This window comes from Lolium perenne, chromosome 6 (assembly GCF_019359855.2).
Source record: "Lolium perenne isolate Kyuss_39 chromosome 6, Kyuss_2.0, whole genome shotgun sequence".
Taxonomy (NCBI): domain Eukaryota; kingdom Viridiplantae; phylum Streptophyta; class Magnoliopsida; order Poales; family Poaceae; genus Lolium; species Lolium perenne.
In genome coordinates, this window is record NC_067249.2 from 33820436 (window position 1) to 33964614 (window position 144179).

General features: G+C 45.5%; 1 long non-coding RNA gene across 1 annotated transcript; it reads left to right on the plus strand.

Annotated features, from left to right (window-relative positions):
• The first annotated feature begins 52265 nt into the window (after window positions 1-52265).
• LOC127310811 (uncharacterized) lies at window positions 52266-53196 on the plus strand. Its single transcript, XR_011746295.1, has 2 exons — window positions 52266-52649; window positions 52767-53196. It is a non-coding gene; the product is annotated as an uncharacterized lncRNA (long non-coding RNA).
• Window positions 53197-144179: the final 90983 nt, after the last annotated feature.

Consider the following 144179-nt stretch of genomic DNA (forward strand, 5'->3'; position numbering starts at 1 on the left):
ATCGAAAACACAAAAAATTTAGTTACTTGCATTTACTTTATCTAGTTTGCTTTATTTACTACTATTAAGATGAGCAATCCTGAAGTTGAAGTTCGCACGTTTAAGCAACAAGGGGGAGAATGTTTAAGAGATGCTTGGTATAGAATTAGTAATGCCCATAATAGGTGCACTAAGAAACACTCCACCACTATTTTACTCAGGAATTTTTATGTTGGTATCTCTAGCTGGAATAGGTATGTTCTTGATTGTCTCGCAGGAGGTAACTTCTTAAGTACTCCTGCATTAGAAGCTAGCTGCATTATTGAGAGTCTATTTGGAATACCCCCTGTTGATGAAGTTAAAACTGAAATCTCTCTTGAAGATGTTATGAAAAAATTGGAAACCATAGAGAAAAATTTTCCAAGTGTTGAAACTAAATTGGAAATGTTACTTGATAAAACTGATGAACTTGATAAATCCTTAGGAGGAATTGATGAAAGAATTAGTGTCCTAGGAACTTGTGTTGTCCATGATGATCAAATTAATAGGATTAACGAACTTGAAAAAGCTATGGAAACCTTGGGTTCAACATTTTCCTCTCTTAAATATAAGGAGAAAGCTTATGTGGGTAAGGAGCAAAAGTTTATGTATGTCTCTAAAGTGCCTAAACCAAAGAAATATTACTATGGGCCTAAAATTGATAAAGCCCTTAGTACCACCACGGATGGGGGAGCTTGTGATAACGTTACACCATCTCTTGATAATACTTGATGCACACTTTCTGCGCCTAGCTGAAAGGCGTTAAAGAAAAGCGCTTATGGGAGACAACCCATGTTTTTACCTACAGTATTTTGTTTTTATTTTGTGTCTTGGAAGTTGTTTACTACTGTAGCAACCTCTCCTTATCTTAGTTTTGTGTTTTGTTGTGCCAAGTAAAGCCGTTGATAGAAAAGTAAGTACTAGATTTGGATTACTGCGCAGTTCCAGATTTTTTTGCTGTCACGAATCTGGGTCCACCTCCCTGTAGGTAGCTCAGAAAATTAAGCCAATTTACGTGCATGATCCTCAGATATGTACGCAACTTTCATTAAATTTTAGCATTTTCATTTGAGCAAGTCTGGTGCCATTTTAAAATTCGTCAATACGAACTGTTCTGTTTTGACAGATTCTGCCTTTTATTTCGCATTGCCTCTTTTGCTATGTTGGATGAATTTCTTTGATCCACTAATGTCCAGTAGCATTATGCAATGTCCAGAAGTGTTAAAAATGATTGTGTCACATCTGAATATGTTAATTTATATTATGCACTAACCCTCTAATGAGTTGTTTCGAGTTTGGTGTGGAGGAAGTTTTCAAGGATCAAGAGAGGAGTATGATGCAACATGATCAAGGAGAGTGAAAGCTCTAAGCTTGGGGATGCCCCGGTGGTTCACCCCTGCATATATTAAGAAGACTCAAGCATCTAAGCTTGGGGATGCCCAAGGCATCCCCTTCTTCATCGACAACATTATCAGGTTCCTCCCCTGAAACTATATTTTTATTCCATCACATCTTATGTGTTTTTTCTTGGAGCGTCGGTTTGTTTTTGTTTTTTGTTTTGTTTGAATAAAATGGATCCTAGCATTCACTTTATGGGAGAGAGACACGCTCCGCTGTAGCATATGGACAAGTATGTCCTTAACTTCTACTCATAGTATTCATGGCGAAGTTTCTCCTTCGTTAAATTGTTATATGGTTGGAATTGGAAAATGATACATGTAGTAATTGCTATAAATGTCTTGGGTAATGTGATACTTGGCAATTGTTGTGCTCATGTTTAAGCTCTTGCATCATATGCTTTGCACCCATTAATGAAGAAATACATAGAGCATGCTAAAATTTGGTTTGCATATTTGGTTTCTCTAAGGTCTAGATAATTTCTAGTATTGAGTTTGAACAACAAGGAAGACGGTGTAGAGTCTTATAATGTTTTCAATATGTCTTTTATGTGAGTTTTGCTGCACCGGTTCATCCTTGTGTTTGTTTCAAATAAGCCTTGCTAGCCTAAACCTTGTATCGAGAGGGAATACTTCTCATGCATCCAAAATACTTGAGCCAATCACTATGCCATTTGTGTCCACCATACCTACCTACTACATGGTATTTTCCGCCATTCCAAAGTAAATTGCTTGAGTGCTACCTTTAAAATTCCATCATTCACCTTTGCAATATATAGCTCATGGGACAAATAGCTTAAAAACTATTGTGGTATTGAATATGTAATTATGCACTTTATCTCTTATTAAGTTGCTTGTTGTGCGATAACCATGTTTACCGGGGACGCCATCAACTTTTCATTGTTGAATTTCATGTGAGTTGCTATGCATGTTCGTCTTGTCTGAAGTAAGGGCGATCTACACTGAGTTGAATGGTTTGAGCATGCATATTGTTAGAGAAGAACATTGGGCCGCTAACTAAAGCCATGATCCATGGTGGAAGTTTCAGTTTTGGACAAACATCCTCAAATCTCTAATGAGAAAAGAATTAATTATTGTTGAATGCTTAAAGCATTAAAAGAGGAGTCCATTATCTGTTGTCTATGTTGTCCCGGTATGGATGTCTAAGTTGAGAATAATCAAAAGCGAGAAATCCAAATGCGAGCTTTCTCCTTAGACCTTTGTACAGGCGGCATAGAGGTACCCCTTTGTGATACTTGGTTAAAGCATATGTATTGCGGTGATAATCCAGGTAGTCCAAGCTAATTAGGACAAGGTGCGGGCACTATTAGTACACTATGCATGAGGCTTGCAACTTATAAGATATAATTTACATGATGCATATGCTTTATTACTACCGTTGACAAAATTGTTTCATGTTTTCAAAATCAAAGCTCTAGCACAAATATAGCAATCGATGCTTTTCCTCTATGGAGGACCATTCTTTTACTTTCAATGTTGAGTCAGTTCACCTATTTCTCTCCACCTCAAGAAGCAAACACTTGTGTGAACTGTGCATTGATTCCTACATACTTGCTTATTGCACTTATTATATTACTCTATGTTGACAATATCCATGAGATATACATGTTACAAGTTGAAAGCAACCGCTGAAACTTAATCTTCTTTTGTGTTGCTTCAATGCCTTTACTTTGAATTATTGCTTTATGAGTTAACTCTTATGCAAGACTTAATTGATGCTTGTCTTGAAGTGCTATTCATGAAAAGTCTTTGCTTTATGATTCACTTGTTTACTCATGTCATATACATTGTTTTGATCGCTGCATTCACTACATATGCTTTACAAATAGTATGATCAAGATTATGATGGCATGTCACTCCAGAAATTATCTCGTGTTATCGTTTTACCTGCTCGGGACGAGCAGAACTAAGCTTGGGGATGCTGATACGTCTCCGACGTATCGATAATTTCTTATGTTCCATGCCACATTATTGATGTTATCTACATGTTTTATGCACACTTTATGTCATATTCGTGCATTTTCTGGAACTAACCTATTAACAAGATGCCGAAGTGCCGATTCTTTGTTTCTGCTGTTTTTGGTTTCAGAAATCCTAGTAAGGAAATATTCTCGGAATTGGACGAAATCAACGCCCAGGGGCCTATTTTTCCACGAAGCTTCCAGAAGTCCGAAGACGAAACGAAGTGGGGCCACAGGTGCCCAAACCCTAGGGCGGCGCGGCCCCCCTTGGCCGCGCCGGCTCAGTGTGGGGCCCTGTGCCCCCTCTGACTTGCCCTTCCGCCTACTTAAAGCCTCCGTGACGAAACCCCCCCAAGCAAGGGAGCCACGATACGGAAAACCTTCCGAGAGACGCCGCCAACGCCGATCCCATCTCGGGGGATCCAGGAGATCGCCTCCGGTACCACTGCCGGAGAGGGGAATCATCTCCCGGAGGACTCTACGCCGCCATGGTCGCCTCCGGTGTGATGTGTGAGTAGTCTACCCCTGGACTATGGGTCCATAGCAGTAGCTAGATGGTTGTCTTCTCCCCATTGTGCTATCATTGTCGGATCTTGTGAGCTGCCTAACATGATCAAGATCATCTATCTGTAATTCTATATGTTGCGTTTGTTGGGATCCGATGAATAGAGAATACTTGTTATGTTGATTATCAAAGTTATATCTATGTGTTGTTTATGATCTTGCATGCTCTCCGTTACTAGTAGATGCTCTGGCCAAGTAGATGCTTGTAACTCCAAGAGGGAGTACTTATGCTCGATAGTGGTTTCTTGCCTCGCATTGACACCGGGACAAGTGTGAGAAAGTTCTAAGGTTGTGTTGTGCTGTTGCCACTAGGGATAAAACATTGATGCTATGTCTAAGGATGTAGTTGTTGATTACATTACGCACCATACTTAATGCAATTGTCTGTTGCTTTGCAACTTAATACTGGAGGGGGTTCGGATGATAACCTGAAGGTGGACTTTTTAGGCATAGATGCAGTTGGATGGCGGTCTATGTACTTTGTCGTAATGCCCAATTAAATCTCACTATACTCATCATGATATGTATGTGCATGGTCATGCTCTCTTTATTTGTCAATTGCCCAACTGTAATTTGTTCACCCAACATGCTGTTTATCTTATGGGAGAGACACCTCTAGTGAACTATGGACCCCGGTCCAATTCTCTTTACTGAAATACAATCTACTGCAATACTTGTTCTACTGTTTTCTGCAAACAATCATCTTCCACACAATACGGTTAATCCTTTGTTACAGCAAGCCGGTGAGATTGACAACCTCACTGTTTCGTTGGGGCAAAGTACTTTGGTTGTGTTGTGCAGGTTCCACGTTGGCGCCGGAATCCCTGGTGTTGCGCCGCACTACATCCCGCTGCCATCAACCTTCAACGTGCTTCTTGACTCCTACTGGTTCGATAAACCTTGGTTTCTTACTGAGGGAAACTTGCTGCTGTACGCATCACACCTTCCACTTGGGGTTCCCAACGAGCGTGTGCTTTACGCGTCATCAAGGGGCAAGATGGAGCCTCCCAGGTCCGAGAGGATCCAGTTCTCCATCCGGGAGAACAGCTGGCTAGACGGACTCGCTCGTGCTCTTCAGGAAGCACTTGCCCGTCTGTGCGGGCAGAATGAGACTCAGATCCGTGGGACCCGCTTTGCTCACTTGGCAAGGCATGACTCCATTGGAGGCCCCATGGACCTGTAGTCCCACCCCGAGCTGAAGCATCACGTGGAGCATCTGGACTATATGCTGCACAAGACCCAGAAGGAGCTGGACAACTCTCGCGTCTACGCCAACCAGACTCACGCCCACACAGCGCAGCAGACCGACACCATCAGGATCCTTGCCCATGAGCGCAAGACACTCCGCCGGCAGCGTGCCAAGAAGGACTACACCATCGCTCGCCTCCGCGCGAAGATAATGTCCTTGGAGGCAACTGCCAAGGCACAAGAAGAACAGCTGAAGGACCTGGAAGTAGAAGGAGAAGACATTCAGGGGGGAAATGCCTTCCTGAGTGATGATGATGACTATGAGGAGGATGAGGACCTGGACTTCCACACTAATGTGGAAGGCTATGAGTTTATGGAGACCGAAGAGGATGGCTTCATCCCGATCGATGTGGATGATGAGGAGTAGTTTCACTTGAGCACTTGCGTAGGTGTGAGTTTGTATCCAATCCCTTGTATCGTAGAGTGGTGGAATGGTTCTTAAAACCATTAATGTGTTAGCTTGTAATGTGTGTTGTTTGAATGAATGAAAGTGTTGTTTGTTTTCAACATGACAAGTACTCAAGTTTTAAATTTCTAAACTTACCCAAAAACAAGCCATAGAAAATTCCCTCTTATCTCATGATCTATCTCAATATTCAGATGGCCCCTCCAACCCGCAGCACCAATCAAGATGCAATGATGCAGATGTTGCAGATGATGATTGCAGATACAGAGGCTGAAAGAGCTGAAAGGCAAGCCAATATTGCAGCACTGCAGCAAATAGCTCAGAACAACCAAGGCCACGGAAACCATGATCATCCTGGATCCAAGCTGAAAAACTTTCAGAACACCAACTCTCCCATGTTCAGCAAGACTGAAGGGCCACTAGATGCTGATGACTGGCTCCAGACAATGGAGAATAACTTGGAAGTTGCGGGAGTAGAAGCCGCAGAAAACGTAGTGTTCGCCATCCACTATTTGGCGGGACCTGCAAGAGCTTGGTGGACAAGCACCCGTGCCATGAATGCAGGACAGATAATGACTTGGGCAGATTTCAAGCTCAAGTTCAGCAAGTATCACGTGCCCCCGGGTCTGATAAAGAAGATGAGGGATGAGTTCAGGGAACTCAAACAAGGCAGGATGTCCGTGGTACAATACCGCGACAGATTCCTCACTCTGTCAAGGTACGCCCCGGATGAGACCGACACCACTGAGAAAAGGAAGGAAAGATTCCTGAACGGACTGCATGATGAGATGCAGACTGTGCTGGTCAACATTCCCTTTGCTGACTTAGAAGCCCTGGTGGATTCAGCCATCCAGATGGAGGGAAAACTCCATCAAGCTAATGATAACCGCAAGCGCCGGATGATGCACCAGAGTGGGCCCAGCAATACCCCAAGGTATCGCCCCAACTCAAGTGGAGGGTTTGCCCCAAGAAACAACAAGCCCCCGATGCCAATGTCACGTCCAAGTTTCCAGAATCGGAGTGGAGGACACCCAAGGCCAGGAGGCCACAACAACAACAACAACAACAACAACAACAACAACAACAACAACAACAACAAAAACAACCATGCCAACACCAACAACTTCAACTGTGCCCCGATGAGAGCCCCCGGTAACCACAACAACACCAACACTGCTCCAAGAACTGGGAGCAATGCTGTTCCCATCACCCCCAAGGACAAGTCTACAATAACTTGTTATGAATATGGAATTGTGGGTCACTACTCCAATGAGTGCCCCAAAAGGTTAGCCAATACTGCCCCCAATACCGCTGCACCTGCTCAGCAGCAACGCCGTGTCTCAACCGGCAGGAAGTTTACCCTGAACAATCCGAACAACCGCAGTGGCCGCCTCTTTCACATGAGTGCCGAAGAAGCCCAGGAAGCTCCAGATGTCATGCTGGGTATGTTTTTTGTTAACTCGGTACCTGCAAGAGTGTTGTTTGATTCTGGAGCATCGCATTCGTTTGTTACTGAAGATTTTGCATGCACTAGTAAGATTCAACCCATCAGTTTGAAGCATGTCATGATAGTTCAAATACCTGGTTCAACTACAAAAGCTAGAAAAATTTGCAAAGATGTACCCATCAGAATTCATGAAATAGATTTTTATGCAAATTTGATTGTGCTGGGAGCAAAAGGTTTGGAAGTAGTACTGGGTATGGATTGGATGTCGAAACATCATGGATTGATTGATTGTGCCAAGAAGGCCATCACCATGACTAGTAGCACCGGAGTGTTAATAGAACACGTGTCTGAAAGGCTGCCCAGAAAGTTCACCTGCAACCATAGTTTAGCCAAACCAACCTTGGATCAGATCAGGGTCGTCTGTCGATACCCCGATGTGTTTCCTCATGATCTACCCGGTATGCCCCCAGATCGGGATATCGAGTTTATCATTGAGTTAATACATGGAACAGGACCCATAGCCCAGAGAGCCTATAGTATGAACCCAGCAGAGCTAGTGGAACTGAAGAAACAACTGGATGATATGCTACACAAAGGTCTGATTTGACCAAGTGCGTCGCCTTGGAGATCCCCAGTTTTGTTTGTGGATAAGAAGGACGGTGCCACTCGTTTATGTACGGACTACCGTAAGCTTAACGATGTCACCGTCAAGAACAAGTATCCCTTGCCAAAGATAGAAGACCTGTTTGACCAGCTGACCGGTGCCAAAGTGTTCTCTAAGATGATCTTAGGACTGGTTACCATCAACTGAAGATTCGTGCAACGGATATCCCCAAAACCGCCTTCACCACCAGATATGGATTGTATGAGTACAATGTCATGTCATTTGGATTGACCAATGCCCCAGCTTATTTCATGAATCTCATGAATAAGATCTTTATGAACTTTTTAGATAAGTTTGTCGTTATTTTCATCGACGGCATTCTAATCTACTCCAAGTCAGAAGAAGAACATGAGCAACATTTGGAAGTTGTCCTGGATACCCTTAGGAAGCATCAGTTGTATGCCAAGTTTAGCAAATGTGAGTTTTGGTTAAAGGAAGTAGGATTCCTGGGACATATCTTGTCTGCAGGAGGAATTGCCGTTGACCCCGCAAAGATCAAGACCGTCGCGGAATGGAAAGCCCCAACCACTCAGACTGAAGTCCATGCATTTCTGGGATTAGCGGGATATTACCGCAGATTTGTTGAAGGATTTTCAAGCATAGCAAGACCAATGACTCAATTATTGAAGAAAGACAAGAAGTTTGAGTGGATTGATAAATGTGAAGAGAGTTTCCAGTAGCTCAAGAGCAGATTGACCTCAGCCCCAATATTGATCATGCCGGACATCACCAAGCCATTTCACGTCTACTGTGACGCCTCCAAGATTGGTCTTGGATGTGTGTTGATGCAAGAAGGCAAAGTAATATCATACCTGTCTAGGCAACTGAAGCAACATGAGCAGAATTATCCAACCCATGACTTAGAGCTAGCAGTAGTAGTCTTAGCCTTGAAAGTATGGCGTCATTACCTCATGGGTAATCGATGCGAGATCTATTCGAATCACAAGAGCCTGAAGTATATTTTCACTCAGAAGGAGCTGGATATGAGGAAGACAAGATGGATAGAGTTAATCAAGGATTACGATATGGAAATTCACTACCACCCCGGCAAGGCCAATGTGGTAGTGGATGCCCTGAGTAGACTGCTGTGTCAGTTGAACTCCATGATCGCATAAGAGCAACCTAGTTTGCATCAAGAATTCGAGCAGTTTAGACTGGAGCTAGTTAGTGAAGGATTCCTAGCAAGCATTGAACTCCAGCCTACCTTGATTAGTCAGATAAAGGAAGCCCAGAAAGGAAATGCTAGCATTGATGGAATCAAGAGCCAAATAGCTGCATGAAAGGCACCGGGATTTACCGAAGATGAAGAAGGAGTTCTTTGGTACAATGGACGCCTATGCGTGCCGTCAGATTCAGAGTTGAAACAAGTCATTTTGAAGGAAGCCCATGACACCCTTTACTCCATTCATCCCGGAGGAACCAAGATGTACCAAGACTGGAAGGAACAATTTTGGTGGCATGGAATGAAGAGAGAAATTGGAAGTTACATAGCCAAGTGTGATATCTGTCAGAGAGTCAAGGCAGAACATCAGCGACCCGCAGGATTACTGCAGCCATTACAGATTCCTGAATGGAAGTGGGATTCTGTAGGAATGGACTTCATCACCGGATTGCCCAAATCAAGTAGAGGAAATGATTCTATTTGGGTAGTGGTTGATAGATTAACCAAGGTAGCCCATTTCATCCCCGTCAAGACCACCTATCAAGGCCCTAAGCTAGCTGAGTTATACATCTCAAGAATAGTCAGCCTGCATGGAACCCCAAAGTCAATCGTGTCAGATAGAGGATCCCAATTCACCTCAAGATTCTGGCAGAAAGTACATGAAGGACTAGGAACCCGGCTGAATTTCAGCACAACTTATCACCCGCAGACTGATGGACAGACCGAAAGAGTCAACCAGATACTGGAAGATATGTTGAGAGCCTGTGTGCTTGAATATGGATCTAAATGGGAAGACTGCCTGCCTTACGCAGAATTCTCATACAACAACAGTTATCAAGCCAGCTTGCAAATGGCCCCCTTTGAAGCATTGTACGGAAGGAAGTGTCGTACCCCTCTAAACTGGTCAGAGGTCGGAGATAGTCAAATCTTTGGACCCAATATTCTCCGAGAAGCTGAAGAGAAGGTTCACAAGATTTGTGAATACCTCAAGACTGCCCAATCTCGACAGAAGAGTTATGCTGACAAGAGACGCCGAGAAATGGCTTTCAATATCAGAGACTTTGTGTATCTCAAAGTATCACCCCTTAAAGGAATGTAGAGATTCCAGCTTAGAGGAAAGCTTGCACCCCGATATGTTGGACCCTTCAAAGTTCTGAGTCGCCGAGGAGAAGTATCTTATCAGCTGGAACTGCCGGAGGAAATGGCAACTGTACATGACGTGGTTCACATCTCGTTACTTCGGAAGTGTTTGGAAGTTCCTGAGAAGACGGAGGTTTTCAAGAACATCGATCACAGATCGGTGGATATCAACAAGGACTTGACCTATCGCGAAGTACCTATTCGCATCCTGGAAGAAGCTTTCAGAACCACTCGCACCAGGAGTATCAAGTTCCTGAAGATTCAATGGAGCAACCATACCGAAGAAGAAGCCACTTGGGAGCGCGAAGATTACATGAGGACTGAATTCCCAGATCTCTTTAGTACCTAGTTTTTCTTTAAGATCTCGGGACGAGATCTTTTGTAAGTGGGAAGGGTTTGTAACATCCCAAATTTCAAATCAATAAGAAAAGGTGTTTCCAATATTCAAAATTTTGGAACTAACAAAAACTTTTAATATGTTGCATAGTGTGCATAGTGATCATGCATGTTTGGTTTGAGTTGTGCCATGATTGTTTGCTTGAGTGTTACTAATACCTCTAAAACCCTAACACTTGCCAATTGAGGTCCAAAAGAAATCAAATAAGAGAAAAGGAAAATAAAAGAAAAAGGCATATGCGAGCAAATGGCCATTTTTGCAAATCCTCAACAAAGGCCATAGTGACTTGTGCCAATGCTTGGGAAACAACAATAGACCAATAACAAACGCTTTTGAATCAAAGAAACACAAATCAAAGCAAAGAAAAAAAATCAAATTCAAGTTACATATGATAATGGTCAAATCTGCCACTATTAATATGTTACCCACTTTGAGCCCTTGTATTAAGCAAATATTAAACCAAACCCTTCCAATTCGTTCCACCTCATCCAAGAGCACATCAAGGTGAGCACTTTGTGTGTTAACCAACATGGTTGACTCTGCCTCAATTGCTTAACATAAGAATGACAAGTGGCAACATTGAAACAAAAACTAGATCATACACATTTTGGAATTTCACAAACCAACTCAATTTTGCACACCACCACCACCATTGTGTGCCAAATATTAACTGAATCAACTCCACCAAAAATCGTTGCAAAATTCAAATAAAATGTTCATGCGGTCATTGTGTCGAACACCTGGCAGGCAAGAATCTGGTTTGATCACACACCCTATTACCCAGCAGTTCTTGGCCTAAACCAGAGACAAAACCTGATCATTACTGTGCCTCATTGTCCCCTGGATCAAACCATGCACAAGCCTTTGATGATTAAAGCATGGAGATGGCCAGAGCACCACCATGCCGTGCACCATGCACACCTACATGCCATCTCTCCTCTCTGCCATTTCTTTGCGCCGAAAGCATGTCTTGGAGCATCTCCCAACTCCCCTGATCATCACCATGCCAGCCATTGGCCACGGAGAGGCACGCCCTGGCCAGGAATGCACGCGCCCAGTACGCCCAGGCTTGCCAGAGCGTGCACGCTCACCGCGCCCTGGACGCGCCAGAACGCATGCGTGCCCCGTCGCCTCCGTCCTCCCCTACTTCTCCGCCGCCGCCTAGCTCATCACCACACCTCTACCTAGCGCCTAGACACGCCCAGCTACTCGCGGACGCCCTGTCGCCATCGTCCCCGGCCTTCCAAAGTTCGCCGCCAGTACCGCCGCAGATACGGCATCATCCCGAGCCGTCTCGTCTCGCTTTCTCTGCGCCAGCTAGCACGCAAGCATCGCCATGATGCAGGCAAGCCCATTGATACGCATGAAGCACACGTCCGTTGGGAACCCCAAGAGGAAGGTGTGATGCGTACAACAGCAAGTTTTCCCTCAGTAAGAAACCAAGGTTTATCGAACCAGTAGGAGTCAAGGACCACGTGAAGGTCGTTGGTGACGGAGTGTAGTGCGGCGCAACACCAGGGATTCCAGCGCCAACGTGGCACCTGCACAACACAATCAAAGTACTTTGCCCCAACGTAACAGTGAGGTTGTCAATCTCACCGGCTTGCTGTAAACAAAGGATTAAATGTATAATGTGGAAGATGATGTTTGTTTGCAAAGAACAGTAGAGAACAATGATTGCAGTAGATTGTATTCAGATGTAAAAGAATGGACCGGGGTCCACAGTTCACTAGTGGTGTCTCTCCCATAAGATAAATAGCATGTTGGGTGAACAAATTACAGTTGGGCAATTGACAAATAGAGATGCATACATATCATGATGATTACTATGAGATTTAATCAGGGCATTACGATAAAGTACATAGACCGCTATCCAGCATGCATCTATGCCTAAAAAGTCCACCTTCAGGTTAGCATCCGCACCCCTTCCAGTATTAAGTTGCAAACAACAGACAATTGCATTAAGTATGGTGCGTAATGTAATCAACACAAATATCCTTAGACAAAGCATTGATATTTTATCCCTAGTGGCAACATCACATCCACAACCTTAGAACTTTCTGTCACTGTCCCAGATTCAGTGGAGGCATGAACCCACTATCGAGCATAAATACTCCCTCTTGGAGTTACAAGTATCAACTTGGCCAGAGCCTCTACTAGCAACGGAGAGCATGCAAGAACATAAACAACATATATATGATAGATTGATAATCAACTTGACATAGTATTCAATATTCATCGGATCCCAACAAACACAACATGTAGCATTACAAATAGATGATCTTGATCATGATAGGCAGCTCACAAGATCTAACATGATAGCACAATGAGGAGAATACAACCATCTAGCTACTGCTATGGACCCATAGTCCAAGGATGAACTACTCACGCATCAATCCAGAGGCGGGCATGATGATGTAGAGCCCTCCGGTGATGATTCCCCTCTCCGGCAGGGTGCCGGAGGCGATCTCCTGAATCCCCCGAGATGGGATTGGAGGCGGCGGCGTCTCTGGAAGTATTTCCGTATCGTGGCTCTCGGTAATAGGATTTTCGCGACAGAGAGTTTAAGTAGGCGGAAGGGCTGACGAGGGGCCCACACCATAGTCCGGCGCGGGCCCCTCCCTGGCCGCGCCGCCCTATGGTCCAGCCACCTCGTGGCCCCACTTCGTATGCTCTTCGGTCTTCTGGAAGCTCCGTGGAAAAAATAAGACCCTGGGCGTTGATTTCGTCCAATTCCGAGAATATTTCCTTTGTACGATTTCTGAAACCAAAAACAGCAGAAAACAGCAACTGGCGCTTCGGCATCTTGTTAGTAGGTTAGTGCCGGAAAATGCATAATAATGATGTAAAGTATGTATAAAACATGTGAGTATTGTCATAAAAGTAGCATGGAACATAAGAAATTATGGATACGTTTGAGACGTATCAAGCATCCCCAATCTTAGTTCCTACTCGCCCTCGAGTAGGTAAACGATAACAATGATAATTTTTGAAGTGACATGCTATCATAATCTTGATCAATACTATTGTAAAGCATATGAAGTGAATGAAGTGATTCGAAGCAATGGTAAAGACAATGATTAAACAACTGAATCATATAGCAAAGACTTTTCATGAATAGTACTTTCAAGACAAGCATCGGTGAGACTTGCATAGGAGTTAACTCATAAAGCAATAAATTCTTAGTAGAAAGTTTTGAAGCAACACAAAGGAAGATATAAGTTTCAGCAGTTGCTTTCAACTTCAACATGTGTATCTCATGGATAATTGTCAACACAAAGTAATATGATGAATGCAAATAAGCAAGTATGTAAGAATCAATGCACACAGTTGACACAAGTGTTTGCTTCTAAGATAGAAAGAAGTAGGTAAACTGACTCAACATAAAGTAAAAGAATGGGCCCTTCGCAGAGGGAAGCATGGATTACTATTTTTGTGCTAGAGCTTTGATTTTGAAAACATAGAAACAATTTTGTCAACGGTAGTAATAATTCATATGTGTTATGCATAATACATCTTATAAGTTGCAAGCCTCATGCATAGAATACCAATAGTGCTCGCACCTTGTCCTAATTAGCTTGGATTAACACGGATTATCATTGCATAACATATGTTTCAACCAAGTGTCACAAAGGGGTACCTCTATGCCGCCTGTACAAAGGTCCAAGGAGATAAATCGCATTTGATTTCTCGTTTTTAATAAATCTCAACCATGAACATCCATACCGGGACAACATAGAAAACAGATAATGGACTCCTCTTTTAATGCTTAAGCATTCAACAACAGATAATATTCTCATAAGAGATTGAGGATTTGTGTCCAAACTGAAACTTCCACCATGATTCATGGCTTTAGTTGGCGGCCCAATGTTCTTCTCTAACAATATGCATACTCAAACCATTTGATCATGAAAATCGCCCTTACTTCAGACAAGACGAACATGCATAGCAACTCACATGATATCCAACAAAGGTGTAATAGTTGATGGCGTCCCCAGAAACATGGTTACCGCTCAACAAGCAACTTATAAGAAATATGATACATAGCAACATATTCAATACCACAATAGTTTTTAAGGCTATTTTCCCATGAGCTATGTATTGCAAAGACAAGGAATGAAATTTTAAAGGTAGCACTCAAGTAATTTACTTTGGAATGGCAGAGAAATACCATGTAGTAGGTAGGTATGGTGGACACAAATGGCATAGTTTTTGGCTCAAGGATTTGGATGCACGAGAAGTATTTCCTCTCAGTACAAGGCTTTGGCTAGCAAGGTTGTTTGAAGCAAACACAAGTATGAACCGGTACAGCAAAACTTACATAAGAACATATTGCAAGCATTATAAGACTCTACACTGTCTTCCTTGTTGTTCAAACACTTCACCAGAAAATATCTAGACCTTAGAGAGACCAATCATGCAAACCAAATTTCAACAAACTCTATGGTAGTTCTTCATTAATGGGTGCAAAGTACATGATGCAAGAGCTTAAACATGATCTATTTGAGCACAACAATTGCCAAGTATCAAATTATTCAAGACAATATACCATTTACCACATGAAGCATTTTCTGTTTCCAACCATATAACAATGAACGAAGCAGTTTCAACCTTCGCCATGAACATTAAAAGTACAGCTAAGAACACATGTGTTCATATGCAACAGCGGAGCGTGTCTTTCTCCCATACAAAGAATGCTAGGATCTGATTTTATTCAAACAAAAACAAAAATAAAAGTAAACAGACGCTCCAAGTAAAGCACATAAGATGTGACTGAATAAAAATATAGTTTCACTAGAGGTGACCTGATAAGTTGTCGATGAAGAAGGGGATGCCTTGGTCATCCCCAAGCTTAGATGCTTGAGTCTTCTTGAAATATGCAGGGATGAACCACGGGGGCATCCCCAAGCTTAGACTTTTCACTCTTCTTGATCATATTGTATCATCCTCCTGTCTTGATCCTTGAAAACTTTCTCCACACCAAACTCGAAACAAGCTCATTAGAGGGTTAGTGCATAATCAAAAATTCACATATTCAGAGGTGACATAATCATTCTTAACACTTCTGGACATTGCACAAAGCTACTGAAAGTTAATGGAACAAAGAAATCCATCAAACATAGCAAAACAGGCAATGCGAAATAAAAGGCAGAATCTATCAAAACAGAACAGTCCGTAAAGACGAATTTTTCTGGGGCACTTAACAGGCTCAGATGAAAAAGCTCAAATTGAACGAAAGTTGCGTACATATCTGAGGATTATGCACGTAAATTGGCAGATTTTTCTGAATTACCTACAGACGGGGCTGCTCAATTGCGTGGCAGTAAGAAATCTGTTTCTACGCAGTAATCCAAATCTGGTATCAACCCTACTATCAAAGACTTTACTTGGCACAACAATGCAATAAAATAAAGATAAGGAGAGGTTGCTACAGTAGTAACAACTTCCAAGACTCAAATATAAAACAAAAGTGCAGAAGTAAAATAATGGGTTGTCTCCCATAAGCGCTTTTCTTTAACGCCTTTCAGCTAGGCGCAGAAAGTGTGAATCAAGTAACATCAAGAGATGAAGCATCAACATCATAATTTTCACAATTTGTCACAATAGGTATATTAGATGCTCCATCATCCATAGTGGTACTAAGGGCTTTGTCAATTTTAGGCCTATAATAGTTTTTAGGCTTAGGCACCTTAGAGACATACATGAACTTTTGCTCCTTACCCACATACGCTTTCTCCTTAAACTTAAGAGAAGAAAACGTTGAACCCAAGGTTCCCATAGCTTCTTCAAGTTCTCGAATCCTATGGGTTTGATTATCATGAGTAGCACAAATTTCTAGGATAGCAATTCTCTCATTAATTCCACCTAGAGATTTATCAAGTTTATCAGTGTTATTAAGTAATATTCCCAATTTAGTCTTAATACTTGGAAGATTTTTCTCTATGGTCTCCAACTTTTTCATGACATCTTCAAGAGAGATTTCAATTTTAATTTCATTAACAGGTGGTATTCCAACTAGACTCTCAATAATGCAACTAGCTTCTAAAGCAGGAGTGCCTAAGAAATTACCTCCCGCAAGAGTATCAAGAACATACCTATTCCAGCTAGAGATACCAACATAAAAGTTCCTAAGCAGGATAATAGTGGAGTGTTTCTTAGTGCACCTATGATGAGCATCACTAATTCTATACCAAGCATCCTTAAAACTTTCTCCCCCTTGTTGCTTAAACGAACGAACTTCAACTTCAGGATTACTCATTTTAGCAGTAGTAAATACAGCAAACTAAATAAAGTAAATGCAAGTAACTAATTTTTTGTGTTTTTGATATAGAGAACGCAAACAAGATAATAAATAAAGTAAAGCAACTAATTTTTTTGTATTTTTGATATAAAGAAACAAGCAAAGCAGTAAATAAAATAAAGTAAAGCAAGACAAAAACAAAGTAAAGAGATTGGATGTGAGAGACTCCCCTTGCAGCGTGTCTTGATCTCCCCGACAACGGCGCCAGAAAACAGTCTTGATACGCGTGAAGCACACGTCCGTTGGGAACCCCAAGAGGAAGGTGTCATGCGTACAGCAGCAAGTTTTCCCTCAGTAAGAAACCAAGGTTTATCGAACCAGTAGGAGTCAAGGACCACGTGAAGGTCGTTGGTGACGGAGTGTAGTGCGGCGCAACACCAGGGATTCCGGCGCCAACGTGGAACTTGCACAACACAATCAAAGTACTTTGCCCCAACGTAACAGTGAGGTTGTCAATCTCACCGGCTTGCTGTAAACAAAGGATTAAATGTATAATGTGGAAGATGATGTTTGTTTGCGAAGAACAGTAGAGAACAATGATTGCAGTAGATTGTATTCAGATGTAAAAGAATGGACCGGGGTCCACAGTTCACTAGTGGTGTCTCTCCCATAAGATAAATAGCATGTTGGGTGAACAAATTACAGTTGGGCAATTGACAAATAGAGATGCATACATATCATGATGATTACTATGAGATTTAATTAGGGCATTACGATAAAGTACATAGACCGCTATCCAGCATGCATCTATGCCTAAAAAGTCCACCTTCAGGTTAGCATCCGCACCCCTTCCAGTATTAAGTTGCAAACAACAGACAATTGCATTAAGTATGGTGCGTAATGTAATCAACACAAATATCCTTAGACAAAGCATTGATGTTTTATCCCTAGTGGCAACATCACATCCACAACCTTAGAACTTTCTGTCACTGTCCCAGATTCAATGGAGGCATGAACCCACTATCGAGCATAAATACTCCCTCTTGGAGTTACAAGTATCAACTTGGCCAGAGCCTCTACTAGCAACGGAGAGCATGCAAGAACATAAACAACATATATATGATAGATTGATAATCAACTTGACATAGTATTCAATATTCATCGGATCCCAACAAACAAAACATGTAGCATTACAAATAGATGATCTTGATCATGATAGGCAGCTCACAAGATCTAACATGATAGCACAATGAGGAGAAGACAACCATCTAGCTACTGTTATGGACCCATAGTCCAAGGATGAACTACTCACGCATCAATCCGGAGGCGGGCATGATGATGTAGAGCCCTCCGGTGATGATTCCCCTCTCCGGCAGGGTGCCGAAGGCGATCTCCTGAATCCCCCGAGATGGGATTGGCGGCGGCGGCGTCTCTGGAAGTATTTCCGTATCGTGGCTCTCGGTAATAGGGTTTTCGCGACGGAGAGTTTAAGTAGGCGGAAGGGTAGAGTCGGAGGGCTAACGAGGGGCCCACACCATAGGCCGTCGCGGGCCCCTCCCTGGCCGCGCCGCCCTATGGTCTGGCCACCTCGTGGCCCCACTTCGTATGCTCTTCGGTCTTCTGGAAGCTCCGTGGAAAAATAAGACCCTGGGCGTTGATTTCGTCCAATTCCGAGAATATTTCCTTTGTAGGATTTCTGAAACCAAAAACAGCAGAAAACAGCAACTGGCGCTTCGGCATCTCGTTAGTAGGTTAGTGCCGGAAAATGCATAATAATGATGTAAAGTATGTATAAAACATGTGAGTATTGTCATAAAAGTAGCATGGAACATAAGAAATTATGGATACGTTTGAGACGTATCACCCACGCCGTCCAAGCCTTGCCCTTTCGCGACCCAGAGATGCCGCGGCATGATCGACCGGAGCGCACACCCGCAGCTCACTCGCGCCGCTATGAATAGATGCCTCCCGCTCCTCATTTCTTCACACCATCCAGCTCTCCTCCCATCTCTGCTTCTCCTCGACCACATCCCTCACCACATTGTAGCCGGAGCAGCTCCAATTTGACGCCGGAGCACCACCAGGACCTGCAGCACCTCGCCGTCGATTGGAGCCACCTCGAGCGACGCCACCAGTACCAGGAGGCTCGCCGTCCATGACAACGTTGCTACGCACCTCGCCGACGATCGCCGGAGCACCGGTACGCCCTCCGACCCCCTTGGCTCGCCGCTAGTGACGCGGGATCTCGTTGAAGACGACGATGATCGCCAGCCGCACGATCCACTTCTAATCCTACGCCTCACATCGCTCATACCGTTTCGCCCGCTAAGTGCCGCTGACAGCGGGCCCCACTGTCAGGCAGCCCACTCGCGCGAGACGTGCAGATGGGCTGGCCCAATTCTTTTTCTCCCTTTTGGCCCAGCTTCGTTTCCCGCCTAAGCCCACACGTTTGAATTCGGAATATTTGATTTAATTGAATTTCCTTGCAGATGCTATGTTCAAACTTTAATAGAATCAAATCTACTGAACCAAATTTGATGAATTTTATATATTTGGAAAGCCTATGAAATTATCTAAATAACTACACTGGTCACAACCCTAGATTCGTAGTAGAAATAATGTAGTAAAAATAACAAGGCAGGGCCTTTTCAAACTTCAAACATTTATCAAAAAATTAACCACAAATGATTTTGAGTTGATTCCAACTCTCATAAATCACATTTCAAATACTCTACATGATTATGTAAAAATATAGCCTAGTTGTTTACTATGATCATGGGCTAGAGCAAAATAATGGCTATGTGGCCATTTCTAGCCCATTTAAATTATCTCAATTAATTTATTTAAATAGTATGAGAGTTACTCTCTCATTTAAATCATGGTCTTAAGTAATCCAATATGAGGTAATGACCTTAGTCTATAGCACCTCATATTTAATTACTTAATGATACTAAATTGTTCCATAGTAGTATTTAAATTGCATGAGATGGAGTATCTCATTTAAATCATTTTCCCAAATGATAATTATGAAGTGTTGACCTTGGTCAAAATGTGTTCATAATTTATTATTTGAGGAGATTAAATCTTAACAAGATATAATGAGAGGAAATTACTTCTCAAAGATAATAAATAGAAACTCTAATGAATATTTTAATGAGAGGAAATTATTTTTCTTAAAAAGAAAACAAAGTCAACCACCATGTTAATAAGGATGTGATGCTAGAATAGCTTGTGTGAACCATGTGTGTGCTTAGTCTAGCCCTTAAGAATTGTTTTGTGATTGTATACCTCGTATCCGTTTATAGACGCTAGTACCGAGGAATACCAAGAGGAGGAGGTCTACGAGGAGGAAGAAGAAAACTTTGATCAATACACCACTCAAGGCAGGCTATACTCTTGCAAGCTCCCAAATGCAAAGCTCTACTAGAGCAAGGCACCATTACACTTCTATTTTTGTTTAAGGATCCAAGCCCAATTTTTATTACTTGCAAGCTTTTACTTTATTTATCAAAGCTTACTTTATAGTTAATCTTGGTCTAAGTATAGAGTGTTACAAGAACATCAAAAGTAGCCTAGAGAAATACAAGCTAGATTAGCACCCCTCATGACTAGTTGCTAGTGCTAAACTAAAAATGACTACTCTAGATGGGAACATGTGAAAACCAATAACTTTGAAAACCTTGGAATGATGAGTAATTCTATTGAAATATTTTGAAGGTGAATATGACATGAATGACATGGTGACTTTGACAAACACTGATAATTTGGTTCGGATGCGATACCATTCCAATTTTGGAGTACCCCCACAATACCTGATTATGGGTAAGGCTTAACTAGAAATTTATGCGGTTTAGTATGGGTTCCCTCTAAACAAGCGTCATAGGGGTTAAGCCGAGGCTGTCTCCGTTGAATGTGAAATGACGTGAAATGAGGTGAATGTCCGACCCAAGCCCGGTGCAGTTCCTGGGATAACAGTTGGCTATCACCGGGAGGCCAAGCTCATGGGGAGAGGTGCCTATACTAGAGTTTATAAGTGAAAGATTATGGTTGATGATCTGCATACTGAGTTATGATTATTCAGGGTTATCCCCGACGGATGTAATCAAAAGTTGTGGCACAAGTGTGCAACTTCTGCAGAGTGTAAACCTATTAGAATAGCCGTGTCCACGGTTACGGACGATTGGAAATGCCATACTGTTCCGTTGTCAGATATTTCTAAAAATGGATGGTGAATTGAATGATGAATTTTGACTTGAACCCAACATGGTTGTGGGAATGACACTAATGTTCCCACTTGAGTTAAGTTAGGCAAATGAGGAGTCTTTCATTTAAAATTGCTTATGAAATAAAATTGGCTTTATGCAAATAAACTTAGAGCTTAGCACCCCCTTACTAAAATTGATAAGTACTTACACTAGTATTAGTTTGCGAGTACGTTAAAGTACTCATGGCTGTGTCCCTGGCTATTCAAATGGCCAGACTATGAAGAGGAGCAACAATATCAGGATGACGGACAACAGGATGTCTACGATAACTAGGATCGTCTTCTAACGTCAAGCGTTGCCTGTGGATTAGATGGACTACTACTACTTCGCTTTCGCTATGTGTTGTGTTTGTTGATCATTAGATCAACTATTATTGTAAGTGTGGATCATGTGATCTATTGTTGTAAGAAGACTATGGTTTATAATGAATGATGACTCTATGATATCAACTGTTATGTCTCGCAAAAACAATCTTCCTGGGATTGCGATGTATGGCATAATAGGCATCTAGACTTAAAAATTCGGGTGTTGACAAAAATTGATACTATTATGTCTATGCTTGTTAATGGTAAAGCACATGTTGATCCAAATAATATTCCGTTAGCTTCTTTGGTTTCTCAAGAAGAGCATTGTTGATGTGAATTTCATTAAAAACAACAATTTCAACAACAATGCTTATAGGAATAATTTTGGTAGCAACAATTATATGCCATATCCTTCTAATAATGGTGATGCTTATGGCAACTCTTATGGTAATTCCTACAGCAATAATAAAAGTGCACCCTCTGATCTTGAAGTCATGCTTAAGGATTTTATTAGTAAATAAATTGCTTTCAATAAAATTATTGAGGAAAAGCTTGGCAAAATTGATATTCTTGCTTCTAAAGTTGATAACTTTGCTCATGATGTTGATTTTCTTAAATTAAAAGTGTTGCCTCATGATATTAAAGAAAGTAAAACTTTGAATGCCATTCAAGTTAGAATTGATGAAAATGTTAGGATGTTGACGGAATTGCATGCTAGGTGGGAAAGAGAAGATGAAATGTCTAGAAATAATAATTTAACTAAAGTTTGTACCATCACCACCACCATCAATAATGAAGGTTCAACTTCTAGCCACTCTCCTACTATTAATGGTAAAATAAATGGTGTAGAAAAAGTTTTCACTCCTTCTACAAAATTGCCTAGAACCACTGAAACTGTTCCTGATAAGTGTGCTGAAATTTTTCGGAGTACGGGAGACAAGAGTCCTTTTACTTGATAAAAATGAAATTGATTTTGATGATTGCAATATCTCTTAAGTAATTAAGTTCTTACAAAAGCTTGCTAGAATTCATAATGCTAGTGCTATAAATATGGCTTTTACAAAGCACATTACAAATGCTCTTATGCAAATTAGGGAAGAGAAATTAAAACGTGAAGCCTCTATTCCTAAAAAGTTAGAACATGGCTGGGATCCCATCATTAAGATGAAATTATATGGTTTTAATTGCAATGATTTATGTGATCTTGGTGCAAGTATTTCTGTTATGTCTAGAAAAATCTATGATATGCTTGAACTGCCACCGTTGGAACAATGTTATTTGGATGTGCATCTTGTTGGTATTGCTGCAAAGAAATCTTTGGTGACAGTTGATAATGTTCTTATTATGGTTAACAATAACCTGCTCCCCGTTAATTTTGTTGTTTTGGATATTGAATGCAATGCTTCTTGTCCAATTATTTTGGGAAGACCGTTTCTTAGAACTGTTGGTGCTGCTATTGATACGAGAGATGGGATTATTAAATATAAATTCCCACTCAAGAAAGGTATGGAACACTTCCCTCAGAACATAAAGAAATCACCTTATGACTCCATTATTAGAACAAATTATGATGTTGATTCTTCTTCACTTGATAATACTTGATGCTCGCTCTTTTCCTGCGCCTAGTTGAAAGGCGTTAAAGATAAGCACTTTATGCTTTGATTGATAATATTTTGTCGCTATGCATATGGCCATTATTAATCTCTTAGTTGGTCGCTCCCAGTCTTTTGGTAGCCTTCTCCTGTGCTGAGTATGAACTCTACTCGTGCATCCAACCACCAATAAACAAAATTTGCCAACTGTGTCCACCATATCTACCTAGTAGCATTATTTCTATTCCAAGTAATTCATCATGTTTTTATTTATCTTCCAAATTAAATTATGGCATGAGAAAATTAGTCAGTAAAGCTCTCACGGACTTGATGGCACATTTACTTTCTTGCACTTAATAAATTTGATCATTGTGCGCATCTTATGAAGTTTATATATTTGCAAATTGTGAGTTGGGAGTTAGTATAACTATGTTTTCATGGGGAACACTTTCTACATTGTACTTATATTTAGTTGATGTCATGTTCTTTTGTTTATGGATGCCTAGCGGTGCGAAATAAAATGAAAACTTGTAAGTCCACAGAGTTTGTATATCAGTTAGAGAAACGCCTGGACCGCTAATCTAAGCCATGCAACATTCATGGTGTAAATTTACAGCTAAACCATAGTGAGCATTTTATGAAGCATTTGCAATAAAAAGCTATACTCATATTAAACAAAAAATTGTTGAGATGCTCATTGTCTATTTGTCTTATCATTTTGGCATGGGATTGCGCTTACAAGAGTACCTCCATATCATCGGCAAGAGGTACTCCGTTGGCGGTTTTCAATGAAACATGTATACTTACCATGCCAAGAACTTATTTGGGACCTAAGTTGAGTAGCATGAGGTTTATGTACTCGCATTCAAGGGGCATGAGATTTTTAACTTGTGATTTGCAAGCACATAGCTCATTTTTTATTCACATTAACTTTAACCATTCAAGATGCTTATGATAGGGGCAATGAGAGCTCAAACCTAATAAGTATCATACTTTTTGGAAGGTTTATAAAACTTGTTTATCTTGCTTACTCTGCAAAGAGTCTCTCTTTTACTTTTATGTTGAGTCTTCATCTTCTACTTTATGCACCAACAAATCTCAGGTGCTGGAGAGGGTCGAGGAGATAGGCGGAGGTCGGCATGGGCGGGCCACGACAGAAGAGGAGGGGTCATGGGGCACGCCGACCGATGCGTCACTGTGACACATGTACTGATGGCATTCGCATAAAAAAGCCACATGTTAGGGTAAAATGCATACGTGTACCTGAGCATATGGGTCTGTTGTTCTTTTTTCGATCAGATCAGATAATGCTACACCTACATTGTCCTGTCCGGTATGGCTAATCATTTCTCCGGCGAATGCAAAGGTAAGCATATTTTTATTACTACTTTAGTCATTGTTTACAATGTGCTAGTTATGCCTAGTCGCTTCACTCGTATTCCATCCATCCTTTTACAAAAATGTACCTCAGGACATCTTCTAAATCAAACTTTATTAGCTAAGAGCATCTTCAGCCGTCTCCCCGATGAGGCCCCAGGACGCCTTTTTTCATCCGGATGGACGAAAAAGGCCCAATCGCGCCCCCGGCTTCTCGTTTTCGTCCGGATTAGGCCTTTCATCCGTCCGGAGAGCCCAGGCCATCCCCGGCCCCCCCGGGGAGCGCTCGGGAACTCCGGATGAGAGAAAAGCGTGGGAACCGTCTGGTGGCCCTGACCTGTCGGCGACAATGGCTTGGGTTTCTACGGCAATACCCTCGTCTTCCCGATCTACGGCAATACCCTCGTCTTCCCGATCTACGGCAATACCCTTGTCTTCCCGATCTACGGCAATACCCTCGTCGAACGAAAGCTTTGAACAAACTCAAGTGGTGCAACATAGACAAATTATATATAATTCGAATAAACATAAAAATTACATATAAAAGCTTTAAAACAAAGTTAAACTACTTCTTCTTCCTAAATGGCCCCGCCTCATCGTCGTGGCGGCGACGCTTCCGGTTCGTCACCTCCTCGTCGGAGGAAGTTGAGCCCTCCTCGTCGTCGAAGGTGGGCGTCGGTTGCGCCTTCACCTTCGCCTTCACCCGGGCCGCCGCGTCCTCAGCCTCTTCCTCCTCCTCCTGCTCCTCCTCCTCGGCCTCTTCATCGGCCTGCTCCTCGGCATCATCATCCTCCTCCTCTTCGTCATCCCATTCATCCTCGCTGGCCGGCGGCGGGGAATCGTCGCTGCTGGACAATGCAGCTTGATCCCACCAATGGCACCATCCAAGCGGCTTCCCCTCGCTGTCGGTGTCTGATGGCCAAGAGAGATCGCTCATGGTTGACAGAGGATGGCGAGGAGAGAATAGATGAATGACGTCGGCCGTCGGAAACCGTATATGTAGGTCTCTCGACGAAGAGAGCGGCGGTTGCTCTTTCGTGGAGTTCGTGCTCCATTACGGCGGTTCTCGTGTCGAGGCCACTTCGACCGTTCCCGACGAGGCGTTTGTGCTCGCCAGACCACTTCGCGGACCATTACGGCGGTTCAATGCGTCGAGGGCACTCCGACGGTTGCCCTTCCCGGCGACTGCACCGTCGCTATGCACGCGGTGGGTGCGCGTCAGAAGGCGACCATGGGCTCGCCGCTGGGAAAATGGGCCTCCCCAGGCCAAAAAAATACATCCATCCGGCGCTAAATAGCGCCGGATTTCGGCCTGGGGAGCCCCAACGGCTGGGATGCTCTAAACTTATACTGCAGGATTCATATTTACATTTAGTTTAACAATGTGGAAACAGTCCTAGCTAGTTTAATAATGCGTGCACCACCACTGGCTGTTGGTAGCACCCCCACTAACCATTTGCAGCACCGCCGATGACCATTGGCAGCATTGGCCGTCGGCGCTGGCTCGCAGCAACCCATGTAGCCAGTTGAAGCACCAACCGACACTATTTGCAGCACCTTCTGTAACCGATAGTAGTACACCACCGGACTAGCGCTTGCAAATGGTGCCGCCATCACAGAACCATGTCTGGACCCCACGAAGCCACACTTCTTCCTCCATCGTGGCATCCCGCAAAAGCGCCTTCGTGGTGTCCTCCATGACAGATGCGTCTGTTTCGCTCGAAAAAAAAGGGACGCGTGGCGCACACGGAGGTAGGGGTCCAGGAGCGACCGGAGCCTTCGGAGGATATAGATCCTTTTCCTGAACACGTACACCCAGTACAACATCTTTTGTTTGCGATCTTAAAATCCATTGATGGCCGAGTATTGCAAAATGTTTGTGCTAGACCTCCTCATCGTAGAAGATTTCTATAAAATAAACATTTGCGAAAGTAGACCCCTTGGCACACGGTTAAATAAACCTGTGGCTCTAGAGACACATTGCCCACCTTCCCATAGCGACGGTTCAGTGATCCGTGTGTGACAGATCATTTCAACCGTGCGTGAAAGCCTGTTTTGTACTAGTGATGGACTAACATCAGTGATATTTTTTCAAGAACATGCAAGATTGCATGTCATGTCATTAAGATAGATAGAAAGAAGTGTTTACAGATTAGCGTACTCCCTCCGTCCCAAAATGTAAAGCGTCTAACGATTAGTCAAAAGTCAACGTTTTTAAGTTTGACCAAGCTTATACACAAAAATATAAACATTTGCAGTACTGAACTAACATGAATAGATCCACCATAAAATATATTTTCTTAATATGTTCATTCGATATTGTAGATGTACATATATTTTTCTAAATATTTGATCAAAGTTAGTAAAGTTTAACTTTTGACCAGTCCTTAATTAGACGCCTTACATTTTGAGACGGAGGGAGTACAAGTGGTTTTTATCAACTGGCATACAAACTGCCGTCCAATGTAGTACATACACAAGGCGCATCCGACCATGTAAATTCCTGTGCAGTTATCATGCATGGCATGCTTACCATATCAGAATACCCGAGCCAGAAACATAAAAAGTAAGGACCTGGAATGGAGCAAAAAAAAAAAGTGCCCTAGGGCTAAGGTTCAGAAATATAGATCACTATAGTAAGCACACACCAGTAGTTTCAGTTTGCATGAACACTCAACATTATACATATAGTACATAGCAGTAAGAATTACGGATTCAATTTACACTTGCATACGATAAGAACAGGTTGGACAGTGGAGAGCGGCCGCCGTTGCATTGCACATATTGTCTATCCCCATCTTGAAGTCTTCCGTCTCTTTGGCCTGGCGCTCTTCTTCGTCATCATCGCCATCAGAGACCAGCTAAAAGCATTTCCAATTCATCAAACTCCTCCGTTTCCCGGTCGGAAGCAGGCTCGGGAAAGGGCGGCGTAAACTGTTCGATGTTGTTCTCAGCTTGTTCCCCAGTTTCCCCGAGAAGTTCTGCCACCGTGCAAGTGAACCGGTCCATGTCCTCTGCAGCTTCAGCCGGCAAGGAAAACGGTGCCGGAGGCGCAAACCAGTCAGGGCAATCCTGGTACTCTACCTCAAGTGCCTGGACGGGGGCGGCCATCCGCAATTTCTTGGAGCACGACAGATCATCAGCAGCAACCGGCGCTGGCCTCTTCTGTACTTGCAGGCTCGCGGACACGTTGACGGTATCTAGTTCTGGCATGGGCAGCTGTGCTGCTTCTTGTTCTTGACGAAGCATGTACGCGGCGGATTCTTGGCGGGCGGCGGCGCACCCTGAAGACGAAGACAAGTGAATCTTGCACAGCACCTTCTCCCCGTCGGCGACGACGGCCTGCGGCAGCAAGCACCGGTACTCCTCCATGACCCAGCCGGTGCACGCCTTCTCCTTCTTGAACGAAAGGCTCTTGACCTCGCCGACCTTGACTCCCGCGTGGACGATGCTCTGGGTCTTGTTGCCCGTCCAGGTGCCGCCGCCGGCGACGCGCGCGCTCCGGGTGCTGCTCCCATTCTTGCGCTTGCACGTTGTGAAGAAGAAGCGGTCACCGGTACACACGGCGTGCGGCGCCGGGTCGTACTGATAGGCGAGATCCTTGGGCTCGCAGCAGTAGATGTCGAACTCGTGGATGACTTTCTCGGCGCCATTGAGCGAGGAGCCGGCGATGAGACGCGGCAGGTAGTAGGTGACGGCTTCCTTGGGGGTAGGATCGAAGCGGCTATACTTGTAGACGTCGTCCATCTCCATGGACATGGATCGGCTGCTGCAGTTGTTGCTACACGCCCCGATTTTCTTCAGCCGCTGCAAACTGATCCAAGGACGAGAAGCTAACCCTGGACGCTCTCCGAATCGATGTATCACGAGAGGATCGTAACTGGCCTCGATCGGTTTCTTCCTTCAACTTTTGTGATCACGACCTGGAGATTATACTGCTATATATGGTCTAATCTATCCGACTAGAAGATGGAAACTAATCATATCCGGACACTGACACACATATCGACATAGACCGGGTACGTACATGCATGCTCTACTTCTAGCTGCGTGGACGCGTAGATTGTGAGTCTTGAGATGGTGCTTCCATAATTTTGGTGGCTGGCTAGCTGTTGTGAGACAACGGATTTATGCCTTTCTTGGAGTCGGACTCAAACTACAATCTGTCACTACGGGAGAACTCGTTGTTGCCGTGCGACCGATCGCACGGCAAAGAGCCTATTTTGCACGGCAAAGGATTTGCCGTGCGTCGACGCACGGCAACGTCTGCACGGCATAGTCTCCGACGGCAAAGACGACATTGCCGTGCGCATGACCAACATGCACGGCAAAGGCCTTTTCCGTGCGCGCGTTACGTTGCCGTGCGGCAGCCGCTTTGCCGTGCGAGGCATCGTTGCCGTGCGTGCGCCTCGTTGCCGTGCGGCTGTTCTTTGCCGTGCGGCCGATTCTTTGCCGTGCGGCGGGACGTTGCCGTGCGCCTGACTCTGCCGGGCCTGCTCCCTTTGCCGTGCGGCAACACCCCAGCCCGCACGGCAAAGCCTCCTCCAGGCACACCCAGCAGCGTGCCAGGAGCACAGGCTGGCGACGCGTGGCGCCTTTGCCGTGCGTATACACACGGCAAAGTGACCAAAAGTCCTTTGAAGGCCCCTGGTTTTTTCATTTTTTTTCTGTTTTTCTTTAATCCCTGCATTTCAAAATTGCATTTCACATATATATAACATATACAACATATATATTCACCATAGCATCACCAAACACATCAACAACACCACAAATACATCGAGCACACATAGTTCATGCATAACAAAGTGCAATGTCCATTATTACAATCCATAACAAGTGCGAACATCCATAACAAGTGCGAACAATCCATTACAACGACGACGAGTGCACGAAGACCATGCCATCAACCTTGTCCTCCTCCGCTTCCGCCGGCCTCATCGTCATTGCCTTGTGACATATAATCTATAAGCAGGTTGATGGAATGAACATTTGCATTTGCATATTGAACACTTGAACAAGTACAAGTAGCGGGTTGGGCACAAGTGTAGGAGGACTCACCGCGGTTCATGCTCCGGATGATGTTCATGTTGTTGACGGTGATAGGTGTCCCCGGGGTCTGAGTGGGCGGTGGCGGCATCCACGGCATGGAGTAAGGTGGAGGAGCAGGAAGACTCCCCGGTGGAGAAGTCAGAACCGTCTGGCTCATCAGCCAGCTCATCTGTGCCTGCTGCTGCTGTTGCATCTGCTGCATCATCTGTGTCTGCTGCTGCTGGTACTCCAGAATCTGCTGCTCCATCTGCGCCCTTTGCTCCTGGGCCGCCTGCTCCTTCGCTGCCATCTCCTCCTACGTTGTGTTGCCGCGATGTCATTAACATTTCAATGGAAAGCATGTAAAGGAAATGTAGAGACCCGAGGAAGAACATACCCGTAACCGCTCGACAGCTAGATCCGAAGCCCGTGGCCGGGGCTCTACCTCAGGCTGGCCGCTCTTACGACCACGACGGATCTGGCGGAGAGAGGGAACCTTCGCTGGGTCGACGCACCCGTCACCAAACCATAGGCGGGCATGCTTCAAGCCTTCTCCCGCAAGCACCGCGACCTCAGGGTCAAAGTCCTCGGCCTCTGGGTTGGCGTCCTCGCCGTACTTCTGCTTGAACTTGGAGACATACGACGTGCACTGGGTCTCGGATTGCGGGTTAACCCACACGGACCCCGTCTCAGGATCAGGCGTCTTCCTTTGCTTCATCTTCTTTAGCACGGCAAAGACGTTAGGCTTCGCTCTGTCCGACTTCTGCAAAGAGAACATGTAATAAAGTGAAGTGGCACACCCTTGCAGAGTTAGCAAATATATAACATGAATTCAAAGAATGAAGGAACCATTAATTTGCTCACCTCCTTCTGCAGGTGAAGAGAGATGGGGATGCTGCCTTGGATATGCGATCCACCTCGCATCTCTGCCCGCTTCTTCTTGCCCTCCTCGTGCTTCTTGAGGTACTGGGGGCATGTCCACCACATGACCATCGCACGAAAGCACCTATCGTCGTTGCCGACGTACTGAGGAGGGTTCTACATGCACAAGATAAACCCATTATGGTAAAATAAACTACATGGCGATAAAGAAATCAATAACACATAAATGCAAATACACCTGCAAATCTTGCACGGCTGCATGAGCGTGTCGCGAGCGTCCTCCTTACTCATGTGGACGAAGCGGTCGGCGTGCCAGTCGCGGACGCATTGAATATGTGCCTCGTAGTGCATGCCAGTCACCCTCTTCCTTGCAAGCTGGTGTAGGACATCATCGCACGCATTCTCCTTGCCCTCGGCCCTCTTGAAGTATTTCTGCAACCATGCACATAGGTAAAACAAGGGGCATTAGTGCAATTATTGTGAACCAAGGAGAGTGTATGAATGGTAAGAAGTCAAAAGTCACGTACCCAGAATTTGGCAACAACCATATCCGCCGCGGTGCCGCGGCCAAGAGGATCTTCCGCGAGGCTGTAGTGCGCCCACCTCCAAGCTACGTCGTAGCCACCAGTAGGGAAATTGACTATCCCAGGGAAATACCATCTAAGTAGGCCCCCAAGGATGTTCGAGTACCCACGTGGCGGTCTCTGCGTCGGGTCTTCAAACTGGAACGAGCTGCACCATGAAACGACAACATCAATATGTATGTGATAATAATTTTGATAACGACCGCCGGAGCACCGGAACCCCACCAAACCTTGCATGTGGACCTATTCTATGTTTCAAAGTGTGATGCAAGGTGTAATGGTGCAAAAGTACCTCCCCTAAACCCTAAACCCTAAACTGGGGAGGCTTCGAGCCCTAAACCCCTCTAAATCCCTAAACCACGACGCCGGAGCTGCAGAACCATGCATCATAAACCCTAACCCTAACCCTAAACCCTAAACCTATACCTAACCATAAATACTTACCCTTTAACCTAAACCCTAGCCCTAGCCCCTAAACCCTAGCCCTAACCCTACACCTAACCCTAACCAGTAGATCAGGCACACCGTCGATCGTGTGATAATGGCTCTAGCTGCGGGTATATGTGCCAAAGGGTCCCAATATTTGGTTCTCCATGTGTATATGTACTAAACAAACCTAAAAGAATGAAAAGTTACATTGGTGCACCCTCGCGCGGAGAAATCTAGGGGGGTAGACCCGCCGGGGCACACGTTCCGCTGTTTTGGGGGGAGGAGGGGGATAACGACCGCCGGAGCACCGGAACCCCAACAAACCTTGCATGTGGACCTATTCTATGTTTCAAAGTGTGATGCAAGGTGTAATGGTGCAAAAGTAGCTCCCCTAAACCCTAAACCCTAAACTGGGGAGGCTTCGAGCCCTAAACCCCTCTAAATCCCTAAACCACGACGCCGGAGCTGCAGAACCATGCATCATAAACCCTAACCCTAACCCTAAACCCTAAACCTATACCTAACCATAAATACTTACCCTTTAACCTAAACCCTAGCCCTAGCCCCTAAACCCTAGCCCTAGCCCTAACCCTACACCTAACCCTAACCAGTAGATCAGGCACACCGTCGATCGTGTGATAATGGCTCTAGCTGCGGGTATATGTGCCAAAGGGTCCCAATCTTGGTTCTCCATGTGTATATGTACTAAACAAACCTAAAAGAATGAAAAGTTACATTGGTGCACCCTCGCGGAGAAATCTAGGGGGTAGACCTGTGGGCACACGTTCATTGTTTTGGGGGCGGGGGATAACGACCGCCGGAGCACCGGAACCCCACCAAACCTTGCATGTGGACCTATGATATGTGTCAAAGTGTGATGCAAGGTGTAATGGTGCAAAAGTAGCTCCCCTAAACCCTAAACCCTAAACTGGGGAGGCTTCGAGCCCTAAACCCCTCTAAATCCCTAAACCACGACGCCGGAGCTGCAGAACCATGCATCATAAACCCTAACCCTAACCCTAAACCCTAAACCTATACCTAACCATAAATACTTACCCTTTAACCTAAACCCTAGCCCTAGCCCCTAAACCCTAGCCCTAACCCTACACCTAACCCTAACCAGTAGATCAGGCACACCGTCGATCGTGTGATAATGGCTCTAGCTGCGGGTATATGTGCCAAAGGGTCCCAATCTTTGGTTCTCCATGTGTATATGTACTAAACAAACCTAAAAGAATGAAAAGTTACATTGGTGCACCCTCGCGCGGAGAAATCTAGGGGGTAGACCCGCCGGGGCACACGTTCCGCTGTTTTGGGGGGAGGAGGGGGATAACGACCGCCGGAGCACCGGAACCCCACCAAACCTTGCATGTGGACCTATTCTATGTTTCAAAGTGTGATGCAAGGTGTAATGGTGCGAAAGTAGCTCCCCTAAACCCTAAACCCTAAACTGGGGAGGCTTCAAGCCCTAAACCCCTCTAAATCCCTAAACCACGACGCCGGAGCTGCAGAACCATGCATCATAAACCCTAACCCTAACCCTAAACCCTAAACCTATACCTAACCATAAATACTTACCCTTTAACCTAAACCCTAGCCCTAGCCCCTAAACCCTAGCCCTAACCCTACACCTAACCCTAACCAGTAGATCAGGCACACCGTCGATCGTGTGATAATGGCTCTAGCTGCGGGTATATGTGCCAAAGGGTCCCAATCTTGGTTCTCCATGTGTATATGTACTAAAAAAACCTAAAAGAATGAAAAGTTACATTGGTGCACCCTCGCGCGGAGAAATCTAGGGGGGGTAGACCCGCCGGGGCACACGTTCCGCTGTTTTGGGGGAGGAGGGGGATAACGACCGCCGGAGCACCGGAACCCCACCAAACCTTGCATGTGGACCTATTCTATGTTTCAAAGTGTGATGCAAGGTGTAATTCACCAAATGGTGCATGGCATGGATCCCCGGTCTGACATTCCTCACCTTGAGGCGATAACACTTACCGTATTCTGGACGTGTACGGTGAAGTGTCCCGCCGCGGGTATATCAGGGGCTAGACTGTGCCAAAGGGTGCCACACATGGTTTTCCATATGTCCATGGACTAAACAAACCTAAACCTATGAAAAGGTATATTGGTGGAACCTCGCGCGGAGAAATCTAGGGGGTAGACCATCCGGGCCCACGAACGGCCGTTTTTAGGGGGGAATGACCCCCGGAGCACCGGAATGTCACCAAAACTTGCAAGTGGACCTAAAACCTAACCCTAACAAACCTAAAAGAATGAAAAAGTACATTTTGCACCCTCGCGCGGAGAAATCTACGGGGGTAGACCCGCCGTCCCGCTGTTTTTGGGGGAAGGAGGGGGACGGCCGCCGGAGCACCGGAACCCTGATATATGTGGGGGATGAGCATGGAGACTAATTTTGTATTGCACATAGTGTAATAAATAGTCATCAAAAAGAAAAACTAATTAACAAAATAAATATAAGTAGTAGATGAAATAAAATAGTTAGAAAAACAAATAAAATGTATATTGGCGCACGGCAAAGGGAGCAGCGCACGGCAAAGGACCCTTTGCCGTGCAACTGGTCTGTCTGCACGGCAAAGGGGCGGGACACGGCAGTGCCCAGGCCTTTGCCGTGCATTATTTCTTTGCCGTGCGGCTTGCAGGGACTTTGCCATCCTACTATCTTTGCCGTGCGCTGCTCCCAGACTTTGCCGTGAGATACTGCTTTGCCGTGCTCCAAGTCTTTCTTTGCCGTGCTAGGTTTCTTTGCCGTGCGCTGCTCCTATACTTTGCCGTGCGTTTTGACGTTGCCGTGCGGTCTTCTTGCTGCGCACGGCAAAGAAATCTTTGCCGTGCAGCAGCTCACGGCAAAGATAGGCTGCACGGCAGCGCCTGATTTTCCCGTAGTGTGTAAATCGTTTGCCAGGATTAACACTACACTCAATAAATTTTGTTTTGCGGGTGAAATAAACTTTATTAATCCGGGAGAGTTACAAGGCGATTCACATGCTCTAGAACTTGAAGAACAACATCTATTCAGACATGTGGTGAAAAAGGAAACGCCATTCAAGACATGTATGCATGTGGGAGCGTCTGTATCTGTTGCTCTAATTTTTTCATTCAATATGTACAAGGACGTATGTATGTATTGCAACTATTAACTGCTTGGTCTTTACAAATAATTAATTTATTACAAACGTAACTAAACTTCACTTCATACTGCACAATCTTAAGAGTGCACTGGGTCGGGGTAGAGGTGGCGGTGGAGGCAGCGGCATGATGTGGGTGATTTCACCCAATTCATACCAGGCGGCGAGGCATTCACTGGTAGAAAAACAGGCTTCCGGTGAGCCCCATAAGTCGCGAAGCTGTAGGAACCGCGACTAATGGGACCTTTAGTCGCGGTTCGGGAGGCGAACCGCGACCAAAGGCCTGGGCCCAGGGCGCTCGGTGGCCAGCCGGTGCACGTGGGGGGCTTTAGTCGCGGTTGGCCAGGCCAACCGCGACTAAAGGTGCCCGAGGGCCTTTAGTCGCGGTTGGCCAGGCCAACCGGGACTAAAGCCCCCCCTCTCCCCCCCTATATATACCCATCCAGCAGCCAACACTTAGCCATTTGAAGCCATTCTCTTCACAAACTTCACAAGTGGGTGTTAGGTTTGCTTTTGGTTCCTCTTATGCACATAAGGTGTTTGATGAAATGCCCCAAGAGCATGAAACAAACATGATATGAAGTGTTGGAGCCACACTTGAGCTTTCTCATTTATTTTTTCCTCCTCGATCGCGGTTAGCAACTTGAACCTTTGATGTGTCGTTGATAAAATATGCATGTGTGTGTAGTTCATTGTTTAATTTATATTGTTTGTAGCTAGTTAGTTTAACAAATGCATGATGGTTAATTATATATTTTATATTATAATAATGCAGATGAATCGACAATGGATGTACGGTAACCGACTCTCCGGCGAGTTCAGTACGGGTTTGAAAGATTTCCTCGTAGTGGCTAATGCGAACAAGCAGGGGGTTTTGTTATCTGTCCATGTGTTAACTGTAAGAATTAGAAGGGTTACTCTTCCTCAAGAGATGTTCACATGCACCTGCTTCGGCACGGTTTCATGCCAAGCTATAATTGTTGGACCAAGCATGGAGAAAGAGGGGTTATAATGGAAGAAGATGAAGAAGGGGATGATTTCATCGATGAAAGCTATCTTGCTTATTTCGGTGATACTTTCATGGAGGATGCTGAAGGTGAAGGGGAAGGTGAGGGGGAAGGTGAAGAAGAGGCACGTGATGATCCCGTTGATGATCTTGGTCGGACCATTGCTGATGCACGGAGACGCTGCGAAACTGAAAAAGAGAGGGAGAATTTGGATCGCATGTTAGAGGATCACAGGAAGGCGCTGTACCCCGGATGCGATGATGGTCCAAAAAGCTGGGCTGCACACTGCTGGATTTGCTGAAATGGAAGGCACAGGCAGGTGTAGCTGACTCGGCATTTGAAAACTTGCTGAAAATGTTGAAGAATATGTTTCCAAAGAATAACGAGTTGCCCGCCACTACGTACGAAGCAAAGAAGGTTGTCTGCCCTCTAGGTTTAGAGGTTCTGAAGATACATGCATGCATCAACAACTGCATCCTCTACCGCGGTGAATACGAGAATTTGAATGAATGCCCGGTATGCACTGCATTGCGTTATAAGATCAGAGGCGATGACCCTGGTGACGATGTTGAGGGCCAGAAACCCAGGAAGAGGGTTCCCGCCAAGGTGATGTGGTATGCTCCTATAATACCACGGTTGAAACGTCTGTTCAGGAACAAAGAGCATGCCAAGTTGTTGCGATGGCACAAAGAGGACCGTAAGTCGGACGGGGAGTTGAGACACCCCGCAGATGGAACGCAATGGAGAAAGATCGACAGAGAGTTCAAAGATTTTGCAGCTGACGCAAGGAACATAAGATTTGGTCTAAGTACGGATGGCATGAATCCTTTTGGCGAGCAGAGCTCCAGCCATAGTACCTGGCCCGTGACTCTATGCATCTACAACCTTCCTCCTTGGTTGTGCATGAAGCGGAAGTTCATTATGATGCCAATGCTCATCCAAGGTCCGAAGCAACCCGGCAACGACATCGATGTGTACCTAAGGCCATTAGTAGATGAACTTTTACAGCTGTGGGGCAGTCCTGGTGTCCGTGTGTGGGATGAGCACAAAGAAGAGGAATTTGACCTACGAGCGTTGCTTTTCGTAACCATCCACGATTGGCCTGCTCTTAGTAACCTTTCGGGACTGTCAAATAAGGGATACAATGCATGCACGCACTGCTTACATGAGACTGAAAGTGTACATTTGCCAAATTGTAAGAAGAACGTGTACCTTGGGCATCGTCGATTTCTTCCGAAAGGTCATCCAGTAAGAAAGAAAGGCAAGCATTACAACGGCAAGGCAGATCACCGGCCGAAACTGCGGAACTGGCAGTGCTGAGGTATTTGATATGGTCAAGGATTTGAAAGTCATCTTTGGAAAGGGTCCTGGCGGACAATCAGTTCCGAAGGGAGCTGACGGGCACGTAGCCATGTGGAAGAAGAAATCTATATTCTGGGAGCTAGAATATTGGAAAGTCCTAGAAGTCCGCTCTGCAATCGACGTGATGCACGTTACGAAGAATATTTGCGTGAACATCCTAAGCTTCTTGGGCGTGTATGGGAAGTCAAATGATACAAAGGAAGCACGGCAAGACCAGCAAAGTTTGAAAGACCCTGATGACCGGCATCCGGAACGGTTTCAAGGTCGTGTCAGCTACGCTCTGACCAAAGAAGAGAAGGTCATCTTTTTTGAATGCCTGAGCAGTATGAAGGTCCCGTCAGGATTCTCGTCCAATATAAAGGGAATAATAAACATGGCGGAGAAAAAGTTCCAAAACCTGAAGTCTCACGACTGCCACGTGATTATGACGCAATTGCTTCCGATTGCTTTGAGGGGGCTCCTGCCGGAAAATGTTCGAGTAGCCATTGTGAAGCTATGTGCATTCCTCAATGCAATCTCTCAGAAGGTAATCAATCCAGAAGTTCTACCACGGTTACAGAACGATGTGATCCAATGTCTTGTCAGTTTCGAGTTGGTGTTCCCGCCATCCTTCTTCAATATTATGACGCACCTCCTGGTTCACCTAGTCGATGAGATTTCCATTCTCGGTCCTGTATTTCTACACAATATGTTCCCCTTCGAGAGGTTCATGGGAGTATTAAAGAAATATGTTCGTAACCGTGCTAGGCCAGAAGGAAGCATCGCCAAGGGCTATGGAAATGAGGAGGTAATTGAGTTTTGTGTTGACTTTGTTCCTGACCTTAATCCGATTGGTCTTCCTCAATCGCGGCACGAGGGGAGACTAAGTGGAAAAGGCACGATCGGAAGGAAATCAACGATATGTATGGACGGCCATTCTCGATCGAAGCACACCACACGCTTCGACCAATTCCAGCTTGGTGGCTCCGTACTTTGAGAAACACAAGAATATTTTACGCTCGAACAACCCTGGGAAGCCTGAATCCTGGATTAGGAAGGCCCACATGGAGACTTTCGGCAGTTGGTTGAGAAAACATTTAATGCATGACAATAAGGTTGTAGATCAGCTGTACATGTTGGCCAAGACACCATCTTCGACTATAACGACTTTCCAAGGGTACGAGATAAATGGGAATACATTTTACACGATCGTCCAAGATAAAAAGAGCACCAACCAAAACAGTGGTGTCCGCTTTGATGCAGCAACCGAGAATGGGCAAAAGGTCACATATTATGGTTACATAGAGGAGATATGGGAACTTGACTATGGACCCTCCTTTAGGGTCCCTTTGTTCCGGTGCAAATGGTTCAAGCTAACAGGAGGTGGGGTAAAGGTGGACCAGCAATACGGAATGACAATGGTGGATTTCAACAATCTTGGTTACCTTGACGAACCATTCGTCCTAGCGAAAGATGTCGCTCAGGTTTTCTATGTGAAGGACATGAGTAGCAAACCGAGGAAACGGAAAGATAAGAAAACGATCAGTACATCATGCGATGATCCAAAGCGCCACATTGTTCTTTCAGGGAAAAGAAACATCGTGGGAGTGGAGGACAAGACAGACATGTCAGAAGATTATAATATGTTTGCTGAAATTCCGCCCTTCAAAGTGAACACCGACCCAAGCATTAAGTTAAATGATGAGGATGCTCCATGGATACGGCACAATCGTAAGCAAGCAGGGACACAAGGGAAGAAATGATGTGTAATAATTTATTGTACCAAACTTTGTTGAATGAATCATGTGAATTATATTACCCGTGATGTGTTTGGTGTCCATTTTCGAATGATTCAATTGACTCGAGATAGCACTGATGATACATGAAATTTGGAGTGACTAAGTCATACTCCTGCATACATGAAATTTGGAGTGACTAAGTCATACTCCTGCATACAGGAAATTTGGAGTGACTAAGTCATACTCCTGCATACATGAAATTTGGAGTGATTTAGTCATACTCCTGCCTAGGCGTATAATATGCATACTCGTAGTCTTCATAGCCGCCACCGTTGTACTGGTAGTCGTCGCCTTCTAAGTTGCCGGCGTCGTCGTCGCTGCTGTCGTCGCTGTCGTCGGGCGGCGCTCGTGGCTCGAACTGAGGGTAGCGCAGGCGGGGGATATCGCCAGCCGTGATGTAGTCCATGACGCTCTGCAGAGTCCGGCCGTACCACCATAGCCGACGGCCGGCCTCGTGGAAGTTTCCAGGAGGCAGACCGTCCTCCTCATACACAGCGAGCGCCCTCTCACGCCGATTGATGAAGAAGGCGTCCCAAGTATGCTGGTTATCGGGATGCCAGCGGGATTCATCCGCTGCTCCGGCGTGAGGTCGAGGTAGTAGTGGTTCGTGATGGCCGCCGGCGCGCGGTACACGAGGGACGGGAGGGACCGGCACGCCGCCGGCGCTTAGGCTCCAGCCGGCAGGGACGCGGTAGTCCGGAGGGCAAGGGTAGTTCGAGGCGCAAAGCTCCTCCACCTGCTGGTAGGTTAGAGTGAGTGCGGTGGAAGCCATGAGAGAGTGATGAGAGATTGTAGAGATGTGATAATGCTGGCCAAGCCGGGCTACCTATATGTAGTGACAAATGGCGGGAAAAATGGGAGCGGGAAGACAGGAGGCAGGAAGAAAGAGGCGGGAAGAAAGAGGCGGGAAGAAAGTGGCGGGAAGAAAGTGGCGGGAAGAAAGAAATTTTTTGATATATTATTTTTCTGATTTTTTTGATATATTATTTGTATTTTTAAGAATTTGAATTGAATTAGTTTTATTTTTTTGATTTTTTTGATATATTATTTGTATTTTTAAGATTTAGAAATGAATTAGTTTTATTTTCCTGAATTTTTTCATACATTATTTGTATTTTTAACATTTAGAAATGAATTAGTTTTAATTTTCTGAATTTTTTGATATAATATTTGTATTTTTAAGATTTTGAATTGAATTAGTTTTGTTTTTCTGAATTTATTGATATATTATATGTATTTTTCAGATTTTGAAATGAATTAGTTTTATTTTTCTTTACTTTTTGATATATTATTTGTAATTTGAAAAAGAAAAGTAATTTGAAAAAGAAAAGTAATTTGAAAAAGAAAAGTAATTTGAAAAAATACCTTTAGTCGCGGTTGGCCTCGCCAACCGCGACTAAAGGGTATTTTTCCGCGGGAAACGAAAACCCGGCGAAAATACCCTTTAGTCGCGGTTGGTGTGGCCAACCGCGACTAAAGGGTACCCTTTAGTCGCGGGTCGCCTCCCCAACCGCGACTAAAGGGGGGGGTTATTATAAATACGCGCGCGGCGGCGAGCGGCCAGTTCATCTTCTTCTCCGCGCGAACGACGAACTCGCGATCTGCAGCGAAGCCCTGCCCGCCGTCGCCGTCGCTCCTCACGCCGCCGTCGCCGTCGCTCCTCACGCCGCCGTCGCCGTCGCTCCTCACGCCGCCGTCGCCGCGCCCGAGCCGCCGAACGCGCGCCGCCCCGTTCTTCGACCGCGCCGCCGTCGTCTCGCCGTCCCGACGCCAACAACCGCGCCGCTCGCCGCTCGCCGCCGTTCCCAGCGCAGAGCCGCGTGCTGTGTGCTTGTCGGCGCCACCGCGCGCCCCACTCGCAGCGCCGCCGCTTGCCCGCCGCCGCCGCCCACCGTATCCCGCGCGCTGCGCCCGGGAGAGAGAGAGAGAGGGCGCGGGGAGCGCCAGTACATGGCCGGCGCCCCTGCCTCTCTCGGTTTTTTTTTGTTTTTTTTTGTTTTTTTAACTTAACTAAAAATTTGTATACTAACAAAATTTTGACTTAACGAAATTTAACAAATATGTAATATATAGTATAATGTATATAATTTTAATTTGTACTCCCTCGAAATTTTGACATAACAAAAATTTACTTAACAAAAATGTGTTAGGTTAACAAAAATTTACACATGTAATAGTATAATGTAACTAAAATTTTACTTAACAAAATTTAGACTTAATGTAACTAAAATTTTACTTAACAAAATTTAGACTTAATGATCAAAATTTTACTTAACAAAATTTAGACTTAACTTAAGAAAAATTTTACTTAACAAAATTTAGACTTAATGATCAAAATTTTAACTTAACAAAATTTAGACTTAATGATCAAAATTTTAACTTAAGAAAAATTTTAGTTAACAAAATTTAGACTTAATGATCAAAATTTTAACTTAACAAAATTTTATTTGGGATCGAGAGGGGGCGGCGAGGGTTATTTGTCCTCGGCACCGCCACCGCCCTCTCGGTCACCGCCACACCGGTCTCTCGGTCACGCGGTCACTGCGTCCCCCTTTCGCCACCGCCACCGGTCTCTCGGTCACGCGGTCACTGCGTCCCCCCTTTCGCCACCACCACCGTTCTCTCGGTCACGCGATCAATGCGTCCCCCCTCTCGCCTCCCTCGTCGCCCTCTCTCTTTATATGTAGAAGAGATATGATAATGCTGGCATATACACAATTAATTTGTTTTGACTACATGTTTTCAGGACTGACATATGGCGGACGATAAAGCTGACCCGATTCTGGACAACTATGATCCGGACGCTGAAGACCATATGTTCGGCATCATAAAAGGCGATATTCTATATGTGCCGACCGGACAAGAAGAAGATGATATCTCTTCTTATCTGAACCTTGAGGGTGAAGATGAAGGGCGCCGTCAGCAAGATGATGCCGAAGAAACGTCGATAAACGACGATCTTCAATTGGAAGTAGCAACCACCTCCGGCGCCGAGGTATATATATACATTGAGCCTCTGGTGATACAAACTAACTGATTTGAATAAATATGTGTGTACTAACGCGCGCGACTCTCTTTCTTATTTTAGCCCTCGGCCGGATCGTCGAAAAAATCGAGTACGTCGTCAAAGCGTGGCGCAACCAAGACGATGAAACCAAACGAAACATGCACCATCGAGGTTGTCGATGAAGAAACCGGCAGGCCGCTGGAGCCCAGCAAGAACGCCACCAAGTTTATCAGCCAATGCGGAGCCGTTGTTAGAGACAACGTCTCGATCACCGTACAGGAGTGGAATGAGCCAAAGAAGGCACGTCTTGGTTTCACTTTTGTCGATAAGAGAACAAAAAAAGATTGCTTCAACAAGCTTATGGAACATTTCGTTCTACCTCCGAAATACCGCAAATACGATGAGGCGGGTAACAAGATTCAGGAAAACAAGGAGAGGTGCAAGCTAGTCAAACGGTTCGCTCTTTCTAAGATGTCCAACGCATTCCGGAAATACAAGCAAAATCTAGCCCATGACTTTGTCAAGCAGGGCAAGACTCCGGATTTCAAAGGACAATATGAGAAACTGCAACATGATTGGCCAGAATTTGTGAAGCAAAAGAAATCGGAGCAGTTCCTTGAAATGTCGAAAAAAAATAAGAAGAATGCGGCCAAGAAGGAGTACAATCATATTATGGGGCCAGGAGGGTATCGCTTTTGGCAGCCTAGGTGGGAGAAGATGGAGAACGAGCTGAGGACGCGAGGAATCCATCCAGGTACGGAGGGATGGGACCCAAGGGCCAAAAGCTGGTGGTACGGGCATGGGGGATCGCTGAACCCGGAGACAGGGGAGTGTGTTTATCAGGGCAAAATAATTAAACCCACCCAAAAGCTTATTGAGGCAATGAGGGATGCTCAAGAGGGGAGGATCAAGTTCAACAGAGAGAACGACGCCCTGACAAAAGCCCTCGGGAATCCTGAACACGGAGGACGTGTACGAGGCATGGGGCCCATTTCGTGGAAAGTAGGGTTTCCCCAGAACGATGACCCGTACGGTTACAGAAGCCGTAAGAGAAAGATGGATCGGGATGCAGATGTTGTGGCGAAGTTGGTAACGGAAATGGATGTGATGAAGAAAACCGTGAGTGTACTAGTAGCCGAAAGAGATGCAGCTCGGGCGCAGCATGAAGATCATCCAATGGATCTCGGAAGCCAGCAGCGGAGAAGAAGCAGCGTGGCTTCCACGGAGGCCTCACCGGCTGGTGCACCGACGATCGAAATTACTGCACCGGAGCCTCTGGTGGTCGAAATTACTGCACCGGAGCCTCCTCGCTACCCCGTGGACGATATAAAGGAGATGAAAGCATGTCATCTGTATTATCCTATCGGGAACATGTCCATGAAGGTAGCCATCGGCAGTGCTTTACCACCTGGAGCACTCCACCACAACAACCCCATTCAAGATGGCTATGCTCGTGTCACGGTGGAGGAGATAGTACAAGGGTTTGAGGACCTGGACATTGACATTGCTACACCTGAAGGGGTGAAAAGACTTGGAGATGTCAAGCGCCAGTTCATTCTATGGCAGAAGAAATTTATCAAGTTTCCAGGCGAGGCGCCAACAAGTCCACCCCCCTACGGTGGTGGTGGTGGCGGTGGCGGTGGCGGTGGCGGTGGCGGTGACGGTGGCGGTGGCGGTGGTGGTGGTGGTGCTTCACCTACACCTCCTTCACGTCAGCCGACGCCGCCCCCCAATTCACCTCCGGCGGGTGATCAGACACCGCCCCCCAATCCACCTCCGGCGAAGAAGCAGAAGCAGTCCTGGGTTATTAACCCGGACCCTTATGTACCTAGAACCACAAAGATACCAGAGCCATCACTGAAGCCTCTCCCCACAAGGCCTTGGGAACGTAGTGCCGAGGAAGTCGACGCACACGCGGCTGCTGAATATGAGAAATGGAAGGCGGACTGCAAGAAGAAAAGAGAGCCCGAGCCCAAGCAAGTATTTTCTGACAAGGAAAAGATCTGGGCTAAGTCATTTTTGAACACACCGTCCCAAGCCGCGAAGAATCTGCCTGACGACTATTTACGTGAACTTCGTAGGCAAGCACTCGCGTTCAAGAGGAACCAAGAGTTGGCGGAGAAGAAAGCCTTGGAGGAGGCCGAGAAAAATTTAGAAAGGGGGAAAGAAGTTGCCCAGCTCGGGGAACAAAGTAAACAATCGATCGCCCCGCTCATAGTGCAAGCCGCCGGTCCGGATGCCCCCGATATCATAGCAGCTGCGGCAGCACATGGATTGACTGTAACGAGTGCCAGAGAACAAGCGGCCGACTTAGGTATCACTCTTCGTGCACTGTTAGGCCTTGATGAGGCGCCAATGAAGGACGTAGTATTTACATATGTGAAGAATGGCCCTCTCGTCGAGCCTGCGCAGGAAGAGGATCTACCTCGACAAATGAAAGGTCTGCTAAATTGGTACAAGGGTTACATAAAACATAAAAACACCAAAGACTATATTTATGCGGAAGTTAGATATGAGCATCACTTCAAACATTACTATGTACAAATTCATCTGAGTGAATTGTTCCAGCTTTTCAATCTGCGCGACCTCGACAAATCTATCATCAGTTGCTACGTTACGTAAGTGATTTATTAATTTCTACCCCATCTCGTTCATTGCCTGCACTATATATATATATATATATATATATATATATATATATATATATATATATATATATATATATATATATATATAGGTCTGCTATTCTCGAACCGGTTCGAGAATAACTATTCTCGAACCCTTTCTGAACTTCCCGGTACATGGATCTGAACTTCTTCTTCCGTGAATCTGAACTTCCCGACGGACTTCAATATTGTACAGGGCGAACTTCCGAAACTTGATTCTAGTTTGAAGTGAACTTCAGAAAATATAGCGACCTTCCGTCGCATCTGAACTTCTCTGGAACCACTTGTGAACTTCTCGACGGAATACCAGAATTGCATGTTCGTGCGGACACTATTTTCATGTTGATTTTCATACCGCTTATCGGATTGATGCATGCAATATACCGTTGGATTCGCATGGAAATTTCGCAACTTTTTCATGTTCATTGTTTTCCCAAATTCTGTATTGTTTAAAACTAATTTTAAATATAGAAAACAACGTTTTCGCGGATTTCTCTATTTTCGTGCAGTTTTGGGGTTCTAGTTTTCAAACAGTTTATCGGACCGATTCGTATGATATACCATTGGAAAGCTATTGACAAGGCGCACCTTTTTCATGTACAACATCTTTCCAAATTCTCTGTGGTTTAAGAGCAGATTTGAAAATACGTGATTCCGCTTTTTTAACTTCTCGGTTTTTCGTACTGTTTTTGGGGTCTTATTTTCGAACCACTTGTCGGAATGTTCCAAATGTTATTGCGTTGGAAAGATATTGACTAGGTGCACCTTTTTCGTGTTAAAGGTTCTTCCAAATTCTATAGGTTTTAAGTTTAATTTTTGAAATACGCAAAAGCGAAGATAACGCCGACACGAGAATATTTTTGAAATTGGCTCATCTAGATTGATTAGGTGTGGTATTGTGGTGTGTTGGGGTATTAATAGAGTTATATGATTGCTAATTGTATGTGGCGTTGGTCAATTTACGCAATCAGATGCCATATGAATGATTTCTATGCCTATGATTTCCGCCCATAAAAATAGAGTACGTGAGCTGCTCAAATATGGAAGTGAACTTCTCGATATCAGTTAGTGAACTTCTGGTCGTGGTATAAAAGTTTCATGAATATCCAAAGTACATGAGTTGCTTCAATATGTAAGTGAACTTCTCGATATTTGTTAGTGAACTTCTAGTCGGGGTATAAAAGTTACATGAATATTCAAAGTACATGAATTGCTCCAATATGGAAGTGAACTTCCTCCGAAGCTCCAATAAGCGTGTCAACAGAATACTCACTTTGAATGCTCAAATAAGTGTGTATTGAACTGTTTTTTGTTGTTGTAATGAACTTCCTCCGTTGTCCTAGTGAACTGGTGTACACATATGTAACCTAAATCATGTAATTCCCTGTACATGCATTAACAGAAACATATCATGGATGGCAAAATTGAACTTTCCAATTGCATTACTGAGTTTCCGCAATAAAAGTTAAACTAATAATTATTAGTACTTCTCCACAACTAAACAGAAAAAATTGCGACATGTTCAAGACTAACTTTTTCTGGCAATTGTGCTAAACTCGTAGCACATTTAATGTGAACTTCCAAGTGAAAAAGTACCAATGCACCTGGGAAAGAAAAGTGAACTGTCTGGAGCTAACCAAGTGAACTTGACAACCAAAGGTAAAGTGCACATAATAGCAAAATCAAAGAGTGAAAGTACTGTAAACGAAGTGCAAGTCACAGGAATACATTTCCAATCATAAAACACTCAATCTGTAAATGAAAATCACACACACACATAGCAGCCACAAGTTCATAGTTACACAGGTCATTGAGCAAGTTCGCAAACCAGCTGCTGCATCTGTTTTCACAACCCAGCCAGACGCGGTTCGCGAGTAAATTTATACTCAATACGCTAGCAAGTGACCTTGAAACAGCAGCCCAGCTTGTCACCATCATTTACATTTGTACGCAATAGCCAGATTAGGCGTAACATACTCGTATAATCTTCAACAATCTTCATTATATTATCTGAGGCTGATATACCATCTGTTCGTTTGGGTTCCTCAAATTCACATGAGATTTTACCTGAAACAACAAGATGCCTGTCAGTCACTTTCTGATAACTCTATGCTAATAATTACATCTAGCTCCACTAGCATCAGCATGCGCGTGTAGGTTCAAATAGGAAACATAGCATATATATGAGTTGAGAGATTTAAAGTTTAGACCATTTAGTGCACTTCTCAAAAACATGGATTACGCCTTCTCTGAGAAATATCCAAACTTCTCCACGAACAAACTAGTATTTGATGATAACATATATACTTTGGTATAACCGAACTGCTCACAGTTAACATGTGAACCGCCCAGTGCTATGAAAGACACAAGCAAGTACGGTCAAAATAAAATCAAAAGAGTGAACTCCATATGAGAATAGAGCGAACACACATACACACAGCTAACCTAAGAAGAGTGAACTTTTCAGGAACAAATAAGTGAACTTCTCCATAGCAAAGAACAAATAAACCACATATGAATTAATTTTATTTGTATAAATAGAGATGCTATTTTTTCTAGATTGGCTGACAGTGAACTTATGGCAAAGCTTTCACCACAGAAATAAAACTTCTACAAAATGATATGTAAACTTTTCTTCGTAAGCAAAATGAACCTCTACATTTTATTTCTTTCTTGCTTGTGGTTTTAACTAAAAAGGTAGACAGAATAAACTTCCTGATAATAAAGACGAACTTCCTTTTTCTGAATAATGTGAACTATACTAGTCCATACTTAGGTTGAACAAGCGAACTTGCATTTTTAATAAAAGCGAACTTCAGTCTATGAAACAATAAATTTTCAAACAAAAATTAGTAAACTTCATATGTGAACTAGGTGAAATTGTTTTTATGTGCAGCTAATGCATCAATGGAAACTGCACGACGGCTAATACATCAGCAGCATCCAACAGCATATCATGAGCAATGATGAACTGTACCACAACATATTTGCTACTGTACTGTTTAACTGAACGTTTTTCCCCTCACGCAGTGAACTTACCCTAAAAAGAGATGTGAACTTCATAGCCAGTCAGTTGCAAAAACATCTCAGCCTAACGAGGAACTTGGTGTGCACTGATGTTCACCAACCCGATGCGGAGGTAGGTGCGCCGAGGGATGTTCACCAACGCCCATGCGAACTGCAGTGCTCCACAATTATATCCGAACTTCTAGTTTTCTACATCTGTACCATCAACAAAGAGTAACTTTTCAGCATATCAATGGAGAACTTCCACGTGGTACAACCATAAAAGTCAGTAACGAATAATGTAAAGAGAAAGTGGAAATATGCAAGTCAGAGACGAGATTTTCAAGTTATAAATGAGATGACAATAGTAAAGATTCTGATTCAGTAGTGTTTCTTACATGTACGAACAAAGGGCATCATAAGGATAGTAGTGGACACCAGTATATTCTCAAAAATAAAAGAAAACAGTACATAATGCTCTCATACAACAAAACAACACAGAGAGTGGAAAGGTGCAATCGATAAAGCTTGAACTAATGTTACATCGCTGAATATCATAGGAGAACACATAATTTATATCAATGATTTCAGTATATGATGTCTTAACACAATGCAAAAAAAAGCCATGTTGAACATATGGTAGAAAATGCCAAGCAACCAAGTGAGGAGCAAACCACTCTATTAGAAAGTGACAGAAAGGTCACAATAACTGCTGACAAACTACACTTCCTGACAGGATAAAACTAAATTTTCACATAGAGAATAGGTGAACTTCCTCACGAGGGCGATGTGAACTTGCTGACAAAATAATTGACGAGGCGAATTCACGGGAAAGAAGAGGCGAGCTTCACAATATAGTTGATGTGAACTTCTACCATGTGCACCTGTAAAAAGACAGAACAATAAATTGTGAACTACAGTTTGTCCGCTTATGTTATCTCTGTAAATTTTACATATATAAATAGTGAACTTTCAAGTGCATACAGATTGAACTTCATAGTAAAACAAATACAAAATCCATGTGCGGCCAGAACTTCCTTTTAAAGAATGAACTCCTAGTGAATACCAAACAAAATCCTATCAGCGGTTTAGAGCAGCGCCTATTTTTTAACTTCCCTGCAGATTGGTATTGCTTTATTAATTTCTGAACTACAGTTTTCTGTTTTTTACATGGTAAACTCTAATGCACTCTTGGATTAGTATTCGATCACTTTTGGAGAAGCAAACTGTTTTCATATTAAAAACATTTACTGAGCACAAACTATTTTTATAAGTTCTGGAAAATGCTAAAAATGCTTTTGCCATCAGGAGCCCCAAAGGTCCTGCCATACAGATGATACAATTTATTATCTAGGGCGCACTGTAGTGACCTCAAAAAGAAATGGTATAGCATAAAGCTAGATACAGTGTTACACTCGCAGAACAACATAGGTATCAACATTGATTCACAAGATACATTTGAGTTTCAGCACATTATAAAAAGCAAGTGAACTTCACCTCATAGACGAACTGAACTTTTATCAATTAAAGTAGTGAACCTCAGAACCACACTGTTTATTAATTAACTAGAATTCCATGTACTTGACTGAACTCTGTGGTAGGAAGGAAGTGAACTTCAGACTAGAATTTTTTTAACTTCCAATTGTGTGTTATTACATCATCATGAACACAGGATTGAAAATTTTGATGGTCTTTGCCTAAGAAGCGGTGACAGAAAAGACAACTTGGCTGAGAAAGATAACAACGCATTCCTATACGCAATCCACTCTTTTCCGTCATCTACTGCCAACAACACCAGGAGGAACTGCAAACGACCACCACGACGAGCGTATTTGAGCAAACTAGTCGATTTTAACAAGTGTATTTCTCAGGTCTAACGAGTGAACTATCATCGGTGATAAATTTTACAGGAATTGTAGTTTTTTACAAGAATGTTTTTTCGTGAGAGAACAAACAACATATAGCTATGTAGTGAACTTTCTTTCTTTCTTCAGAGCGCAGCTATATTTACTTTTACAGTGTTTTTTGCACATAATTTTCCAGTGGTACTTCACAGGCAGAAATAAGAAAACTTGCCAGGCTTACGAAGTGAACTGTGGGAAGAAATAGCTTTAAACTTTTCAACATAACAAATAGAACTCCCAAATCGCTGCAAGTACTACTCCAAAATTCAAAGGTGGCTGAACTTCCTGGCGCACACCGCAATTTTATCTCTTATCTATCGGCAGTATAGAACCCAAGATACAAAACAATATAAGTAGAAGTTCATGTCAAATCACATGCCCCTCTACTCCCTATATCTAACTAAAATCCAAGCTCTTAACACATTTTTCCTTCGGTTGTGAACTGAGAAAGAAAGCTACCAACTAAAAGTGCTTCCGGTATCAACGCACTAATTGGGAAATTAAACCCCCACTCTAGTAAACTTAAAAAAAAAGTAAACTTCACGTTCTTGTGGAATTGAACTTCTTCCCATCAAACAAAAGTAAATTTTAAAACCATAGTGCCGTATTCAGAAAACAACAACTTCCAGCACATGCAAAGTGAGCTTCCAGAAAAAGTTAATGAACTTCTGACAAAATTGGATTTCACGTACTTTAAACAAATAGAAAGCCTTCATATATATGATGGACTGATCTTAGTGACAGCACATACCTTAGCATTTTTTGCGCCAGGATGGTAAGCTCTCTGTAGTCTTTTGAGGGATTCAACATGATGGACTGATTCGCCTGTGAACTAAAGAATTTCAGAGGCATGATGCACACCATAGACTGATCTTCGGAAGAGCACAAGACTGAACTTCACAGTTTGCTTTTTGTGTGATTGATAGCTAGCGATTAACAAGACACCTGAAATATGGAAATATTACTATGTTGAGGAGTTCACTTTTCTGCACGAAGTAGAGTACGTGAACTTCAAAAGGAAATTTTGAACCCTCACTGGCTACTATGGTAATAAAAGCATCACACCCGTTGCTATTCTAAAACAGATATACACACACGTTGCAAAAATACCAGGAGATTGACGTCAGTGGACGCCCGCAGCGGCAATTTTGAATTCCAACTTGCCGTAGCGCTTCTGAATTCCAGCGACGGTGTGATGGCGCCTGGCAAATTCTTTACCGTAGTAGTTTAGCTCTGAACTAGGTGCAGTTCTGAAATGAAACATCATAAGTTCAGAACTAGCAAGGGTTTAGCACAACTACATGATCGGTTCTTTTGTGCCACAAAAGATAGAGAAAAAAAATACACAGGCATATAAGTTCACATAGTAGAAGTGAGCTCACTTTTTAGACACAAAGAAGTGAGCTCCTATGATAAAACATGTGAACTTTGCCAGCGTTGTAGTGAATTTAGTGACTTCAAAATGTGAACTCCGTTGACAGTGAAGAGAAAGAGAAAGAGCAGTCGGTAGTTCACTAATCCGACAGATATATGAACTTTCAGCATAACACACATAGCCCATAGCAGATAGCACTGCATCAGCTCAGAGGAATTACACTGCAAGCAGCAGTTTACAAACCATCCATCAGCAGAATAGTCCTTTCCTACCATTCCAAAGCATCAGCGTCTATTTTTATTTGTATTACTGAACACATATACAAGAAGAACCGACACCTCTTTATCCATGCAATGCAAGGGAAAAATCAAACACCAGATCCCTGCAAGATCATGAATTGAACCTTTTTATCTACAAAAAGTGAACCCCGCTGCTGTACCAAATGAAATTCTCATAAATATAAAAGCTAACTCCACATTCTTCTTTTTTTTAACTGGTTCTTAACGTGTTCTCTTAAGTGAAGCTATCCGAGAAACTAAATGAACTCGCGAAAAATATGAAGTGAACTGCCTCTTTTGAATAATGTTAACTTCTCTTTGTATTCACAAAACTTATCTACTGCATTTTTATTTTGCTTTCATGAATAGAAAAATGATTCTCACAGCCATATCAACAAGCACATAGGGAGCACCAAACTTCTATCAGAAAACAATATCATTTTGCATTTTTTTTTGGTCAAAACTACTCTGCATCACAGGGAAAAGTTTAACACGCAAATAGATCACGGGAGAGAGAGAGAGCTGCGAGTGCTGTTTTTTTTCATGCCTTGCTTGCTAGGAGCTACTTTGCTAAGAGCACTAACTGATGTTCAGAAACGGCGAGCAACAAGTTCAGAACAGAAGTTAAGTGGAAAGCACAAGTAGAAGATGTCAAACCTGGCGGTTAGCAACATTCCGGTCCTGGCCTAATTGGACTGCTCCATGATGTCAAAAAATAATCGACTTAACTGCCCGTAGATGAGAAGTGAGCAGCCGTTCTTACCTGTCTGTCGAGGCTGAAAACTGCACAGCAGTTGAAAACTGAACAGCGCTAGGTGAACTCCCAGGCGGCTCACATTCGAGCTGCAGGGAAGGGGAGGACCGCGCGCCAGGTGCAGTGGATTGGAGCAGTGGCGCGCGAAGCTGCAGGGGATGGGGTGTGCTGCTCAGGTGCTGCAGGGGAGGGGATTTGGCGATGCGCGAACTACAGGGGATAGGATGGGTTGCTCAAGAGCAGCAGGGGAGGGGATTTGACGGTGCACGAGGTGCAGGGGAGGAGATCGGCGGAGTGCGAGCTGGGAGGAGGGGCGCCGCCGGCTGGTAGGTCGCGAGAGGTGGCGCTGGCGGGGAGCACCCGGCGCCGGCTATACGTGGGATTCGGGCACGGGGTTGGTGGAAGATAGGGGATTCGGTGCCGGCCGCCGGGAAGAAGGTGCTGCACCGATGTGGTGCTACCACCAGTGAAGAAGGTGAGGCGGGGATTCAGTGCCGGCCGCCGGGAAGAAGGTGGGGCAGGAGTTGGGACTGGCCGCTGGGAAGAAGGCGGGGCGGGAGTTTGGGCCGGCCGCCGGGAAGAAGGTGGGGCGGGAGTTGGGGACGGGCGGCGCGGTTGGGAAGAAACTGGGAAGTTCACAGGCCGACGTCGGTGGGTTTTCTCACGCCGAGTTGGTTCGGGAGTTTATCGGTGGTTCGACTCGGCGTGGACCAGGGGGTTCGAGAATAAGTATTCTAGAACCCTCTTAAGGGGGGTTCGAGAATAGTTGGGCTCTATATATATATATATATATATATATATATTGTCCTAACTATCTTGTTGTGTACGCTATTATGCAGAATGAAGAAGCGGGAAATGCGAATAAGGAACATCCATGATGTTGGGTTCATTGACCCACAAATCGTTAATTCATATGTGTTAGAACACCACCCCGCCGACGTGGAGGATGACCTGTGGCGGTTTATTAGAAAACAGAAACTCAAAAGTGATATTCTATTTCCTTACCATTTTGGGTGAGTGTTTCTGTCTTGAGCACATTCTCTTTTGTTTACTCCATGCATGGTATGTGGCTAATCGATGAGTTATGCATGACTGTGCATGTATCGTGTCCGCAGGTTCCACTGGATTCTTATGGTAATTCAAGTTCAGACCTCCTCAGTTCTCGTCCACGACTCTCTGAATATGGATCCGGCGCTTTGGGCCGACATGAGAAAAATGATGCAAAAGTAATTATTTTCATTCATTTGCGCTCTATATCGATCGGCCTATTTCGTTCATCATTTCCTAATATCAAGTAACTAATTAATAACTCTCTTGTTCATTTAATTTTCTTTGCCTCGTAGGGTTTGGAGACGGTTCGTAGATACCAAGGTCGGTGAATTCAAAAAAGAGCTACATTTTAAAATGGCAGTGCGGACGACTGGGGATATTCAGCCACCGGGGACCAATCTATGTGGATACTATGTTTGTGAGAGGATCCGGAGATACTGCAATGAGCGGGACCAGAAGTGTGAGAACAACATCCTGAGGAATAACCTCCGGAAGACGCTTAGTCCAGAAGCTCGCTTCCGACCACTTCAAGAGGAACTAGCTGGATGGTTGGCGAGGGAAGTCATCGATCCTAGAGGAGAACACCATTACGATGACGTAGAACTTTATATGCACTAAATTATGGATGGAAACTTGTTCAAAATTGTATATGGTCATCCGATATTGAATATATATTGTATATGGTCATCCGATATTGAATATATATTGTATATTCCTCTTGAATTCTTTTTGGTTCTAATTTCAAATTTGTTTGAAATTGTACATTCATATGCATGTATGTAGTACCGTAGAATATGTGAAACTCCTTCAAAATCAAAACCCAAAAGAAATAAAACAATACAAATTAAAAAGAAACCAGATTTAGGGGGAGGGGGGGCTAAACCCTAAACCCTGCGGAGGCCTTTAGTCGCGGTTGGCCAGAAGAACCGCGACTAAAGGTCCTCCGCCCTGGCGCTCGCCTGCGGCCCACGTGGACGGGCCTTTAGTCGCGGTTCATAAGGAACCGCGACTAAAGGGGGGGGGCCTTTAGTCGCGCTACTTTGGTTGCGGTTGCGCAACCGCGACTAATGGCAGTTGCGAACCGCGACCAAAACCCCTTTTTCCACCAGTGATTGTGGGGAGGTGGTGGGGTTGCGCAGCGACTAGAGAATATATAGGGCGGCGGCACAAGAGAGGGTACGCCATATAATCAAACGTCAACGTCCTTGCTGGTATCTTATGCCCCGTTGATCTTCTTTTCTTCATCACCTCTAAAACGGATGATGAAGCTCTTGCTCTCTTCCTCCATGCTTGAATCCTCTAGACTCAGATGCTTTCGGAGAACCTTGCTCTTTTTCTTTAGGAATGCTGACGCGGTCTAGGTTGCATCGCCGCGCAGATTTTTGCATATAGGCTCTCGTGTTCACGCAGGTAGTGAAAGATCTGTGAAACGTAGAGAGTTCCAGATCCTCTAGCAGCCCCAGTCGTCGCCTGGGCTTGCTGCCCACCAACCCGGCGACCAAGAGCCATCTTCCTCATGTTCTGTAGCTTATTCTTCCTCTTCCAGCGCATGCCCGCTGGACCGGCATGGTCGCCTTTGTCACATGTTCATCAATAACAGCAACAACATCGTTTACTTTCAGATTATTCACTGCAACAGCCAACAGAACAGAACAGGTACTAGTTTCGGCATGGTCTGCAACTCTTGCTCTTCTTGGTACACTCAGCCTTGATCTCCTACCCGCTGGTCACATACCACCATTGCACCCGCAGTCTCTGACTCCGGGGTCAGCTTCTAGCCTAAGAGCATCTCCAACGGAGCAATCCAAATGGACGCTGAGCGACCGTTTGCGTCCGCGCGGACCGAAAATGCGTCAAGATCCTGCTCCAGCGGGGCGACGTAAAGTGACCGGGCCGTCCACGGCGACGCAAACGCGGCAGGTTTGTGTCTCCGCGGACGATGCACGGTCACGCCGAGCGTCCTCCTTTTCTTACCTGGTCCCGCACGTCAAGGAGAGCAAAATCGACCGCGCAGATTTGCTTCCGCATCCCCTTCTTTGCTACCCTAGTGCGACGCCAGCACCCCAACCCGCCCCGCCGCATCGCCGCAGTACACGCCGTGTGCTCGGTCCTCGTATCTCAGTCGGGGTAGGTTCTGGCGCGCACATGTCGCCTGTTTGGGGGCCAAACTCTGCTGGTTGCGCCGCCCAGCCTCGCCGCCCAAGACCTGTTCGGTCAATTGCACCAGTACGTTTCTTACTCGTGTTTTAGGCGCTATTGTGTGCGGCCATTGATCCGCAGTTGGTACCCACGCAGATACACATGTGAAAAATGCTAGACAAGTTCAGGGCGGAGGTTGTTGACTCCTCTTCCGACAAAGAGTCCGATCAGTCGACGTAGACCATGGCTACTGTTGCGGCCTCCATCCTCCACGAGTGCAATGCCAGCCAGATCCTGGTGCACCGGGGCTCTGTGAAGGGCCGCTTAAAAAACCTGCCGCGGAACAGAGTGGAAGGGAACCTCCGGCTCCACGCGGACTACTTCGACCGCACCAATCCGGTGTTCCCAGAATAATTGTTCCGGCGCCGGTACAGGATATGAAGGGACCTATTCATAGTCATTCTACAGGGCGTCAAAGACTACGACCCCTACTTCCAATGCAGGCCCGATGCAACAGGTGCGCTAGGCTTCACCTCGTACCAAAATGTTCCGTGGCTATTCGCATGCTATCATATGGAATGAGTTGATGATATATTTGATTAGTATCTTCGAATGGGTGAGAGCACCTGCCTTGAGTCCTGTACTGGTTTTGACGAGCCATGATTGCCGCGTTCGGATAACATTACTGTAGGAAGCCAAAAGTTGAGGATACAAGGCGGTTGTTGTCTATCAACGAGTCTAGAGGGTTCCCAGGCATGATTGGCAGCATAGATTGCATGCACTAGGAGTGGAAGAACTGTTCATTTGGATGGCAGGGTCAGTTCATCGGCCATGCGGAGGGACGCACTATCATTTTTGAAGCAGTGATATCTTAAGATTTATGGATTTGGCATTCATTCTTTGGCATGGCCGGTTCCAACAATGACATCAGTGTGTTGCACCGATCACCAGTTTCCAATAGGCTTATGCAAGGCAAAGCTCCCCGGGTGAGGTACGAGATCAATGGAAATGAATATGACAAGCCATATTATCTTGCTGATGGCATCTACCCACATCCGTCTGGATTTTTCATCATATCGTTCATATGGCAAATATTCTAGCAAATCGCAGCTTGTGCGATATCAGGGCAACACAGGATGGATCCCGGGGTCTTAGCTTCATGCTGAAAAGCACGACATCCAGACATATTATCGCGACCGACGCGGTCCGAGAATTTTTATCGGATGCCTTGTTTGGCTCTTGCAGTAGCCGAAGTTGTCGAGTTATATTCATCGGGTGCGGAATCTTCCCTCCCGATGGGAGTAAAGGACGAGATTATGTTCTAAGTGTTTACCACTGAACATGACCTCGAAACTTTTACATTATTTTGCTTCTATTTTTGTTTGCCACTACATATTGTAGAGTTATTGTTCTATCGGATGCACGATTAGCGTTTTCGATGGGAGTAACCCCCAGACACATCTGGGCCTAGATCTGGGATAAGTGAAAATGATGTTGAATGATCACAATGTAGATGTGCATGCTTCTAAACAAGGCCGCCTTGGTCCATTCATCCATACTATTTTACTATCACCTAAAATGGCCAAATGCTCATGATTTGAACAATATGCATATGGTGTGGCCAATTTTTGTTCAACTGAGAATTAGCTAAAGTAATGTCATCCCCACAATTTTATACGATATAAACATTTTTTTATCGTGTTAATATATTTTGTACAATGATTGAATTATTTACAATCAAAGTTCTGTTGGCAATAAGATAGCGGAAAAAGAAATATCGACTAACTAATGAAACGTAGTGTGTGGCCCTAAAGATCAATTGGGACTTGGGATTGGTGACTTTGAGATCAAGAACAGGGCCCTCCTATGTAAATGGCTCTAATATGTTCTTACCAAAGATGGAGTGTGGCAAACCTTTCTAAAAGAAAAATTCATAGGCAGGCTCACGTGCATTATCTTGGATTTATTGTAAAACGGGGGACTCGTATTTTTGGGTTGGCCTAATGACAAAAAATAAGTACTTCTTCACATATGATTTGTTCACAATTAAGGATGGCTTAGAAATATGGTTTTGGGAGTAATGTCATCACCATAAGTTTATACTATATAAAAAATATCATAATAATATTTTGTATACTCTCGGGGCTACCACTTTTTCGTTTATAACTTTAAAAATCTCATTTACAACCGGATTTGCGACTAAAAAATCTTTGTTGCAATTTGATGTGCATCTGAAAATTTCCATTTGCAGCCTGAGTTGTGATAGAAATATCTCATTTGCATATCCACTTATAATCCATAGGACGCACGGATCGTGATGTAAATCTGTCGTTTAAACTTAAGTAAGCACTATATTAAAGCACTATATTAAATATGAAACAGCTAAGAAATAGCAATTCCGTTTAGGAGTTCCCCGAAAATCCATTCTAAGATGATCTGAACTTTCTTCAGCGTAATGGCCCAATATCACGTATTATCATCAATCATACTACTGACTAATGTATGCACAAATGGCATATCGAACAACTAAAATTCGTGCAGAATTATCTTGCATGCTTAACTAGGGATCAGAACAGTCAAACCCAAAATAGAAAATAAGATTGTATACATATCTGGAACAGAGCAAAACAAAAAGAAAAATAGTACTCTAGGGCACAAGGTTCAGAAACATATATAGATCAGTAAGCACAACAACAGTAGCTATAGTTTGCATGAACACTCAGCATCATGGTATACATATTGTACATAGTGGTAAGAACTACAACATCGGATTCAATTTACATGATGGGCAAACGAGAAAAACTGGTTCTAGAGTGGAGATCGGCCGCTGCGGGATTTGCACATATTGTCGATCCCCATCATGAATTCTTCCACCGCTTTGGCATCGCGCTCTTCTTCGTCATCGTCGCCGAGGTCAGCCAAAAGCATTTGCAAGTGTTCCCCGTACTCCTCCGTTTCCCAGTCGGAAGCAGGCTCGGGAAAGTGTGGCGCAAACTGTTTGATGTTGTTCTGTTCCTTAGTTTCCCCGAGAAGTTCTTCCTTGTCATCACCATCAGCCAAAAGCATTTCCAATTCCTCAAACTCCTCCGTTTCCAAGTCGGCAGCAGGCTCGGGAAAAGGTGGCACAAACTGTTGGATGTTGTTCTCAGCTTGTTCTTTATTCTCTTCCTTAGGTTCCCCGAGAAGTTCTTCCACAGTGCAAGTGAACCGGTCCATGTCCCCTTCAGCTTCAATCGGATCAGGCGCGCACCAATCAGGGCAATCTTGGTACTCTTCCTCAAGTTCCTGGACGTGGTCGGCCATCCGCAACTTCTTAGAGCACGACACATCGTCGGCAGCAACCGGCGCTGGCCTCTTCTGGACTTGCAGGCTCGCGGACACGTTGACGGTATCTGGTTCTAGCATGGGCAGCTCTGCTGCTTCTTGTTCTTGACGAAGCATGTACGCGGCGGATTCTTGGCGGGCGGCGGCGCACCCTGAAGACGAAGACAAGTGAATCTTGCACAGCACCTTCTCCCCGTCGTCGACGACGGCCTGTGGCAGCACGCACCGGTACTCCTCCATGACCCAGCCGGTGCACGCCTTGTCCTTCTTGAACGAAAGGCTCTTGACCTCGCCGACCTTGACTCCCGCGAGCAAGACGCTCTGGGTCTTGTTGCCCGTCCAGGTGCCGGCGCCGGCGACGCGCGCGCTCCGGTTGCTGCTCCCGTTCTTGCGCTTGCACGTCGTGAAGAAGAAGCGGTCGCCCGTAAGCACGGCGTGCGGCGCCGGGTCGTACTGATAGGCGAGATCCTTGGGCTCGCAGCTGTAGATGTCGAACTCGTGGATGACTTTCTCGGCGCCGTTGAGCGAGGAGCCGGCGATGAGGCGCGGCAGGTAGTAGGTGACGGCCTCCTTGGGGGTAGGATCGAAGCGGCTATACTTGAACACGTCGTCCATCTCCATGGACATGGATCGGCTGCTGCAGCTGTTGCCGCACCGCCCCGATGTTCTTCAGCCGCTGCAAACTGATCCAAGGACGAGAAGCTAACCCTGGACGCTCTCCGAATCGATGTATCACGAGAGGATCGTAACTGGCCTCGATCGGTTTCTTCCTTCAACTTTTGTGATCACGACCTGGAGATTATACTGCTATATATGGTCTAATCTATCCGACTAGAAGATGGAAACTAATCATATCCGGACACTGACACACATATCGACATAGACCGGGTACGTACATGCATGCTCTACTTCTAGCTGCGTGGACGCGTAGATTGTGAGTCTTGAGATGGTGTTTCCATAATTTTGGTGGTTGGCTAGCTGTTGTGAGACAACGGATTTATGCCTTTCTTGGAGTCGGACTCAAACTACAATCTGTAAATCGTTTGCCAGGATTAACACTACACTCAATAAATTTTGTTTTGCCGGTGAAATAAACTTTATTAATCCGGGAGAGTTACAAGGCGATTCACATGCTCTAGAACTTGAAGAACAACATCTATTCAGACATGTGGTGAAAAAGGAAACGCCATTCAAGACATGTATGCATGTGGGAGCGTATCTGTTGCTCTAATTTTTTCATTCAATATGTACAAGGACGTATGTATGTATTGCAACTATTAACTGCTTGGTCTTTACAAAAAATTAATTTATTACAAACGTAACTAAACTTCACTTCATACTGCACAATCTTAAGAGTGCACTGGGTCGGGGTAGAGGTGGCGGTGGAGGCAGCGGCATGATGTGGGTGATTTCACCCAATTCATACCAGGCGGCGAGGCATTGTGGGGAGGTGGTGGGGTTGCACAGTGACGAGAGAATATATAGGGCGGCGGCACAAGAGATATGGTACGCCATATAATCAAACGTCAACGTCCTTGCTGGTATCTTATGCCCTGTTGATCTTCTTTTCTTCATCACCTCTAAAACGGATGATGAAGCTCTTGTTCTCTTCCTCCATGCTTGAATCCTCTAGACTCAGATGCATTCCGAGAACCTTGCTCTTTTTCTTTAGGAATGCTGACGCGGTCTAGGTTGCATCGCCGCGCAGCTTTTTGCATATAGGCTCTCGTCTTCACGCAGGTAGTGAAGGATCTGTGAAACGTAGAGAGTTCCAGATCCTCTAGCAGCCCCAGTCGTCGCCTGCGCTTGCTGCCTACCAACCCGGCGACCAAGAGCCATCTTCCTCATGTTCTGTAGCTTATTCTTCCTCTTCCAGCGCATGCCCGCTGCGACCGGTATGGTCGCCTGATGCGTGCAGTTAACGCACGTCCGTTGGGAACCTCAAGAGGAAGGTGTGATGCGTACAGTAGCAAGTTTTTTCTCAGTAAGAAACCAAGGTTATCGAACCAGTAGGAGTCAAGGAACACGTGAAGGTTGTTGGTGAAGGAGTGTAGTGCGGCGCAACACCAGGGATTCCGGCGCCAACGTGGAACCTGCACAACACAATCAAAGTACTTTGCCCAAACGTAACAGTGAGGTTGTCAATCTCACCGGCTTGCTGAAAACAAAGGATTAACCGTATAGTGTGGAAGATGATGTTTGTTTGCGAAGAACAGCAAAGAAAAAGTATTGCAGTAGATTGTATTTCAGAAGTAAAGAATGGACCGGGGTCCAAAGTTCACTAGTGGTGTCTCTCCCATAAGATAAATAGCATATTGGGTGAACGAATTACAGTTGGGCAATTGACAAATAAAGAAGGCATAACAATGCACATACATATATCATGATGAGTACTATGAGATTTAATTAGGGCATTACGACAAAGTACATAGACCGCTATCCAGCATGCATCTATGCCTAAAAAGTCCACCTTCAGGTTATCATCCGAACCCCTTCCAGTATTAAGTTGCAAACAACAGACAATTGCATTAAGTATGGTGCGTAATGTAATCAACACAAATATCCTTAGACAAAGCATTGATGTTTTATCCCTAGTGGCAACAACACATCCACAACCTTAGAACTTTCTGTCACTGTCCCAGATTCAATGGAGGCATGAACCCACTATCGAGCATAAATACTCCCTCTTGGAGTTACAAGTATCAACTTGGCCAGAGCCTCTACTAGCAACGGAGAGCATGCAAGAACATAAACAACATATATGATAGATTGATAATCAACTTGACATAGTATTCAATATTCATCGGATCCCAACAAACACAACATGTAGCATTACAAATAGATGATCTTGATCATGATAGGCAGCTCACAAGATCTAACATGATAGCACAATGAGGAGAAGACAACCATCTAGCTACTGCTATGGACCCATAGTCCAGGGGTGAACTACTCACACATCGATCCGGAGGCGATCATGGTGATGAAGAGACCTCCGGGAGATGATTCCCCTCTCTGGCAGGGTGCCGGAGGCGATCTCCTGAATCCCCCGAGATGGGATTGGCGGCGGCGGCGTCTCTGGAAGGTTTTCCGTATCGTGGCTCTCGGTACTGGGGGTTTCGCGACGAAAGCTTTAAGTAGGCGGAAGGGTAGGTTTAGGGGCGACACAAGGGCCCCACACAACAGGGCGGCGCGGGCCCTAGCCTGGCCGCGCGGCCCTGGCGTGGCGGCGCCTCGTCGCACCACTTCGTAATCCTTTCGGGCTTCTGGAAGCTTGGTGGAAAAATAAGACCCTGGGCGTTGATTTCGTCCAATTCCGAGAATATTTCCTTTGTAGGATTTCTGAAACCAAAAACAGCAGAAAACAGCAACTGGCTCTTCGGCATCTCGTCAATAGGTTAGTGCCGGAAAATGCTTAATAATGACATATAATGTGTATAAAACATGTGAGTATCATCATAAAAGTAGCATGGAACATAAGAAATTGTAGATACGTTTGAGACGTATCAAGCATCCCCAAGCTTAGTTCCTACTCGCCCTCGAGTAGGTAAACGATAACAAAGATAATTTCTGAAGTGACATGCTATCATAATCTTGATCAATACTATTGTAAAGCATATGAGATGAATGCAGCGATTCGAAGCAATGGTGAAGACAATGAGTAAACAAATGAATCATATAGCAAAGACTTTTCATGAATAATACTTTCAAGACAAGCATCAATAGGACTTGCATAAGAGTTACTCATAAAGCAATAAATTCTTAGTAGAAAGCTTTGAAACAACACAAAGGAAGATATAAGTTTCAGCGGTTGCTTTCAACTTCAACATATATATCTCATGGATAATTGTCAACACAAAATAATATAACAAGTGCAATAGGTAAACATGTAAGAATCAATGCACATAGTTTACACAAGTGTTTGCTTCTGAGATAGAAAGAATAGGTAAACTGACTCAACAATAAAGTAGAAAATAGGCCCTTCGCAGAGGGAAGCATGGATTACTATATTTGTGTTAGAGCTTTTCATTTGGAAAACATAGAAACAATTTTTTCAACGGTAGTAATAAATCATATGTGTTATGTATAAGATATCCTATAAGTTGCAAGCCTCATGCATAGTATACCAATAGTGCTCGCACCTTGTCCTAATTAGCTTGGATTAACATGGATTATCATTGCATAGCATATGTTTCAACCAAGTGTCACAAAGGGGTACCTCTATGCCGCCTGTACAAAGGTCTAAGGAGAAAGCTCGCATTGGATTTCTCGCTTTTGATTATTCTCAACTTAGAATTCATACCGGGACAACATAGACAACAGATAATGGACTCCTCTTTAATGCATAAGCATTCAACAGATAAAATTCTCATAAGAGATTGAGGATTAATTGTCCAAACTGAAACTTCCACCATGGATCATGGCTTTAGTTAGCGGTCCAATGTTCTTCTCTAACAATATGCATACTCAAACCATTTGATCATGAAAATCGCCCTTACTTCAGACAAGACGAACATGCATAGCAACTCACATGATATTCAACAAAGGTAAAAGTTGATGGCGTCCCCAGAAACATGGTTACCGCTCAACAAGCAACTTATTAAGAAATAAGATACATAAGTACATATTCTTCACCACAATAGTTTTTAAGGCTATTTTCCCATGAGCTATATATTGCAAAGACAAAGAATAGAATTTTAAAGGTAGCACTCAAGTAATGTACTTTGGAATGCCAGAGAAATACCATGTGGTAGGTAGGTATGTGATACGTTCCCGACGTATCCATAATTTCTGTCGTTCCATGCTTGTTTTATGACAATACTTACATGTTTTGCTTGCACTTTATAATGTTTTTATGCGTTTTCCGGAACTAACCTATTAACAAGATGCCACAGTGCCGCTCTCAAGTTTTCTGCTGTTTTTGGTTCCAGAAAGGCTGTTCGGGCAATATTCTCGGAATTGGACGAAATCAACGCCAAACCTCCTATTTTTCCCGGAAGGCTCCAGAACACCGAAGAAGAGTCGGAGGAGAGCCAGGGGGCCCCACACCATAGGGCCGCGCGGGCCAGACCCTGGCCGCGCCGGCCTAGGGTGAGGCCACCCTGTCGACCCTCCTGCGCCGCCTCTTCGCCTATATAACCCCTTTCGACCTAAAAACACAGTACCAATTGACGAAACTCCAGAAAGACTCCAGGGGCGCCGCCGCCATCGCGAAACTCCAATTCGGGGGACAGAACTCTCTGTTCCGGCACCCTGCCGGGATGGGGAAGTGCCCCCGGAAGCCATCTCCATCGACGCCATCGCCTCCATCATGCTCCGTGAGTAGTTCCCCCATGGACTACGGGTTCTAGCAGTAGCTATGTCGGTATACTCTCCCCCATGTACTTCAATACAATGGTCTCATGAGCTGCCTTACATGATTGAGATTCATCTGATGTAATCGGTGTTGTGTTTGTTGGGATCCGATGGATGATACATTATGATTAGTCTATCTATAAAGTTTGTGAAGTTATTGTTGCTGCAATCTTGTTATGCTTAATGCTTGTCACTAGGGCCCGAGTGGCATGATCTTAGATTTGAGCTCTATACTTATTGCTTAGATTGTATCTACAAGTTGTATGCACATGTCACTGTCCGGAACCAAAGGCCCCGAAGTGACAGAAATCGGGACAACCGGAGGGGATGGTAGTGATGTGAGGATCACATGTTTTCATGGAGTGTTAATGCTTTGCTCCGGTACTCTATTAAAAGGAGTACCTTAATATCCAGTAGTTTCCCTTGAGGCCCGGCTGCCACCGGCTGGTAGGACAAAAGATGTTGTGCAAGTTTCTCATTGCGAGCACGTACGACTATATACGGAAAACATGCCTACATAATTAATAAGCCTGATGTTCTATCTTAATGCTTTGATTCCTATCAATTGCCCAACTGTAATTTGTTCACCCAACACCTGTCACTTATTGGAGAGTTGCCACTAGTGTAGATCGCTGGGAACCCCGGTCCATCTCTCATCATCATATACTTGTTCTATATGTCATTGGAAGTAGTATCAACTATTTTCTGGTGCCATTGCTCTCATATTGCTATTACTGCTGCTGTTATCTTTTACCGCTCTCATATCACTGCTACTTTCACATCACCCCTGTTGCTAGTGCTTTTCCAGGTGCAGCTGAATTGACAACTCAGTTGTTAAGGCTTATAAGTATTCTTTACCTCCCCTTGTGTCGAATCAATAAATTTGGGTTTTACTTCCCTCGAAGACTATCGCGATCCCCTATACTTGTGGGTCATCAAGACTGTTTTCTGGCGCCGTTGCCGGGGAGGCATAGCTCTACTCATAAGTTCACCTGGGGAGTACACTCTACCTCTCTCTCTGCTTTATTTTATTTTGTCTTGCTTAGTTTACTTTTGTCTAGTTTATTTGTGCTTAGTTTATTTCTATCTAGTATTAGTTTGCGTAGTTTACTTTTGCTTAGTTTATTTTTGTCTTGTTTTATTTGTCTCATATACCCAAAAATCCATAAAAATTTGAAAAACCAAAAAATTAAAAACTGCTGTTATGGGAGAACCTACAACCTACTTGGAGCTTATAGAATGTTATAATAATTATAGAGAATCAAGAACTGGTAAAATAATGAGTGCTATGATAGAGAAATTAAATACAATTGCTAGAATCTTGCTTAGATGCCATGATATAAACTGTTGCTCTCAACAGGATACTAAACATCTTAAATTTCAATGTGGCTTTAGTGAGGAATTTTTTATTAAGAACTATAACCGGAATTGCTATATTCATTATGGGTTCGAAGAGGTAGAACAATTTGTCTTATTTATGGGAGCCTCCGAGATAGAATCCTTCATGGTTGAGAATTATGAAACTTGTGCTATTTGTAAGGACCTTAAAGATTATGTCTCTACTATCCTTAATTCTTGCATAGAATGCTACAGTAGGAATCCTTATATCCTTGATTATAAAGAGAGACACATTAATGCACAAGAATGCACTCACAATTTGCAGGAACCGGTGGAAGAAGAAATTGATGAACCTGATAGCTCATTGGATGAAAAAGAGGAGGAAATTGATGAACCTGAAAGCTCATTGGATGAAAAAGAAGAGGAGAGCGACGAACAAAAGGGGGAAGAATCGATTAGCTACCCATGCCAACCTTCTAGTGAGAGTAACTCTTTATCTCTTACACTATTTGATTGTCCTCCATGCTTACCGAAAGAGGTTGAATGTTATGTTCCTGTGGATTCTCTTGAAATATTTCCTATAAGTAAAACTTGTGAGAATAATTATGCTACTGTTATTTATGATAATCCATGCTACTTTGATAAATCTTATGATAATGCTTTGTTTGTGCCTGATGTCGAAATGCATGGTACTAAAGAATTTTGCTTAGCAAATGTTTATGATAAAGCTCTAGATGATGGTCCTATGTTACTTGATACTATTAATTGTACTACTAATGAAAATGGGATTGGAGAGTCCTTGACTTATTCTATGAGTCCCATATCTCTTGAGATTGATCAACTACCTTGTTATATTATTAATAAAAGTAAGTTTGAAAGTTTTTATTCCACTATTCTTGAACTTGATAAAAATTATGTGTTTGGAAATCATGAGAAGCATGCATGTGATAGTTATATTGTTGAGTTTGTTCATGAAGCTACTGAAAATTATTATGAGAGAGGAAAATATGTTAGTAGAAATTTTCATGGTACTAATACACCTCTCTATATGCTGAAATTGTTGAAGTTACACTTGTTCTATCTTCTTATGCTTGTCACTTTGTTCTTCATGAATTTATTTGTGTACAAGATTCCTTTGCATAGGAAGCATGTTAGACTTAAATGTGTTTTGGATTTGCCTCTTGATGCTCTCTTTTGCTTCAAATACTATTTCTTGTGAGTGCATCATTAAAACTGCTGAGCCCATCTTAATGGCTATAAAGAAAGCAACTTATTGGGAGATAACCCATGTGTTATTTTGCTACAGTACTTTATTTTATATTTGTGTCTTGGAAGTTGTTTACTACTGTAGCAACTTCTCCTTATCTTAGTTTTGTGTTTTGTTGTGCCAAGTGAAGCCTCTAATCGAAGGTTGATACTAGATTTGGATTTCTGCGCAGAAACAGATTTCTATCTGTCACGAATCTGGGTCTAATTCTCTGTAGGAAACTCAGAAAATTATGCCAATTTACGTGCGTGTTCCTCAGATATGTACGCAACTTTCATTAGTTTTGAGTTTTCTGATTTGAGCAACGGAAGTATTTATTTAAAATTCGTCTTTACTGGCTGTTCTGTTTTGGCAGATTCTGTCTCTGTTTTTTGCATTGTCTCTTGTGGACTTTAAGCAAGGCTTTCTAGACATAGAGGGCTGTAGCTAATGTTTTATTGAGTTCTTGCAATGTGCCACTACAGGACCAAGGTGGATTCAAATTTTTTGAGTACTAACCCCTCTAATGAAGTTTATGAGAAGTTTGGTGTGAAGGAAGTTTTCAAGGGTCAAGAGAGGAGGATGATATATGATCAAGAAGAGTGAAAAGTCAAAGCTTGGGGATGCCCCTGTGGTTCATCCCTGCATATTTCAAGAAGACTCAAGCGTCTAAGCTTGGGGATTCCCAAGGCATCCCCTTCTTCATCAACTTATCAGGTTTCCTCCCCTGAAACTATATTTTTATTCGGTCACATCATATGTGCTTTACTTGGAGCGTCTGTGTGTTTATTTTCGTTTTGTTTGTTTGAATAAGATCGGATCCTAGCAATCCTTGTTTGGGAGAGAGACACGCTCCGCTTTTTCATATGAACACTTGTTCTTCGTTTTACTTTTAATGTTCAATGATAAAAGTTGGAAGCTACAATACTTATTGTTTGGTTGGAAACAGAAAATGCCTCATATGTTGTGGATAATTTGACACTTGGCAATTGTTTTGAGCTCTCAAGTAGATTAAGTTTTTTTTCATGTAGTTTAAACCTATTAGTGGAGAACTGCCGTAGAGCTTGTTGAAATTGGTTTGCGTAATTGATCTCTCTTAAGGTCTAGATATTTTCTGGTAAAAGTGTTTGAGCAACAAGGAAGACAGTGTAGAGTATTATAATGCTTGCGATATGTTCTTATGTAAGTTTTGTTGTACCGGTTCATACTTGTGTTTGCTTCAAACAACCTTGCTAGCCTAAGCCTTGTACTGAGAGGGAATACTTCTCATGCATCCAAAATCCTTGAGCCAACCACTATGCCATTTGTGTCCACCATACCTACCTACTATGTGGTATTTCCTGCCATTCCAAAGTAAATTACTTGAGTGCTACCTTTAAACAATTCAAAATGCTTCTCAATTTGTGTTAATGTTTTGTAACTCATGAGGAAGTATGTGGTGTTTATCTTTCAATCTTGTTGGGCAACTTTCACCAATGGACTAGTGGCTTCATCCGCTTATCCAATAATTTTGCAAAAAGAGCTGGCAATGGGATTCCCAGTCCCAAATTAATTAACCTAAATAGACACTCCTCCATGGTATGTGATTGTTGGACGGCACCCGAAGGATTCGGTTAGCCATGGCTTGTGTAAGCAAAGGTTGGGAGGAGTGTCATCATAATAAAACTAAAATAAAAAGGCACTCCTTCATGGTATGAGATTGTTGGCAGGCACCCGAGGATTCGGTTAGCCATGGGTTGTGAAAGAAAGGTTGGAAGGAGTGCCACCCAAAAATAAAAATAAAATGGGAGCCGCTCTTTGAAGGTTTGTCTGGCAAGGGGGTTAGAGTGCCCACTACCATTCGTTGACAACAACAAACACCTCTCAAAACTTTACTTTTGTGCTCTCTTTATGTTTTCAAAACCAAAGCTCTAGCACAAATATAGCAATCAATGCTTCCCTCCGCGAAGGGCCTTTCTTCTACTTTTTATGTTGAGTCAGTTTACCTACTTCCTTCCATCTTAGAAGCAAACACTTGTGTCAACTGTGCATTGATTCTTACATACTTGCATGTTTGCATTCATCATATTACTTTATGTTGACAATTATCCATGAGATATGCATGTTGAAAGTTGAAAGCAACTGCTGAAACTTATATCTTCCTTTGTGTTGCTTCGATGCCTTTACTTTGAATCTATTGCTTTATGAGTTAACTCTTGTGCAATCTTTTGATGCTTGTCTTGAAAGTACTATTCACGAAAAGTTTTGCTATATGTTATCTATTTGTTAGCAACTATAGATCATTGCCTTGAGTCACTTCATTCATTTCATATGCTTTGTAATAGTATGATCAAGGTTATGTAAGTAGCATGTCACTACAGAAATTATTCTTTTTATCGTTTACCTGCTCGGGACGAGCAGGAACTAAGCTTGGGGATGCTGATACGTCCCTGACGTATCCATAATTTCTGTCGTTCCATGCTTGTTTTATGACAATACTTACATGTTTTGCTTGCACTTTATAATGTTTTTATGCGTTTTCCGGAACTAACCTATTAACAAGATGCCACAGTGCCAGTTCCTGTTTTCTGCTGTTTTTGGTTCCAGAAAGGCTCTTTGGGCAATATTCTCGGAATTGGACGAAATCAACGCCAAACCTCCTATTTTTCCCGGAAGGCTCCAGAACACCGAAGAAGAGTCGGAGGAGAGCCAGGGGGCCCCGCACCATAGGGCCGCGCGGGCCAGACCCTGGCCGCGCCGGCCTAGGGTGATGCCACCCTGTCGACCCTCCTGCGCCGCCTCTTCGCCTATATAACCCCTTTCGACCTAAAAACACAGTACCAATTGAGGAAACTCCAGAAAGACTCCAGGGGCGCCGCCGCCATCGCGAAACTCCAATTCGGGGGACAGAACTCTCTGTTCCGGCACCCTGCCGGGACGGGGAAGTGCCCCCGGAAGCCATGTCCATCGACGCCATCGCCTCCATCATGCTCCGTGAGTAGTTCCCCCATGGACTACGGGTTCTAGCAGTAGCTATGTCGGTATACTCTCCCCCATGTACTTCAATACAATGGTCTCATGAGCTGCCTTACATGATTGAGATTCATCTGATGTAATCGGTGTTGTGTTTGTTGGGATCCGATGGATGATACATTATGATTAGTCTATCTATAAAGTTTGTGAAGTTATTGTTGCTGCAATCTTGTTATGCTTAATGCTTGTCACTAGGGCCCGAGTGGCATGATCTTAGATTTGAGCTCTATACTTATTGCTTAGATTGTATCTACAAGTTGTATGCACATGTCACTGTCCGGAACCAAAGGCCCCGAAGTGACAGAAATCGGGACAACCGGAGGGGATGGTAGTGATGTGAGGATCACATGTTTTCATGGAGTGTTAATGCTTTGCTTCGGTACTCTATTAAAAGGAGTACCTTAATATCCAGTAGTTTCCCTTGAGGCCCGGCTGCCACCGGCTGGTAGGACAAAAGATGTTGTGCAAGTTTCTCATTGCGAGCACGTACGACTATATACGGAAAACATGCCTACATAATTAATAAGCCTGATGTTCTATCTTAATGCTTTGATTCCTATCAATTGCCCAACTGTAATTTGTTCACCCAACACCTGTCACTTATTGGAGAGTTGCCACTAGTGTAGATCGCTGGGAACCCCGGTCCATCTCTCATCATCATATACTTGTTCTATATGTCATTGGAAGTAGTATCAACTATTTTCTGGTGCCATTGCTCTCATATTGCTATTACTGCTGCTGTGTTACTGTTACTACTGCTCTCATATCACTGCTACTTTCACATCACCCCTGTTGCTAGTGCTTTTCCAGGTGCAGCTGAATTGACAACTCAGTTGTTAAGGCTTATAAGTATTCTTTACCTCCCCTTGTGTCGAATCAATAAATTTGGGTTTTACTTCCCTCGAAGACTATCGCGATCCCCTATACTTGTGGGTCATCAGTATGGTGGACACAAATGGCATAGTTTTTGGCTCAAGGATTTGGATGCACAAGAAGAATTCCTCTCAATACAAGGCTAGGCTAGCAAGATTGTTTGAAGCAAACTCAAGTATAAAACGGTGCAGCAAGACTCAGATATGAACATATTGTAAGCATTATAAGACTTTACATCGTCTCCTTGTTGTTCAAACACCTTAATTAGAAAATATCTAGACTCTAGAGACCAATCATGCAAACCAAATTTTAACAAGCTCTATGTAGTTCTTCATTAATAGGTGCAAAGTACATGATGCAAGAGCTTAAATATGATCTATATGAGCACAACAATTGCCAAGTATCAAATTATTCAAGACATTATACCAATTACCACATGCAGCATTTTCTGTTTCCAACCATATATCAAGGAACGAAGTAGTTCAACCTTCGCAATGAACATTAAGAATAAAGCTAAGAACATATGTGTTCATACGAAACAGTGGAGCGTGTCTCCCTCCCAAACAAAGAATGCTAGGATCCGATTTTATTCAAACAAAAACAAAAATAAAAATAAACAGACGCTCCAAGTAAAGCACATAAGATGTGACAGAATAAAAATATAGTTTCACTAGAGGTGACCTGATAAGTTGTCGATGAAGAAGGGATGCCTTGGGCATCCCCAAGCTTAGATGCTTGAGTCTTCTTAAAATATGCAGGGATGAACCACGGGGGCATCCCCAAGCTTAGACTTTTCACTCTTCTTGATCATATTGTATCATCCTCCTCTCTTGACCCTTGAAAACTTCCTCCACACCAAACTCAAAACAAACTCATTAGAGGGTTAGTGCATAATTGAAAATTCATATATTCAGAGGTGACATAATAATTCTTAACACTTCTGGACATTGCACAATGCTACTGAAAGTTAATGGAGCAAAGAAATCCATCAAACATAGCAAAACAGGCAATGCGAAATAAAAGGCAGAATCTGTCAAAACAGAACAGTCCATAAAGACGAATTTTTCTGGGGCACTGATACGTCTCCAACGTATCTATAATTTCTGATGTTCCATGCTTGTTTTATGACAATACCTACATGTTTTGTTCACACTTTATATCGTTTTGATGTGTTTTCCGGAACTAACCTATTGACGAGATGCCGAAGGGCCAGTTGCTGTTTTCTGTTGTTTTTGGTTCCAGAAAGGCTGTTCGGGCAATATTCTCGGAATTCGACGAAACGAAGACCCAACATCCTATTTTTCCCGGAACCTTCCAGAAATTCAAAGGGGGACCAGAGGGGAGCCCTGGGGGCCCCACACGTGTGGGCGGCGCGGCCCAAGGGGCGGCGCGCCCCCCTAGTGTGAGGAGGCCCCGTGGCCCCTCCGACTCTAACTCTTCGCCTATTTAAGTCGTCCTGACCTAAAACATCGATATCGATTGATGAAACTCCAGAAAGACTCCAGGGACGCCGCCACCATCGCGAAACTCCAATTCGGGGGACAGAAGTCTCTGTTCCGGCACCCTGCCGGGACGGGGAATTGCCCCCGGAGTCATCTCCATCGACACCACCGCCATCTCCATCGCCATCGATGTCTCCCATGATGAGGAAGGAGTAGTTCTCCCTCGAGGCTAAGGGCTGTACCGGTAGCTATGTGGTTAATCTCTCTCCTATGTACTTCAATACAATGATCTCATGAGCTGCCTTACATGATTGAGATTCATATGAGCTTTGTATCACTATTAGTCTATGTGCTACTCTTGTGATGTTATTAAAGTAGTCTATTCCTCCTTCACGGTGTAATGGTGACAGTGTGTGCATCGTGTAGTACTTGGCGTAGGTTATGATCATAATCTCTTGTAGGTTATGGAGTTAATTATTACTATGATAGTATTGATGTGATTTATTCCCCCTTCATAGTGTAAAGGTGACAGTGTGTATGCTATGTTAGTACTCGGTTTAAATTGCAAAGATCTATTATGCTCTAAAGGTTACTTAAATATGAATGCCGAATGTTGTGGAGCTTGTTAACTCCGGCATTGAGGTGCTCTTGTAGCCCTACACAACGAATGTTGTTCATTATCAAACAAGAGTATATGTAGCACAAAGGAAGAGAACGTATTTGTTATGTGATCAATGTTGAGAGTGTCCACTAGTGAAAGTATGAACCCTAGGCCTTGTTTCCAAATACTGCAATCATCGCTTATTTACTGTTTTACTGCATCTTTACTTCCTGCAATATTACTACCATCAACTGCACGCCAGCAAGCACTTTTCTGGCGCCGTTACTACTGCTCATATTCATTCATACCACTTGTATTTCACTATCTCTTCGCCGAACTAGTGCACCTATACATCTGACAAGTGTATTAGGTGTGTTGGGGACACAAGAGACTTCTTGTATCTTAATTGCAGGGTTGCTTGAGAGGGATATCTCTGACCTCTACCTCCCTGAGTTCGATAAACCTTGGGTGATTCACTTAAGGGAAACTTGCTGTTGTTCTACAAACCTCTGCTCTTGGAGGCCCAACACTGTCTACAGGAATAGAAGCGTGCGTAGACATCAAGCTATTTTCTGGCGCCGTTGCCGGGGAGGAAAGGTAAAAGGCACTCACACTCCGGTCCCAGGTAACTAAGTACTTTTCTGTTGCCGTTGTAAGTGCTCGAAGCTATTTCCTTTAGATCCTGCAATTGCATCTTTTTGTTTCTTGTTAAACACTAGTAAGGCATAATGGAAAACATCTGTGAGCTTTTTAAACTATTTCCTGAGTCAAGACATGAATGGTTTAATGCGAAAATTAAAAAACCTATGGAACCTTATTTGCATGCTATTAGTAATATTAGTATGAACGCTTTGAACACCATTGTTGATAATGATATAGAAAATTCTAAGCTTGGGGAGGTCGGTTTTGATGAAAATGATCTCTTTATCCCTCCGGGTATTGAGGAGAAAGTTTATGTTGATTATGATATGCCTCCCATATATGATGATTATAATGATAGTGGTCTTCTGGTGCCGCCTACTATGGAGGATAACGTTTATTATGATGATACTATACCTCCTATATTTGATGATGAGAATAATAATGATAGCTACTTTGTTGAATTTGCTCCCACTACAACTAATAAATATGATTATGCTTATGTTGGGAGTAGTAATAATTTTATGCATGAGACTCATGATAAGAATGCTTTATGTGATACTTATATTGTTGAGTTTGTTCATGATGCCACTGAAAGTTATTATGAGAGAGGGAAACATGGTTATATGCATCTTAATAATATTAAGTTTCCCTTCTTTGTGTTGAGAATCTTGAAGCTACTTGTGTTTTATCTTCCTATGCTTGTCACTTTGGTCTTCATGAATTTATTTGTGTACAAGATTCCTTTTCATAGGAAGTGGGTTAGGCTTAAATTTGTTTTGAATTTGCTTCTTGATGCTCTCTTTTTCTTCAACTCTTATTTCTTGGGAGTGCATCATTAAAACTGCTGAGCCCATCTTAATGGCTATAAAGAAAGCACTTCTTGGGAGATAACCCATGTTTTTATTTTGCTACAGTACTTTTGTTTTATATTTGAGTCTTGGAAGTTGTTACTACTGTAGCAACCTCTCCTTATCTTATTTTATTGCATTGTTGTGCCAAGTAAAGTCTTTGATAGCAAGGTTCATACTAGATTTGGATTATTGCGCAGAAACAGATTTCTGTCTGTCACGAATTTGGGTAGGGTTCTCTGTAGGTAACTCAGAAAAAGCTGCCAATTTACGTGCGTAATCCTCAGATATGTACGCAACTTTCATTCAATTTGAGCATTTTCATCTGAGCAAGTCCAGTGCCTCTAAAAAATTCGTCTTTACGGACTGTTCTGTTTTGACTGATTCTGCCTTTTATTTCGCATTGCCTCTTTTGCTGTATTGGATGGATTTCTTTGTTCCATTGACTTCCAGTAGCTTTGGGTAATGTCCAGAAGTGGTAAGAATGATTGTGTCACCTCTGAACATGTGAAATTTTGATTATGCACTAACCCTCTAATGAGTTTGTTTTGAGTTTGGTGTGGAGGAAGTTTTCAAGGGTCAAGAGAGGAGGATGATATACTATGATCAAGAAGAGTGAAGAGTCTAAGCTTGGGGATGCTCAAGGCATCCCCTTCTTCATCAACAATTTATCAGGTTTCTTCTCTTGAAACTATATTTTTATTCGGTCACATCTTATGTACTTTACTTGGAGCGTTTGTTTGTTTTTGTTTTGTTTGAATAAATTCATGCTTGTGTGGGAGAGAGACACGCTCCGCTTTTTCATATGAACACATGTGTTCTTAGCTTTACTCTTAATGTTCATGGCGAAGGTTGAAACTGCTTCGTTCATTGTTATATGGTTGGAAACAGAAAATGCTTCATGTGGTAATTGGTATAATGTCTTGAATAATTTGATACTTGGCAATTGTTGTGCTCATATAGATCATGTTTAAGCTCTTGCATCATGTACTTTGCACCTATTAATGAAGAACTACATAGAGCTTGTTAAAATTTGGTTTGCATGATTGGTCTCTAGAGTCTAGATATTTTCTGGTTAAGGTGTTTGAACAACAAGGAAGACGATGTAAAGTCTTATAATGCTTACAATATGTTCATATGTGAGTCTTTCTGCACCGTTTATACTTGAGTTTGCTTCAAACAACCTTGCTAGCCTAGCCTTGTATTGAGAGGAATTCTTCTCGTGCATCCAAATCCTTGAGCCAAAAACTATGTCATTTGTGTCCACCATACCTACCTACTACATGGTATTTCTCTGCCATTCCAAGCAAATACTTCATGTGCTACCTTTAAACAATTCAAAATCTATTATCTCTTATTTGTGTCAATGTTTTATAGCTCATGAGGAAGTATGTGGTGTTTTATCTTTCGATCTTGTCATTTACTTCTGACAGACTTTCACAATGGACTAGTGGCTTCATCCGCTTATCCAATAATTTGCAAAAAGAGCTGGAATGGGGTTCCCAGCCCCAATTAATTAACTTGCATTAATAATTCTCTTCACTTGCTTTGCCCTGATCTATCAGTAAGCAACTTAATTTTGCAAATAAGACACTCCTCCATGGTATGTGAATGTTGGAAGGCACCCGAGGATTCGGTTAGCCATGGCTTGTGTAAGCAAAAGGTTGGGAGGAGTGTCATCAATAATGAAACTAAAATACATGTGTAAACAAAAGAGAAGAGGGATGATCTACCTTGCTGGTAGAGATAACGTCCTTCATGGGAGCCGCTCTTGAAAGTCTGGTTGATAAGGTAGTTAGAGTACCCATTACCATTCGTTGACAACAACAAACACCTCTCAAAACTTTATTTGTATGCTCTCTATATGATTTCAAAACTTAAAAAGCTCTAGCACATGATTTAATCCCTACTTCCCTCTGCGAAGGGCCTTTCTTTTACTTTATGTTGAGTCAGTTTACCTACTTCTTTCTATCTTAGAAGCAAACACTTGTGTCAACTGTGTGCATTGATTCTTACATGTTTACCTATTGCACTTTTTATATTGCTTTATGTTGACAACTATCCATGAGATATACATGTTACAAGTTGAAAGCAATTGCTGAAACTTAATCATCCTTTGTGTTGCTTCAATACCTTCTACTTTGAATCTATTGCTTTATGAGTTAACTCTTATGCAAGACTTATTGATGCTTGTCTTGAAAGTACTATTCATGAAAAGTCTTTGCTATATGATTCAGTTGTTTAATCATTGTCTTTACCATTGCTTTGAATCACTCCATTCATCTCATATGCTTTACAATAGTATGATCAAGATTATGTAAGTAGCATGTCACTACATAAATTATTCTTTTATCGTTTACCTACTCGAGGACGAGTAGGAACTAAGCTTGGGGATGCTTGATACGTCTCCAACGTATCTATAATTTCTGATGTTCCATGCTTGTTTTATGACAATACCTACATGTTTTGTTCACACTTTATATCGTTTTGATGTGTTTTCCGGAACTAACCTATTGACGAGATGCCGAAGGGCCAGTTGCTGTTTTCTGTTGTTTTTGGTTCCAGAAAGGCTGTTCGGGCAATATTCTCGGAATTCGACGAAACGAAGACCCAACATCCTATTTTTCCCGGAACCTTCCAGAAAGTCAAAGGGGGACCAGAGGGGAGCCCTGGGGGCCCCACAGGTGTGGGCGGCGCGGCCCAAGGGGGGGCGCGCCCCCCTAGTGTGAGGAGGCCCCGTGGCCCCTCCGACTCCGACTCTTCGCCTATTTAAGCCGTCCTGACCTAAAACATCGATACCGATTGACGAAACTCCAGAAAGACTCTAGGAACGCCGCCACCATCGCGAAACTCCAATTCGGGGGACAGAAGTCTCTGTTCCGGCACCCTGCCGGGACGGGGAATTGCCCCCGGAGTCATCTCCATCGACACCACCGCCATCTCCATCGCCATCGCTGTCTCCCATGATGAGGAAGGAGTAGTTCTCCCTCGAGGCTAAGGGCTGTACCGGTAGCTATGTGGTTAATCTCTCTCCTATGTACTTCAATACAATGATCTCATGAGCTGCCTTACATGATTGAGATTCATATGAGCTTTGTATCACTATTAGTCTATGTGCTACTCTTGTGATGTTATTAAAGTAGTCTATTCCTCCTTCACGGTGTAATGGTGACAGTGTGTGCATCGTGTAGTACTTGGCATAGGTTATGATCATAATCTCTTGTAGGTTATGGAGTTAATTATTACTATGATAGTATTGATGTGATTTATTCCCCCTTCATAGTGTAAAGGTGACAGTGTGTATGCTATGTTAGTACTCGGTTTAAATTGCAAAGATCTATTATGCTCTAAAGGTTACTTAAATATGAATGCCGAATGTTGTGGAGCTTGTTAACTCCGGCATTGAGGTGCTCTTGTAGCCCTACACAACGAATGGTGTTCATTATCAAACAAGAGTATATGTAGCACAAAGGAAGAGAACTTATTTATTATGTGATCAATGTTGAGAGTGTCCACTAGTGAAAGTATGAACCCTAGGCCTTGTTTCCAAATACTGCAATCATCGCTTATTTACTGTTTTACTGCATCTTTACTACCTGCAATATTACTACCATCAACTGCACGCCAGCAAGCACTTTTCTGGCGCCGTTACTACTGCTCATATTCATTCATACCACTTGTATTTCACTATCTCTTCGCCGAACTAGTGCACCTATACATCTGACAAGTGTATTAGGTGTTGGGGACACAAGAGACTTCTTGTATCTTAATTGCAGGGTTGCTTGAGAGGGATATCTCTGACCTCTACCTCCCTGAGTTCGATAAACCTTGGGTGATTCACTTAAGGGAAACTTGCTGCTGTTCTACAAACCTCTGCTCTTGGAGGCCCAACACTGTCTACAGGAATAGAAGCGTGCGTAGACATCAGGCACTTAACTTGCTCAGATGAAAAATCTCAAATTTAATGAAAGTTGCGTACGTATCAGAGGATCACGCACGTAAATTGGCAGAATTTTCTGAGTTACCTACATACGGGGCTACTCAATTTCGTGACAGTAAGAAATCTGTTTCTGCGCAGTAATCCAAATCTAGTATTGACTTTACTATCAAAGACTTTACTTGGCACAACAATGCAATAAAATAAAGATAAGGAGAGGTTGCTACAGTAGTAACAACTTCCAAGACTCAAATATAAAATAAAAGTGCAGAAGTAAAATAATGGGTTGTCTCCCATAAGCGCTTTTCTTTAACGCCTTTCAGCTAGGCGCAGAAAGTGTGAATCAAGTATTGTCAAGAGACGAAGCATCAACATCATAATTTGTTCTAATAATAGAATCATAAGGTAACTTCATTCTCTTTCTAGGGAAGTGTTCCATACCTTTCTTGAGAGGAAATTGATATTTAATATTACCTTCCTTCATATCAATGGTAGCACCAACAGTTCGAAGAAAAGGTCTTCCCAATATAATAGGACAAGATGCATTGCATTCAATATCCAAGACAATAAAATTAACGGGGACAAGGTTATTATTAACCATAATACGAACATTATCAATCCTCCCCAAAGGTTTCTTTATAGCATTATCAGCAAGATTAACATCCAAATAACAATTTTTCAATGGTGGCAAGTCAAGCATATCATAGATTTTCTTAGGCATAACAGAAATACTTGCACCAAGATCACATAAAGCATTACAATCAAAATCATTGACCCTCATCTTAATGATGGGCTCCCAACCATCTTCTAACTTCGTAGGAATAGAAGTTTCAAGTTTTAGTTTCTCTTCTCTAGCTTTTATGAGAGCATTTGTAATTTGTTTTTTAAAGGCCAAATTTATAGCACTAGCATTGGGACTTTTAGCAAGTTTTATGATCTACAGCAATGGGATCATTGTCCCCAATATTTTGAAAAATTTCAGCAGTTTTATCACAAACAGTTTCAGCAGTTTTAGCAGTTTCAGGCAATTTTGCACGCTTTGCACTAGGAGTAGAAACATTGCCAACACCAATTATTTTACCATTGATAGTAGGAGGTGTAGCAACATGTGAAGCATTATCATTACTAGTGGTGGTAATAGTCCAAACTTTAGCTATATTATTCTCTTTAGCAAGTTTTTCGTTTTCTTCTCTATCCCACCTAGCATGCAATTCAGCCATCAATCTAATATTTTCATTAATTCGAACTTGGATGGCGTTTGTTGTAGTAACAATTTTATTATCATAATCCTTATTAGACAAAACTTTCAATTTTAAAAGATCAACATCAAAGGCAAGTCTATCAACCTTAGAAGCAAGAATATCAATTTTATCAAGCTTTTCCTCAACAGATTTGTTAAAAGCAGTTTGTGTACTAATAAATTCTTTAAGCATGGCTTCAAGGCCAGGGGGTACACTCCTATTATTGTTGTAAGAATTCCCATAAGAATTACCATAACCATTACCATTAGTAGAAGGATATGGCCTATAGTTGTTACCAGAATTATTCCTATAAGCATTGTTGTTGAAATTATTACTTTTAATGAAGTTCACATCAACATGTTCTTCTTGGGCAACCAATGAAGCTAAAGGAAAATTATTAGGATCAACATTAGATCTACCATTCACAAGCATAGACATAATAGCATCAATCTTATCACTCAAGGAGGAGGTTTCTTCAACAGAATTTACCTTCTTACCTTGTGGAGCCCTTTCAGTGTGCCATTCAGAGTAATTGATCATCATATTATCAAGAAGCTTGGTTGCCGCCCCCAAAGTAATGGACATAAAGGTACCTCCAGCAGCTGAATCCAATAGGTTCCGCGAAGAAAAATTCAATCCTGCATAGGAGGTTTGGATGATCATCCAAGTAGTTAGTCCATGGGTAGGGCAATTCTTCACCAAAGATTTCATTCTCTCCCATGCTTGAGCAACATGTTCATTATCTAATTGCTTAAAATTCATTACGCTACTTCTCAAAGATATAATTTTAGCGGGAGGATAATATCTACCAATAAAAGCATCCTTACATTTAGTCCATGAATCAATACTATTTCTAGGCAAAGATAGCAACCAATCTTTAGCTCTTCCTCTTAAGGAGAAAGGAAACAATTTCAATTTTATAATGTCACCATCTACATCCTTATACTTTTGCATTTCACATAGTTCAACAAAATTATTAAGATGGGCAGCAACATCATCAGAACTAACACCAGAAAATTGCTCTCTCATAACAAGATTTAGTAAAGCAGGTTTAATTTCAAAAAATTCTGCTGTAGTAGCAGGTGGAGCAATAGGTGTGCATAGGAAATCATTATTATTTGTGCTAGTGAAGTCACACAACTTAGTATTCTCAGGAGTACCCATTTTAGCAGTAGTAAATAAAGCAAACTAAATAAAGTAAATGCAAGTAACTAATTTTTTGTGTTTTTAATATAGAGAACGCAAACAAGACAGTAAATAAAGTAAAACTAGCAACTAATTTTTTTGTATTTTTAATATAGAGAACAAACAAAGAAGTAAATAAAGTAAAGTAAAGCAAGATAAAAACAAAGTAAAGAGATTGGATGTGGAAGACTCCCCTTGCAGCGTGTCTTGATCTCCCCGCCAACGGCGCTAGAAAAAGAGCTTGATGCGTGCAGTTAACACACGTCCGTTGGGAACCTCAAGAGGAAGGTGTGATGCGTACAGTAGAAAGTTTTCCCTCAGTAAGAAACCAAGGTTATCGAACCAGTAGGAGTCAAGGAACACGTGAAGGTTGTTGGTGACGGAGTGTAGTGCGCCGCAACACCAGGGATTCCGGCGCCAACGTGGAACCTGCACAACACAATCAAAGTACTTTGCCCCAACGTAACAGTGAGGTTGTCAATCTCACCGGCTTTCTGAAAACAAAGGATTAACCGTATAGTGTGGAAGATGATGTTTGTTTGCGAAGAACAGTAAAGAACAAGTATTGCAGTAGATTGTATTTCAGATGTAAAGAATGGACCGGGGTCCACAGTTCACTAGTGGTGTCTCTCCCATAAGATAAATAGCATGTTGGGTGAACGAATTACAGTTGGGCAATTGACAAATAAAGAAGGCATAACAATGCACATACAGATATCATGATGAGTACTATGAGATTTAATCAGGGCATTACGACAAAGTACATAGACCGCTATCCAGCATGCATCTATGCCTAAAAAGTCCACCTTCAGGTTATCATCCGAACCCCTTCCAGTATTAAGTTGCAAACAACAGACAATTGCATTAAGTATGGTGCGTAATGTAATCAACACAAATATCCTTAGACAAAGCATTGATGTTTTATCCCTAGTGGCAACAGCACATCCACAACCTTAGAACTTTCTGTCACTGTCCCAGATTCAATGGAGGCATGAACCCACTATCGAGCATAAATACTCCCTCTTGGAGTTACAAGTATCAACTTGGCCAGTGACTCTACTAGCAACAGAGAGCATGCAAGAACATAAACAACATATATGATAGATTGATAATCAACTTGACATAGTATTCAATATTCATCGGATCCCAACAAACACAACATGTAGCATTACAAATAGATGATCTTGATCATGATAGGCAGCTCACAAGATCTAACATGATAGCACAATGAGGAGAAGACAACCATCTAGCTACTGCTATGGACCCATAGTCCAGGGGTGAACTACTCACACATCGATCCGGAGGCGATCATGGTGATGAAGAGACCTCCGGAGATGATTCCCCTCTCCGGCAGGGTGCCGGAGGCGATCTCCTGAATCCCCCGAGATGGGATTGGCGGCGGCGGCGTCTCTGGAAGGTTTTCCGTATCGTGGCTCTCGGTACTGGGGGTTTCGCGACGAAGGCTTTAAGTAGGCGGAAGGGTAGGTTTAGGGGCGACACGAGGGCCCCACACAACAGGGCGGCGCCTCGTCGCCCCACTTCGTAATCCTTTTGGTCTTCTGGAAGCTTCGTGGAAAAATAAGACCCTGGGCGTTGATTTCGTCCAATTCCGAGAATATTTCCTTTGTAGGATTTCTGAAACCAAAAACAGCAGAAAACAACAACTGGCTCTTCGGCATCTCGTCAATAGGTTAGTGCCAGAAAATGCTTAATAATGACATATAATGTGTATAAAACATGTGAGTATCATCATAAAAGTAGCATGGAACATAAGAAATTATAGATACGTTTGAGACGTATCATCGCCTTTGTCACATGTTCATCAATAACAGCAACAACATCGTTTACTTTCAGATTAGTCACTGCAACAGCCAACATAACAGAACAGGTACTAGTTTCGGCATGGTCTGCAACTCTTGCTCTTCTTGGTACACTCAGCCTTGATCTCCTACCCGCTGGTCACACACCACCATTGCACCCGCAGTCTCTGACTCCGGGGTCAGCTTCTAGCCAAAGAGCATCTCCAACGGAGCGATCCAAATGGACGTTGAGCGACCGTTTGCGTCCGCGCGGACCAAAAATGCGTCAAGATTCTGCTCCAGCGGGGCGACGTAAAGTGACCGGGCCGTCCACGGCGACGCAAACGCGGCAGGTTTGTGTCTCCGCGGACGATGCACGGTCACGCCGAGCGTCCTCCTTTTCTTACCTGGTCCCGCACGTCAGGGAGAGCGAAATCGACCTCGCGGATTTGCTTCCTCATCCCCTTCTTTGCTACCCTAGTGCGACGCCAGCACCCCAACCCACCCCTCCGCATCGCCGCATTACACGCCGTGTGCTCGGTCCTCGTATCTCAGTCGGGGTAGGTTCTGGCGTGCACATGTCGCCTGTTTGGGGGCCAAACTCTGCTGGTTGCGCCGTCCAGCCTCGCCGCCCACGATCTGTTCGGTCAATTGCGCCAGTACGTTTCTTACTCGTGTTTTAGGCGCTATTGTGTGCGTCCATTGATCCGCAGTTGGTACCCACACAGATAGACATGTGGAAGATGCTAGACAAGTTCCGGGCGGAGGTTGTTGACTCCTCTTCCGACAAAGAGTCCGATCAGTTGCCGCAGACCATGGCTACTGTTGCGGCCTCCATCCTCCACGAGTGCAATGCCAGCCAAATCCCAGTGCACTGGGGCTCTGTGAAGGGCCGCTTAAAAAACCTGCCGCGCAACAGAGTGGAAGGGAACCACCGGCTCCACGCGGACTACTTCGACCGCACCAATCCGGTGTTCCCAGAATAATTGTTCCGGCGCTGGTACAGGATGTCAAGGGACCTGTTCATAGTCATTCTACAGGGCGTCAAAGACTACGACCCCTACTTCCAATGCAGGCCCGATGCAACAGGTGCGCTAGGCTTCACCTCGTACCAAAATGTTCCATGGCTATTCGCATGCTATCATATGGAATGAGTTGATGATATATTCGATTAGTATCTTCGAATGGGTGAGAGCACCTGCCTTGAGTCCATGTACTGGTTTTGATGAGCCATGATTGCCGCGTTCGGACAACATTACTGTAGGAAGCCAAAAGTTGAGGATACAAGGCGGTTGTTGTCTATCAACGAGTCTAGAGGGTTCCCAGGCATGATTGGCAGCATAGATTGCATGCACTAGGAGTGGAAGAACTGTTCATTTGAATGGGAGGGTCAGTACATCGGCCATGCGGAGGGACGCATTATCATTTGTGAAGCAGTGATATCTTAAGATTTATGGATTTGGCATTCATTCTTTGGCATGTCCGGTTCCAACAGTGACATCAGTGTGTTGCTGTTGCGGTCAGAAACCCACCGGCGAGCAACGACGGGCAACACAGGAGAGCCGGGAGCAACTTAGGGCTGCGGCTGGCCCTGGTCCCTCCGAGCGACGGCCCGCAAAGACTCCGGCACGCACGTCCGATGCTGGTGCAAGGGCGTGCCACCTGACCTATACCTGGTCAGGAAGGTGATGGAGATGCCTCGCTTAGTTTCCTGCATGGCATACACGTAAACATTAAATACGAGCCTCGATCGGCTCTCAGGTTGTCCTGTGAATCGGCTCAAGGAGCCGATCCACCCATGATTCGCATGAGGTGTACGAATATATGGTGGTCCTGCTTGATCAAGATAAAGCTAAAACGATCTACGACGATTTAGGGTTTTCACCGCATAATCGGAACGTCCTACTCGTGATTGAGCCTCGCGGCCGCGCACGGTGATCGTAAGCCGATCCTAGACAGGGCCTAAAAACCAACACGAGGTTGATACCCGGAACATCCTGTCTAGGGCTAGCAAACTACACCCTACGCGCCGCTGGATCCTTCAACCCTTTGTAAGGCCTAACTATGCAGATATTAAACTAATCCTTGAAGAACAAGGAGCAACCATAACGGATCGGATCTACTAAATAATGATCAAGCGGGGTGCCGCCCCTACACCTAAGATAGGCGTAAGGGCGGCTAGATGTCTAAGGGTTGCACGACGATAGCATATGATACGAAGAACAATGCTAACCCTAACACATCTAAGATAACTACGTTGCTCGCCATCAAAAAGGCTTCAGTACGAGCAACGCATGAACAACGAATAAACTTGTACTGCCTAGATCGCAAGATGCGATCTAGGCAGCATGATGTTTACCCGGAAGAAACCCTCGAGACAAGGGAGTTGGCGATGCGCCTAGATTGGTTTGTGGTGAACGTGATTGTTGTTTATTTCATAAACCCTAGATACATATTTATAGTCCGTAGACTTTCTAATCGTGGGAATAATCCCAACCGTGCACGAGCCAAACTCTAACTAATCAACACGTATCCTACTATATTACAGATACAAGGGCAAACTAGCCCAAACTTTGCATATAAGGCTGATTCACATATATTCTTTCATGTATATTCTTCAAGCCCATCTTGATCGCGGCCCACCTTTGACTCGGTCAAATTCTGGTGATAACACATGCCCCCCTGGTTTTGGAATTGATAATTCCAAAATCACTCTGCTTTTTCTTCGTCGGGTCATGTCGTGGCAGAGCAGAACCGTCGCAGTATTCTTCATCATGATGCCTTGCCTTCTCAACTTCTCTGCAAAATTTGATAGCTTTAGCACCACTTCCTTGGAAACTGCAATGGCATTAAATCTCCGTTAGGCTCTCCCTTATTTAACTGTGCCGACTGATTCGCTTTTTCATCCCCCTCCTCTGTTCTAGCTATCGGCACCGAAAAGCCCTCTTTCCCTGTAGCAATGTCTTCTTCTTCCTCCGTCTCCTCCGGCCTCTCTTTCCAATCTTCTTCCTCGAGTGAGCTGATGTCAGAGCCAGAGTGGGACTTCGACTTCATGTCAGATGGCCCATCAGAAGCCCTTGTCGGATCAGATGGCGACATGCCCCTGACTGATGGGGAGGGCGACCTCCAGTTCCTCATTGAAGGGGAACTGGAGAGCGAGAGCGAGGATGACCTCCACTCCTGGAGGAACCCCACTTCCTCCGATAAGGAGGAGGAAGAGGAAGACGAGGAGGAAGAGGAGGAACAGGAAGAAGAGGAGGAAGACGACTCCTCCTCCTCCGCTGGGTACCCGCCGGCGAAGCGCTTCCGCGCTTGGGCGGACAGTGAAGATGACGATGATGACGAAGAGGAAGAAGCTCCGGCCGAAGGCTGGGGCAGCAGTGACGAGGAGTTCTCCGGAAGCAGCGCCAGCGGCAGCTACGACGCCGATGACGAGGGCAGCGAGGATTAGTAAAGTAGGATCAGTAGTACGCGAGCAATCGGCTCTTCTTTTGTTCCCCCTTTCTTGAGCAATCGGCTCTTCATTGTAAAAAACCCTCCTTTTATTAATGAAGAAGTATTTCCAGTCAACTTTTTGCCGATAGTCAAAGTCAAACGATCTCCCAAAAGAGCCGATGGCATCGCATCGGTCTCTACCATAAAAACACGAGTAAGGTCGACCTAGCTGCTCCTCCAAACGGTAACCTGCGACCCCCGTCTGAGAAAGCAAACTCAGATCCCCAAATCGCCGCCTGAGCAGTTCCAACTCACGGCCACCTGCATCCCAGATCTCGACCGCGCCGCCCCCAATTCTGCAGCGCATCCAATGGCGGAATCACCCAATACCAATGCCATGGTCTCTGGTCTGAAGGTAATCCTTAACCTCCTCTCGCCATTCGAATCGACGTTAGGATTAATAGCAAACACCTGAATTAATGTTTTGTTCCGTTATTAATTTAGGTTTCAGACATCCTACTGCCACATCCTTCTCTCGCAAATTCTATGTGCCTCGGTCCTCGTTCTTCCAAGAGTCCCGCCCTCTTAATTTCATGCGAAGCTAACAGAATCCCCTTCGTGAATCAGAACTTAGATCTGACTTCCTGGGCCGACTGCCTGCGAGCCTGGCCTAATCCTCCTGAGGGTTGGGTGGCATGGTACAATAGAGTATCCAAAACCCATTATGCCACCTGGGAAGCCATAGGGATAGCCGATGCCTTGTCATTATCATTGTCTCCCCTTGAGAAGAATGAAAATATTCTGAAAACCATCGGCTACTTCTGGTCTGATGCACTGAACTGCTTCATGTTTGGCCATGGCCCTATGACACCAACTCTGCTGGATGTGGCCATGATCACAGGCCTAGACATTGCATCCCCAAGCCCTTCTGCATTCAAACTGCCGAAAGTCCCTTTCACCCTTTCCTCTAAAAAAGAGTGTACCAGCTGGGGAGCCTACCTCAATCGTTATATGAAAACCAAAGGCCCTGTGACAGAGAGAGAACACACAGCCTTCCTGAACTTCTGGTTGGAGCACTTCATATTCTGTGGCCCATCACTCGCCCCTACCAAGAATTACCTTTCCCTGGCCTATGAACTTGCCAAAGGCACCCAACTTGGCCTAGGCAAACTGTTACTTGGAGAGGTCTATCGATCTCTTCAACTGATGTCTGTCAAACTATTCTCTCAAAAGACAGTTAAAACTGGCGGCCCCTAGTGGTTTATTCAGTTATGGGCTCAGCTATACTTTCAGAACCAGATCCCAGACTTCCCACCTTTGGCCACCTGCACCTTTTCGGATGCTAATGGAAAGGAGATCCGATGCACCAGTTATGGCCAAGCTTTGTATGGTCTCCCAGGCAGCAGGCTGATCCCTAAGGAAGCAGCAGGGTGGTTCAAGATTTTCTTCCAAGGTTTGGACAACCCCCTGTTCTTTCCTTATACTGAATCGGAGAACTTTGAGAACCCAGTCTCCTTTCGATTGGATAACTTTGCCGATGACGCTAGCACCCAGCATCTGTATTCTATCATGATTCGTCACTGCTTCCTTCCCGTTGGCATGAGTACCTCGAACCGGATCATCAAGCCTGGTTACGAGTCTTACCAACCGGTAGTGGTAGCCCGACAGCTTGGCCTCGGGCAGGTGCCTCCACACTTCTTCCTACACCACCTGACAGCAAGCAGAGCTGAACTGCCTGACATCCTTACTGGCCAAAGGTGTTATACCTTCTTTGATGCTTTGGCCATTCCAATCCCCCACAACCTCCGTTTCTCCTTCACTACCGATGGTTTCGAGACTTGGTGGTCCATGTGGAAGACCCATGTCTTCAGAAGGGCTCTAGGACCGCTGCTGAGACAACTTGATGCCGAGTATGACGTTCCTGCAGACCAGGTACCATTACTTAACATTTCTTGCAATGGCTTATGGTGATTGTTGATACGTCTCCGACGTATCGATAATTTCTTATGTTCCATGCCACATTATTGATGTTATCTACATGTTTTATGCACACTTTATGTCATATTCGTGTATTTTCTGGAACTAACCTATTAACAAGATGCCGAAGTGCCAGTTCCTGTTTTCTGCTGTTTTTGGTTTCAGAAATCCTAGTAACGAAATATTCTCGGAATCGGACGAAATCAACGCCCAGGTTCCTATTTTGCCCGGAAGCATCCAGAACACCCGAGAGCCGCCAGAGAGGGGGCACAGGCCCACCAAACCCTAGGCCGGCGCGGCCAGGGGGGGCCCGCGCCACCCTATGGTGTGGGCACCCCTTCGACCCTCTGGCGCCGCCTCTTCGCCTATTTAAAGCCTCCGTCGCGAAAACCCTGATACGATTGACGAAACCCACAGAAACCTTCCAGAGCCGCCGCCATCGCGAGGCCAAGATCTGGGGGACAGGAGTCTCTATTCCGGCACGCCGCCGGAACGGGGAAGTGCCCCCGGAAGGCTTCTCCATCGACACCGCTGCCATCTCCACCGCCATCTTCATCACCGCTGCTGCTCCCATGAGGAGGGAGTAGTTCTCCATCGAGGCTCGGGGCTGTACCGGTAGCTATGTGGTTCATCTCTCTCCTATGTACTTCAATACAATAATCTCATGAGCTGCCCTACATGATTGAGATTCATATGATGATGCTTGTAATCTAGATGTCATTATGCTAGTCAAGTGAATTTTACTTATGTGATCTCCGGAGAGTCCTTGTCCCACGTGTGTAAAGGTGACAGTGTGTGCACCGTGTGGGTCTCTTAGGCTATATTTCACAGAATACTTATTCACTGTTATGAATGGCATAGTGAAGTGCTTATTTATATCTCTTTATGATTGCAATGTGTTTGTATCACAATTTATCTATGTGCTACTCTAGCAATGTTATTAAAGTAGTTTTATTCCTCCTACACGGTGTAATGGTGACAGTGTGTGCATCCGTGTTAGTACTTGGTTTATGCTATGATCATGATCTCTTGTAGATTGCGAAGTTAACTATTGCTATGATAGTATTGATGTGATCTATTCCTCCTTTCTTAGCATGAAGGTGACAGTGTGCATGCTACGTTAGTACTTGGTTTAGTCGTATTGATCTATCTTACACTCTAAGGTTACTTAAATATGAACATTGAATTGTGGAGCTTGTTAACTCCGGCATTGAGGGTTCGTGTAATCCTACGCAATGTGTTCATCATCCAACAAGAGTGTAGAGTATGCATTTATCTATTCTGTTTTGTGATCAAAGTTGAGAGTGTCCACTAGTGAAAGTCTAATCCCTAGGCCTTGTTCCTAAATACTGCTATCGCTGCTTGTTTACTGTTTTACTGCGTTACTACTGCTGCAATACTACCACCATCAACTACACGCCAGCAAGCACTTTTCTGGTGCCGTTGCTACTGCTACTATTTATTCATACCACCTGTATTTCACTATCTCTTCGCCGAACTAGTGCACCTATTATGTGTGTTGGGGACACAAGAGACTTCTTGCTTTGTGGTTGCAGGGTTGCATGAGAGGGATATCTTTGACCTCTTCCTCCCTGAGTTCGATAAACCTTGGGTGATCCACTTAAGGGAAAACTTGCTGCTGTTCTACAAACCTCTGCTCTTGGAGGCCCAACACTGTCTACAGGAAAAGGAGGAGGCGTAGACATCAATTGTCTGTAACCTGACTCCATCTCCTAGCAGCAACAAGATGGCCCAGCTCCCACGCAAGCCGATGGCTCCCCCTTCGCATTCCTTCCTCCGGCCCCAGTGGTTCTCTTCTGCCAGAGCTCGCCACCCCTGAAGAAAGTCATAATGCAGAGTCAGCCGATTTCACCGAAATCGGCTCCCAAGAGTAAAGCATCTTCGGGGCCAGTTGCCCCCCGAGCCTCGACTCAGGCGAGGACGGCAGTGAGGAAGGTGGCTGCCAGGAAGACCCTGAAGCGCAAAGCTCCTGCCCAAGAAAGCTTGCACGTAAGTTGATTTGTGCCCTGCCCACATTTATCCGCTTTCCCAGCCTTTTGCAACACGCTCGTATTCTTTTCTACAGACTTCCACCGAAGAAACCTCCAGCGGGGCCGCAGAATCCAGCCAGAGGGATTCGAGCTCGGGCAATTCCGAGAGGTCCACCACCCAGAGCCAGACGGCTTCGCCAGCGCCGGCTTCTAAGAAAAGGTCGATTCCCGAGCCTCCTGCTCCCCAAGCCCCGACCAAATCGGGGTCACGCGTGAAGCGTCGATGCGTCAAAAGGGCTCGTAAAAACCCACGAGCTTCTCCATCAAGCCAGGAGGTCTCAAATGTAATTATCTCCCTGGTTTACACTTCATGCTAACCCATTGCCATTTGGATCGGCTAACCACTTCCTCTTGCAGACCGAAACCTCTAGCGGAGACGTCGAGGAGGTACTGATGCCGTCCGCCACGCTAGACCTAGCCACCTCGACGATCGCGTCTGACCAAGTGGCTGACCCGGCCAAGTCCACGGAAAAGCCGATTATCACCACATCGGCTGCTCCTCCTACCTTGGGAGAGGTACACCCCCTTTCCTTGGCTCTATCACTTTCTTCGTTGTATGCTAAACCCACTTTGTTTGCCTTGTCAGGGTTGTGATCTCTCGAGCTTGCTGACGTTCGATCCAGAATCCATCGAACCAACTACTTCCAAGGCAAGTGGAGAGCCCAGTCCTAGCACGGTCCATGGTCCACTCCAGCGTCTCAAGGATTTGCTCTCTTCCTCAATTGAGACCCTGGTTGAAGATCCCGAGGAAGTCAAAGGCATCCTCGAATATATCCAGCCCCATCTCCCTATGACACTGCAAGTGAAGCTTTGGCCAGCTGTTACTCTGTCGGTCTTCAAGTCAAGGGTGCAATCGGCTCACCAAAGGATTACTCTTCGCCGCACCCAGCTTCCATTGAGAGCCGATATTGCAGACAAGTGTCAACGGCTCAACGAGAAGAAGGTCGCTTTAGACGCCAAAACTGACACTTCTGCTCACAGTGCCGAACTCGGAACCCTGCGCAAGGAACTGGAGAACCTTGAAGAGAGGGTCAGGGTGACCAAGCAGCTTATCCAAGACAAGGAAGCCCTTATTGCCCGCTCTCAAGAGGAAGCACAGGGCCTCACAGCCGATCTGAAGACCGATCTGGCTGAAATTCGTGCCCTGAGCAGTCAGCTGGTGACGGGCAAAGATGAGGACGACGAGGCTGAGATCGCCGAGGTGGATCGCATCCGTGCTGACGCCCTTCACGCCCTCAGCGTGTTTCTTCAGTAGAGCCCTTAGAGACCGATGTTTTACTGAACTTGGCCTTTCGATGACTCCGCTTCGGCTGTACTGATTTTTTTTTACTGGCCGATTTTCCATCGGTTTTCCATCGGTCCCTAATATTTTATTGCCCATGTATCGCACATGTTCATAGCGTCTGTCTATCTGATTATGTGCCCCCCCGAGCCGAATCTGTCAGGTTACTGCAGATATCGGCTCTGCAGTTATCGATAGGACTATACCTGAACATCGGCTCTGCAGTCATGACCAATGCCGATTTCCTCGAGCTCGCAAGCCGATGTAAGCCCATACCCTAGCTTTCCGTCACCTGTTAGATCGACGCTGAACACAGGCGAAGCATATGGCAAGGATAATACGGGGCGATTGCTGGAATTGGCCCCTATCTTGATTGTATTGCTCAAAAGAGGCTTACATCTCGTTTGTGCCAGCCGATGTCTCATCACCGGCTGTCCCACCGGGCGTGCCAGAATATGTTGCGGTCAGAAACCCACCGGCGAGCAACGACGGGCAACACAGGAGAGCCGGGAGCAACTTAGGGCTGCGGCTGGCCCTGGTCCCTCCGAGCGACGGCCCGCAAAGACTCCGGCACGCACGTCCGATGCTGGTGCAAGGGCGTGCCACCTGACCTATACCTGGTCAGGAAGGTGATGGAGATGCCTCGCTTAGTTTCCTGCATGGCATACACGTAAACATTAAATACGAGTCTCGATCGGCTCTCAGGTTGTCCTGTGAATCGGCTCAAGGAGCCGATCCACCCATGATTCGCACGAGGTGTACGAATATATGGTGGTCCTGCTTGATCAAGATAAAGCTAAAACGATCTACGACGATTTAGGGTTTTCACCGCATAATCGGAACGTCCTACTCGTGATTGAGCCTCGCGGCCGCGCACGGTGATCGTAAGCCGATCCTAGACAGGGCCTAAAAACCAACACGAGGTTGATCCCCGGAACATCCTGTCTAGGGCTAGCAAACTACACCCTACGCGCCGCTGGATCCTTCAACCCTTTGTAAGGCCTAACTATGCAGATATTAAACTAATCCTTGAAGAACAAGGAGCAACCATAACGGATCGGATCTACTAAATAATGATCAAGCGGGGTGCCGCCCCTACACCTAAGATAGGCGTAAGGGCGGCTAGATGTCTAAGGGTTGCACGACGATAGCATATGATACGAAGAACAATGCTAACCCTAACACATCTAAGATAACTACGTTGCTCGCCATCAAAAAGGCTTCAGTACGAGCAACGCATGAACAACGAATAAACTTGTACTGCCTAGATCGCAAGATGCGATCTAGGCAGCATGATGTTTACCCGGAAGAAACCCTCGAGACAAGGGAGTTGGCGATGCGCCTAGATTGGTTTGTGGTGAACGTGATTGTTGTTTATTTCATAAACCCTAGATACATATTTATAGTCCGTAGACTTTCTAATCGTGGGAATAATCTCAACCGTGCACGAGCCAAACTCTAACTAATCAACACGTATCCTACTATATTACAGATAGAAGGGCAAACTAGCCCAAACTTTGCATATAAGGCCGATTCACATATATTCTTCCATGTATATTCTTCAAGCCCATCTTGATCGCGGCCCACCTTTGACTCGGTCAAATTCTGGTGATAACAGTTGCACCGATCACCGGTTTTCAATAGGCTTATGCAAGGCAAAGCTCCCCGGGTGAGGTACGAGATCAATGGAAATGAATATGACAAGCCATATTATCTTGCTGATGGCATCTACCCACATCCGTCTGGATTTTTCATCATATCGTTGATATGGCAAATATTCTAGCAAATCGCAGCTTGTGCGATATCAGGGACGGATCCCGGGGTCTTAGCTTCATGCTGAAAAGCACGACATCCATACATATTATCGCGACTGACGCGGTCCGAGAATTTTTATCGGATGCCTTGTTTGGCTCTTGCAGTAGCCGAAGTTGTCGAGTTATATTCATCGGGTGCGGAATCTTCCCTCCCGATGGGAGTAAAGGACGAGATTATGTTCTAAGTGTTTACCACTGAACATGAACTCAAAACTTTTACATTCTTTTGCTTCTATTTTTGTTTGCCACTACATATTGTAGAGTTATTGTTCTATCGGATGCATGATTAGCGTTTTCGATGGGAGTAACCCCAGACACATCCGGGCCTAGATCTGGGATAAGTGAAAATGATGTTGAATGATCACAATATAGATGTGCATGCTTCTAAACAAGGCCGCCTTGGTCCATTCATCCATACTATTTTACTATCACCTAAAATGGCCAAATGCTCATGATTTGAACAATATGCATTTGGTGTGGCCAATTTTTGTTCAACTGAGAATTAGCTGAAGTAATGTCATCCCCACAATTTTATACGATATAAACATTTTTTTATCGTGTTAATATATTTTGTATAATGATTGAATTATTTACGATCAAAGTTGTGTTGGCAATAAGATAGCGGAAAAAGAAATATCGACTAACTAATGAAACCGTAGTGTGTGGCCCTAAAGATCAATTGGGTCTTGGGATTGGTGACCTTGAGGTCAAGAACAGAGCCCTCCTATGTAAATGGCTCTAATATGTTCTTACCAAAGATGGAGTGTGGCAAACCTTTCTAAAAGGAAAATTCATAGGCAGGCTCACGTGCATTATCTTGGATTTATTGTAAAACGGGGGACTCGTATTTTTGGGTTGGCCTAATGACAAAAAATAAGTACTTCTTCACATATGGTTTGTTCAGAATTAAGGATGGCTTAGAAATATGGTTTTGGGAGTAATGTCATCACCATAATTTTATACTATATAAAAAATATCATAATAATATTTTGTATACTCTCGGGGCTACCACTTTTTCGTTTATAACTTTAAAAATATCATTTACAACCGGATTTGCGACTAAAAAATCTTTGTTGCAATTTGACGTGCATCTGAAAATTTCCATTTGCAGCCTGAGTTGTGATAGAAAAATCTCATTTGCATATCCACTTATAATCCATAGGACGCACGGATCGTGATGTAAATCTGTCGTTTAAACTTAAGTAAGCACTATATTAAAGCACTATATTAAATATGAAACAGCTAAGAAATAGCAATTCCGTTTAGGAGTTCCCCGAAAATCCATTCTAAAATGATCTGAACTTTCTTCAGCGTAATGGCCCAATATCACGTATTATCATCAATCATACTACTGACTAATGTATGCACAAATGGCATATTGAACAACTAAAATTCGTGCAGAATTATCTTGCATGCTTAACTAGGGATCAGAACAGTCAAACCCAAAATAGAAAATAAGATTGTATACATATCTGGAACAGAGCAAAACAAAAAGAAAAATAGTACTCTAGGGCACAAGCTTCAGAAACATATATAGATCAGTAAGCACAACAACAGTAGCTATAGTTTGCATGAACACTCAGCATCATGGTATACATATTGTACATAGTGGTAAGAACTACAACATCGGATTCAATTTACATGATGGGCAAACGAGAAAAACTGGTTCTAGAGTGGAGATCGGCCGCTGCGGGATTTGCACATATTGTCGATCCCCATCATGAATTCTTCCACCGCTTTGGCATCGCGCTCTTCTTCGTCATCGTCGCCGAGGTCAGCCAAAAGCATTTGCAAGTGTTCCTCGTACTCCTCCGTTTCCCAGTCGGAAGCAGGCTCGGGAAAGTGTGGCGCAAACTGTTTGATGTTGTTCTCAGCTTGTTCCTTAGTTTCCCCGAGAAGTTCTTCGTTGTCATCACCATCAGCCAAAAGCATTTCCAATTCCTCAAACTCCTCCGTTTCCAAGTCGGCAGCAGGCTCGGGAAAAGGTGGCACAAACTGTTGGATGTTGTTCTCAGCTTGTTCTTTATTCTCTTCCTTGGGTTCCCCGAGAAGTTCTTCCACAGTGCAAGTGAACCGGTCCATGTCCCCTTCAGCTTCAATCGGATCAGGCGCGCACCAATCAGGGCAATCTTGGTACTCTTCCTCAAGTTCCTGGACGTGGTCGGCCATCCGCAACTTCTTAGAGCACGACACATCGTCGGCAGCAACCGGCGCTGGCCTCTTCTGTAGTTGCAGGCTCGCGGACACGTTGACCGTATCTGGTTCTGGCATGGGCAGCTCTGCTGCTTCTTGTTCTTGACGAAGCATGTACGCGGCGGATTCTTGGCGGGCGGCGGCGCACCCTGAAGACGAAGACAAGTGAATCTTGCACAGCACCTTCTCCCCGTCGTCGACGACGGCCTGTGGCAGCACGCACCGGTACTCCTCCATGACCCAGCCGGTGCACGCCTTGTCCTTCTTGAACGAAAGGCTCTTGACCTCGCCGACCTTGACTCCCGCGAGCAAGACGCTCTGGGTCTTGTTGCCCGTCCAGGTGCCGGCGCCGGCGACGCGCGCGCTCCGGTTGCTGCTCCCGTTCTTGCGCTTGCACGTCGTGAAGAAGAAGCGGTCGCCGGTACACACGGCGTGCGGCGCCGGGTCGTACTTATAGGCGAGATCCTTGGGCTCGCAGCTGTAGATGTCGAATTCGTGGATGACTTTCTCGGCGCCGTTGAGCGAGGAGCCGGCGATGAGACGCGGCAGGTAGTAGGTCACGGCCTCCTTGGGGGTAGGATCGAAGCGGCTATACTTGTAGACGTCCTCCATCTCCATCTCCATGGATCGGCTGCTGCAGCTGTTGCTACACGCCCCGATTTTCTTCAGCCGCTGCAAACTGATCCAAGGACGAGAAGCTAACCCTGGTAGCTCTCCGAATCGATGTATCACGAGAGGATCGTAACTGGCCTCGGTTTCTCCCTTCAACTTTTGTGATCACGACCTGGAGATTACACTGCTATTTATGGTCTAATCTCTATCCGACTACAAGATGGTAACTAATCATATCCGGACACTGACACACATACCGACATGCTCTACTTCTAGTTGCGTGTGAGTCTTGAGATGGTGTTTCCATAATTTTGCTGGCTGGCTAGCTGGTGTGAGACAACGGATTTATGCCTTTCTTGGAGTCGGACTCAAAACAATCTGTAAATCGTTTGCCTAGATTAATACTACACTCAATAGATCTTTTATTCTTGCGGGTAAAATAAAATTTATTAATCCGGGAGAGTTACAGGGCGGTTCATGTTCTAGAACTTGAAGAATAACATCTGTTTAGACACGTGGTGAAAAAGGAAACGCAATTCAAGACATGTATGCATGTGGCAGCGTCGTATCTGTTGCTCCATTTTTTTTTCATTCAACATGTACAAAAATTTATGTATGTATTGCAATATTAACTGGTTTGTCTTTACAAATAATTTATTTATTACAAACGTAACTAAACTTCACTTCATACTGCATAATCTTAAGAGTGCACCGGGTCAGGGTGGAGGTGGCGGTGGAGGAGGCGGCGTCATGTGGGTGACTTTACCCAAGTCGTACCAGGAGGCGAGGCATTGCGGGGAGGTGGTGGTGATTATATTGAAGAAGCCGTCCTCTTGCTGTTCTTGTTGTTCTGGTTCTTTCACCAGATGTGGATGACAACATGTCCGTTGCTGATCCCCAGATTCAACAGCGGGGACATGTCGTGGTTGAGCTCGGTGATGGTTCACAGATATCTACAGCTCAACTCTTCCCAACCTCAAGTGCATACGTCAGACAGACCGTCGGGAGAGCCACATGCGGGGCATCAACTAGTATGGAGCACAGAGGCCCTTGAAGATTTCCGATGCGGCATATTCGAATCCGAGTTGTCGACGGATGATCGATGGCTGATTGGCTCCATTGGCAATCTTTGGTTTCTTCATGTTCTTTACCGGTGTAGACCATCCTTCTCTTATTTTGTGCAGCTAGGCACATCCCTTTCTTGCTCTGTTCTTGAGAGCCATGTAATGATGTGCTATGATCTTTAATGCTAATATAATCTTTGTGTTCAAAAAAAACATCTTGTTCTACTTCTCTTTCATGTGGTTCAGCACAAATTTAACATCTTTGTCCAAAATTCTTTTCTTCTTGACCAAGCGAAAAAAAATTACATCCCTCAGCTTCTGGACTTTTTCAGGCCAGCCCGAAGCCCGGCTCAAGTTTTGCCCAGGTACAGTAGACACTACCTAGGGCTCAGGGTGGGCATTCGGTTTTAACCGAAATTTCGGTTCGGTTTTTGCGGTTTTTGAACAAATTCGGTTTTCAAAAATGGTAACCGAAATTGGCATGAAAATTTAGGAAACCGAAGATTCGGTTAACCGACAAATTCGGTTTGGTTTTCGGTTAAAACCGAATGAACCTACTCACTTGAACAAATAGTAGGCATCACCGAAGAAAGCAAATAGTGATTGATATATCAACACAAAAAGCATCAACTGCGTAAGAAATCGACAAATGAGCACCAATCGTGGAGGGATGCTATTTGGTAGGCCGCGACACTCGTGGTACAGGTGCATCACTCGTGAGCGATTAAAAGAGGTAGCTAAGACTTCGAGCGACGTGTTCTATTATGCAGGCTTCACGCTATATTCAGAAAAAGCTAGTATATCAAAGACCAAAGTCATACATTGAATGAACAATTTTTGGAACATCAAACGCAATTGGGCTTCTATGGAATGATCAGCTTATGCACAAATTGATGGTAGGTTACTCAATTCGGTCTATTCGGTCTTGTTCGGTTGGTGGGGCTAAAAACCGAATTCTACCAAATTTAATTCGGTTAGTATAAATGGAAACCGAAAAAATAGCGGTTAATGGAAAAAACTGAGATTTCGGTTAGTTCGGTTTCGGCTTCGGTTCGATTTTCGGTTTCACGGTTTTTATGCCGCTGCGTGCTCCATGGCGGAGGTAGCTGCCGATGGTGGCGACGCCATGGTTTTTGTCGCCTCACCACCAGCACGTGACTGGCCGATGGTCATGTGCCCAGAATTTCCGGGGTCATCCAGCAGCTGATTTATTTCCCTCGTATCCTCTACAGATACGACCTGTGTACAGGCACCTATCAAGTGGTTAGGGATTTATTAGGAGCAGCTTTGAGATGCGTGCTAATGGCAAAAGGTAACATGTGGGTGGCTCTAAGGAGAGATTTATTTTCCCCGAGGTGATCAATTGGACTCTCAATTCTCCCAACTAGTCCACAGCGTCGGCCCATCCTCCGCCGGGTGCAAATCATGTGGAAACCGCTTCTCGCTCGATCTCTCCGTTCCGTCTTCGGCGGCCGGAGCCATGCCGTTCTACCGGGCGGCGCAGATCCAATCTTTTCACGTGCATACACCGGTAGGGGGCTGCAGGCCGGCGGCGGGGCCGGCAGCGAGGGGCCGTCGCGGTCGAGCCGCCACCATCCGCGGCGGAGGCATCTGTACGTGGTGCTACGTGACTGGATGGAGAAGCAGGACGTGTACAGCTTCCACAAGCTTAACTTGGACGACTCCCTGGAGGAGATGAACGCCGGCGCCTCAGAAGGAAGTGGCATGGACAGAGCACAGAACCCGCGGCGCCTTCCGGAGCCTATCCTCCGCATCGGCTCCCGCGGGATCGGCACGAGCGCGCGCATCCACGCCCTGGGTAGCAACATCGTCATCACCGGCAACCGCCTCACGCTAGTCTACGACACGGACACGGGGGAGCTGGACATCGGGCAGGACCTCCCCCACGAGCTGCGCTGCAACTACGACGCCGTGGTCGTCGGCGGCAAATTGCACGCGCTGCACGCCCCCATCTACCTCTGGGAGGCGCCGCCGTCTGGATATATGGATGCAAAGGAGGGGTGGACTTGGTCGTACCACGACTGCCGCTCTCCGATTCCCATGTCTGACGGCGCCGGCTATGTACTCAGCGCGCACGCGGTGCACCCGGACGGCTGCACCGTCTTCGTCTCCTTGGATCACCTCAGCAAGGCGCACGAGCACGGCACCTTCTCCCTGGACACCAAGGGCGGCCAGTGGACACACCGCGGCAACTGGCGCCTTCCGTTCCATGGCAAGGGCCATTACGACGGTGACCTGGAGGCGTGGGTCGGGGTCGCACTCGGCACGGGCGGTGAGCCCCGGTGCTACTACCTCTGTTCGTGCGACGTCCCAGAGCTCAGCAACGGCTCCGCGCCGCCACCGACATGGAAGCTGGGCCGGGAGAAGCTGACGCTCACCAAGGCGCCTCTAGCTGCCACGGCGCACGCCCCGGTGCTCGTCCACACAGGCCATGGCCGGCTATGCTTCGTTGAGACCGCATCACTAGAGCCACCCATCCCAGGGCGCCGCCGCTCGTGCGACGACGCTAGCGCTGATGACCACAGCCGCATCCTCCGTGTCACCATGTTCCGCCCCAAGTACCGTAGCAACGGCGAGCTCGTCATTGCCGCGGCGCCCCGAGTTGCTCGCTCCTACTTGATCTCCGGTGCTACCAGCTTTGACGGGCCTGCATTCTGTATGTAATCGCCGTCATGGAGACTACTCTGCAAGCACTAGGATCACTTCAGCTAGACCTCCGCGCTATTGAAATCACGGTCACTCTGAATTAAGAAATCTCATCTAATCACGCGTAGCTCAGTTGAATCTGATCAAACAAGGCACAAGTTTAGCAACCGTATCAGGACTTTTTTTTGCTTTCTTTTTATTTTTTGGCTGAGTGCATCCGTACTATCATTACGGTACCGGTATTAGGTAGTTGAAGAGTCTGGGTGTATTTGATATCTTCTTGATATTAATATATTCTCTTTATAAGAAAAACAAGTTTAGCCACCAGAAAAGAACAAGATGGTAGCCTGCGGAAGTTAGTTGGTGAGATTGGACTTTTAGAGCATGTGCTTGGTGCGCACTCGTATCTAGACCGTCTATACGCATCAAGAGCTGTGCCAGCTATTTTTTCCCTCTCTCAAACAATTTCTCTTTTTTATATCTCTCACACCAAACAATTTTTAAACTCAAAATTTTGCAGATCACTTAGACATAACAACTAAAATATGAGAAAAATATTTTGGATTTTTTATGTCATAATGTATATAAATATATCAGGAATTTATTAAGAATTTTAAATAATTTAAAATTTAAATTTGCACAAAAAATTCCAAACTATTGCCCCCCATTCTATTTGTTAGTATTTTTTAGTGTCTTGCAAAAAAATTTAATCAAAATATTACGTAATTTGAAAGATATAAAAAAGAAAAAGTCAAAAAAAGGGTGGGTGTGCGTGGAGCGCACCTGCTCCACCACACTTTCCCCTTGGTTTAAAATGGTATTGTAATTCTAAAATTCAATTCTTGGATTAAAGGATATATTATCTCAGCATAAACTGTAATACTATGTAGTAATACTGTTGTACCAATACAAATGTAAACACCATTAGAAACAAACCCCACCCGTTGCAAAGTCTTAATGAGTAGCTACACAGTATAAAAATATCTCACGTGAGAATTGGTAATTCTAGGCATATCTCTGACCTCATAATATAACAGGAACATCTTGGGCACCATACTGCTGCCAAAGCTGATGGGAGCGAGGCTTCTCTCTTTTATCAATCCTCTCAACACTCATTGCTCGAAAACAACAACATAGAAAACATAGAAGCCAGTGCTCAGTTATCTACGCTGTGAAACTCACCTGACAGGTCATCTAGACACTAAAAGCTGATGCCAATATACTCACTTACACTTATGAGAAGGATGAAATATGCAAGGATATCCTAGACTGGTTTTCCTGCCATGTTTCTTCAAGTGTTATCCCCAACCGTTGGAAACATCAGTATTTACTCCAGCCTCCAAGAATTCTTCCTTAATATTATTGACAAAGATCAAAATTTAGTTGAAAATAGTGGAGATGAAAATGCACCAAACAAAGGCTTGATAGATAGAACATGTAGTCACCTCCATGTGCGATTTGAGGATAATGCAAGAAGATACTGAAATCAAATCAATGGGTACATTAAGAAAAGTCCAAAAGTTACACAGAGATAACCCCAATCACTATAGGAAAGATGTATAACAGGGTATCGATGTGTACAATACCTTATCAACAATAGGTATAGTAACAACACCGAGATATTGGAAGAACTTCCCGATGTGCATGTTCTACTCTTGGACGTTCAACTACAATCAACCACTCTGTCGAACCCAAATCCCATTAAGAAGCCAGTATAGCTGCACATTGTATTGCCCATTCTCCACCAAGAAAACAACTAACCACATACCTGATCCAAAAAAAGAAAACAATCAAAATTCCTAGGTGAAAGGTGTGATTGTGGCTTGCCTTCAATATATAGCTGAACCTGATCATCCCAAATCCCTAAAAAAACAATAAAAAAAATCCTTGATCGAAGGTTTGAGTCTGACTTGCCGTCAATATAGCCTAAACGATGTCTCTGTGGGCACATAAGAGAGTTGTCATTCTTCGTGGTCTACCGCGCCTCTGCTCTGCTTGAAGCTGTAAGGCACAAAGTACCATAGGTTTTATATATGTGATTTGGCTAGAAGGCACAAACTATAGGTTTTATACATGTGCTTTAGCTAGAATAGATACTTCCATATCAATTGGACTCCAAATATGTGTCATTTCTGTGTGTTCACTGTTGAGTACAGTAATTTGCAATGCAGGTTGGAGCACATGGAAAACAGATTTCTCAACTTCTAGGTTAGAGCATCTCTAGTTGATCCCCTATATTTTAGAGGAGTAAACACCTCCCTATGTTTTAGAGGAGTATATTTTCTCCTTAAAATTTTAGTTGTTTCTAGCATGTCCCTTATATATATCTAACTCCTTAAACTATAAGTTGTACCAATTTGAAACAAATTCGTACTTATCAGATTCACATTAGTACATACACTTGATTACACTAATAGATATATTACTCCAAGCAACATAAATATAAACTAAAAATATTCGCCAGTGCTACTAAAGAGCTCGTCGGTCACTTTCTTCGACAAGTCGTCGGTATCATTGTAGGAGTCGAGGTCGATGACCAGCACACCCCAAACCATCGGTGTCGCCGACGGTGCAAGTCCTCCTCGACAAGCTCCAGATGCTTGGTCCGGAGTATCTCCATGTATGCCTCGTAGGTTTACTTCGTCTTGAGGCGCTCGCGGGCCACCCGGTCCTCTCGTAATTCACGTGTGCCGACATCATGAAGGAACAACCATGTTCGACTCCAGCCAATCGGCGTTGTCTAAGGGACATTTGAACCAAGTGTCGGAGCCGTGGAGGCGCACCGATAGATGATATACGCCTTCACCGTTGAGTGATATTTTCCCATCAAAATACGCTCGCGGGTGTTGCGGTCGGTGACATAGGCATCCCCAATCGGCCTGCCGAAGATGGTACCCGGGGTTTACTGAAGGCCCACGACTCGAAGGATACGAAGAATCGGAAGCCCAAGTTGCTAGTTAAGGAAAGCTAGAGTTGTATTAGGAAAGAACACTTGTAATATTGCGGGATGAGTTAGAAACCCTCCCAGACTCTGTAACTTGTGTATCATGAATCCCTCGGCTCCACCTCCTATATAAGGGGGAGCCGAGGGACAAAGAAAGCATCGATTCATTGTCTCACAAACCCTAATTTTCGTATCGTCGAGCACTTTTCGGCTGAAACCTTCGAGATCTACTTGCCCTCTACTTCTAGCTAAAACCCTAGTCTACAACCCGTAGGCATTGACAAGTTAATCCCTTGCAAATTGGCGCCGTCTGTGGGAATTAGAGGCGTCAAGGATCTGATCTCGGTGGCAAGTTCAAGATCGTCGACTTCGTCAACAGCAAGCAACGCGATGGATCGAGGTAAACAGATCGAAACTGGTCCTGCCGATTTTGTTCCTCACCCGCCCTCCCGTTTGGATGCATATGCGTATCTGGAGGAGCCTATGGAGATGACGTTCGGAAAGTTCCACTTTCGCGTCGAGAAAGAGGGAGCGTATCGTATCAAAATTCCGATCTCGTCGGGATTATCGGCGGTCGATTCCGATTTTTCGAGCTCAACATCGTCAACCGAGTCAGGCGACGAGGAGACTTCATCGCCACGCTTCATCAGCACCAGGGCAAGCGAAAAACTCGCCAAGATCTTCAGCGACATGTCTTTCGAGTCATCTGCGGACTCAGATATAAGCGATGACTCGAATAGCTTCGACAGCTTCAACTTCATCGACAGATCCACTACCGTTGGCAAGGTCTTCACCAATCTCTATGATGGTGTCACCAAACCCAGCAAAGATCTGAATTCAAAATACCATCAGATTTATGCCATCGGAGAGACAAGCCGCGATCAGGAGGAGACGTCAGAGGCTTTCGACGATTTGGGAAATCCATACGTCAATCCCTCCGACCTAAGGCGAGGTTTAGGCAATAAATACGTTGGGCCCACACCACGCGTTAGGGTTCAACTTCCACAAGCAGCATGGGATAGAGCTGCAAGAGCTATGGATGGTTCAGAACCAATGTCCACAACCGCTACGACAGAAGAGTTGCAAGCATATCAATATAGGCTCGCTCGAGCTGGAAGAGAATTGGAAAAACAGACAGCTGCTTTGAACAGAAGAAAGGAGGCAGCTTCTGCATCAAGCAGGCGAAGGGCGGAGTTAAGTCGACATTCAGGAACTTCGGGAGATAGCCACAAAGAAGCTCGGAACAGAGCAAGATCTAGGCTGCAAAACATACCTGAAGCTGATAGGGAGAACTTGGTCCAAAACCTCGATATGTCCTTTATGTCGATAGACACGAGAGGGAACATTATCCCTAAGACACCGGAAGCTGGGTATATGGCGACGCAAGCCTTTATCCTCGCATCCAGGCCACCTCCCGGAGATCCAAGAGAGGCATTATACAATATGGCCATGGCAGGAGTTGGGGCCATGGGAACGGCGTTTGCAGCAACGCCTCCCGAAGGAACAACAAGGCAAAATAGTCCACGACCTGCGGCAGCAGCACCAGTTCCTGAGAGAACAAGTGGAGCAAGAGACACATCAGCGCAAGCAAGGGTGGACAGAGCTCGACAAAATAGAAGAGAACATCGGCACTCCCCAGAGATAGATGACGAGGACATGTGCGGGCTGCCATGCTTTACAAGGAGGGTCCGAAAAACTCGAGCTCCTTCAGGGTTTAAATTACCCGATAACTTCAAAAAATTCGATGGCCTGCAAGATCCAGAGGACTGGCTAGTTGATTATCTCGAGACGGTGAAGCTCATAGGAGGGACCAGAGCAACAGCCATGCAGAGCATCCAAGTACACCTGAGTGGAGTTGCGCGATCTTGGATAAAGAAGCTTCCTCCAGGTTCCATCGACAGCTGGGATAGCTTCGAGGATGTGTTCGTCAAGAATTTGCGATCCACTTGCAAAAAACCTGCATCGCTAGAGGAGTTGAGAGCGTGTCGAAAAAAGCCGAACGAATCAATGATAAAGTACATCCAAAGGTGGAATATCATTAAAAACTCGGCAGAGAACATATCTGACGAGAGAGCAATAGATGCGTTTGTAGCAGGAATTCGACGAGGAGATTTTGTCGAAGACTTGGGGAGAACCAACCCAAAGACAGTGTCAGCGTTGATGGAGATAGCAAACAGATGGGCAGACGGAGAAGATGATGTCCACAATAAAAGGCACAGGTCGCCAGAAGAGGACCGCGGTCGAAATTATCAAAATAGGCGACGATTTCCTCGGCAGTACTCGAGCTACGATGCTCCTGGACAAATTTCGGCTGGCTTCCGAGGAAGTGCTGGAGGAAGCAATAGAGATGATTATCAGAGGAGCAACGAGCAGCGAGGCGACAATAGAGATGACTCCCGCAATAATAGACAAAATAGTGGGCCAAGGTTTCAGAGACCTTTCGTGTCCCCCGAGGATATGATGAACAGGCGATGTCGGATGCACTTCTATCTTGATAGCAATGGGAAGAGACAGTCAGGACACCTACAAAAGGATTGTCGAAATTTTCAGGCAATGCTAAGGTGGGCTGGGCACGCCAATGCCCAGATGACAAATAGAAACCCGCAAGGGCCCAGGAGTGAGATCCACTTGCCACCTCCTCCCACAATTACGGACGAAAATCGACATCAGCTCAGAATAGCGGCAGCACCACAGCCACCTCCATACGTTGATCCTAACTCCAACGGAGCATTCTCGATGATTCAGAAGGGTATGCCGTCTAATAGAGCTCAGAAAGTAATCTCGCGACAGGTGTTCATGGCAGAAAAGATGCCTCCTCCAACAATTGAGTACTTAAATTGGTCAGGGCAAGACATTGGCTTCACAATAGCGGATCACCCGCAGCAAGTTCCTCGACCAGGGCAGTCAGCACTTATCTTACCAGCAGTAATCGCAGGATTTGACGTATCTCGAGTATTCATAGATGGAGGCAGCAGTTTAAACCTTATGTACGCATATACACTAAGGAAGATGAACATATCTCTAGCAAATCTGAAACCAACTGACACACGTTTCCATGGCATCACGCCAGAGAAGCCAAGTTATCCGTTGGGGAAGATTAATCTCGATGTTCAGTTTGGGACCCGAGAAAACTACAGGATAGAGAGGCTGGAATTTGAAGTCGTGGATTTCCCGTCGCAGTAGCACGCCTTGTTGGGGCGACCAACATATGCCAGGTTTATGGCGGTACCACATTACACATACTTGTTATGGAGGATGCTGGACCTAAGAGACCAATCACAGTTAAAGGAAGCTTCGCGTTAGCCGATAAATGTGACAAGGATTTTCATCGACTGTCAGAAACCTTCGGGATGCAAGAAGAATACATGGCATCAAGGCTCACGACTGATTATGATGTGCTGCCAAATGTAGGAAGGCCTAACAAAGAATCAACCTTTAATACTGCGAAAAATTCTAAGGAGGTGCAGATTCACCCGACAGATCCGAAGAAGACGATGTCCATCGCGACAGACATGGACCTCGCATAGGAAAGCGCGCTCGTCGAGTTCCTCCGTGAGCACTGGAAAATCTTCGCATGGTGTCCAGCTGACATGCCAGAAGTACCTAGGGAACTTGTCGAGCACCACCTAAACTTGGATCCACTAGCGAGACCAATAACACAACCTTTGCGGCGTTTTTCGGAGCCAAACCGCAAAGCTATGCTGTCAGAAATTGATCGACTGAGAGAAGCTGGTTTCATCAAGGAGCTGCATACAGAGGCCACGTGGGTAGCAAACCCAGTGGTGGTTCCGAAGAAAAACACTAAAGTCCTTCGCATGTGTGTCGACTTTACGTGTCTCAACAAACACTATCCAAAGGATCACTTTCCCCTCCCGAGGATCGATCAAGTTATCGACTCCACGGCAAGATGTGAACGTCTTTCCTTCTTGGATGCATACTCTGGTTATAACCAGATCAGATTGAAAGAAGAGGATGAGGTCAAAACAGCGTTCATTACACCGTACGGCGTGTTTTGTTATAGAACAATGCCTTTCGGTCTAAAAAACGCGGGAGCAACATATCAGCGGATGATGCAGAAGTGCTTAGCAACACAGATTGGGAAAAACGTACAAGTGTACATTGATGATGTCGTCATAACGTCAAAAAAGGGGGCAATGCTAATCGAGGACCTGAAGGAAACTTTCGACAACCTCGACAAGTTTTGTCTCAAGCTGAACCCAACGAAGTGTTCTTTCGGCGTCCCTGCAGGAGAACTTCTCGGGTTCTTAGTCTCAGCAAGAGGGATTGAAGCTAATCCCAAAAAAATCCAAGCTATCGTAACAATGAGGAAGCCAACAAAGTTGAAAGAAATACAGTAGTTAACTGGGCGAGTCGCAGCTTTAAGAAGATTCGTCGCCAGGCTAGGAGAAAAGGCGTTACCGTTCTACGCTTTAATCAAGCAAGGAGAGAAGTTCCAGTGGAATGAAGAGGCAGACAGAGCCTTCGAGGATCTTAAACGCACAATTTCGACACCACCAATCTTGGTGGCGCCGAAAGAGAAGGAACCCCTCCTATTATATATTGCGGCTACACCCCAAGTGGTCAGCACGGCGCTAGTTGTCGAAAGAGAAGAAGAAGGAAAACTCCATGGAGTACAGAGGCCGGTATATTTCATCAGTGAAGTTCTATCGCCTTCAAAACAGCGGTACCCGCAGTACCAGAAGCTAGCATATGGAGTGTTCACAACCGCAAGAAAATTGCGCCACTATTTTTCGGCACACCCGATAATAGTGGTCAATGAAGCACCTCTATCAAATATACTAAACAATCCAGAAGCTACAGGTCGTGTCTCCCTTTGGGGAATAGAACTTTCTCCTCGGGACATCACGTATGAAAAAAGGAAAGCAATAAAGTCGAAAATCCTACCAGATTTCATCACAGAGTGGATGGAGGTGCAAAATACAGGACCCCCGGATATATCGAGAACTTGGACTATGAACTTTGACGGGTCCAAGAGGGTAGAAGGAGCTGGTGCAGGCGTGATACTTATATCACCTGAAGGCGACAAACTGAAGTATGTCCTACGGATGACGTTCCCAAACGCATCTAACAATGAAGCAGAATATGAAGCTCTTATACACGGGATGAAGATGGCGAAAGCTTGTGGTGCAACTCGATTAAAAATCTTTGGCGACTAACAATTGGTGGCTCAGCAAGTCATGAACCAATGTGATGCAGTCAATGATAGCATGGTAGCATACAGGAAAGTGTACAATGAGCTCGAGAAGTTATTTGATGGATGCGAAGTAAATCACATCAGCAGGCTGAGCAATGATGAAGCCGATGTTCTTGCAAACATCGGGTCGCAGTGCCTCGCAATTCCACCAGGTGTGTTTTGGGAAGAGATAACCGAGAGATCCACAAAGCCAAAGAAGGCGCAGAAGAAGTAGAAGGAAGAGAAAACCTCGACGACTCCCAAGGAAGCACCAGAAGAAGAAGAGGACCAGGAGCTAGTGATGATGGTGCAGGTCCCATGGATGCAAGCATACATATCATACATCTTAAGGAAAGAAATACCCGATGACCCAGTTGAAGCAAGGCGAGTTATTCGACGATCCAAAGCCTTTACAGTGGTCAAAGGGGAGTTGTACAAGCGCAGTATTTTGGGTGTGTTACAAAGGTGCGTCACACCCAAAGAAGGAAGGATAATCTTGAAGGATGTACACGAGGGAATATGTGGTCATCACGCGAGCAGTCGAGCTATTGCGGCCAAGGTTTTCCGGGCTGGATTTTACTGGTTGACAGCAATCGAGGACGCGAAGAAGATAGTACGAACTTGTGACGCGTGCCAGAGATTTGCCGCAAAACCTCACTCTCCGGTAGCAGAACTGATGCCAATACCGTTGTCTTGGCCCATTGCTCAATGGGGCCTCGATATGGTGGGAAAGTTACACAAAGCCTCGCCAGGAGGATACGAGTATATGCTCGTCGCTGTTGACAAATTCACCAAGTGGATAGAAGCAAAGCCGATAAACTCACCAGATGCAGCGTCAGCAATAAAGTTCGTGAAAAGCATTGTTTTTCGGTTTGGAGTACCTCATAGCATCGTCACGGACAATGGCAGTAACTTCACATCCAAGGAATTCAAGGCATACTGCGCAGAAGTAGGCATCAAATTGCACTTCGCGTCAGTTGGGCACCCGCAAACCAACGGACAAGTCGAGAAAGCCAATGGTATCATCTGCAACGGCATCAAGAAGCGTTTGTTGGGACCGCTGGAAAAAGCTCGACATACTTGGCCAGAAGAGTTGCCAAATGTATTATGGAGTATTCGAACAACACCAAATACAGCGACACAGGAAACTCCGTTTTTTCTGGTCCATGGAGCTGAGGCAGTGCTACCGATAGAAATAGAGCATGATTCCCCAAGAGTCACAGAGTATGATGAAGAAACTTCCAGAAGAGCATTAGAGGACGATGTCGATGCACTTGACGAAGCTCGAGATGAAGTACTATCACGGGTCACCAAGTACCAGCAAGACTTGAAAAACTACCACAGTCGACGATTGCGCCCAAGGTCTTTTCAGGTCGGAGATTTAGTTCTACGGCTCAATCAACAGAGTACTGAAAAACTCGAGTCTCCATGGCTTGGCCCTTACATCGTCACTGTTGTGGGTATACTTCATGGGTGTACCATCGACAGTGCCTAGATCCGGCAAGCCCGGGTGGCCCACAGACGGTGATGAGGCATGTGGCCCATTGGGCGGCCCAGTTGCTGTTGATCATGCAGGAAGAAGTCCAGTCCAGGATCAGTAAGCCGGATCCGTACCGACATAAGAGTAACCCGGATCCATGGAGGCCCATGAGGAACCCGGATCCAGTACGATGTATATGGAAGGCGGATCCGTGACGTGCACGGCAAGATATTGTACCGTAGCTAGGCTGTCTGTAATCCGGCTAGGACTCTCCGTGTAAACCCTAGATCCGTGCGCCTTTATAAGCCGGATCCCGGGAGCCCTAGAGGCACAATCACAACTCATTGTAACAACGCGAAAGCGCCCAGATAATTCCAGACAAGCAGCAGTAGGCCCTGTCATCGTGCAGGTGTTCCGAAGCTGGGTAACTCGCGTACCACCGTCCCGTGTGCACTCCGCCCTATGGCCCCTACTTCTTCTCCCCCTCGTGAGGATCCCTCCTCCGGGGTACCGTCGATTAGGCAACGACAGTTGGCGCCCACCGTGGGGCCTGTGGCGTCTGGAGGCCGGAACCGGGAGGGTTCCGCCATGGGAAGCTACGACGACACCATCGCTGTGGGACGCGTCCTTTACGCCGGAAATCTGCCGATCGTCCCTCCGGATGAGTGCTGGATTCCGGCTAGGACAAACCCCGTCAAGCTCTCCATCGTCCCTATAGGCGGCATACACATCTTCATCGGGGAAACCGTCGATTCCGACGGAAACCCACTGGTAAGTAACGCAGACGCGACCGCCGCAGAGCTGGACGCTGTCGCGAAGATCCGATACGAGATGCAGAGCTTCCCAAGGAAGATTCCGCCTTAGATCTGGAAATTTCAAAGCCCACCCAATCCGCCCCTGAGCAGGAAACAACGGTGGAAGACCAATGCAGATCCGCCTGGGTCTCCCAGGTGTTAGAAAAGCAGAGGTGCCACTTCGTACACTTCTTGGCCCATACCGCCGGAACCGCCCCTCAAGAAGCCGGAGCTGGTCCTGAGCAGGTAGAGGCACCGGAAAACGGCGCAGATCCGGATCAGGCTCAGCCTGTTGGAAAAAGCAAAGCTCCGGTTGAAGAGTCGATTTTGGGCAATCTGAGCCCAATTTCCGGAGATACCTCCTCCATGGAGTCTGATGACTTCGTTCGCAAGATAAGGGAATACGGATACAGTGATCAGCCCGAAGTCGACTCCGCCCAGCCTAAGCAGGTTCTCGCAACGATAGCAGCGCAGGGACAAACTGGATCTGAAGAGCCAACCAGCCAATCTGACCCTCAACCATCCCAACAAGGATCTCCAATGTCTCGGGTGCGACCCCACAGGGATCCTTCCTCGGAGGAAATCCTGTCAGCAGAAGAGATGGTCGCGCGAGCAGTCCTTAACACACCTATAACCCCGGGTGACGCCGCAGATCTGGAGGCCCTAGAGGCTACTAGAAAGGAAATGCTGGCCACAGCCAAGAAGCTCGCCGGTACCGAAGCCGCGTTAAGGGAAGAGAGGGCAGAAGCTGCAGGATTGGCGGAAAACTTCGACAGACAGGACCGCGAGATCGCTGCCACACTCGAGCAAGTCAAGAGCATGAGGGCTGAGTGGGAAGTAAAAATGATCTATGCGCAGGCGGAGGCCGATCGAATTGTTAGAGAAGCAATTCCGCCTCGCAGGATACCCTTCAACACGCCCGCAGAGCACCAGCCGCTGGAAACCCCAAAGGACAACATGCAAAAAGCTGCGGAATTGCTGAAGAAGAAGGACGAAGAGGTTGATATCAACTATCTCCGCACACTTGTCGCTTCAGCAATGCAGCAGCAAAGCAAGGCGGATACTTCGCGCAGGATGGAATCCAATCTGGATAACTGTGTATCTACCGCGCAGAAGGACGCCCGCGCTGATCGGCATCCCGACGATGAATCACACACCGGATCCTCGGAGCGCAGAAGAAGGAAAGCCAGGGAACACCCAAATCCGATCCCCGTACCATCAAAGACGCCACCGTCAGATCCAAGAAAGGGAAAGGATGCAATGTACTCTGGACGAGACAAATACCGCAACCCCTCTCCTCCGCCCAACGGTTACCCGCGACCCCCTCGCCGCCGTAGTCCAGCCGGAAACACCAGGCCCCCAGGGCATGGTGGGATTGTTATCCGCGACAACGTGCTGCCAAGAAACAGAAATAGGGAGCGCTCGCCGGAACCTCGCCGGAACCAGAACAACGTTCATGAGCCCGAGCCCAGAAGGAATCGGAATGAGGACCGTGGTCCAGAACCTCGCCGGAACCGCGATCCAGAACCTCGTCGGAGCCATGACCCAGAGCCTCGCCGGAGCCGTGACCCGGAACCGCATCGGAACGACCAGGGCAGCCAACGCCAGGGCGAAGGCAGCCACAGGAGCCGGAGCCAGCACCTGGAAGGCCGAGGAGAGTCAGAAGGCGGAAGCAAGAAATCGCACCGCCCACCTCGCAGGTCTCCCTCACCACCACCTAGCGGTGGAGGCGGAGGTGGAGGCGGAGGCAACGGTCGAAGATCTCGCTCTCGCTCAAAGTCTCCTCGCCACGGCTCACGCGACGCACGGGATCGCCTCAACGAATACAGAACCGACTACATTGGTCCGAAGTGCTTTGGCAGGATGATTCGAGAGGAACCAAAGCGAAGGATGTACCTCAAGCTACCCGGAAACCTGAAGCATTATGATGGCACCGAAAGGCCGGATACCTGGATTGAGGATTACTACAATCTTGTAACCTTCGCCGGAGGAACCCCTAACATCGCCTTTGCCGCATGCTTCGATTGTACCTTGTAGGTCCAGCCCGGATCTGGCTCAGCGACCTCGAGAAGAATTCCATCTTTTGCTGGTTCGACCTGAAGAATGCTTTCGAGAAACACTTCAGGGGCACCTACAAGAGACCTGCCACAACAAGCGACCTGCAGGCATGTATCCAGAAGAAGGGCGAAACATCGAGGAATTTCCTCACCCGATGGTTGGCATGCAGAAACGAGTGCGAGAACGTCGACAACCGCACAGCAATGCACGCCTTCATTGGGGGCTTGCAGCGAGGAGGATTGCTACGGCACAAGCTAACTTGCATGGTCAATGCAAATCAACTGACGTTGGACGACATGATCACCATCGCCAGCGATCACACTGCCGCCGATGACGACGCAGGCGGTGATCTCGCAGCCACAGCAATCCCCTTGCATCAGCAAAAGAAGAACCGTGACAACGGTAGCAACAGCAGCCATAAGCGCAAGAACCCTGATGACCAGAAGAGTGGCGGATCCGAGATGATCGCCACGGCGTTTCAACGCGGAGGTTCAGGAGGCGGCAGAGGACGCGGACGCGGAGGCGGAGCCGGCAGGGGTCAGCAGCATACCTCCGAGGTCACAGCTGGCGGATCCCGCGCCCCGCAAACCTATGAGGAATACAGAGACATGCCCTGCCTGGCCCATCTGGATCCGGCTACGGGGAAGTCCACTCACACCAACCGCAACTGCAAGTGGGTCAATGATCTAAAGAACGACCCGGAGGCAGGATACAAGCGCGCCCGGAAGCACCGCCTATGCGGTAAAGGTGGCAAGGGCAAGAACAAGGACAAAGAAGATGATAGTTCCGAGGCGATGGATGAGGATGATAACTCGCCGGATCCCAAGGCAGGAGCCGCAGGTAAATCCAATCCATTCGACAAAAAGAGCGTGGGGGCTTACCACACTTTCCTCGGAACCCCAACAGTACGCGCCTCCAAGTCAGCTACCCGGATCCTGAACGCCATAGTTCCGGCTGTGCCGCAGTACGTCAGGTGGTCGGAGATACCGTGCACATTTGATAGGAAGGATCACCCCGCAATTGTGCCAAAAGAATGCTACGCCTTGGTTGTAAGTCCCCGCATTGATGGGTATGACTTCTCCAAGTGCCTCATGGATGGCGGAGCCAGCTTGAACATTATGTACCTGGAGACTCTAGAGCGGATGAACCTCACCAAGGAACAGCTTAAACACAGCACCACTGAGTTTCACGGTGTGGTTCCGGGTAAGAAGGCGAACTCCCTCGGCAGCATTACACTTCCCGTGGCTTTTGGCGATGTTCATAATTTCCGCGAAGAGAAGATCACGTTTGAAGTTGTGCCCTTCAAGAGCTCCTACCACGTCATCTTCGGCAGGCCCACCTACCACAAGTTCCACGCAAGAGCGTGCTACATCTACAACAAGCTCAAGATTCCGGGTCCTAAAGGTATGATTACCGTATCCGGAGACTACAAAAAGGCTCATGAGTGCGAGTTAGGCGAAGCCGCCTTCGCAGAGTCTGTGATATCTGGAGAAGAGCTGAAAGGCTACAGAGCCGCGGTGGATCCGACTGAGATGCAGACCACCAAGAAGCAGATCTCCGAGGAGAAAACCTCCTTCAAGGCCGCGATAGAAACCAAGAAGCACGACCTCATCAAAGGCGACTCTTCCAAGCAGGTTTCGGTCGGAGCCAACATGGACCCCAAATAGGAAGACGCGCTCGTCGAGTTCCTCCGCGCTAACATGGATATCTTCGCATGGCAACCTTCTGACATGTCCGGAGTACCTAGGGAACTCGCCGAGCACTACCTCAACATAAATCCGGGGGCCAAACCAGTGAAGCAAGCTATGCGACGCTTTGGAGATAAGAAGCGCCGCGCCATAGGAATGGAACTAGCAAAGTTACTAGAAGCAGGTTTTGTAATAGAAGTTATCCACACCTATTGGGTCGCGAATCCCGTCCTTGTACCCAAAAAGAACACTGAAATACTAAGAATGTGCATCGATTACTCTGGCTTGAACAAACATTGCCCAAAGGATCCGTTCCCCTTGCCGCGCATTGACCAAGTCATTGATTCGACGGCGGGGGCGGAACTTCTGTATTTTCTTGATGCGTATTCCGGGTATCATCAGATCCGGATGAAGGAATCCGACCAAAAGGCGACTTCATTCATAACCCCGTTCGGTACTTACTGCTATGTTACTATGCCTTTTGGTTTGAAAAATGCAGGTGCTACTTACCAACGTACGATGCAGCGGTGCCTGAAGGACCAAATTGGCCGGAACGTGCACGCTTACGTCGACGACATCGCGGTCATGACCCGGAAAGGATCCGACTTGATCAGCGACCTCACAGAAACCTTCGACAACCTCCGCAGGTACAAGATGATGTTGAATCCGCTGAAGTGCGTTTTTGGCGTGCCAGCCGAAAAACTCCTTGGCTTCATAGTCTCACACAGAGGCATTGAGGTTAACCCGAAAAAGATCAAGGCAATCCTGTGCATCAAAAGGCCAACTTGTCTCAAAGAAGTGCAACGACTAACTGGTTGCATCGCAGCAATCAGTAGGTTTGTTAGCCGTCTTGGCGAGAAGGCGCTACCTCTGTACAAGCTGCTAAAGAAAACGGACAAATTTGTCTGGGATGACGCAGCTGACGCAGCTCTTCGGGGGTTGAAGGAAATACTTACCTCCCCACCTATCTTGGCAGCCCCAGTGAGTCGAGCCAATGCTCCTTTATCTGGCAGCTACCAACAAAGTCATCAGCCTCGTCATCGTGGTGGAGCGAAAGGAAGAAGGTCATGAATATGACGTCCAAAGACCTGTCTACTACATTAGCGAGGTGCTGACGGAGTCAAAACAAAGGTACCCTCACTTTCAGAAGCTAGCCTATGGTGTATTCCTAGGCAGCCGGAAGCTGAGACACTACTTCCAAGAGCATCCACTAACAGTTGTGAGCAAGGCTCCGCTGTCAACAATTCTCAACAACGCTGACGCAACAGGACGTACGGCTAAATGGGGCATCGAATTATCCGCCTTCGACATCGCTTACAAGCCCAGGACTGCGGTAAAATCCCAAGTCTTGGCAGATTTCGTCGCAGATTGGACAGAAGCTCCGGATGCAAGTCTGGAGCCGGAACCAGAGACATGGGTCATGCACTTCGATGGATCCAAGCAGCATCAAGGCTCAGGAGCCGGAGTCACCCTGAAGTCCCCTACCGGAGAAGAACTGCAGTATGTTCTACAGATCCACTTCGAAGCTACTAACAACATGGCGGAATATGAGGCTCTACTACACGGTCTGCGCATCGCTAAGGAAATTGGGATCAAGCACATCATATGCTGTGGAGATTCCGACCTGGTGGCACAACAAGTAGCCGAGCACCGGAACGCCGAAACTCCGTCATGGCGGCCTACGAGAGACGAAGTTGATGAGATCGCCAAGTGCTTCCTCGGATACGAAGTCAAGTACGTCGGAGAGACGATAACACGGCGGCGGACATGCTATCCAAGCTCGGATCCGGCAGGAGGCAAATTCCGCTGGCATTTTCTGGAGCATCTCCGGATACCCTCGGTGAAGGGCGCTAACCCGGAAAACCCGGAGGTGGCGGTGTCTCCGGCTAGGGAAGTGATGGCTATCATTCCGGCTTGGACACAGCCTTTCCTGGACTACCTCATCGATCGAAGTTGCCGAGAGGACGAGGTCCTCGCACGACGAATCGTCGACGAGCAGAACCTACACAATAGTTGATGGACAGCTCTATAAACGAAGTGCGGCGGGGGTATTTCTTAAATGCGTCTCCAATCAAGATGGCATTGAAATCCTCGAGAGAGATCCACGCAGGGATTGCGGGCCTCATGCCGCTCCCGGATCACTCGTTGCAAAAGCTTTTCGGTTAGGTTTCTATTGGCTTACAGATAAAGAAGACGCTGATAAAATAGTCAAGACCTGCCGAGGTTGTCAGTATTACGCTACTCACCCAAACGCTCCAGCCCAAGAGCTGAAGACCATACCTATCACCTGGCCATTTGCGGTGCAGGGGCTCGATATGGTTGGTAAGTTAAAAAGATCATCTCCTGGCGGTTTTGAATACCTCCTGGTCGCTGTTGACAAGTTCAGCAAATGGATCGAGGCTAAGCCAGTGAGAAAAGCCGATGGTGCTACGGCACTAAAATTCGTCTGCAGCCTCGTGATGAGATTCGGCATCCCACACAGCATAATCACAGATAATGGCACAAACTTCGCTCAAGGAGAGTTAAGGGATTACTTTGTGACACAATGGGGATTCGACTGGACCTTGCATCTGTGGCTCATCCACAATCTAACGGTCAGGTTGAAAGGGCTAACGGTCTAATATTATCAGGAATTAAGCCGCGCCTTGAAGAACCGCTGCGACGAGCAGCCGGAGCTTGGGCTGACGAGTTGGAAGCTGTTCTGTGGAGTCTACGAACTACCCCTAACAGATCAACAGGGTTTACCCCATTTTTCCTGGTATACGGATCCGAAGCTGTGCTTCCCTCCGACATCATCCACGACTCACCGCGAGTTTCCGCCTACAATGAAGAAACAGCTGATGAGGCCAGACAGCTATCTGTGGACCTGATCGAGGAAGCTCGGAACTTAGCTGACCAGCGCTCCGCCATCTACCAGCAGAAGCTCCGACGCTATCACAGTCGTCGAGTTCGGAAACGCTCCTTTATGGCAGGGGACCTGGTCCTCCGCCTTCGACAGGTGAAAGACCATAAGCTGCAATCTCCATGGGAAGGACCCTTCGTCGTTAGCAAAGTGCTTCATAATGGGTCATACTACCTTGTTGATTTCCGCGAGCTAAGGGATAGACCTGCTAATTGGCACCGGAAACGCAAGCGTGAGGATCCGGATGACATCTACGATGAAACAGATCGCCCCTGGAATATCGCACAGCTACGTCCTTTCTACACTTAGCATATTTTTTCCGAGTTACAAACTCTGTAATAGTTATACATGATCAATGAAATAAAGCTTATGGTTCACTCTTTGAGTCTTTTACCTCCTTTACTTGTTCATTTTAGATCGTGTATGTTTTTTCCGACTAAAACCGCAGAGCTGGATATTTCCGCCTAGGCGTGTATGAAAGTTGTGATTTCCAAAACCGTCCTTTAGGGCGTAAGCTTAAGTTTTCTGATTAAGTTGTTATCTGTTGCGAACTTGTGGATTCCTAGTAGCGATTTCCGGCACCTATGCCTGGGGGCTTGTTTCCGCGGTTATTGACGGATTGCCATTGGGCTTCGTCGCCGCTGGCGAGCGTTTCCGGCTAAGGTCTTCCGGCTCGCGGAAGGTCAAGCGAGTAAGCCGGAAAACAATGAAGTCAGCACTTGCTTTCCGACATAAAACGAAACATGCACATAATATTACCGGATAGCAGGATAAGTGTTTCCGCCCCATGCATAATCGTTTTGTTCCTAGCTACTTAAGAATTTAAAGTCTTATTACAAACCCTCGCTGGGGCCAAAATGATGCAACTTGTTTCATTGTTTAAAACAGGAACTCTACTCGGAGTCCCCCTCTTCAGATTGCTGGTAGGTGGAGCCGTCGTCGCTGTCACCAGATCCGGCTTCAGAGTCGTCTCCAGAGTTTCCTCCGGAATGCTCGCTGCTTGACCCGGATCCTTCCCCATAATACTCTGGCTCGCCTGCCTCCTCCTCTGCATCGGAAAATCCTTCGGGCAGATTGTGCTTGTTATACCAGAACGAGTGATCCACTCGCCTGACAAACAATTGCTCATAGCCTTCGGTTTCCGCGAGGAGGGCACCCATGTCGGAACTCTCGGGGGCTTCGCGTGCAACGTCCGCCAGGTTGAGCGAGGGGAAGTGAGCCTTGCAGGTGGCCAAGACTAGGGAGGCGGCTCCGCGTGCTGAAGACTTCTGCCAGTCCTTGCTGAAATCCGGCACCTGTCGCATAAGCTTGGTCATCGTATCGATGACTGTGGTTCTGGCCTTCTTCAGCGACAGAGCCGTGGCAATTCCGCGACAGGCTTCAAATAGCGCGTCAATTGAAATCCGCGCTTCATCGTATGCTTCCGTCCTCTTAAGGTTTGACTCTGGACCACTCAAAGCCAAGGCTTGCTGTGGAAGAAAGAGGTTCAGTTCCGTCAGAGAGAAAACATACAAGGTGGTCGGAGCAACGACGCGGAAAAATGCTTACGGAAGATAAGTTTGTCAATGGCCTCCGCCTCCTCCTCCAGAACTCTGTTCTTGGATATCACGGAGAGCACGCGGCCCTGGCTTTTCTCCAGCTTGTCAATCAGCTCCGCCTGCTCGCGGGCATGCTTCTCGGAAAGTTCTTTCCTCGCCTCAGTCTCCTTGCTTGCGGATTCTTGCATGAAGGTTCTGAGGGACTCGTTCTCCGCCTCAAGCACCTTGACCTTGGCGGATAGTTCATCAAGCGAGGAGTGCTTGGCAGTTTCTTCTGAAAGCAGAGTTGCACATATTACGCACCCTAAACAACTATGTCAGCACAAAAAAGTGAAGATCCGGATCTCGTACCTTGAAGTCGGGTCTCAAGCAGCTGGATAGCCTTTTGGCTATTTTCCGCGTTCTGGCGCAGCCCCTCGATCTCCGTGATTTGCTCCAGCACGTGCACGCGCAGATCTTCGTGCAGTTTCCGCGTGGTCTGAGAAGCAGCAGAGAGTTAGTCGGATATTAAAATCTGGGGGGCTGGCGAAGATTTCAAAGTCTTGGATAAAAATTTCAAATTTCCGCCTAACAGTATATTTTGGGTAAGCATCGGCTAATACATGTTACACGGAACTATATCACCCAATGCTTGGGGGCTAGTATTACCTGCCGCACTTCCTTGTGCTTGGCGAAAAAATCCTTCAGGCTGTCCTCCAGTTCCGCGAGCTCTCGCATCTCCTCGTCCGGCTTTCCCCATACCTTGTTCAGCATCGCGGAAACTTCCGCGTGACGTTGTGCAAGGGTAAGCTTTTGGAGGGACGGAGTTGGTTGGAGGTTGACTCGAGTCGCGTTGGTAACTTGGAGGAGCTTAACTTTTTGCTCTTGTTCTTCTCCAGTAGGCCCCGCGAAAGCGGAGCTTGGCTGATCTGGCGGAGGAACGGGTGAGGAGGTCCCCTTGGCGGAGTCGCCATGGTGGGCAGGATCTTCAGGAAGGTCATCAAGGTCGATGACGTCTTTCGGATCCGGCTTGCTGGCAGATGAAGCCTTGGGCGGAACTTCCACCTCAGGAGTAATTGGAATGGAAGCCGGAGATGGCTTGGCTTTCTTCTTGGGGACCCTTGGGGCCTTGGGGGGCTGGCTTCCGGAGCTTCAGAAATGACATAAAAGCATAAGTACGAGTTTGAGCGTAAAATCAGAACTTGGATCTCGGAAATAGACGCTTACCCGGAAGGCTTGAAGAAATGCTGGATGGCAGGCTGCCCCTTGTTGCTGGTATTAATCAGCGAGAGGCGCTTCTTCTCCGCCTCCGCTTTCCGGGTAGCCGCAATGCTGAGTGCTTCGCGGGGGCGTTTCGCATAAGGGCTGGAGGGGGCTGGCTTCTTCCTCTTCGCAGGACGCGGGGCTTCAGGAGCTTCCGCCTCCGATGCGGCTTCCGGATCCGCGTTGCCGGTGGATGGGACTCGGAGGAGAGTTCCGAGTTCATTTTCCTCAAGCGCCTCGAGCTAATGCAAAGTTAACACTTAGACAAAGTTTGAAGAAAAACAATAAACCAAAGTCAAGACGATGTACCGCGGTTCCGGATCCCTCCGTATGGATGTCTTTGTTGCATACGTGAACGTGGAGTTCACGTGGGATTTTGATGAGGACCCGGATCCTCTTGTCGATGGCGTCGGCGGAGAGATTGTCTTTGGTGGCGCGCATTGGATCATCGCGCCCTGTGTATTCAAACATCAGGCGGTCCCTGTGTTGCAGCGGCTGGATCCGCTTGGTGAACCAGGAAAGGGTTAAATCCTTCCCCGTCAGCCCCTCCTCCGTGAGCTTGTAGATCCGCCTAACAGCGCGGGTCAGCTGAGGCGAGTCGGAGAAGTGGGGGCAGTGCGTCCATGACGGAAGCTCGGTGGCGGGGCAGTTCTTGAAAGGCGGCAGCTTCCTGTCGCTCGCGGGGTCGGAGACGTCCTTCAAGTAGAAGAAACCCCCAGACCAGTACCTCGCGGATTCGTGGCGGTCGGTGGGGGGGTAGACGCGGCCCGGGCAGATTATGAAGGTGACGGAGCCGCAAGTCGCCAACTCGGAAGTCTGGCGGATCTTCTCCTTCTTGACAGAAAAATAGTATTGGAAGAGGGGAAGCTCTGGAGTTACCCGGAGGTGGCCTTCGCAGAGAGCGACGTGGTTGCTGATGGCGAGCACGCTATTCGGAGATATGTTGTGGGGTTGGAGTCCATACGTCTTCAGAATCTCCCGAAAGAAGTCCGAAGGCGGAAATGAAAATCCGCGCTCCACCAGTGCCTTCGTCAGCACCATCTCGTCGTCCTTTGGAGCCGGAGCTGGTTCATGTGGAACTGACCTCCAGCTTCCGGGTTGCAGGAAGCCCTCCGCCTCGAGGTTCTTCAGCTCCATCTCGGTGGTGGTACAGGGCCACCATTTTCCCTTAGCTTCGGAGTCGCGCTTGCGAGCTTTTGATTTCTTGGCAGCCTCTTCCGCCTGCTGCTCCGTCTGACCCGCCCCGGAGGTTTTCTCCGGGTGAGCAGAGGTCCCCTCAGCCTCCTTGCCGGAATCCTTTGAAGGATCCAGCCTGACTGGAGCGAAGGGAGGAGGGGCGGAGGAGATTGGCGTTGCCATGATTGGTTCCGAGTTCGGAGGTGGAGTCGTTGAAGACATCTGAAGAAAAAGAGTTTGGCGGAAAATGTAATTTAGCCGGATCCAACGTCATCTTCCCCAGGTTCATCCCTACCAACTACGGCGCGGAGGTGAAGCTCGAGGACTTACCGTAATGGCGTATGCGGTGGTAGGAGCTGCCGGCGACGAGTTTTCCGCACGGTGGCTCGCCGGAGTTAAGAACACGAAGAACACTGCGGTGGTGGGCTCGCTCCGGTGATGCTCCGGCGACTTTTCCGGCACGGCGGAGGAAGAGCTCACGGGCGGCGCTCGGCAGAGAGGTGAATAGGGGGTGAATGGGGGTAAGGGGTTTCGACGGTGGATATTTATAGGCTGAAGGGATAAGATTCGTGCTCCGCATCCTGTGGTCGGAACGCAAGCGTCGCGCCGTTGGATGCGTGACACGTGTCCCAAACCCTAACGGTAAAAATGGCTAGAGATAAGTTACCGCACAAATCGCGCGAAAATGGCGCCAGAATTGGCGGAACCGTTTGAGTCTTTTAAGATTCCGGGTAATTGCGTGAGGATAAGTTGGCTCTCGTTCGCGAGCAGGGAGTAACCCGGAAATGTTCTTTGGAACGTCGATGGATGAAGTCCCGCAGGATGAGAGCATTTTCCGGCTGTAAGTTGGAAAAAGAAGAAAATGCAAAGTTGGAGTTCTTCAAGTTTCTCCGCGTTGCCAACGATGCCGGAAACTTAAGGTACAAGCATGGCGGAAACTGCAGGTGAAACTCGGAGAACACTGGGGGCTACTCTTGTGGGTATACTTCATGTGTGTACCATCGACAGTGCCTAGATCCGGCAAGCCCGGGTGGCCCACAGACGGTGATGAGGCATGTGGCCCATTGGGCGGCCCAGTTGCTGTTGATCATGCAGGAAGAAGTCCAGTCCAGGATCAGTAAGCCGGATCCGTACCGACATAAGAGTAACCCGGATCCATGGAGGCCCATGAGGAACCCGGATCCAGTACGATGTATATGGAAGGCGGATCCGTGACGTGCACGGCAAGATATTGTACCGTAGCTAGGCTGTCTGTAATCCGGCTAGGACTCTCCGTGTAAACCCTAGATCCGTGCGCCTTTATAAGCCGGATCCCGGGAGCCCTAGAGGCACAATCACAACTCATTGTAACAACGCGAAAGCGCCCAGATAATTCCAGACAAGCAGCAGTAGGCCCTGTCATCGTGCAGGTGTTCCGAAGCTGGGTAACTCGCGTACCACCGTCCCGTGTGCACTCCGCCCTATGGCCCCTACTTCTTCTCCCCCTCGTGAGGATCCCTCCTCCAGGGTACCGTCGATTAGGCAACGACAGTCACAGAAGTAATCGAAGGAGGAGCGTATAGGATCAAGGACAAGAAGACGGGGGTTCCCGAGAAAAACCCCTAGAACGTGGCACAACTCAGGCGGTTCTACGCTTAGAGTCGAAATATAGTCATCCTTTTTAAAAAATACAATGTACTGAAACGCCCGCGAGTTTTGAGACGCACTCTTTTCCTTTTCAGGGCACCGAGTGGGGCTGAAAAGGTTTTTAATGAGGCGGGCTCGCGGTGCTGCAATATAGTAAAAGATATTGGTGATATACATCTTTTTTCGTCGACAGGCTCGGGGGCTCATAACCCACGACAGCAAAATATATATACTCTCGCAAAATAGTAAATTCATCGAGACGCAAAAAATAGTTTGAGCTCCGGCCAAAGGCTCGGGGGCTTCGCAATATAGATTACACTTCACAATATAGACAACTTCATTATCACGAAGAGTTCGACAAAAATATAGACATGATTTTTTGCAATATAGTACAACTCAGTTAATGCCTAATATACTATCTATGGATAGACCCTTGTTATTTGCAGCAGTTGTCGTATGTTCAGCATAGCTCCCTTTGACAAAGAATTCAGAGTCCATCCGAAGAAGTTCGTCCATCATTTCTTCGGCTACAGGAGTTACAATATCATTGATTTTGTCGATGTTCCTTTTTCGCTTCGACTGCTTAGCTAGGCACTTGGAGACAATCTTCGTCAGGTCTAATTTTCGGTAGCAGATCTGTATCATAATCATGGCGAATCTTGCTCCAGCAGACAATTGCGCTCACACAAAGTTATGGATACGAGGGGCATCCCGAAATTTTTCAATCAGACCAAGAAGAGTGTCGGGTGTCTCGTTCCGAGGAAACATTGTACTGTAAACAAGGGACAAGGTTCTGGTACAGAAATCAAGGAACTTACGAACTTGACAGGCGCGGTCTTGAAACCTGACAATCTATCGGGTACGTTCTGGAGTGGCCCAGAACAGAAAACCATGGTCAAGAGAGAGCTTAGCCAGGAGATTTGTCCTTGCGTTTACCCTTTGGTCCTCAGCAGCGGCGTCGAGAAAGGAACCTATTTGGCGACAGCACAAGAATTTCAAAAAGAGGAAACAGCGGGAAAACAGAAGAAGTTTTGGTTTGCAAAAGCATACCCGACATATCCAAACTGGCTTCATTCATCAACTCGAGCATAAAATTCTCTCGAGTGGTCGCTTTTGCAGCTTCAGAAACGGCGGCTTCCTTGGCAGCTATGGCTTCTTGAGCTTGCTGCAGTGCAACTTTCTCTTTTTCGGATGCCTTTCGAGATTGCTCCATCATCACAAGTGTTTGCTTCTTCGCATACTGAAGCTGCTGACAAAGTTCTTCCAAGTCTTGCGCTGAACCCTTACTCGAGGAATCTTCACCAAGCTCACTATTAATAGGCGTTTTCTTCGAGCGAGAGGAAGTAGGAAAAACATCGGAAGGACGAGGAGTTGGAGTATAGTTGTCAAATGTCAACTGAAACAAAAGGTTCGACATCAATCATCAGGCAAAATAGAATTCTATTGATTTTCACAATATTTACAAGACATTACAATGAAGGTCGCCCTAACAAACTAGTGGGGTAAGTGTCGCTAAAGCTACTTTGGCGACAACATCAAAAGGAAAAAGAAAAAATAAGAAAGACAGGGTGGTCTACTTGACCTCCGGCTTGGATGCGCTTGGAGCAGGAGTTGGTTTTGCAACCAAGGAAGGCAAGGATTGGCTTTGAGGGAGGCTTGGCAGCTTGTAATGTCCCAGGTTTAGAGACGATCGAGGGGTAGATTTTAGAAAGGGATGTGCATTGCATGGTAAATTCTGGGGAAATTTCGCGCTTTTAAACAAAAACTGCATCAAAGGGGGACAAGTTTCTCTCTCGACACCTTACAGGGTTAGGGTTTCGAGAGTGCGACAAACTTGCATCTCACTTAACTAGTTTAGGGTTTTGAGAAGAGAGGGGAGAGTTTGCATCAAACTTAAGTTGCATGATTGAATTCTAAATTAAGTTGTATGATTGAATTCAAACCAAAGTTGAATTTGAATTTCAAATTCAAACATTAAATTATTACCCTAAATAATGAATTGTGAGGAAATTCATTAAGTAAATTATAAATAATAAACAAAATGAGCAATTAAAATAAAGTAAAGCTCATTAGGGAAAACTTTGAGCTTTATTGATCATCACACAATTTACATTGTCATTACAATATTCATAAGAGAAATAAATGAATAATACAACACATTACAAGAATTGCTCAGATAAGAAAAAGAAGATTACAATCAGTGACCTATCCTAAATTACAAGTCTAGTTTCATAAGATGCTTGGATCTGATGATCTTCATCTCCACTTGATTATACTCTTGATTCCCTGCACACAACAAAGCAAGACAAGAATTATGCCAAGTGGCATTGCCACTTGGCAGGTTAGAAGAATAATGGAAATGAGAGGATATGGTTCAGCTACGCCGAGCTGATCCTCACACATCCAAGTGCAAAGCATCGAGGCACACACACACACACACAGGCAGCTTACGGTGCATGTGTGCATGCTAAACGACACCGACCGGGAGGAGTCACCAAATGAAATCACCACTGCTGTCGACCAGAGAGAGCAAGGGAGAGGCATATATAACCTTTTTTGAGCCAAACCCTAGCTGTTCACCGGCAGCAACTCCACAAGGGTAAGCACACCAAGAACAGCAAGAACAGGTGAACAGCTAGAGCTGTTTCACCTATACCATAATCACCAGAATCAAACCAAGCATCAAGTTCACCAGGAGGAGCAGGGCAAGTAAATCAACCACAAGAACAACACAGAAGCAATCCTCTACACCAACAAACCATCTAGGAGCTGGAGTGAGGTATAAACATAATCAACCTGAGCAAAACCCTGTTTTGCTCATAAATAAGCATACACTTGCATCACAGAAGTAAAGTGGGTATGAAACCCTGTTTGTATCATCATTTGGCCATCAGTCATATGATGCAAGCAAAACCAGGGTAAAACTATTAGGAATGGATCCAAGGGAACACTGATCAAGCCAACAGAATTAAAAAGGACTTAACCAGAGAAATCCAGCAAGGAACTAATCCCTATTTAGCTACCCAGATTCACCTAGCAGCACACAGCTAGCTAAGCCATCAGAATAATGGACAGATATCTGTCCAGTATGATTTCAACATCAAATAACCTGGCAGCCTATGAAGGACTACCAGGATTAGTGCACAGAAGCATCCATGAGGTAGGAGCAACCATTTCTAAGCAGACAGAGCCTGCTAGGGTCACAACAGCTACCTATCCTCATAGGAAATTCACCAAAGCATCACATCATTATCCAGGAGGATTCAGTATGAGCTAGGGTACCCAACCAGTGGTTGGCATCCCTCTAGCTACATCAAATTCATCCATATGATAATTACTGATATACAGTTCACATCATTTATCCATCTAATAAAGCAAGGAATTACAGATAAATGAAACAGTTAAGTAACTAAAGCAACAACATCTTGCCAGTGAACCAATGGCTCACTGCAAGCATCAGATGATGCTTGAGCAAGCTTTAACACACACCAGCACAAGTATAAGTGTCACACAGACACTAGGAGAAGCACCAGTAAGGCTCAGGCCACAAGCAAGTGATGATCATTTGATCACCAGAGCCTGCTAGAGCATGCCAAGGCATGCTAGAATCAATCACCAGTATCACACATGAATTCTATGAATTAAATATATCACAAATAATTACATCAGTCATATACAGGAGCAAACCATCCAAGGATGGTGGCATCTTGTAACAGGCATGCTCAAGGGAGCATGTCTAGAAATTATAGCACACAGAAAAGCACTGGGAGTCATGGCCCTTGTAAATTTACAAGAATTGCACATTGCCAATAAGCCAGAACACCATAAATGAATACACTTGAGTAATTGGTGAAGATAGCATCAAGAACAGAGACACTGGCACTTGCCAAAGGCAAGGATCATGCATCATGATCAAGCCAGGGAGAAGTAATTGCACACACAGGAGAGGCAGGAGCAAGATAGCAGCAGTAACAAATGAACAAAGCAAAGCATCACAGTATGCTCCTGAACAAGAGTTCATGAGTTGCAACAGCAAGCTATAGAGCACAATAGCAAAGCACAGCAGCCAGAATCTATGGCAAATGCACAGCAGCAGCATACGCATAGCAGCAGTAGCACAGCTTGGAACATGGCCTAGGCCAGAGAGCAGAGAGCCGCATGAACAGCACAGCAGCATAAGCATCAAGGCAGCAGCAGAGCAACATACGCACACACAGCGAGCTAAGCGCAGCGAGCAGCGGCAACGGCATGGCAGACCTCCACATGGAGGAAAGCCATGGCGAGCACATAGAAGAGAAGGAAGAACAAGCACGAGAGGGTAATAGAGAGGCGGCGCATGTGCACGGAGCGAGCAGACGGCGAGGCGTGGCCGTGGCGGCCACGGCGGCGCGCCGAAGGCACGGCGGCACTGGCCAGGCCATGCCGAGGCCCGACTAGCGCCGCAGCCGCTCCGCACCACGGCGGCGAAGGCCCGTCGACGCCATCACGCCCGAGGCGCCGGTGAGCTCCGCACCACCGTGCGGACAAACGAGAGGGGATCAGCGAAGGGCGGCTAAGAACCAGATCGATGCCGTGGATCTGGTGCGCCGTCGCGTGGCGGTGCAGATGCGCCCCATGGCGAGGGCCATGGCGGCCGGGGATCGCCGGAATCGGCCGGCGACGATGCGGGCGACGCAGGTCGCCAGAGCGAGATTGGGGATTAGGGTTAGGTCGAGGCGGCGCGAGGTGGTGGGCGAGTGAGCGACCGCTCGGGTCGGTTGGACCCGAGCTGGTTTAGCCCAACCCACTGGGCCACCCTGACAGGTGGGCCCAGGGGCAAAAAGAACTTTTCACAATTCAATAAAAACATGAAACTTTGAAATTCAATAGAAAATTATTAAAAGCTCTTAAAAATAACTTAAAAATATGAAAAAGGATCAGCATAAAATTCTCTATTTAAATAAAATATCAAAGAGAATTTTTGAAGACAATTAAGAATAAGTCCTATTTTAAGGATTTAAATAATGATTTAAATCACACATATTATTTTCAGTAATGAAAATAAGTCCATCAATGCAATTGGACTTTAAAAACACCTTGACAACATTTCAAGGTTGTATTTTACTTTAAATCAAGTATTCCCAAATTATTCTTAGTATCAACCTCTTACATGAAATATAACAACATCGGAAGGGGGGAACAAAACCTAAAATTGGAATCATGCATAATTGCTTCTTTAACCATTGCCCTTATCGGACAATGATGCTATTTTTCAGAGACAGAGGACAAGGGTCAGTCCACACCTTCCAACTGCAAAACTTTGCAGTGTTCAGGCAAGTTCATCACTTGCTCATGTCATTTGAGTATTTCTATCAAATTACTTGGAAAGTATTATGGTTATCACTACTGCATAAAAATCAAAACCACTACTTTCATAACTATGAATATGACTATGTGGTGGGCAATGGAACCATGGATTGTGTTGATATGGTGGAGGTTCCATTGCAAGGGTTTATATCCATCTAGGATTAAACAACAAATGTCGCCAGTGATTCCTGTGCCGTAATACCCGTGTTAACCATAAGATCCGGAGTGGGACGGAGTAGTCAAAAGTGTTTCCACCTCTCGTTCATCAACGGATGCGCTTTACCGTAGTACACTTGTAATCCAAGGGGGCAAGCGGTGAGGCTGGGGAGTCCTAAGTCCCCACGGCATAGTCCGTAGTACACTTGTCGCCCGAAGGAGCAAGCGGTGAGGCTGGGGAGTCCTAAGTCCCCACGGTATTGCGGTCTAGGATGGGTTGCAGCTACCGGCGTAGGAGTGTATGGTAGAGCCCAGCACTGACATCGTGGTCGGGGTCCACCTTGAAATCTACAGGAATAATGGGACCGACGTGGACCCAGGGTCGGGGCATGCAACAAAGGGTGGGTGTTCGAGGTAGCGGAGGAACATGATTGGCTAGACCTTATACCGGGCCTCACACCAAAGGAAGTGTGGACGAGAAAGCTGCCCGGTTGGCACCAAGGTTAAGATCTCTTATGGGTAAAGCAACACACCTCTGCAGAGTGTAAAGAACTGTGACCTGTCACTCCCTGTTCCGGGATTGAGGAACTGCGAACGCGGCCGGAAAGGAGCTCCATGAAGTTCTAGTAAACCGGTGAAGGCTGACGGACATAGCTCTTTGAAATAAAATCAATCTCTTGAAGAAATGTTTATCAAAACTTGCATTGATATTAGACTTTCTGGTCTAATATCGTAGCTAGTGCATTAAACACCTCTTACCTATAATGAACTTGTTGAGTACGCTCGTACTCATACCACTCTTAAATCCCATGCTTAGATTGTCCGATAAATCGGAGGAGGACTACGACAACAATGAAGGAGCCGAGATCATCGGCTACGAGGAACCAGACCTCTCAGGAGGTGTTGAAGGCGTAGACTACCTCATCGTCTACGGATCCGGGGAGGCTTCCGGAGGAGAACAAGCCTAGAGATATCCGATAGTAGTAGTAACCGAGCAGCCCGAACTCTTAGTATTTAGCTGCTCGAGGAAATAAATGTTTAGCTTAATGAGACACTTATATTGTAAGTTAAGTTGGGTTCGCCTCGAACCCAGGAGTATTCTTCTTAGGACCCAAGAGGAGCTCCAAGATGACATGTGTATGATAGTTGTAATAATCAATGAATGAGTTATGGACCCTGCTATGTTCTGTTGTACTACTCTGAGGGATGGAATATTTGCGGAATGGTACTTCGTGAATGTTATATCAACGACTGGCATACTACAACATGCCGTGGTATGCAGGGTCACCACAGTTGGTATCAGAGCAAAAGCTTTGACCTTAGGTTGGAACCTAGTAAATGGGACCAAATGTTAGGAGTCAAATAGGACTAGTAAAGAATTCTCTAAAAATATGGTGTATATTCAATTGAGAATATAACAATCATATCTTTTAGTGCGATAATTCTTTATTATCTCTATTATGATGCATTATTACTAATCTTATAATCTTTCTATTTCTACAGCCAACATGGCAAGTTCACGACCGGGAAGAAACGTGAAAGTTATGGATTCCACACTAAGCGAATACCAGGGAGGACTTGCAGACATCTTACGAGCCATGTTACTTGAATTTGGGTGCGATCCCCAGATTCCAGTAAAGAAATACATGTTCTATGATGGAACTGTATTGGCCAAGTGCAGGGTAGGACTGCGACTTCCCGAATCTTTGGGAATGAGCGTAGTCATGCCAGCTGGGGAAGCTAGAACAACCAACACAGCCTACCATATAGCTGTTATGAGAGCCATAACCGACATACGGGAACATAAGACAAAAGAGCTTATGGATTCCGAGTTCTCCCATATTCCTCATAATCAGGAGGAAGAAGATCCCATGCTCAACCACTACAAATATGCCAAACGCAAACCCATAGCAGCGGCAAAATATATGGATAATAGCCGCAACTTCATATCATTACTCTTTCAGTTGAACCATCATCTGATAGGAGCAATTGATACGATGCTTGAGGAATTTACTGAACCCAAGGAGGAGAGTAGGGGGAAAGAACCTATGGAGAATGTGGTGCACACACCAGTTTACTCAGCTGGTGACTACATCAGTATTGATCCACTTGAGCGTGAACCTACACTGTTACACACAGGAACTATCTGGGTAGTTCCTATGGGGGATACGAGGGCGGAGAGGAATCCGGAAACAACCAGCGTTCCGAGACTCCTATCGAGAATTCCACGGGTTGGCGTTGGGGATCGATCTTTGGAACCCATAGTACTTCGTGTATTATGATGGGGATATGAATGATGATGCAACAACCCGTAACCGAGTTATCCCGATAATGAAGGAGTTGATGGAGGGTATCCGACACAGGTTGAGTCGGGTATGAGTTTTGGTAACACATATGGTGGAGCTACAGGGGAGTACACCCGATGGGTGGACTATGATGCACTCAACGATCAGTTTGTGAACACTGATTTCTCCCTAGGATCATCATCGGATTCGGATTACAAGCCAACGGGGAGACCTTATGTTCCGGGGTCTATCAGGAGGACGACACGTTCGACCGGATGGAAGCCTGGAATGTACCGGGAGTGAAGATCGACTAGAGTCCACCAAGGGAGGCGAGGCTATGATACACAAGTACCACGTGTATTATAGTTTGTAATATTTGTATAAATTTGTACATATACTTTAATAAGTGAGTTTGCATACTCACATCGACTTGAGTATTGTAATAAGACCACTTAAGTATGTATATACAGGATATAGGTTTTGTATGATTTGGATTTGCTTCTTGATTTCCATTGCGTGACTAGTTCTGTGCACAAAGTTGAGCTCAGAAAACTTGCGCATGGAGTAATTATGAGTATCATCTTGTGTTGCAGAACTAGGGGGTTATGTCGGGAACGCTAGGAGAGGAGACCGAAGCGCAGCGCATGGAGCACGAAGCAAAACAAAAGGAAGAGGCTGAGGGTGCAGCCAGAGATCAGTTTCCACCACCACCACCCATGACGCAGCAAAATTTCATCCAGTACATGCAGCTGGTAGAAGAGAGACAGCGTGTAACACTGGAGCAGCAGAACAAATTCTTTCAAGAATTTGCTGCGACGAAACGGTGGAGAGACCTGAGAACCCGGGAGTCACCTTAGCAGACTTCCAAAACACTAAGCCTATATCTTTCGCATACGCGCCCGAGCCAATGGACGCGGAAGATTGGCTGATGGATACTGAGCGAAAGCTCAACACCGTTGGATGTAACGACCAAGAGAAGGTTCGTTATGCTACCCATCTGCTGTGTGGACCTGCCGCATCATGGTGGGACAATATTGTAGCCGTTTATCCGGCTGGAAAGGTATTTACCTGGGAGGAATTCACGAGGAAGTTCAGGGAATCCAATGTCCCTGAAAGTATTGTGGAACTGAAGCGTCGAGAGTTTGAAAGTCTCGAGCAGAAGGACAAGGCAATCCTGACTTATGTCAGGGAATTCTCAAAGCTGTCCCGGTACGCTGTTGAAGAAGTCAACACCGAGGACAAGAAGAAAAAGAGATTTCTGAGGGGGTTAAGTCCCCAGTTCAAGGTTCAGCTCCGTATGATGAGAGCGACGGAGTTTCAAGAGTTGGTGGATGCAGCTATCACTCTGGAGGATGATTTCAAGCAATTGCAGGAGGAGAAGCGGAAAAAGGCCAAGTTTGAGCCTAAGAGGTTTGTTAGTAACAAGCCCAATACCAGCTTGAGTTTCAAGCCCAGATACAACAACAACAACAACAACAACAACAACAGCAACTACTACGGTAGTAGGAAGAATCAGGCATTTCAGACTGCAAATCAAAGCGTTTGCAGGAGTTGTGGACTCACAGGGCATTTCACCAAGGATTGCAAGAAACCAAGGATTATATGCTTTGGTTGTCGCCAGGAGGGGCACATGCTGAAGGACTGCCCCAAGAGAAACACCGTAGGAGGTCAGTCTGGAGGAGGTGGAGGTCGAGGAGGAAACACCGGAGGGAACTGGAAGAATAAGAAGCCCTTCGGCAAGCTGAACTGTACCAGTCTGGAGGAGGTGGTCAACTCCGACCAGGCGGTGATAGGTACGCTCCAGATACTCACTCATCCTGGCAAAGTACTTTTTGACACTGGTGCAACTACATCATTCATTTCTCAACAATTCATCATCAAACATGGGATTAGTTGCACTAAGTTAGATACACCCATAACCATACTTTCTGCGGGGGGAACGATAGTAGTAACCCATACCAAACAAAAACAAGTCATCATGATCAATAAGTGCGCGTTTGACGCGGACCTGTTCATTTTACCGATGAAGGACATTGATGTCATTCTTGGTATGAACTGGTTGGAAGCTAATGGAGCATTGATCGACTGTGTAAATAAGACGGTGTCTTTGAAAAGCCCCGATGGAAGTAGAATGATCTACCAAGGCGACAAACATACACAGATTGAAGTTGAGCTACAGCTGAACAGCATGAAGGAGGTGAAGTTAGAAGATATACCTGTAGTAAATGAATTCCAGGATGTGTTTCCTGCGGAATTACCTGGTATGCCACCAGATAGGGAGATAGAGTTCACTATCGACCTAATTCCAGGAACAGCTCCGATTGCTAAGGCACCATATAAGATGGGGCCCAAGGAGTTGAAAGAACTTAAGGAGCAACTGGATGATTTGGAACAAAAGGGATTCATTCAAGAGAGTGTTTCACCATGGGGATCACCTGTGATCTTCGTGGATAAAAGAGATGGAGGAAGAAGGATGTGCGGAGACTACAGGAACTTGAACAATGTGACCATCAAGAACAAGTATCCACTTCCAAGAATACAAGATCTATTTGATCAAGTGAGAGGCGCGGGAGTCTTTTCCAAGATTGATCTAAGATCCGGTTATCACCAGATAAAGATCAAGAAGGAAGACGTTCCGAAAACTGCCTTTGTCTCAATGTATGGACACCATGAATACCTTGTAGTACCTTTTGGATTAACCAATGCCCCAGCAATATTCATGAATCTCATGAATAAGATATTCATGCCATATCTAGATAAGTTTGTCATCGTATTTATCGATGATATCTTGATATATTCCAAGAACAAGTCCGAACATGCTGAACATTTGAGGTTAGTGTTGCAAACACTAAGGGAACATCAACTTTATGCCAAACTTAGTAAGTGTGAATTTTGGCTAGATCAAGTGGAATTCCTTGGTCATGTTATTAGTAAAGATGGAATAGCAGTTAACCCGAGTAAGGTAGCAGCAGTTCTAGAATGGGAAGCACCCAAGACTGTCAAGGAAATCCGAGGATTCCAAGGAATGGCAGGATATTATCGGAGATTCATTGAAGGATTCTCTAAGATAGCAGGACCTATGACAAAGCTGTTAAGGAAGAACACACCATTCGTGTGGTCAGAGGAGTGTGAGAAGAGTTTTCAAACTCTGAAGGAGAAACTCACCACGGCACCGGTGTTAGCGGTTCCGGAAGTTGGCTAGGATTACACCGTGTACTGTGACGCATCCAAACATGGATTGGGTTGCGTACTCATGCAAGATCGAAAAGTGATATCTTATGGATCGAGGCAACTCGGACCTCATGAAGTGAATTATCCAACACATGACTTGGAATTGGCAGCTGTCGTATTTGCACTTAAAACATGGAGACATTTTCTCTATGGAGCTAAGTGTGAACTCTATACAGACCATAAAAGTCTCAAATATTTCTTCACTCAGAAGGAACTCAACATGAGGCAGAAAAGATGGCTAGAATTGATCAAGGATTATGATCTGACTATCAATTACACCCCAGGGAAGGCCAATGTTGTAGCAGATGCCCTGAGTAGGAAGAGCACCGGAGGAGTGGAACAAGAAATATCACCGGAGTTGAGGAAGGAAATAAGTCAAGCCCAAATACAACTTTGGGAGAAGGAAGCTCATGAAGGACTATCAGCTTTACAAGTAGCCGATGAGCTAAATGTCAACCTGAAGATTGAGATAATGATGGGTCAGCTGGACGATCCATTCATCGTGGAGGAGATGAGAAGAATAGATGAGGGAAGACCATCAGAATTTCACCGAGGAGAATCTGGATCATTATGGTTCCAGAAGAGAATTTGCGTTCCGGATATTGCGGAAATTAAGGAAGTAATACTCCGGGAAGCTCATCAAACACCATATTCTATACATCCGGGAAGTACAAAGATGTACATGGACCTAAAGGAACTATTCTGGTGGAATAACATGAAGAGGGAGATAGCACAATATGTGGCAGAATGCCATACCTGCCAGAGAGTGAAGGATGAACACCAGAGTCCGGCAGGGAAGTTACAACCTTTACCTATTCCAGAGTGGAAATGGGAGGAAATAGGGATGGACTTCATCACCGGACTACCCATGACTAATAAAAAGAAGGATATGATATGGGTAATCGTGGACCGGTTGACGAAGAGCGCACACTTCTTAGCAGTAAACCAGCAGGATAAAGGAGAGAAACTCATCGATCTTTACATCAAAGAGATCGTGAGTAAGCATGGAGTGCCTAAGAAGATCGTGTCGGATCGAGGATCCGTGTTCACATCAGCATTCTGGAAGCAACTACACGAAGCTTTAGGATCCAAGTTGGACTATAGTACCGCTTATCATCCCCAGACAGGTGGACAAACCGAGAGAACCAACCAGATCTTAGAGGATATGCTTAGGGCTTGTGCCCTAGACTTCGGAGGATCATGGGAAGAGCACTTACCACTAGCAGAGTTTTCATATAACAATAGTTATCAAAGCAGCATCAAGATGGCACCATTTGAAGCTCTGTATGGAAGGAAGTGTAGATCACCGATATGTTGGTATGAAGCCGGAGCAAGCAAGGAGTTCAACCCTGATTATGTCAAGGAAAAACAACAAATCATTGACATTATCAGAGATAGGCTCAAGATAGCCCAAAGTCGGCAAAAGAGTTATGCCGATCAGAAGAGGAGGACATGGGAGCCACGAGTTGGAGACATGGTTTATCTTAAGGTAAGCCCGATGAAAGGACTCCAGAGGTTTGGAGTAAAAGGAAAACTCAGCCCTAGATACATAGGACCTTTCAAGATACTGAGTCAGAACCGAGGTTTAGCCTTTGAATTGGATCTACCGGGAAGGCTAGCTCAAGTTCACAATGTATTCCATGTGTCACAACTACGGAAATGCTTAAAGACCCCAGATGAACCAGTATCACATGATGAGCTCGAGTTACAACCAGACTTGACTTACATCGAGAAGCCAGCCAAGATTCTCGAGGAGAGCTGGAAACAACTCCGAAATAAAGCTATCAAATCTTGCAAGATACAATGGAAGCATCACCCCGAGAGGGAAGCCACCTGGGAAAAAGAAGAAGACACGAGGAAAACATACCCCGAGCTGTTCGGGTATTACAACCACAACTTCGGACGAAGTTTTCTTTAAGGGGAAAGGCTGTAATGTCCCAGGTTTAGAGACGATCGAGGGGTAGATTTTAGAAAGGGATGTGCATTGCATGGTAAATTCTGGGGAAATTTCGCGCTTTTAAACAAAAACTGCATCAAAGGGGGACAAGTTTCTCTCTCGACACCTTACAGGGTTAGGGTTTCGAGAGTGCGACAAACTTGCATCTCACTTAACTAGTTTAGGGTTTTGAGAAGAGAGGGGAGAGTTTGCATCAAACTTAAGTTGCATGATTGAATTCTAAATTAAGTTGTATGATTGAATTCAAACCAAAGTTGAATTTGAATTTCAAATTCAAACATTAAATTATTACCCTAAATAATGAATTGTGAGGAAATTCATTAAGTAAATTATAAATAATAAACAAAATGAGCAATTAAAATAAAGTAAAGCTCATTAGGGAAAACTTTGAGCTTTATTGATCATCACACAATTTACATTGTCATTACAATATTCATAAGAGAAATAAATGAATAATACAACACATTACAAGAATTGCTCAGATAAGAAAAAGAAGATTACAATCAGTGACCTATCCTAAATTACAAGTCTAGTTTCATAAGATGCTTGGATCTGATGATCTTCATCTCCACTTGATTATACTCTTGATTCCCTGCACACAACAAAGCAAGACAAGAATTATGCCAAGTGGCATTGCCACTTGGCAGGTTAGAAGAATAATGGAAATGAGAGGATATGGTTCAGCTCTGCCGAGCTGATCCTCACACATCCAAGTGCAAAGCATCAGGCACACACACACACACAGGCAGCTTACAGTGCATGTGTGCATGCTAAACAGCACACCAGCACTGGGAGGAGTCACCAACTGAAATCACCACTGCTGTCGACCAGAGAGAGCAAGGGAGAGGCATATATAACCTTTTTTGAGCCAAACCCTAGCTGTTCACCGGCAGCAACTCCACAAGGGTAAGCACACCAAGAACAGCAAGAACAGGTGAACAGCTAGAGCTGTTTCACCTATACCATAATCACCAGAATCAAACCAAGCATCAAGTTCACCAGGAGGAGCAGGGCAAGTAAATCAACCACAAGAACAACACAGAAGCAATCCTCTACACCAACAAACCATCTAGGAGCTGGAGTGAGGTATAAACATAATCAACCTGAGCAAAACCCTGTTTTGCTCATAAATAAGCATACACTTGCATCACAGAAGTAAAGTGGGTATGAAACCCTGTTTGTATCATCATTTGGCCATCAGTCATATGATGCAAGCAAAACCAGGGTAAAACTATTAGGAATGGATCCAAGGGAACACTGATCAAGCCAACAGAATTAAAAAGGACTTAACCAGAGAAATCCAGCAAGGAACTAATCCCTATTTAGCTACCCAGATTCACCTAGCAGCACACAGCTAGCTAAGCCATCAGAATAATGGACAGATATCTGTCCAGTATGATTTCAACATCAAATAACCTGGCAGCCTATGAAGGACTACCAGGATTAGTGCACAGAAGCATCCATGAGGTAGGAGCAACCATTTCTAAGCAGACAGAGCCTGCTAGGGTCACAACAGCTACCTATCCTCATAGGAAATTCACCAAAGCATCACATCATTATCCAGGAGGATTCAGTATGAGCTAGGGTACCCAACCAGTGGTTGGCATCCCTCTAGCTACATCAAATTCATCCATATGATCATTACTGATAAACAGTTCACATCATTTATCCATCTAATAAAGCAAGGAATTACAGATAAATGAAACAGTTAAGTAACTAAAGCAACAACATCTTGCCAGTGAACCAATGGCTCACTGCAAGCATCAGATGATGCTTGAGCAAGCTTTAACACACACCAGCACAAGTATAAGTGTCACACAGACACTAGGAGAAGCACCAGTAAGGCTCAGGCCACAAGCAAGTGATGATCATTTGATCACCAGAGCCTGCTAGAGCATGCCAAGGCATGCTAGAATCAATCACCAGTATCACACATGAATTCTATGAATTAAATATATCACAAATAATTACATCAGTCATATACAGGAGCAAACCATCCAAGGATGGTGGCATCTTGTAACAGGCATGCTCAAGGGAGCATGTCTAGAAATTATAGCACACAGAAAAGCACTCTGGGGTACTGGCCCTTGTAAATTTACAAGAATTGCACATTGCCAATAAGCCAGAACACCATAAATGAATACACTTGAGTAATTGGTGAAGATAGCATCAAGAACAGAGACACTGGCACTTGCCAAAGGCAAGGATCATGCATCATGATCAAGCCAGGGAGAAGTAATTGCACACACAGGAGAGGCAGGAGCAAGATAGCAGCAGCAGTAACAAATGAACAAAGCAAAGCATCACAGTATGCTCCTGAACAAGAGTTCATGAGTTGCAACAGCAAGCTATAGAGCACAATAGCAAAGCACAGCAGCCAGAATCTATGGCAAATGCACAGCAGCAGCATACGCATAGCAGCAGTAGCACAGCTTGGACCATGGCCTAGGCCAGAGAGCAGAGAGCCGCATGAACAGCACAGCAGCATAAGCATCAAGGCAGCAGCAGAGCAACATACGCACACACAGCGAGCTAAGCGCAGCAGAGCAGCAGCAACAGCATGGCAGACCTCCACATGGAGGAAAGCCATGGCCAGAGCACATAGAAGAGAAGGAAGAACAAGCACAGAGGGTAATAGAGAGGCGGCGCATGTACCTGGAGCGAGCAGACGGCAGGCGTGGCCGTGGCGGCCACGGCGGCGCGCGTCGAAGGCACGGCGGCACCTGGCCAGGCCATGCCAGGCCCGACTAGCGCCGCAGCGCTCCGCACCACGGCGGCGAAGGCCCGTCGACGCCATCACGCCTGAGGCGCCGGTGAGCTCCGCACCACCGTGCGGACAAACGAGAGGGGGATCAGCGAAGGGGCGGCTAAGAACCAGATCGATGCCGTGGATCTGGTGCGCCGTCGCGTGGCGGTGCAGATGCGCCCCATGGCGAGGGCCATGGCGGTCGGGGATCGCCGGAATCGGCCGGCGACGATGCGGGCGACGCGGGTCGCCAGAGCGAGATTGGGGATTAGGGTTAGGTCGAGGCGGCGCGAGGTGGTGGACGAGTGAGCGACCGCTCGGGTCGGTTGGACCCGAGCTGGTTTAGCCCAACCCACTGGGCCACCCTGACAGGTGGGCCCAGGGGCAAAAAGGACTTTTCACAATTCAATAAAAACATGAAACTTTGAAATTCAATAGAAAATTATTAAAAGCTCTTAAAAATAACTTAAAAATATGAAAAAGGATCAGCATAAAATTCTCTATTTAAATAAAATATCAAAGAGAATTTTTAAAGACAATTAAGAATAAGTCCTATTTTAAGGATTTAAATAATGATTTAAATCACACATATTATTTTCAGTAATGAAAATAAGTCCATCAATGCAATTGGACTTTAAAAACACCTTGACAACATTTCAAGGTTGTATTTTACTTTAAATCAAGTATTCCCAAATTATTCTTAGTATCAACCTCTTACATGAAATATAACAACATCGGAAGGGGGGAACAAAACCTAAAACTGGAATCATGCATAATTGCTTCTTTAACCATTGCCCTTATCGGACAATGATGCTATTTTTCAGAGACAGAGGACAAGGGTCAGTCCACACCTTCCAACTGCAAAACTTTGCAGTGTTCAGGCAAGTTCATCACTTGCTCATGTCATTTGAGTATTTCTATCAAATTACTTGGAAAGTATTATGGTTATCACTACTGCATAAAAATCAAAACCACTACTTTCATAACTATGAATATGACTATGTGGTGGGCAATGGAACCATGGATTGTGTTGATATGGTGGAGGTTCCATTGCAAGGGTTTATATCCATCTAGGATTAAACAACAAATGTCGCCAGTGATTCTTGTGCCGTAATACCCGTGTTAACCATAAGATCCGGAGTGGGACGGAGTAGTCAAAAGTGTTTCCACCTCTCGTTCATCAACGGATGCGCTTTACCGTAGTACACTTGTAATCCAAGGGGGCAAGCGGTGAGGCTGAAGTCCTAAGTCCCCACGGCATAGTCCGTAGTACACTTGTCGCCCGAAGGAGCAAGCGGTGAGGCCGGGGAGTCCTAAGTCCCCACGGTATTGCGGTCTAGGATGGGTTGCAGCTACGGCGTAGGAGTGTATGGTAGAGCCCGGATCGACGTCGTGGTCGGGGTCCACCTTGAAATCTACAGGAATAATGGGACCGACGTGGACCCAGGGTTGGGGCATGCAACAAAGGGTGGGTGTTCGAGGTAGCGGAGGAACATGATTGGCTAGACCTTATACCGGGCCTCACACCAAAGGAAGTGTGGACGGGAAAGCTGCCCGGTTGGCACCAAGGTTAAGATCTCTTATGGGTAAAGCAACACACCTCTGCAGAGTGTAAAGAACTGTGACCTGTCACTCCCTGTTCCGGGATTGAGGAACTGCGAACGCGGCCGGAAAGGAGCTCCATGAAGTTCTAGTAAACCGGTGAAGGCTGACGGACATAGCTCTTTGAAATAAAATCAATCTCTTGAATAAATGTTTATCAAAACTTGCATTGATATTAGACTTTCTGGTCTAATATCGTAGCTAGTGCATTAAACACCTCTTACCTATAATGAACTTGTTGAGTACGCTCGTACTCATACCACTCTTAAATCCCATGCTTAGATTGTCTGAATCGTCTGGAGGAGGACTACGACAACAATGAAGGAGCCGAGATCATCGGCTACGAGGAACCAGACCTCTCAGGAGGTGTTGAAGGCGTAGACTACCTCATCGTCTACGGATCCGGGGAGGCTTCCAGAGGAGAACAAGCCTAGAGATATCCGATAGTAGTAGTAACCGAGCAGCCCGAACTCTTAGTATTTAGCTGCTCGAGGAAATAAATGTTTAGCTTAATGAGACACTTATATTGTAAGTTAAGTTGGGTTCGCCTCGAACCCAGGAGTATTCCTCTTAGCCCAAGAGGAGCTCCAAGATGACATGTGTATGATAGTTGTAATAATCAATGAATGAGTTATGGACCCTGCTATGTTCTGTTGTACTACTCTGAGGGATGTAATATTTGCGGAATGGTACTTCGTGAATGTTATATCAACGACTGGCATACTACAACATGCAGTGGTATGCAGGGTCACCACACAGCTCTAGTTAGAGATTGCCACTTCTTCGTCTCCATTTCCTTTACGTCGCCAACTTTAGCCCAGTCGATGTCTTGCTGGCTATCAGCAATCAGAGCGATGGTGCCTTCAACGCCAATCTTCAGGCCTTCTTGGCGAAGTTTGAGCCTAAGATCTTCTGGCACGTTGAAGCTTTTGGCGAGAGCAGTAAAAGTGTTGGGCTCCTCTTTCTTCGGAAAAAAATAGGGGAAAAGCCTCGACAGACCTACTTCGGCGTCATCAAGGGCTTCACGTGCTTCATCTCCATGAATTTCAAGAAGATAAAGCGTGTCGATCAGCTCATCGCCTTCAGGACATTCTAGCTCATATTCTTGACGTGTTCTCCTTGGGAACAGGCACAAGGAAGCTCGTCAATAAGTACGCTCGAAAAACGTAAAGTAACCCGAAGAAATGCACAAGAATTCGAGCACTTACTAACAAAACGTCGACTCTCCGACTGCAAGCGACTGATGATCTCTTTTTCTCGAGCAGCTTGCTCGGTCACTTTGTCGCTTAAAGCAGTTTCTGCGTCATGAAGTCTCTTCCGAAGATCTTCAGCAGCAGCATCCGCCTTGGCCTTCTTAGCATCTGCTTCAGCCTTCTTGCGAGCCTTTTCACTTTGCTCCAGTTTTCGAGCAAGTGCATCAGCACGTTCATTGGCTTCCGCAAGATTTTCTGCCAAAATAGTCAAAACTAGTCAAAAGCATGACAAGAAAGGAGTGAAAGGTTATTTATCAGAAAAAGTAGCAAAATATTACCTTCGGCTTTGTTAGCATGATCGTGATACCCGACGAACTGGGTACCAAAATGGATGAACTCCTTAATGAAAGGCTGACAAAGAAAGATAGAGAAAGAAAGCATCAATATAGCAAAAAGCTTGACAGCAAAAAGGAAAAAAGAAGCAAACAACAAAAAATCCGATAGCATCAAAAAGTACTTTGTACAAAAGAGAAGAAGGAACTTACATCATCCAGAGGAGGAGTCGTGGAGCCACCAAGTTGTAGGGCAGGCTCCGTGACTGATTCAACCCTTGCCCTTTTTGGCGAAGGGGCACGGGGGCTTGCAGGAGGAGTTGGGTGCTCGGTGTTTTGCTGAGGAGGCGAAGATTCATCTCCATCAGCTTGAGCTTCAGAGACAACTAAAGTACACGACGTACTCGTTCGAGCAGTCGTGTCAATAGGTTGTGCTTCTTCCTCGTCACCACTGCAATAAAATATAGATAATATAAGAAGCAAGATAGACAAAAACATCGAGAGCAAAACAACAAGAAGCAATAGAGAACTTACGAGCTGACGAGGGCATCATCGTATGGATTGAAAGCCGCCTTCCTATCTGAAGGACCAGCTTCTTCGGCTTTGGAGGTGCCGAAATCTTCGACTTCATCCCTTTTACTCTTGTTCCTTGGAGAAACAGCGGAAGGAAGGGAGTGTGTCGAGGCAGTGGCCTCAGACTCAGCATCTTTTTCGGAGGAAGCCGCGGATTTGTGAGAACCCGCGACTTCACTCTCAGGGTGCGAGGTACCTTGGTTGTCATCATCGACAACGGTACGATCTTCAACTTCTCCACCCTCAGGAAGAGGAGGAAGAGAAGCAAGAACGGGGTGGTTCTGAGAAAAAGAAAGAGTGTCGATAAAAAAGAAGTTATGCAAAAAAGCTAGCAAGATAGTAGTCGACAAATAATAAAACTCGAGAAGACAATATAGCAACTAAGAGGAAAAATTACCTCGGGAAGGGGATTGGCGCCACTATATGGCGTAATGCGACAAGAGGATGGAATGGTATCCTTCTTGCTGAGCGATGAGATTCTTCGGATAAGCTTTTCAAAATCCTTCAAAGGAAGGTCTTTTGAGAGCCTGTCGACGTCTTTTTCACCAGCATACCTCCAGAGGGGATTTTTGCGAGCCTGGAGAGGCTGCACTCTAATCCTAAGGAAATACGCTGTGATCTCAATACCCGACAGTTCCTTGCCGCGGGTGTTTTGTAGCTCATGGATGCGAGTCATTAACGCTTCTGTCGCCAACTTCTCAGCTTCGGTAGCTTCAGCATCCCAGGAACGGCGTCGAAGGATTTTGGCTCCTCCGTCAAAAGGGGCGATGTTGTCCTCCACTGAATTGGAGCTTTCTTCATGTACATACAGCCATCTCTTCCGCCAACCTTGGACGGAGTCGGGGAATTTGACGTCGAAGTATTCGACGTCAGAACGAACACAGATAACAATGCCGCCAATGTTGTAGGCGACGTTGTGGGAGCCATTACGGCGGAGGCAGAAGATGCGCTTCCACATAGCCCAATTAGGTTGGACTCCGAGGAAGCACTCGCACAGTGTGATAAAAATCGACATGTGGAGGATGGAATTGGGCGTCAGCTGATGTAGCTAAAGCCCATAGACAAAAAGAAGACGCCGAAGAAATTCGTGGATGGGGGGAGAAAGACCTCGGATGAGGTGGTCAACAAAACTGACCCGATATTCGATTGGAGGCGATGGATAGCTTTCCTCCTTGGGAAAGCACAGCGTGTCCTCCTTCTTGGTGAACCCCAACTTCTTCAGCAGGTTCATGTCCTGGTTTGAGATCTTGGATCTCTCCCACTCCAGATCTTCGGCGGCCATCTTAGACTCCGGAGTGCTATGCCTGGTCAAACGGGCGCGAGGTGGCATCAATGAGTGTGGCGACGAAAGGTCTGAGTGTGGTTGAGCGCTTGAAGCAATGGGAGTAATGGAGGATTTTGCAGAGGAGAAGCAGAGGTGCGGCGCGAGCGAAAGGACTGAAGGAGGAAGACGATGACTTTATATAGAGGTGCGGTGAATCGACACACCGTTGGATGAAGAGATTGCGGGACAAATGGTGTACACGTGGACAGGGGGTAAAAAGTAATTTCATTCGGACGAGAAAGAACAGGAGCTACAGTACGTGCGCCAGAAAAAGCGGAGGATGTGTGTCCCCCACTTGCACGACGTGTCAACTTGGTGGGTAATTTGGGCCCGCAAGGCAGAGAGAGAATAGTTCTCGCGTTTTCCCGATACAGCAGTCGTGGCTATCGTCAGCAGTGATGTCACCTTGGCAAGAGTAAAATTTGGCTAAGCAGCTTCATAAGAACGGCGACAGCGGAATATTGTGGATTATTTCGAGAGCCTTTGATCAAATACAAGTTTTTTATCAAATGCTCGGGGGCTACTTTGGAAAAATGAAAAACTCGAGAAAAACAAAATAGAAATGGCGAGAGCCTATGATCAAATACAAGTATTTGCTCATAGCCTCGGGGGCTACTCCCATCGGGAGCGCTGTTCGCGCACCCGAGAGATTTGAAAACTACGAGAGAGAAGAAAAATATAGCAACATAAGGCGTGGAGCCTACACCAAAGCACAAGTCCTTGGCTGTAGCCTCGGGGGCTACTCCCATCGGGAACGCTGTTCGCATGCCCGATGAAATTATAAAAAAAGAGAGAAAGAAAGAAGAAGAAAAAGTGAGCATATTTCGAGTTATATAAATAACTCTACATATACTCCCATCGGGAGAGCAATATAAGTCATCCGTTGACTCGATAAAATGTGCTATTCCAACAGCCGAATAAGCACTCGACAATATATTCTCAGAACGCCAAAGTTGCGAACAATTTCTGAATGCCACAAAACTTTGCGAAGGTAAGACCCCAGATCCGTTCTGCGTGGCGTGGCGCCGTCTCTGACGTCGGTTTGCTACTTTTTTTCCGTATCAACAGATACGAAGAAAAATCCTAACGGGCGCGTTAGGTACCCGATAAAATATGACTGGGACTCGACAGAATGGTAAGACCTTAAGCGGCACCTGTTGAAGTTTACACCAGTATCCCGAGATCATGTCCAGGGACGTGATCTTGAAGTAGGTTTTTGCGGATTGCCACTAGAGCAGTTAACTAGTACCTGATCCGTCAGATGAACTATCCCCAACTACCATTATCCCTGCACAATATATAATTTTGTATCCAAAGATATGTGTTAAAAATCAGAACTGTGGAATAAATATAAAGGTGGAGATTTTCCCTGACTCTGCGATTCAAGCAAAATCTCGGGGGCTACTGACATAGGCATCCCCAATCGGCCTGCCGAAGATGGTACCCGGGGTTTACTGAAGGCCCACGACTCGAAGGATACGAAGAATCGGAAGCCCAAGTTGCTAGTTAAGGAAAGCTAGAGTTGTATTAGGAAAGAACACTTGTAATATTGCGGGATGAGTTAGAAACCCTCCCGGACTCTGTAACTTGTGTATCATGAATCCCTCGGCTCCACCTCTTATATAAGGGGGAGCCGAGGGACAAAGAAAGCATCGATTCATTGTCTCACAAACCCTAATTTTTGTATCGTCGAGCACTTTTCGGCTGAAACCTTCGAGATCTACTTGCCCTCTACTTCTAGCTAAAACCCTAGTCTACAACCCGTAGGCATTGACAAGTTAATCCCTTGTCAGTCGGTGATTTCCGCCACCCACTTCCTCCACGCGTGTTGGCACACGATGTTGTACTTTCGCTTCGGCGGCAAAATGTTGCATGCCTTGCCGCTCGACCATGAGGAAGATGTGCCGCCGCGGAAGCAGCCTTGGTTGGCGCTCTGAATCGGCGGAGGGGACGGACAGCAGGCGGAGCAACCATGGAGGGTGGCACAATGGTGCCAAGGATCCCGTGGGCGGCGTTGGCTCTATTGGGGAGTATTTCGGTGAGCTGCGGGAGTGGAAGAATCATACTCTACCTTCTTGGTTGAGCGGATATAATTTTTACTCCCCAAACCGTATAGGGATTTGGCTAGGCGCAGTTCATAGGAGCAAAACCGAAATTTTAATCCTCTAAACGGTTATAGTGAAGCGACTGCAGATGTCCTTAGGTCATTGAAGAAAGTATATCAGGGTGCCTTTGTAGCCAAAGT